The sequence below is a fragment of the Camelus ferus genome, chromosome 10 (assembly GCF_009834535.1).
Source record: "Camelus ferus isolate YT-003-E chromosome 10, BCGSAC_Cfer_1.0, whole genome shotgun sequence".
NCBI classification, from domain to species: domain Eukaryota; kingdom Metazoa; phylum Chordata; class Mammalia; order Artiodactyla; family Camelidae; genus Camelus; species Camelus ferus.
The window spans coordinates 3,690,681-3,834,859 of record NC_045705.1 but is presented as its reverse complement, the minus strand read 5'-3'; the positions used below and the strand labels follow the sequence as shown (position 1 = coordinate 3,834,859).

General features: G+C 37.5%; 2 protein-coding genes and 1 long non-coding RNA gene across 10 annotated transcripts; 2 read left to right on the top strand and 1 right to left on the bottom strand.

Moving 5' to 3' along the window:
* Positions 1 to 35,237: 35,237 nt before the first annotated feature.
* Positions 35,238 to 53,156, bottom strand: ANGPTL5 (angiopoietin like 5). 2 transcript variants are annotated; one of them, XM_014560450.2, is made up of 9 exons: positions 53,002 to 53,156; positions 49,493 to 49,690; positions 47,673 to 47,817; positions 45,881 to 45,984; positions 44,921 to 45,014; positions 42,864 to 42,964; positions 41,036 to 41,156; positions 38,772 to 38,957; positions 35,238 to 35,813 (listed from the first exon to the last, which is right to left on the bottom strand). In XM_014560450.2, exons 2-9 carry the CDS (start codon positions 49,586 to 49,588, stop codon positions 35,494 to 35,496), a joined length of 1,167 nt encoding a protein of 388 aa, XP_014415936.1. In that variant the 5' UTR covers positions 49,589 to 49,690; positions 53,002 to 53,156; the 3' UTR covers positions 35,238 to 35,493. The 2 variants fall into 2 exon arrangements, with proteins under 2 accessions (XP_014415936.1, XP_006186253.1); XM_006186191.3 differs by lacking the exon at positions 53,002 to 53,156 and having other exon boundaries at positions 49,493 to 49,826.
* Positions 53,157 to 54,299: 1,143 nt separating this feature from the next.
* Positions 54,300 to 117,233, top strand: CEP126 (centrosomal protein 126). Of its 7 annotated transcripts, none has more exons than XM_032488253.1 (9): positions 54,300 to 54,685; positions 61,086 to 61,205; positions 71,512 to 71,657; positions 79,054 to 79,165; positions 95,710 to 95,908; positions 99,490 to 101,644; positions 102,244 to 102,445; positions 111,486 to 111,562; positions 116,009 to 117,233. In XM_032488253.1, the coding sequence occupies exons 1-9, from the start codon at positions 54,558 to 54,560 to the stop codon at positions 116,038 to 116,040; spliced, it is 3,171 nt and encodes a 1,056-aa protein (XP_032344144.1). In that variant the 5' UTR covers positions 54,300 to 54,557; the 3' UTR covers positions 116,041 to 117,233. The 7 variants fall into 7 exon arrangements, with proteins under 7 accessions (XP_032344144.1, XP_032344143.1, XP_032344145.1 ...); XM_032488252.1 differs by lacking the exon at positions 111,486 to 111,562 and adding an exon at positions 109,726 to 109,790 and having other exon boundaries at positions 102,244 to 102,453; XM_032488254.1 differs by lacking the exon at positions 111,486 to 111,562 and adding an exon at positions 109,828 to 109,847 and having other exon boundaries at positions 54,301 to 54,685.
* A 545-nt stretch (positions 117,234 to 117,778) lies between these two features.
* Positions 117,779 to 123,306, top strand: LOC116666300. Its single transcript, XR_004323063.1, has 3 exons — positions 117,779 to 117,993; positions 120,827 to 120,932; positions 122,941 to 123,306. It is a non-coding gene; the product is annotated as an uncharacterized LOC116666300 (long non-coding RNA).
* The last annotated feature ends 20,873 nt before the right edge of the window (positions 123,307 to 144,179 follow it).

Here is a 144,179-nt window from a genome sequence, read left to right as displayed (position 1 = left end):
TAACATTTCTTTTAGGAAAGTAAAAGTTTATTTTTAAAAATCATTGATCTCCATGCATGTCAGGACGTTCCACACCGAGATGGTAGGGAAACCTCTGGTTTCTCCCCATGGGTGCTTCTCTCAGTGTGCGCCGCTAGGGCGTTGTCCCATCGATCCCAGGGGCACAGCGGCTGCCAGGAGTGAGTTATCCATCAGCCCCAGCTTCTGGTGGCAGTACCTTCCAATAGTTATTCCCAAGGAGTTTTATCCAGGATGGCAGAAGTTTTCATCCTTCTTGCCTTCACCTGAATCACTATGTCTAAACAGTGGTCGGCCCGGAGTAGGCATTCAATAAATAGTTTTTGAATAAATTAAATAAAGACTTAGATCTTAGCAACTGCTATGACTCCATTTGGCAGCAACCACTAATGAAAACTGCCTTCAGCATCTGCTTGCCTTAACCACTCTAAAGCTTAGGTATTTCTTGCCTCTAAGAGAGCTGGATGGCTCAAAGGTAATTTCTGAGCATATTTCTATTGAACAGTTCAAGAAATAACCCCTGCTGGGTGAGATCCTACACAGCTCTATCAAACATAGCTCTTTGGAATGGATCCAAAGCTCTGTGGAATTGTAATCTGAGCACAAATCCAAAGACCATCACAAAGTCACATGGCTACCTGTTAGTTTCTCATTCCTGTGTGCCAACTCACAGCATGGGTCCCTCGACTCTCTAAGGAAACTCTTTTGGTGGCTGAAGTTATCGATAATTCAGTTCATTAAATATGTACTGAGGGCCTTCTAGAAGGAAACATTCTTCCAGATATTTAATGTATGGCTCATAAATTTCTCCTAAAGACTTCAAACTCAGCTAAATGTGGGAATTAGCCAAAGCTCCAGATTCCCCTTCATGTATGGTTTGATTTCTTAAATTTATGTAGCATTTTGGAGTTCACAAAACACCCTTACCTGTATTTCATAACTGAGAGCTTTTCATCAGCTCTGTGAGGTTGACATAAAATATTTCCATTTTACAGATGGGAAAAACTTAGAATAAGCTCATTGCCTAAGGTCACACCAATGCCTAGACTCCTTAGTACCCAGAAAACAGCAGAACTTGGATTTTACTCAAGTCAAGGGACACTTTCCACTAGCTCTCTCTATCTGCTCTCAGGGACTATAACTTTTTTATTGCTTTATTCAAGGAAGTATTTTTTTTATTTATTTGTGTATTCTACTTTTTAAGCATCTTACCTATTCAAGATACTGGAAACACAATGTGTATAAAGCATCTTTTCTCAAGGCTATTTTCCATTCTGATGGGAAAAATAAAACACATATAAGTAAAACAGGAAGTGAAACATGCCATAAAAGAGATCCAAAAATAAAAGTATATGAGAGAGATCACTTCCAGCTGGGGAAAGAGCAAATAAGATTTTTCTTCAAGTGAGATTTAGAAATATGTGACTAAAACCAAAAAAAATTCCATTTAACGATCTTTGCAAAACATCCCACTATTTTGGTAAGTCACAAACCAAGGAAAAGACGGAAGAAAACTATGACCCATTTAAAGTTCATGACATTCTTCTTGCATCAGAAAAAAAAATGAACATGAAATACATATGCATAAATTCCCACACTGGCAAGTTGTGAGTGCTAAGTTAATAGAGGATCTCCGCCCACCCACCTCCAATGCACTTTCCATTGGAGAAAATTTAGTCTAAACGGATGGAAAATTATAAGCTTCCCAATTTAGCTGACTGAAAAATCTATCAGAGATAAGTCTTAGTCAGTGCTGGCAGAATCATCTTCCTCCTGGGTGAACTGCATATGGTAAGTGTGTTTCATATTCTGTTCATCCAGCTGATTATACATAACACAAAAAAAGTGGCATAGTCATGTACAATACAAATTTGAATCAACTGCAAGCACATCCTTAGTGCCAGTGTAATTGCGGTTGGCTTAGATACCAGGTGGAAACTCATCAACCAATATTGTCCTCTTAGAGATAATGTGTTCACCGAAAGTGTGCTCGCATCCATTAGCCTGGCTTATTTTTCATGTCAATTTCTCTTCCAATTTTAAAGTCTTATACTGGAACCAAGAAGAGACATGATTTTGTTTTCAAGAGGCAATGCTTGTAGCTAATAGCTTTGGCTTCTGTTGTTTTGGGTTTTTGGGGGGTTTTGGGGGTTTTTTTTTTAGTTTCATGTCTCTAAGGACAGTTAGTATTTATTTTCATTCTTCTTTCAATGTGCCATCAAGATAGAAAGGAAAATCATTTATTGGAAAAGTTTTGAAACCTTGAAATTGAAAAACCCGGAACCACTGGAGTGGAGAACTAGGGGAAATCAGAGATTTAAGAGCAGGAGCCCAGATTGAGTGAGGACAGGAAGCTACAGCAGCACAGGTAAATGAGCCACAAAGCATATAAATTTATCTTGTGACAATAACCAAAATGTAGATCATCGTGATACTAAAGGATATTGTAAATAAAGCAGTTATGGCTGCATCTCATAGTTGCAGTGCTTTGTAGTTTGGCACTTTCACAATTCATAATTTTGGACATTTTCTATATGTGCTTTATATTTGAAGCAGATATTTTCATTTTTCAGTTGGAGAAACTAAAGCCCAGAAGGGTTGGTGTTGACCCAAGTCATATGATGAGTTGGTGGAGGAGCAAGGATGTGAATCTTGGGCGTCAGGTTCCCAGCCCCAGTGCCTTTTCACCACCCTACACTCCTGTTGAGTGTTTCCAAAAACTCCAAAAATGAGAGTAGACCCGCCTTCTTTACAAAGCAGTACAACGGAGGTGTGTCTTTCACTCAGCAGAAGGGATCCTGAGCAAGTGAATTAGAACCTGCTGGAACAAATGTGTTCACGTTATTTAAAATCCTTTTTAAAAGGTCAATTAAAGCTACTCAAAAAAGTTAAAAATTTTTTTAAATTGTTTTAAAAATTGGAAAGTCTTGGAGTCACTGAATAACAAATGGAAAGTTAAAGCTGGATTAGGGATATTTTATGACCAAATTGAGTTAATAAAATAAGATTTTTATTAATAGTTACTAATAATTGAGGACTTATTGTTTACCAGGCACCATACTGAGTTCTTTAAGCACACCACATCCCTGAATCCTCACAATGTGAAGCAGGTACTTATGGGATCGCCATCTTACAGATGAGAAAATAAACAGATGAGCTGAGGAATTTTCCCAAAGCCACAAGCTGAAAAGTGGCAGAGACAAGACTTGAACACAGGAAATCTGAGTCCACAGTCTGAAGTCCCAACCACCATACTGCCTCTAGCAGCTCCTAGTTAGTAAATCCAAACTATGTCGACAACATACAATTGTGTTATTACAATCCTCATTATTCCTAAGAATCTTAAAATAGACATAATACCCACATGCTTTATAAGTGAGAAAAACAGATTTCAGAAACTAAGTGGGAAAAGAATTTAAAAATCTGAGAAGGAACTTCCATCAAAGTCAAAAAAAAAAAAAAAAGAGGAACAGGAGAGAGTGAGCTCCCAGGGGCCCGGAAGAGGAGTCTCTCATGAGAGAGGAAGGGAACTCTGGCGTGAAAACGAACCATGTAACAAGTACAGTGAGACATTTAAGTGCCTGTGTCCCGTAGCAGTTGGTCAGTGACTTGGCAGGAGTTGTCTCACCCAAGCCATTTTGGGGAGGGGACAGAAATCAAATTTCAGTGGGCTGGTGAACGAAGTGAGGTGAGGAAGTGTCAAACACAGCGGAAAGGAAAGACAAGAGGGCTGTCACCTGAGAGGCTAAGCGGTCACTCCTGACATAAAGGTCGCTGAGCATGTTTACATGGGGACTGCAAAGGCTCTCCACGAAGGGAGAGATTTAAGATACAAGAAGGGGTTCGAGGTATTCAAAGGAACTAAATTCTGAGGTGGGGGAGGAAAGATGGACTTCACAGCACTTGGGTGGGGGGGATTTGCCTCAGACAGGGAGCAGGCCAGCCATTTCAAGATGTCTACGATGTCAAGAGGGGAATTGAAAAAGTGGGAAAAACATGAAAAATGCTAAACCGTTCCTTTATTTTGAGAGGTGAAGAGGAGGAGAGATGAGCGGTGGAGGGCCATCTGAGCATGCAAGGTCATGGGAAGACTTGGAGTTCAAAGGATGAGAAATCGTCTATCAACAAAAAGCAGATCAAAGCCTAATTTCAAAGCTTTGGGCCTGTGGAACAGGACCGGTGACAGTTCATCATTTGGGGAAGCACGGCATGTGAACATTTCCCTCTCCCACAGAACACTCATGCATTTTGGAAAATAAATTTATGAATCTTCACCATGTTATTTTAGGACAGGCAAAATTATTGTGAATCCTTATATGGAACTGCACCTACCATGAAATTTTAATCGTTTTTTCCAAATTAATTTTCTTTCTCACGTGCCCTCCCAGCTTCTGTGTCTATTCCTCCTTCTCATCAAGCCCTGCCTCCCAGGCAGTCCAGGAAGGCCTCCTGGTACCCTCTGTGGCCGCTCCCAGTGGGCCCGCCCTGGACCATCCATGTCAGGACTGACTGCTCTCCTCAGTTCTCGGGCTGAGAGCCCTCACTGCAGACCAGCAGCCTAACCTCCCCAGAGACACTGAGTCAGGATCTGCATTCTGCCAAGATCCCCAGGCCAGTTGCATGCACATCAGAGTCCAGAAAGCACTGATTTAGACTTCTCTTCACAGTCTGTCTTAACTTTCATGAAGTGTCCTTGTTTCTATCACTTCCAATTTCCAGTGTAAAATTCCAAAAGCAAAGGGACCATTTCTCATTCATAGTCCCTGCAGCATATTTGCCACTGGAATATCGTTCCAAGCTTTCTTAGCTCGGTGTAGGCAATTCTTCAATTCATTTGTAGGTTCATCTTCTGCCATAACAACCCTCTCAACCCGAACTTCTTAACCAAGAAGTCCTTGAGAAGGCCTACAAGTGCAAGTCACAGTCATACACCTCCTCCCAAAGCGAGCCATGTGCTGTCATGCCATGACCTTTGTCATGCTGCTCTTTTGATCCCTCCCAATTCCTTCTATCTCGAACTACTAAGCATCGTAAAGGTCTATTGTCACCTGTCTTAGAAAGCCTTGTCCAACCACCTAAGGTGCAGGTCTGCTCTCCCCTCCACCATTATTTCTCTTTGTTAGAGTTCCATTAGGTCAGATGTTAACACTGTGGTATATATTTCTTTATTTACTTCACCAAATAAGATATTAACTTCATGAGGGCAGAAACTATATTTTCATTCATCTTATATCCTTAGCATGTAGTCAACGCAGAGTTAGAGTGGATATGTAGACATAGGTATGGATATGGATATTGACATAGATATCAATACACTTACTTTATTTTTTTTCCTTAGTTTTATAAGGGGGAGGTAATTGGGTTTATTTATTTATATTCAGAGGAGGTGCTGGGGATGGAACCCAGGACCTCGTGCCTGCTAAGCATGTGCTCTACCACTTGAGTTATACCTTCCCCTGGATATACTTAGATTACTTTTATATTGCATTTTTAGTTTATTTAGGTGTATTAGAGTTTATAGATACAATAGTAGTTTAGGCTCATTTTACATGTTTAGTATTTGTATTTACTTTGCATACATCTATTTTAGATATGTACACATCTAATTTATCCATATGATTCACAAATACATTTGGCTTGTATTTGTGTGTTTGTATATGTGTGTCTTCAGGATATGTGGATTAGCTGAATTTCTCAGCAGGAAATAGGAGAAAAATATTCTGAGAATATACTGAAGATGGGGGTGTTGGGGAAAACGTTTCATTCCCACAGCCCCCAAAATGACCAATATAACTGCAGAAATCCCATGAGCTTATGAGATGTGTTTTTCGCCACAGCCTCAGATGCTAAATAGTTACCCGTAGATGTAACTCATCTAACTAAGTTGTCAAAACTAGACTTGCAATCATTTTCCTTCAGGCTCCATGTGACTTCAGGCTCTTCCAATTCCTATTTGAACCACTTATGATGCAAAATTCTTCCTTTAGTAGTTTCAACAAGCAATCAATCAATCAATTTTCATAGAAAGTCCAAAATGTACAAGAGCAGAGTCATAGAAGGAGGGGTCCTTGTCCCCAGGGATGTTAGAAGGAGAGAATTTATGCCCCTCCTGTATTCCAGGCATTATTCTAGACATTTCACATGCATTTTCACTGTTATCCTCATGACTTTAAAAGGTAACTGTAATGTTATTATCCTCCAAGGATGAGTTTGAGTTATGTATTCATAAAGTATTATTTAATAGAAAGGGTTGCATCTTGAAATCACTGGGAATAAAAATGCTCATTTCATCATTCATCTTTCAAAAGGAAAAACAATGCCCATCTTACTTTAAACAGTCTAACAATTTTAACGCATTCTCTGAGGCAACTTCCCACACCACCACCACCACTGACACAATGTTGCTTTAAGAGTTAAATGTGGTGAAAAACTTACTGGGAAGCTTTTTTTTTTTTTTTTTAAATAAGTATTGGTTTTCTTTCCCTTTCCTCCAAGTCAGCAAAATCCCAATAGATAACTACCCAAATCAATCCTAGAGTTTTATATAACTATTACAGATTGTTATTCAGAAAGAATAATTTAAAAGCATCCAGCTCTATCTGCAAATTTTCACACTAAATGTATAAAAGTGGGCAATTTTGCAGCAAATAGAGACTCTTTAGTAAACTGGAAATTTCCAATTTGACACCACCCAGTCAGTCCCAGGTTCAGTGTATCAAAATCTATTTTGAATGTGGTCATTAATGCGCTCTCGAATTATGAGTTTCTCTTAACATTAATTTCAAATATGGTTTTCTGTTCTCTTAAAGGTAATGCTTAATAGATCCTTTTCATCACATGATAAATTCTGTGAGATTGTCCTGATCATTTTCCACAATGCAGATTATTCTTAAAATACAATTCAGTGGTGGCCACAAGTGAAGTACCACTATATAGACCTGCAGCTCCTCCTGAACAAACCTATCCCAGGCCCTTTACTGTTACTGCTTTACTACAGTGTGACTGGCTTGTATCATTTAGTTTCAGTCCTTTCCTGACTGGTGAAATTGACTCCAAGTTTGGGATTCATAATTTAAGGAAACAGTAAATATTTATTTTTTCAGTAAAAAATATAAATATTATAAAGGATCCTTATTTTTTGTTGTTTTTGGATTTATATTTTTTTTTATTGAGATATAGTCAGTTTACAACGTTGTGTCAATTTCTGGTGTGCAGCACAATGCTTCAGTCATACATGAACATACATATATTCATTTTCATATTCTGTTTCACCATAAGTTACTACACGATTGGATCCTTAGTTTCAAATTCACTACTTTCTCTCCACATGTCCACACTTGCTATATTTTCATTGAATGTGTGACTTTGCACTATAATCTAATTATTAAAATCAGCCCTAATAATGGAATCCCTGCTTGACTGTGATGAATTAAATCGAGACATAGTCCAAACCTTTTTTATATTTTAAGTTCTTTTCCGAAAGGTTATTTTGTATGAGTGCCTTTTTTAATAGAATGGATACAGATTCCTTCTCTAGTTATTTGTTTTCAGCTACAATCGAGCATGCAGTAGGCCTTGCGCACAACACCCCTCATTCTGTGCTTCCTTTTTGTCCACGCTTCTTACAAATGTGTTTGCCTTATTTAAACCTAACATCCTCTCAGTAAGTGAGAGATCTTGGTAATTTTTATACAGATTCATTCATTCTTTATCAGCTTTGGACCAATTCTTAAGCTCAGATGTTTGTGCCTAGATCACAGATAAATTTAGCTTGAGAACATGATGCACATTTCTGAAGAGATAACATACTCATGAAAAAAGTGAAATGATAATGTGGTAAATTGAACAGAATCATTTTTTATTTTATTCTTTTTATTTTATTCTTATTTATTTGTTTGTTTCATTTAATCTCTTTTTTATTTTATTCACCTAGAGTTAGTAATCTTATTTATAAATAACAGGGAAACAAAACCCATCATGGGGTGGGAGGTGTTGAGCAGTAAAACACACTTTCTGCATCTCTCAAGTTTTCCTTCCTTTTCCCCATTCCCCTTTCTTCTAGCAACCGCAGCTCCTCCTGCGCTGAGTTCACAAGGGTAGGCAGAGGAGCTCTGACCACATCCAGGAAAGTAACAGTCTCATGGCCCAGGGAATTTCAAGCAACAGGCCTTCTCTTCTCCCTGCTTCATTTGACTGGCCTTCATGCACCTGCTGCCCAGAGTCTGCCCCTTTCCACCTCCTCCTCTGTGGTCATCCTTAGAGAAGCGCTGGTTAGGGAACCTGACTGGTCAAGGAGGCCCTTGTTCTCCCTGGATAGTTCATTTTCCCTGGGGCCCTTTCACCTGGCTCAAAAGTCAGACGCAGCAACCACACACATTTTATGTCTCACATACCTTTTTTTTTGGAAATCCATACATTCCATAAGCTACATAACACCCTATAAAATGTTAGCAGCAGCTTCATGGTTCTTAACCCAAGCAAAGATTCTCTCACAAATCAAAAAATCATTCCACTGTCTTAATTGGATAATACTTAGGAGGAAATGCTAATGAGGTTAGTTTCTCTCAGGGGATTGCATGTTTTTGCAAGTGAAAACGAATGAATGATGACGTCAAAGCTTTTACTCAGAGCAACGAGAAATCTGATGGGGAGCGTACATTCTAACCCCTGGGGAAAATAAGAACTAATGAGAAACACTATTTTGGCTGCACTGGGCTCCATGAGGGGTGTAATACCAAAATGTTCCTGAGAAACGCAACTTTGCAGCCTCAGTAATTTTAGAGGTAACAATTTTCCTATTATTTTCTAGAGAGAAGGGGTTTATCCTACATGTATTTTAAAGTTACCTTTGAGCCTTTGTTTGCTATAACCAATTCAAATACACCAAGAGACGAGGGAGGAGGCCTTCTTACTGTTAAATTATGTTCTTCCAAAATCAACCTGGCTTAACAGACTCCCGAAAACTTCTAAATATTGTCATAAATCAGTGGGTCTTGGACTTCAGCATGCATTTAAATCACCTGGAGGGCTTTTTAAAACAGAGCTGTGGGCCCTACCCCCAGAGTTTCTGATTCACTAGGACGGGATGAGGCCTGAGAATTTATAGCCCTAACAAGTGCCCAGCTAATACTGATGCTGCTCTTCCAGGGACCACAATTTGAGAATTATAAGAGGCAATAAATAATAGGCTACTGTGTTTAAGATAACACTGTCTAAAAGTGATAATTTTGTGATAAGAGGCTAACAGTTAGTGAAAAGAAATAGCCCCTATGATGCCCTGAAACAGTAATAAAAATTTGTATTAGTTAAAAAAAAAAATCAGTTCTTTAAAAATACAAGCTGATGTCAGGATCCTATAACCGACCAGCTGAGGGGATGGTGGTGAAATGCATGGTACTATCGCTAAGTACCAAGCCAGCTTTCATCGTCCCTGACCTATGACCTAAGCTAGGTCACGAGCTGCACATTGGAAGGACCCTCAGAGGGTAACTAGCCAAAGGTCAGCGGTGCCATTTATGGAGGAAAGAATATCTAAACAGGAAAGGCTGGGAGTGCAAACCGAAGGGGTCAGGGGAGAAGGGCTATGAGAGAATGAGGCTTTGGAAAGGCAAACCAAAGTCTCACTATGGTCTGTTGTCATGAAAATTTATTACCGTAGGCAAGTTCACATGCCTGCCGCACCATGAGGCCAAACTGAGACATGAGTTTGGAGCAGAGAAAGGTTTATTGCAGGGCCAAGCAAAGGTTGGGGTGGCTCATGCCTAACAAGACCCCAAACTCCACTAACGGTTTCAGCAAAGCATGTTTAAAGGCCAGGTGAGGGAGAAGGGGTCAGCGGGGTATGTGATCAGCTGGTGCACGATCCTCTGATTGGTTGCTGTGGAGGTAACCAGGCAGTCAACACTATCAACCCCTAGGGGCCAGAAGGTCTGGGGGCTTCGCGCTCTCCATCATCAAGTAGTTAATTTCTTCCCTTTGGTGGTGGCTTTAAGCATCTGAAAAACTCAGGAACTATAAATGAGATACTATTATCTGGGTCCTTCAGAGAGGAGCTGCAGCAGAGGATATGGGGAGGGGTCTGACTCTGGAAGTCCCCACATGGTCCTGCTTGGTTACAAATTTGCCTTGTCTGCTAAGACAGTCTATTCCAAACTGTAAGAGCAGGTCTTGGCCTGATACAGAAAGTAACCTTTCCAGTCTTTTCTCTGTGACCATTGTCTTTTCCCTTCCCTTCTACTTTCTAACAGTGGATTCTTTCTGTTGGTGTTTTTAATTAAACAAGACCACCATCGGGGCCACATAAAAGTGATACATTTCATATGGTTTCATTTAAGGACAATTCATGTTATAACATTTCTGGAGGGCAATTTGGCTGCATGAATCAAAAACTTTCTAAAAAGTATATTCTTTCAGACCCAGTAAATCCATTTCTTGAAATTTATGCTGAGGGAAATCAACACGAATGTATCTTCAAATGTTTAGCAACGTGGAAATCCATTCATCAGAGCAGTGTTTATTTTTAAAACACTGAAAAAAACCCTAAATGTCTAATAATATAATCTTTTTAAATCTGTGGAACTTTAATATAAGCCATTTGAATATTGTAAAAGAATTTCTAATTGGCATTGAAAGATATTCAAGATATAGTATTACATTTTAAAAAACAAGTCCAAACAGTATGTTCTAAATTATTATTTTGGAAAAATGTGTATGTGAATATGTGAAAGATCATGAGTAAACACCAAAATATGAACCTACAATCTCACTCTCTAGAAACTAATTATTTCTTTTTCACTTGTCCAGATTTTTTTACAATAATTCGTGTTTTGTGATAAAAAAAATAACACTTTAATAATTTTAATATTTCAAAATAGTTATGAAGATAATGAAGACATTTGAGAACTTCATAAAAGTTATTCACATATAAATAAATTGTTTGGGCCAGTTAAAGGATGGTAAAATCTCATTCAGTTCACAAACCACAAGAAGAAAATCATCTGAGTGCATCAGGGGAAAGAGTCAGCAAAAAAATTAATTCCTTTTCACAAACAGAAACTTACTTTTCCATTAAGTGTTCTAGGGGAAATAGAAACTGATCAGTCTTTAGAGAGAGTCGCATCACTTACTGAAAGAAGCTTCTCAGCTGTTAGGGGGCTACTGGATATAACACATTTTTACTAAAAATATATAAGCAAGAGGTGTGTGGGACTTTGTTCGTTTTTATTTGGTGTCAAGTAGGTAATGTTTCCATTCATGAAAAGGTAAATATTCCAATGCATTCATTAAAGGAAACAAATTTAATTTCCTTTAGTTAACTGTGTCTTAAAATGTTCTGCATCCAGGTCTGGCTAGCACAGTTGTTCACAGCATGGAAGCTACAACCTGCTCAGCAATACAGAGGTATTTCTGAACAGCGGCTCCTTTTCCTTCGTGCTAAAGCATCGGGGCTAGCCTGCCGCACCAGCCAGTACACGTGCCAACATCTCAAAGAGCTTCAAATGCCAGTGGTGGATGCTTCTTGATTAAAGACTGCCTCCGGGCTGGATCCTACCACCTGAGTTCTAGTTTCAAATTTTCCACGAACTGCTGTGTGGCTGTGGTTTAATTACTCAAACAATCCTAGATTCTCAAATACCTCAGCTATAATTGTTTATAAAAGATGATTCAAAAATCAATCCAAAAAAGATAATGTCTAAAGTGTAAGTTTGTTCCTGGTCCTAGCATTTTTATTCTAGGCACTCCTTGCTCGTTGAGTCTTCTCTTTGCACAAGTCTCCAAGACTTGAAACAATTATACAAACAATTCACAGTATTCTAGTGGACCCTTTTTAAAAATATAAACTGGAAACAATTATAAAGCTATTTATAAAGACTCACTATTAGAAATGGAATTTTCTCTTTGTTCTGAAGTAAGTAATGAAAGACGACTTCCTATTGAGAAATCAAAACTAAGTGAACTGCTAGAGAACTGCCTGCATACATAATTGACAACTTTTCGTCTATTTTTAAAGTTCATTAATGACTTGTTTTGAATATTTGATTATAGACTGTATTTAATTTTGGTTTGCATGTGATTACATTTAATTTTCACTTTTGAGTGCTCAAATGAATTTATATCCTTGACTTGATTTAAAAAAATAAAAATAAAAAAGATACAATTTCCCAAAGTTTCTGGGTCCTTGCTTAGCTATTACCTTGAGTGGTTGATATCAGTACTAAGCAAGTACTTGTGAAGCTCTTTCGAGTTTTCACAATCCATTCACATAATTTATTATTGTAAGCATCAAATCAGATAACATTACACAGACAAAACACAATTATTCTTGTTTTTCAAGTAGAGAAATGGAAAAAAAAAACTAACATAGTTTAGACCTCAGTCACTGAGATTTAAATTTTTAAATAGAAGTTCTCATTTAAACATCACAATGACTAGAATCTATAATTATTTTCTAGATGAGGAAACAAAAGCTCAAGAATTTTTAAAAGTTGTTCAGGACCAAATAATAAATAATAGTGGGTTTGGGTAAATAATCGGTTAAATATGTAAAAACATCTACACTTTATGACTCTTCATTTATTGAGGGATTTCTAAATTACAAGGTAAAAAGTATTATAACTCCCCTTTCTACATGTTTGGAAGTTTTCCACTTAATATCCTGAAATCAAACATTCTTATCTTCAAAGTAATTCAACTATACTTTTGTACCTTACAAACTAAGGAGTCTTAAATCACTATGGAAATAATCACTTAGCCTACATGAAAAATTACAATATGCAAAGCACCATATATTTGCCTACATATGAATGAAACGAGTCTCCAAAAGTCAGTTTTGCTAAGCAGATTAATTTTTCCCTCTAACCCTTCATAGCCTTTATTCATTTACCCATCTTTCCATCCATCCATCCATTCCTCCCTCCCTCCCTCTCCATTCAGGCAGTGGGACTCCCTGCCTCCTAGAGGCTCACCCTAGTGGCAGAGACTCAGAAAAAAGTAACATAATTTGAAAAACTGATATTATGAAATGGGAACAAAGAGCTTAGGGCCTAAAAGAGAAAGCAGAGACTACAAACATGTATTTCTAACGTACCTTTGCCACTCTTTGCCACTTTTGAATTTGACGTTTGAAGTCTAAAATTCTTCACAAAAGCACCAATATTCCCATGGTGAAGTTTAGTTAGACAAAGCAACAACTTTTTGTGTTTTCCACAAGTGGACTTAACATAATGTAAAAATGTTATATATAGATACAGAAAAATAAATAGAATTGATATTTTAAAATAACACACTCAAACAAAATGTGCTCAAATAGGAAACTTCTAGTGATGCAATTTTCCACAGCCAGTAATAGGACCAGGATCCAAGAATGTAATGTTTGCCACAAAAAGGAAAACAAAATGCACTATCATTATTGTTTTTGGATAAGAAACATCATAAAGAAGAAAAAAGACGTTGTGGCCATTACTATTTCCAATTTTATATTCTTATAGTGCATTAGAGCTGGAAAGAACTTGGATGACACCATCCTCCTGCACTAACTCGTTCTCTAACAAAAGGTAGGGACCTGGGAGCAGCAAAGGAGCACAGAGTTCCACCTGAGATGGATTAAGTCGCAATGCTGGGTGGAGGAGATATCAGTGCATCGTTGGGAGGGAATTTTAGAGAGAGCTCAGATCTAGGTAATGTTTGATGGCTGGAGTTAGTGTGACTCCTATGAGAGAAAAACTGAATGCCAAGAAGACTCTGTATCCATTATTATACTGCCTACACTAATGTAAGCTCCTTGGGGAATCTGCCCAGGCTCTTCCAGTCACCGGGAAGTCTGCATTCCCCGTTACCTCTTCCCCTTAAGGGACAGCTCAAGTATCGGCACCAGCAAAGAGCTTCTCCAGCCATCTCTGCTCACACTGACTTTTGTCTTTAGTAGTCAAGGTGGTGTTATGGTGAAGACACAGCTGCCTGTGTTCACATCTGGATCCGCCACTGAGTTGCATGAGCTCAGGCAAGTATAGACTCCATCTGCTTTTATAGGGGAATCCATGTATGCACAGTTCAACTAATCAGTACTCTCCACATTGCTTCATACGTTAGTTTTGTCCCATTACCTAAATGAGATTTTTTGCGTCTGACAAAATTCTGGAGTAGATGATGAATCTTATTGAATGCTCTTGAAAAATCCACATGTCAATTAAGATTTGAGGTTTGGAAGGTGTTCCTATATAACAAGTCATCTCTAGTTTTAGGCACTTGAGTATGATTTCCAAGATTTCTTTTGGCTCCACAAGCCTTTCAGTTCTCTGACAAGAAATCAAGGCCCAGAGGGGTAAAGTGGTAAAAATCAAGGACAAACAGCTGGTTATGTACAGGATCAGTTGAGTCTGACTTTTATTTTTGTATTCTTTCTCTTCTATCATATTCGTAAGGAAAGGTAAGAGTTGTTTGAATGGTTAAGTACAGGCCTGCTTGTGAATTGCTTCTTAAAAACCTTTGAAGTACTATATTCCAAAATCAGAACTGCATCAGATATTCTTAGAAGTCAAAGGGGGAGATCTATGAATAAAATTCATCTATCAATAAGATGGTTGGGACCACTGTATCCCAGGTATGATGGAGGTGGTGATAAGCAAGACCCACAGTGGCCATATCCATGCAGCTTATTAACGAGCTGCAGTCACCGTCAAGTGCTAAGTCTTTCCTGAACAGAGTATTTAGTCACCACGTTTCTTTACCCCATTCTAGGAGGCATAAACATTCATGGTTTCCAGTACCAAGTAGGAGATACTGTATCGTGATACTGCCAAAGATGAGAACGGGGATCAAATCTTATTGAGGGAGTTCTCAGAGGAAAAGAAGCCAAAATTGAACCTAAATTCAGCCTCTGGTTTTAGTTCTAAGACTAATAAGAGGGAAATGGTGATACAGGAGCCAGTGGAGGTATCACAGCCAGAGGAGAGTTCAAATCCTCTAGAGGTGACTATCGGACAGACCTCCCAGACCAACCGTCAGCAGGGCAAGGCCTTAAAGGTGGATAGAACTTGTACAACTAGAGGAGGTGGAAGGACATTCCAACCAGTGGGAAGAGTATCAAACCAGGCCAGTCACCTTGCCAGCCAAGTTTAAAGTCGCCATCAGAGAAGCGGATGGTTCAAGTGGAAATCTTTAGGATTACTCAGCTGCAGGAATTCTGGTTGTCTTAAAACAGTTGCTCTGACTCTGATGTGAGTCAGCATCGCCTAGGCTCTCTCAAGTACACTAAGGTCTCAGTCTGTTCTTAATGTTTTCCTATGTAATTCTGATACAAGCAAAATATTGAGAACAACCGCCTCTCAACAGCGAAGCCAATTTTTTTTCAAAGCGTAGTTCATGACCTGCAGTGCCACCACATAGAAGCTGGTTATAAGTGCAGGGGAATGAGACTCACCGCCCCCAACCTGGGATCTACTGAAGGAAAACCTGTGCGTTAAAGAGATTCTCATACGATTCATATGAACATCTAAGAAAAACTAATCCAAACCAGTGACTCAACCCAGTTTCACGTTAGACTCACACCAGGAACTTTAAAAATTACTGATACCAGGATCTCACCCTCAGATTCTTAATTTGTGAGGCTGTGGCCTGGATGTGAAGGTGTTAGAGGCTTCCTGGCAGATTCTAACCGGCAGTAAAATTGGCGAATCACTGCTCGAAGCAATGTCCAGGTGTTCCTGATTCTTTGCAAGTGTACTAATGTAATACAGGGTCCTTGATAGGGTTTTTTTTTTAATTAGTCCCATAAAGTAAAAAGAAATCTAACGGAAGAAATTTCAATTAACTTATAAAATATTAGAATAAATTAATCTTTTCCCTAACTTACTTCATTTTACATACATGTACACATGCTTAATTTATTACATAAGGAAGCAATAGAATTTAACCATGTATCATATATGTAAGCTCTTCAAGTCACAGATGTGTCCAGATCCAAAATTTAGCATTTAGTTGCAAAAGTTTCTTTTGCTTAATCAGTTGGGGAAACACCTGATTTTAGAAGGACTCCCCTAATCAATAAGGTCCTGACATTTAAAAGAGAGTATTTTGAACCTTAGGGATCAATGATACATTAGACTACGTAGACCACATCTAAACTATCATAAAACTGGAACTAGCATATATAATTTAATTTGATTTTACAATTAAAGACTCATCTAATGATACTATATATTTAAAAAATCATAAAATTAATAACTTTTCGTAGCTTTTAAATAGACATAAAAAGAAAAGACCAAAAAAGCCTTGGTGCAAGAAAATTGTATGAGTGAAATTAAATTTAATCTATGGGTGTAATATTCTATTTCCATCTTCTGTAAATTAATCACCTATGACCAGTAATATTTAAGATTATATTGCCATCTGCTGGTGGATAATTTAGGATTCTCCTATAATGATGTAATACTTATATTGGTTTAAGTAAACGACTTTTTGCTATTGTTTTCAGCGAATATATGTTCCATATTAAAATTTAAAACTTCATAAGAGAAAATCTTTCAACCATCATATAAACCTGGAACATAGTTAAGGCAGATTACAAAATATTCTTTGGGGAAATGCACAACCTGAGACTCTGTAAGGAGTAATGATGTACGTGCCAGGTTCGGTCTAAGACCGCAGGATGGAACGCGCCCGCGCGGGCGGCGCCCGGGACACTCTGAGCCGGGGTGACGCTGTGACGCTGAGCACGTTTATGCGCCGCAGGTACCCAGCTGGCCAGAGACCGGATTCCCACAGCAGGCACGTGAGGCGCCCTGGGCACCCTGGGGCTGGTGTGGGCCACCGCTGGCGGCTGATTCTGGACTGAGTGTCCTACATCAGCGGCAAGTTAAAGAACGATTAATTAAATCAGCCCCCCTGAAATCTGGTAGTAGGTGGTGCTGCCTTCTTCCATCTGCATCTGGAAGAGCCCAGGCTCTCTGCATGGACCTTGAGGAAACCTACAGCACGACTTGGATTTTCAGTGGTTTTGAAAATAGCTTTGGTGTGTGAATGTGCACAGCATTAAACCTCGCTCTGAAATCGGGAGAGAAAAAATAGACTGCAGGATTTTAACTATGCCACTAAAGCCAAGGTTAGGTTATCAGCAACCAGGAATAGAGATATATTCGTTGGCAAAAGCACTGAAGCAGAGAAAGCAGACAAGTTCAGGATTCTTGGGAATCATGAAAGTGCAATGTTCACATAATTACAACTGGCGGCAAAACAGAAAGAAAGAGAGAAAAGGTACGGGATTACACATGTGATACTCCTATACTAGGAGGAAAGTCAGGACTTGTATTAAAAAATGTAGGTTATTCTACCCTTCTGGATATGGTTGGACTTCTCTTCCTAAGGAGAAAACTACATGGAACCCCTTCCAGTCCACTGTGGCTCTGGTGAAGAGCGATCTAATGCTTAAAACGAGAAAGGTTTGAGAATGTGCTGTGACTTTCTTCTCTGCAGAGACCTCAGGGTTCCTCCAGCTCCCTCCCTTACACGCAGGGGAAGGAGAACCTTAGCCAAGGCTTCAGGCTCAGCGCAGGGATGCTGGGGCTCTGGCTGGGTGCTGGCCCTTCCGCTCCAGAAGGTGGCTCCCTGCATATGGGATGCTGGGCCTTCTCTCTCCCTGCACTGCATCACGAGAACACTGTACCTTCTATGCCTTCTCCTTTCCAACAAAAAAAAAAAAAAAAAAAAGGGATGTGGAACCCAAAGAAGGGGCTGACATGTGCCTCAACTTCCAAAAAGCGCTTTGCTTTTTGCATAAAATAAATACAAAATTTATTAAAACACCCACAATATTTTAAAGATACCAGGAGTAACACAGTTCCCAAACCCAGTTGTTTGTGTAAATTATAATAAAATACAAATCAAAAAAGGATATATACTTGCAATTTCTAGGTACCCTAAATTAAATTTGCTGAAACACTGGGGGAGAAGGAAGGGAAGGAGGGTAGTTCAGTAGGCAAACCAATAAAGTGGGAGAAAAAATATTAACAAACAAGTAAAAAGTATACAAAATAAAATTATCAGCATAAATTTACTGTACTAAGAACATCTGTAGTTCAGTAATACACATCCTATTGCCTTGGGATGTTTTGCCTTAGATCTTCACTTATCTCTTTCACAAGGCACTTCCAGCATTGCTAGTGGCACAGAGACATCTACATGGACGATATCACATGCTGAATGCGTCCACTATAACTTTATGAATAACTTATCATCCTTAGAAATGAAACACGGGCAGCTGCTAGTGTTTATGGCCAGTTTTTACTCCAGTATTTTTCAGTGTAGTCTGATGCAAGTCACTTAATTTCTGTTTTCTCATATATAAAATTGAAGTGTTAACCATACCAAGAAGGGCAACTAGGTTTCAATGTGATGGTTAATTTTATGTGTCAGTTTGACTCGGGCTTAGTACCCAGACACCTGGTCAAATGTCATTCTCGATATTTGTGTGAAGATATTTTTTAGATGACATTAGCATTTAAATTATTAAAACATTTTGGGGAAAGCAGATTACCCTCCAGAATGTAGGAGGGCCTCATCCAATCAGTTGATGGTCTCATAAAAAGAGAGAGAGAGATCTACTAATGGGTCTTTTTCTCTGGGGAACCCTGACTAATACACATGATAATGCATTTATGTCAGCTAAAGTTATAAAGAATGTTCATTTATAGGTTAAAATAAGACATCCCTAACACTTTTTCCCCATCAAGGTAACTGACAAAGCCAAATTGGTCATCAGAAAGGGAGATCGATGGTTTTGAAGAGTAAAATATTCTTGGCACTTGATGTTATGCTGAGATTATTTTGCTATGTAGTACTCATTTGCCTTTTTTTTTTTTCTTCTTTTAGCTGATCAGCATCTGGGAGGTTATGGCCAATACACCCTAAAAGTCACCTTAAAAGTCATGCCCTGGTAGCCCTGCTATAGTCTCCTCCCCCTGAGTGTGGGCGGGACCTATGACTCACTTTTTCACCAATAGAATATGGCAACGGCGATGGGATGTCACTCTCTTGGTTAGCTTACCTTATGTAAGACTCAGTCATAGCAAATTGGAGAGATTCTCCAGCCAGTCTTAAAGAAGCAAACGGCCATTTGAGATCTGCCTATAGTGAAGGAGGGCCTGAGGGCCTCAGTCCTACAGCCACAAGGACATGAATTCTGCCAACAACCATGAAGGGCTTGGAAGTGGATTCTTCCCTCAACAAGCCTCCAGATGAGGACGCAGGCTGGCTGGCAGCTTGACTGAAGCCTATGAGATCCTGAGCAGAAAACCCAGCTGAGCCATGCCCAGACTCCTACCCACAGAAACCTTGAGAAAATAAACGTGTCTTGTTGTAAGTTACTAAGCTTTAGTAATTTGTTGAACAGCAATAAGAAACAAACACAGAGGCAGTTCTCATTGTTTTAATCTTGCTAGGAGGTAGCGCCCTGCCTCTCCCTACTGAGGCTGAAGGGAGCCAGACATTTCTTCTATGTTCCCCCAACATTGAATTGAGGATTATGATGTTAGGTCTGTTCAACTAGGTGCACTCAGTCCTGGATAAAAGACATGGATATTCACAGGAAACAGTAACAATGATATTAAGAATTACTTGGGGGAAAGGGGATGGGAAGGGATAAATTGGGAGTCTGAGATTTGCAAATATTAGCTACTGTATATAAAATAGATAAACAACAGATTTCTTCTGTAGAGTACAGACAACTATATTCAATATCTTGTAGTAACCTGTAATGGAAAATGAATATATATATATATACATGGAAGACTGAAACATTGTGCTGTACACCAGAAATTAACACATTGTAACTGACTATTCTTCAATTTCAAAACAAGTTTTTTAATTTAAATAATTATTTTTAAAAATTAGGCAGAATTATTTTTTTCTGTTACCTATCGCTTTTGCTATATTCCATTTGTTAGAAGTGAGTCATTAAGTCCAACCACACTAGCGGCGAGGGGATGGCACAAGGGCATGAAAACCAGGGAGCAGGATACCGGGATACATCAGGCGCCATCACGGAGGCCCCAGCTGCAAATGGAGCCACAGCAGGCACTCAGCATTGGTCTCTGCTGCCGGCAGGCTGGACGTTCAGAAGCAGCAGCAGGTCGATCAGCCTTAGGAATTGAAAGCCCACATGACCGACTCGTCCACAGCTCCATATAATGACCCCATAGCCACTTCATTTATGTGCCCATCATGTCGACACCGGGGTGGTCAGTGCAGAGGCTGGCTCATGTCGGTTGACTGAGTCATTCTGTAATTTTGGTTGTTTAGTTTCTCTTCCATGGTATATGCTTCCTGCTGAACATTATCATATGATACAAAAATCTTCGCATTTTGTGTCCACTTCAACATATCCATCCGATTAAAAACAGATAAACAACAAGGACCTACTTACTCTATAACATAGGGAACTATAGTCAATATCTTGCAATAACCTATAATACAAAAGAATCTGAAAAAGAATATATATATATAATGCAATACTGAATCACTTTGCTGTACACCTGACACATTGTGAATCAACTATATTTAAATAAAAAAAGAAAAGAAAAAACATATTTATTCAAATGACTACCCTAGAAGTTCATCTCGAACCTTCCCATCTTTTTCCTTCCAGACGCATGACCAACTGACCAGACTTCTTGAAATTGCCCATAACTTTCCATAGAACATAATCATCATTTGCATATTCCTGCTGCATATAGCGTGTCAATTACATTATGCTTACTTCCCTGAAGCTTTCAATCCCTCCCTTTAGTGTCTACATAATAATTATAGCATTTAGACTTAACTCAGCTTGAGCGACTAATGGGTATGCTTTCTACCCATTCTAATAGTAAAGTTTGCCTCATTACCTGGTGTCCTTGCCAGTCTTAAGTCTTTTACTACAGGAGAGTACTAAAAAGTCAATAAATTCTTTCATATTCAGTTGTGGAATTCAGCCCCATAATCAAGGACCCTCACACTCCAGTCTCAGGCTCACTCTTCCAACTCCTACTGGATACTTCTGCAATGCCTTTGGGATATATTCCTGTTCCTCCCTTATCCAGTCCAGCACCTCTCAAGCTGTATTATTCTGTAATTTAATCATAATAAAACTACTGGCCAGGATAAAGGGTGAAAAGTAGGTCTGACAGGGGCAGGTTGCTTTGCAGCAGAAATGCCAATGAGTTGTCTTTCAACTCAATAAACCACTAGCTCTTAATAGGAAGACATGGGCCATTTTTGCAGATTCAGAAAATTCTGGGAAGCCAAAATGTAAGGGGTGTCTCTCCAAATAGCCCCATCTCAGGTATTAGGGGTCCAGATTCTCTCAACCAGGACCCTAAACTTGATACAACAGATCTGCCTTGATGTGTCTTTTAACCATCTTTCACTCAGACAGTTGGATCCTAGGTTTGGTCATCTTCTTCTGCCCCCGCTGATGTGGGAAATAGATATTTCTTTATTGACAGTTAAATAAGTCTTCTGGCTTTTATACCTAATTTCAATTGTCTGTTCATTGTCTTTTCTGAAGCATAAAGATGTTTAGCAATAGCCCTTCAATTCATCCATTCTTATAGCTTCCATTTCCTCCGTGGCTCTCCTGACACACCGCTCCCCCTAGCGCTCTTCGTTCACATGGTGGAGCATCACAGTCACACGGCGGAAGTCTGCACGTGCTCCTCCCGCCAACAGTGATGGAGTCCTCGTTACCAGCGGGGCAGTGAGTGACCCAGCCCCCAAAACCCCACCTTATCACCTTTTTTTTTCAGTCCATACCACTTCTGGTAACAATTGTTGCAGGTTACGTTTTCCAAAAGCTAAGTCTGCGACCGAATTTAGGATGCAAGCCCAACAAATCTTCTAACCAAACAGAAAGGAAGCTCGAGAGTGAGTACTGCTCATCAGACTTGCCCTGCTTCCGGCTGCAAGATCCAGCCTTCTCACCCTGCTCTATTCAGTCACTGGATGTGAGTTTCCCCAACAACGGAGTGACCTTGGGCAAGGAAGGTGACCACAGAGGCAGACCCTGAAGGAGCTGGCAGCTAGAAGCTGTCTGTGTCCTGCACTCTCCCCAGTGGGGCTATAAACCCTTACAAGTGATCTGGGCGGCACATCTCTATGTCTACCACACGGTGGCAGTAGAGGAAGAACTGAGCTGAGAGTATAACAGGAAATTTCATCTGCCCAAACAATTGCAGAATACTGCTACATGAAGTTGGCAGAAATATGGGGAACGTGTCTGAGGCTGGAATGGGAAATGTGAAGCTGCTAGAGCAAGCGAGTTCTAAATTTTACCTTGGACTTTATTTAGCGATATGGATATAATTACCAGATTATGGATTCAACTAGAAAAGCTGAAGTAGCCAGGAGCTGCTTTCTTGCTTCTCAACTAATTGAGAAAATTTGAACTCAGAGGTGGCACTAGCTAGGTTCTGGCTTCTATATTGTAAACATAGAATTTCTTTCAATTAAGGACTTCACAAATAGAAATCCTGAGTGAATTTATAACATATGAATTAGAGGGTCACTACCTATTAATTACATCCTATTAAAGGATGTAGAAGGCATTCTCTCTCCATCGAGACTTAGAAAAGGAACATGTCAATATCTTTGAAGTCCTCAAGTGATGGTTTTCTGTAGATCAGATTGCTGGTGGAAGATGCTGAAAATTAAATAACCTCCCTAATTTCAACGGTAAGAAAGTCATTCTGGCAAAATCAAGTAACACTTCACCAGAGAACCCTAGAGTCCAAACCATTCTGAATCAGAAAACTCAGCTCCCTTGGATAGAAATTATGCTGTTTTTGGCTCTGCTAATTGTTATTTAAACAGGAGATCACCAGGATCAAAATATATAGGCAGCCCAGTAATGTTTAACTTTATTTGTGTAACAAAAATTCTTGAGAACAGGGGTCTAATTTAAGCCTTTCATGCAGGGAACTGTTGGTCTTCACCAAATTCCTGAACTGTCAGCTCACAAACCAAGAACCCTTCGAATACAGAGGAGACCAGCAGGACCACCACAATTTGTACAGGCAGACAAATTGTGCGTTGCACAACTTTAGAGGACACTATTCACTATTCCAATGATTTTGCAGTATAAGGCAATAAGGTATCTTGAAGACCAGGTTCTGGTTTTCAATCTATCCAAATTCAGTACTGAAAGAGAGGTAAGCCTGATGGCCAATCCTATTTCAACATCATAAGCAGATACAGTAATGCATCTTCCTAGCTCTCTCCAGTGGAAACTGCTGAAATTTTCAAGGTTAAATTACACTGGAGAAAGGAAATACCCAAACCTGTCAGGAGTTACTGGACATTGGCCCTAATCATTAATTGCTGGGAAATCAAAATGCTATTGTGGTCTTCTCATTATAATGGAGACTTACAGGGATCAAAATATAAGTGGGTATTTGACCCAAGACTGCTCTTTTATAAGCTCACTGGGACCCCAAAACACCACATGGTTATTTCCCCAGTTCCTCAATGTTTTATTGAATAGATATCCTTAGCACCTCGCAAAACCTGCACAATAATTTAGTAGAAAAAGCCAAATCGAAGCCCATTTAGCTCTCTGACTCTATCAAGAATAAATCAAGAGTAAGACCTCATTCGTGTTATCATCTCTAAAGTCTTGAAGAAATTCAGGGTAAGGATTCATGCCACATTCCTCCTTGGCTTCCCAGTTTGGCCACTGCTGAATGTAGATAATTCTTAGCAAGTGAGAGAGAAATATTTTAAGCTTAATCAGATCAAGACTTCTTTTACCATTCTTGTGCATGAAAACCTGATAGCATCTGACTGCAAACATCTGCTATGCTTTGTCTAAGGGCTTTCTTGACTAAGTCAAATGCCAGGGAGTAGCCACCAACAGTGATTTGTGGGAGCCCTTGGCTGGGATACCTCTGGGAGGATTTCTTCACTGCCTCCCAGAATTTCCCAGAGGGATTAAGACCCAGTTGACCACAGCAGAAGTCTGCTTAAAAACACACCCCATATTGGCTTCCTTTCCGTTCTTGTTTCATTCACATTTCTGCCCTTTTGTTGGTGCTTCCTGAGATTATCTCCCAAATAACCACTTATATTCAAATTCTCATCTCAGGATTTTCTTTTGAGGGAACCCAGTGTAAGAGGAATCTATGTCAGAAACAATGGATTGTAAGTCAGTTCCTTTACAATGAAAGGAAACTGTTTGGAGGGAGAACACTCTGGAAAATCCCAAGATTTAATTTATAAAATCAGTCTATTACAGAAATTCAGTAATACTGACATCAAGGGGAAAAGCATAGTGGGTGAGCCCTCATTACTGATTTGAAGTCTCAGGGCTGTTTTCAGCTTCCAACCCTCCCAGAGCTTGTCACTGCTACCACTGGTCCCTGGGCTCTGCAGCATCTAAATCTTGTTCCCAGCTGATCTCAGGTACTTAGAGGACTGTTCTTTCTGTCACCTTCCCACTTCAGATGGAAATGCACACACCCCAAAGGTTGACTTCTACCAAAATGCTATGTGACCCCTTCTCTTCCCCTTAGTCACATCTGCTTCTCCTCTGCTCAGAGCCACACATCTTATGACACTAGCCCCTCCATAATGGGCTTAAATTTCATTAGCCATCACGACCAGCTTTGGGGAAGCTAGATTTTGAAGGTAATCTGAATGTCTAGGACACCCATCTATCCACTTCCTTATGGGGCAAGAAGATGGACATAAGGTATAGACCTTGAGTAACTGATAGAGGGAGCAAAGTTAAGCTGCAACATGGGATGTTAAGAAAAAGGCTCCTGCCACAAGCACACGAAATCTGTGAGGTGCAGCAAAAGCAGTCCTAGGAGGGAAGTGCATAGTGATACAGGCCTTCCTCAGAAAACAAGAACAATCTCAAATAAACAACCTAACCTACCACCTAAAAGGATCAGAAAAGGAAGAGCGAACAAAACCCAAAGTCAGCAGAAGGAAAGAAATAATAACAATCAGGAGGAAATAAACAAAACCAAAATTTAAAAAAAAATAGAAAAATCAATCAAATCAAGAGTTGTTTTCTTGAAGGAGTAAACAAAATTAACAAACCTCTGGCCAGGCTCACCAAGAAGAAAAGAGAGAGGGCACAAATAAACAAAATAAGAAAGGAAAATGGAGAAATTACAACTGACACTACAGAAATATATAAGAAAAGGCTACTGCACTTCATTAGCATTTATTAGCTGAGAAAATTAAATGCTTGCTCTCTGCTCTGCCAGGACTCAGGAGCTTGCTACACTGATATTGAGGGGATATTAAATAACCTTGTCCAACTACAGTGACAGGTTTAGAGGACACCAACATTCAGGGTAAGACTTGAATTCTTGTTTAAAAGCAATAAAGACTCAAGCTCATCTAAGCTAAATGGGCCTTTTATTTTAACGAATGTCTGTGAGCTCTGAAGGGGAGACCAAGAATCTTGTGATAACTGGAATTTCTGCTGCCTGTCTTCAAGCGAAAAACTGAAATCCTAACGTCATTGCAAACGCACGTTCCTAAAGGTCAGACGCCAGCGGTGCGGTTCTATCAAACAGAATGGACTCATTACAAGGAGATCCCCCTGATCTGTCCCTGCCCCTTAATGACGTATTAGGATGCACTCTCCATCACAAACTGATGCTTTAAAGTTTTTAATTCTGTTAACCCCACCTCAACTGGTAAAACCACCCTCACACAAGAAGTGAAGACATATTAAGCCTAGGCAAGTATTAGAAAGTGGGAGCTTCTCATTAACCTCAACCTTTCTCTCCAAACTCAGGTTGAATTTCTGTTACCTGAACAAGTTCCTAGGGAGAACATGGGGATGAGGAAGGACACGAGGCTAGGCTGCAAGAGAAAAGGAAAACAAGTGTTCTCCAGCCTGTGATGCAAACCCAGGTCAAACCACCTGCGGACAGGAACCGCTGGACAGGCTGTCAGATCCACTGTGGCTCCACTAGAGGGAGCAGGTGCCAAGTGTGGCTGAGCTCCAGAAAAGATGTTTGTGCTAAATACGTTCTGATGTTCTGAGATTATGGTGGAGGAGGAGCGGGAGCTTGGGTAGAACCAGAGTATTAATAGATTTGTTGACAGCACGGTGGGTGGGAGTTACAGTACAAGAACAAAGAGGGCAGTTCACACAAGGGGGCTGTTCCCTGGGAAGCCAGGAGAATTGCAGCAGAATTCCACTGACACTTCCCATTAGCTTTGGCCACCGAGGAGAAAAATTCATGCAGAATTTGGAACCAGATGTTTCAGGCTTCGCGGAGACTTAGGGCAACTCATCCTTCCTTTCTCAGTTAGCAGAGAATCAGTGTTGAATATAATGGACAACAGTTCCCAGAATGGAATGAATGCAAGGCTTCTGTGAATTGGCTGACATTTATATGACATTTATGCCCAAGCAAGAGCCTGCCTTAACTGTGGCTGATGGTCCAATTCTTCCCAAGTTGTCCTTGTCCTTGCTGGTGACTTGATGTGACTTTTGAGTATATGCTGTGGGCCCTGACATATCACATTTCTAAATTCTCCTAACCATAAATTCTGAAGGTGTGCTCACTAGGATGGAAACCCTCACCAGATAGTTCTAAGCAAGATTTGGAGAATTAAGTGCCTCCCTTCCTCAGGTGGGCAGTTCCTACAGCCATAATTCGTTGTCAGGAACCCTGTTGACGATCCTCAGAATAAGGTGATTTTCTGCCTATGCCCTGTTCACTCAGCCTGGTTCAACAGTGGCTTAATGGAAAGCTTCACCCTGACTTCTAGAAAGAAGTCATCTGGAAGTCCAAGGTCTCTCTGCTCCAAACCAAGCCAAATGGTTTACACTCCCAAAGTAGTAAACCTTGGATATTCAAAGAAGAATCTTCCATCAATGCACCAAACAAATGAAGGATGTATTAAAGTCTACAGAAAGCCCCTTCTCCCACATTTGAGGCCCTTCCCTAGCAAGAAATAAGCATAGTTCCTTCCATTTCAAACAGAGACATTTTTGCTATTGACATAAAATAATCATTTCTAAAGTCAGGCAGATAAAATCCTTGTTTGGAAAAAAACACCTACCTCCAAGCTCTCCTTGGACAGGGGCCTACACTGTTAATTAGGCCCTGAGGACCCACTTAGACACCACCCACCCAAACCAAAAACCATAGCCACTGTAAGACCCTGCCCCATTTCCTCCATACCACTCCCTGTCCTGATGACGTAAAGGAAGCTCGGCCTTTCCTGGTCCTGTGACCCAGACAGCGAGAGATTAAGACCACAGAGGCCCAGTTTGGATAAGTGCCACCCAAGGTAGGTCTCTGCTCCCTAACGGCCTGTGCAACACTGCTACAGCTGGGAACTCTCTTGCTTGAGCAGAAATCTCAAGTCTAGCATAGTACCTGGCACAAAGGATGAGTAAGCCCATCCGAAAAAGGATTCTCCAGATCCTGTGTTGGAGTGGAGGATACACAAAGGCCGTACCCCTGTCCATAGCTGGGGAAGCTGCCTCTCTGCAGAGCCTCAAGCCTGGAGAAAGGCAGAGTGGCCGAGCATCCAGCAGCTGAGCTCATTAACTGTTCAGTCCTTTGTTTTTTAAGTAGATTTGATTGACGGCATGAGACAATGCCATTCATCAGAGGGGACTGGGGATTCTGTCTGGCTGGTTACACAATCTTGTGAATATACTAAAATTCACCAAGCTTATACTTTGAAACAATGACTATTACGGTTTGCAAATTACATCCTAATTCCTAAATAAGCAGTCCCCTTTCCCCCCAAAATTTTCAGTGGTGGAAGGAGGTAAAATTATTGTTAAGTTTACAGATGACTGTGCTGGAAATTTGGTAAACTAAAGTGTTAAAAACAATACCGTTTAAAACAATATTCATTGAGAAAGTTGTTCTGGAAAATGCCCTTTTTCATTATCTGTTCTATAAATACCCCAAGTTTCAGGGAAAAGAATAATATGCAATATATAATTTAAAAGGTGTGACCAGGCGTCAGAGTGTAGATTATATAAGATGGTTATGTTGCAGCTGGACCCGGACAGCTCTATGTTATCTCTGGGAATGCCTGGGATTCTGGCACTGACTCCTAGCCAAGATTAAGGGCAGTGAGCTAATGATTTATGACGTGCTGTTTAAAGTCTGAACTCTCCTGGTGTCAGCCAGGACCAATTTTTAAAATTGATAGCTTATACCTGTGTAACCAGTTGGACAGCCTGGCTTGGCTACGTGACCAAGAAAGACATAAAAGACCAAGATGGAAACTTAAATTCCTCTCCCAGAACAAAGATCTATCAGCATACAGTTCTTGGCAATTCAGTCTGGAGACAAGATACATCCTTGTGCAAATAAGGACACTGAGGAGCTACGCTGGGAAGTTTCTTGTGCTTCGGATGCTTGATTGTTCTCTTTTTCTCCTGCTGTGCTGTATACTTTGCCTTTATTGATCATGGTCTGTGAGGTCTTGTAAGTCTTTCAATTATCCAGTCTAATGTATTCTTTGTACTAGCAATGCATTCCACACCGCAGGTCTTTTATAAAAAGTAAGGGACTATCACTTATATGTTGAATCTAAAAAAAAAAAAAAAAAAAAGACAAATGAACTTATTTACAAAACGGAAACAAACTCACAGACATAGAAAACAAACTTATAGTTACTGGGGCGGGGGGTGGGTGGGAAGGGATAAATTGGGAGTTTGAGATTTGCAGATACTAGCTACTATATATAAAATAGATAAACAATAATTTTCTACTGTATAGTACAGAGAAATATATTCAATATCTTGTAGTAACCTGTAATGAAAAAGAATATGAAAACAAATATATGTATGTGTATGTATGACTGAAACATTATGCTGTAGACCAGAAATTGACACAACATTGTAAGCTGACTAGGCTTCAATCAAAAATAAAACAGAAAAGAAAAAGTAAAGGAAGACAAGCCTTAGAAATTCTATTCCAGTGAGGCTGTCAAAACCCTGTGAACAAATATAAGCAGAGGGCATTCCCATCTCTTGGGGCAGTGCCACCATATCCAGCAGCTGGTCATGAAAAGAGATGTCAAAGAGGACGTTGCCCTTCCCCAGCCTGGAAACTCCAACCTGGTTGCTCAATTCAAACCACCAAAACCGGTACATTCCACAGACAAGGGTACAAGAGCTGTATTTGTGAGAGAGAAGCTTATGCTGCTGAAGTACTTTCTCAGTGAGTCCAAGAGGTAAGGGTCAGGCAGCAACCCTGAATCTGAGACTCTACCAGCCCACCTCACGTCATTTAACACCTAGAACACAGGTCTAAGTCAGAGACTCTCATAACCTCCCAAGCCATGTCAGCAAATTTGTCACAAACATCCTCTGATCATGTCCGGGTTGAAAAAGACATATGGTTAAAATTTACCCGAACAATCCTGGAGCCCAAACATCCAGTTCAGGAGGACAAGATCCCCCAAACCCCCCATACAGGTCACAGTCAGGTCCTCTAGACCCACCAGAGCGTTCCTCACATATTAGCCTATCTCTCTGGCACAGGTGTTCACATTTCTCCAAATACCCACTGATAAACCATCAGGGGCACACGGTTCTCTGTCCTCATGGCTTTGGAGTAAGCTTTAGACGCTTCCCTCTGCTGTTCCTGAGTTCACAGTGTCAAGACAGTACGCAGGGAAAGGCCTGCCTCACTGAATCTGATTACCAGACCCATCCTTTCTGACTGCCATTTAACCGCTTTCATTCATTCTGTCACGATGACCCGACTGCCATCCTCTTCACCCACAGTGTAACCAACGGGCAGCCGGCTTGCTGCCGCCTTAGAGGGTTTCACCCACAGCCTGGGTCTCAGGATACTGGCTTGTATTTGTCATTCACTCCCACGGCGGTGTCCTAGACCTCACCATCTGGGACCACACGGCTCTGAGATCCATGCATTCAGCAGCTGGTTCTTTCCACTTGTTTAGGGGACAGAAGAGATTCCTGTGGCCTGCAAGAGCCCTAATGGAGGGACACCTTCCAAGGAATAATCAGGGCCAGTGCAAACCCCTCTGAGCCGTGGATTCACTTTTCCTCTTTGAAATACCTTTGGATATTGCTTTGAAAACTGACAGCACAAGAGAGGAAATAGGTTGTTTTTGTTTGTTTATTTTTGGGTGGGAAGGAATCCAGTTAACCTTTTCTTCAGGACCACCTATTTCCTAGGGGACAGAGTAAACACTGAGAATCAGTTCTCCAAAGACTCTCTCCCAGGAAAAGACTCTGGCCTTAGTCTTTATTCCCAGGAGGATGATTCTCCCTACCCAGGCAAATGGAAAAACAGTGAAGGAATTTAAATTAAAAAACAAAAAACAAAAAACACGCACACATACAATAAATACAGCAGACTTGATTCTGCCTCACACTTTGATTTAGAGCAGACATAAATCACTCTTCTGCCTAAACTGCTTCCATTTTAAGCTCAGTTTTGGCTCTGTCAGGCCAGTGCATCTCCAGCAGAGCACCTAAGAGGAACAATGTGCAGCCTAAGACATGAAGTGTCATCTGGCTGTTCTTGCAGACTGGCTCTTTCCTCAATACCCAGAACACTGGTAAACACCCATGGGACACAGACACCTAGCAGGGCACTGAACCGGGAACATTTGACCTGAGACAAGACCATGGTTCACATACACAACAGTTGCGTTATTGAAAAATGTGTATTTGTTTATATGCATTCTCATTTAATTCAAGCACTATTGTCCAGCTGATAGACTTAATTGTCAGATTATCAGCTGTTTTGACATTTTTAATTTATGATACTAATTCTGTTTACTTTTTGCATATCTGACAGGTTTTAGGTATCTTATTTGAGATATTTTTAAATTTTATTTTACTGCAGTACAGTCAGTTACAATGTGTCAGTTTCTGATGTGCAGCACAATGTCCCAGTCATGCATAGACATATATATACTCGTTTTCATATTCTTTTTCATTAAAGGTTATCACAAGATATTGAACATACTTCCCTGTGCTATACAGAAGAAAAAATTTTAATCTATTTTTACATATAGTGGCTAACATTTGTAAATCTCAAACTCCCAAATTTATCCCCTCCCATCCCCTTTCTCCCGTAACCATAAGATTGTTTACTATGTCTGCAAGTCTGTTTCTGTTTTGTAGATTATTTGAGATATTTATGGAGTTTCATCCCCCCTCAAAATGTATTTTTGTAACAAAACACTCCAAGTGTGGAATTGCAGTATTGTTTAAAATGTAAATTAAATGTGTTTTCAAATGTGTTTCTGAGAAATCTGTATAACTTACAAGAAATCAAAGTCACTCTTATCCCATTTGTTTCGGTTCCAGAAGACTAGCCTTGCTGAAATACAAAATGTTTCGGGCATTAGTGGAAAATGAAATACCTCTTCTTATTCCCAGCTGTTCAGTGCATTAAACTCTCAAATGCCACGTAACAAGTATTTGACTTCTTAAACTCTGCTTTTATGAAAGACAAAAAGCATGAATATATTAAGTTTATAATACTAGAAACCATGAAATGAAAATAGCCTTTAAATAGCGTTTTATATACTTCAATATTACCAATTTTTCTTATTTCCTTTTCTCAACATTTCTAGTTGTGCTTGTTTATTTGAATTGAAAACTCGGGTCCTGTGAAACTCTTACAACACTTCTTGGATTGTAAGCAACCACTACAAGCCTTATGGCAAGCCTGGTTTGGACCAATTTTAATAGTGTGAACAAAAAATACTGCAAATCATCTCAGTAAACAAAGAATGCTGAAGCCATCAAGTCACCAGCAACTGCCACCCCCCACCCCCCACCCCCCAGTGAAGACAAGCCTGTAGCCTGCCCTCTGCAGCCACTCACAGTGGTGCACCCTGAGGGGACACAGAATAAGAAAGGACAGGAGACTGGCCTTAGATAGCTAGGTGCACATCAAAGGAATGAATTCAATGAGGCCAAATGTTTGCTTCCTCCCATACACAGAAAAGCTCTTAATTCTTTAACTTGAGATGCCTGGTTTTCTTTAGCTAACATGTAATCTTTAAAGTTTCAACTACCTGTTCTTTGTTGTAAAACTCGTATATATCCTGGCTCCTCCCCTACCTCCTTGGAGCAGTCCCTCAGAGCGATCTGAGAAGCTGTCATCCCAACTCGAAGGGGTTCAAGTCCTCAGCAATGTCTGCCAAATAAAACATAACTCTCAACTTTTAGGCTGTGCATTTATTTCAGTTGACAATAGAAAGTAGACTTCTGTTTTTTTTTTCTTCCTACCTACCTTCATATCTCCTATTATATCAACACATGGATTTCCAAGTCTTTTTTTATAATGTCACTGAAACCTAATTCACACTAGCGTAAGGACTGACTTGTCCTTACTTATGGGAGCATTCACTGCACAACAGTCCAATGGGGACAGGAAACACATTGGGGGCAGGGCCAGATGTATGTAAGCCCCCATGTGACACCACACCCAGCTGTTTCATCATGGTGGTGTTGTGGAAAAATGTGTTACAGCTCAGTTGTGACAGCAAACTGGATCCGGGCGAGAGACCAAGCAACACTGAGAGTTGGAGAACTCAGGTTTATTATGCCAGTGGGCCCAGAGGAGTTAACACTCCAAGCTCTGGACCCTGATTGTAGGTTTACACAGGACTTTATGGGCTGCCCGTTTACACTTTGCAACATCATATGCAAATAAAGTATAACAAAAGTTGACCAACTAGGAACAAGCTTTGTAGAAATAGACCAATCAGGAGGGAGAGGAATAACCAATCAGGAGTGAGGGAAATGGACCAATTAGGAGTGAGGGAAATAACCAATCAGGAGAAAGCTCAGGGAACCAATAGAATTTTAGGCGTAAGTAAGCCGTTTCAGAGGCAAAAAGTGAGATAGAGCCTCTGGGCCAGGGAACCAGATGATGCTGGCAGGAGAGTGGTGGCCCTGCCTGGGGGTCCTGCTGATCTTTTTATGGGGCTTCCCACCTCAGTGGGAGGGGTTCAGAAGATTTGTGTTCAGGGAGGAGTGACCGAGATGGTGGAGTAGAAAGCTTCTGAGCTTACCTCCTCCCACAGACACATCAAAACTACAACTATTGAAGACCAAATTAGAGACCTGATGACTAGAAGATGACCTGATAGAGAGATCGTGCTGATGATTGATGAGAAAGACTGCAAGACTAGCAGAAAAGATCTTCTATACATTAAAGATATAAAGAAGGAGCCACAATAAGTTGGGTAAGAGGGGTAAAGGGGCAGAATAGTCAAGACATATTCTGCCAGGTGGGTGCAACCCACAAACCGGAAGAAATGACACTTTCAGTGGTTCTTCCTCAAGAAGCGAACGGTCTGAGCCCCACACTGGGCTCCCTGGACTAGGGCTCCTGCACTGGAAGACAAGTCCCCAGAACATCTGGATTTGAAGGCTAGCAGGCCATACCTTAGGGAGAGCCAGTGGGCATGGGGAACAGAACCCCCCCCCCTTAAAGGGCATATACAAAATCTTGCATGGTTTGGGATTCAGAACAGAGACAGTGATTTGGAAGGAGCCTGGGTCAAACCCTTTCACTGATCATGGACAGTCTCTGGGAGAGGAAGGAAAACACTGGCGCTCACTCTGGGGACATAAACCCTGGGGGCAGCCATTCTGGGGACTTGTTCTACCATAAGGACACTGGTGCTGACAAGTGCCATTCTGGAGTCCTCCTCTAGCTTATTAGCTCCAGGATGCAGCCCAACCAACGAGTCTGTCAGCAGGAGTACCAGGACACCTCAGGCCAAGCCCCTAGTCCCATGAGAGCCCCATCCATGAGCAGGTCACCTGCCCTAAGATCCCTTGAGCCCAGAGCAGTCACAGGACTTAACCCTGTTCACCAAATAGGTCCAGGATCTGGCCCTACACACCAGTGCACTGACACTAGTCCCAGTACCCCCAGGGCCCTGCAGCCAGGGATTCCAGGACATACGTTAGGTGTAGCTAGCTGAGTAGCAAAATTATTTCCTTAATTTGTATGTAAATTTATTTCTGGTACTTATATCACTGCAAATGTGAAAGGCAGTGAACCCACAGTTCTGTGCTCCTCGAGGGTAATAGCCATCACTAACCACTGCTGAGGCACGGAACCTCAGCTGTGCCTCTGTGAGATGCACAGGAGGCCATGGGAAACCAGGTTCATCCACCTGCAGTCTTAGCCTGTGTATATTCTGTACATGATTTAGCCGCTGCTTGGCGAGGAGATCGAAGTGAAAGCAGTCTTGAATTGTCACCATGTCATTTTTGCTTACCCCTGAGCTCAGATCAGGTTCTGTGTGCTGATCAAGCTCAGCCCTGCTCTGGGCTCAGATAACTCACTCTGATCTCTGTATCCTCACGTGTATTTTTAATTCAGTCCTCCTCTCACCTCATTTTTCAGCTACTTCTACCCTCCTTTGTACATTGTATTACCCGAACTCTGGACAAAGTAATTTTCTATTCAATCCTAACTCTTAACTAAATGAAACTTGGTCCAGCACGTTCCTTGCTGGTGTTTTCCCTTGGAATCCTTACCACTCCAACTCCTTCCAACCTAGTAGAAAAAGTAGAATGGATGAGCTTGTCCCTAGAGTCACCTCTAGACCACTGGTTGATTGCTTTCTCCTTTACTTAAAGTTTATACCATTCCTATTGGCTTAAAGAGAGTTAAGATAGAAATGTGTTTTAGAATGCAACTGATCAGGATATAAATGCATAGTAAATTTATTACAAAAAAGCATAAATGTATTAACTATAATAAAATATGAAGGCAATAAGGACTTTATTTTTGCAGCAAACTCTTATTACCTATAAAATATTCTGGAATCACCTGGAAATAGTACAGTGAAGTTTACAAATTAATCTGCACAAAGCTATTTCTTTTTTTTACATGAGAACCTGTATTTTAATTATTATTAATTTTTTTGGCTGGGGGAGGTAATTAGGTTTATTTTTATTTTCAGAGGAGGTACTGGGGATTGAATCCAGGACCTCTTGCATGATTAAGCATGTACTCTACGGCTTGAGCTATACCTTCCCCCTGAATAAAACTATTTCTTGTAATTGTCTTCAACTGAAATTATCTGTGGATTCTATAGTTAGCCATTTCAAATAAATATAGAAATAAGTATAATGTTCTCTTTAATTTTCCCAACCATCTACTATGGTTTAAAACTATGCTTTAAAGAAAAGGGAAAATCCTTTAAATGGACAACAGACTCCAGGTCCAGACAAGTTGCAATTAGTCAAAACAAATTTTATTACATATTGTTAACATAGTTAGTAGTAAAAGTATACATTGAACCATGTTTTCCTTTGTAAAACTCTACAAAACTAAAAATTTCTAATTAAACCCATAATACCTAGATGTCACCTATAGTTGAATTTTGGCTAATCTGTCTGCAACACTCAGTAAAAAGAGAAACCATTGTGAAATCTTTCATATATTTTCAAAAATAACTGTGGAACACTCATTACAATTTAAAATGAGGTTACTTAAAATATGGATTGTAAGTTCTTCTAATTTTCATTGAAACAGATTTAATCTTGATAGGTGAGTTGTTTTTGGTCCACGTGTCCCATCGAATTCCAGTTGCAAGCAATTTTCCGGGGAAGTGATGAATGCCGTTCAGATTAGCGAGACCACACTGGTTGAACCACCAGCCCGTGTGGTTACTAAGGTGACTGCAGCTCCTCATAGACTGACCACTGACGAAGCATGCAGGGCGACACCCATCATTATCGACGTCTGATGTGCTGAAAGGCATCGCATTTTGATTATCTTCTTTTCTGAAGCCCCGGAATGCATCACCTGGGTAAAACAGATTATTTTTTTAATGACTAAATTTTTGCAATTTGAACTGACTGTTACCAGCCTATTATGCAAAAGCACTGCATTTAGAACTAACGTTTAAATGATTTTTCACTAGGTATCATATTAAAATCTCTCCTCCAGACAGCAACATTCCAAAATCTGGTAATGAATCCCTCAACATTTTTAAGTGGACATTTGATATAAAATCACAATCCAAAATGGAAGCTGTGTAGACAGACCCAGATAATTTTTTCAAAAAAAAAAAAATGGTGTATAAATGTCATAGTTTGAGGAAGAGTAATATGGTAATTGGTAATTTAGGAAAAGAAAATATTTTACACATAATATATTTTTTATACCAGATAGAGAGATATGGATGAAGGTGAAACTTCTACCTTTAAGAAACAAATTTATAGCTGTAAGCTGTTTGGTTTTATTTAGAGGCCACCAAATTTAAATAAAATGCCCAATGCCTTCAAGAAAAAAATCAGCGACACTGCTGAGGTATGCCTTTTCCTCATTGCTCTCCACATGATAAATGGACCAACTGGACACTAGTTAAAACAATACTATAGTTTAAAGGCTTACATTGGACATTCTATGTATGGTATCCTTGATGGTCACAATAATTTTCAAAGATTAAGTATCTTGGCCAAGGCAATCCCGTTAACTAAGTGGCAGCAGTAGAAGTCATGTTTGTTTGTATGTTTTAAACCATATAAATAAAAGACTCTAATTAGTCCCATTGTACTTAGATTTCACTTATATGTAAAATTTGCTAATGTATATTCGAAACACTAAGTAAAAGTGAAGCTATGTAAAATCTTTGAAGAATTCAAAGCCCATCTTTGTTTCAATCTATCCCAAATGTTTGGCATCCCTTGAGATACGTCTTAGAGGAACCCAGAGAACTTCATTAACAATCTGTAACCTGTTTTGCAGCCCTGCTGAGTATTAAAATCTCAGACTCTGCACTTCATGGGAAACAAAATGCCTACACTGCAGATATTTGCAGGGAGAATATAATTTTCAACACCCACACAATGCAATACCTTTCCGAAGTTCAGATGAGAGAGACAACACTTACGGAGCACTGCCTATAATAATTATCATATAAAGCGTCCCTCCACAGACATGCTCTCTGGTTTAAGTCCATCAGAAGCATCACACATTTTATGGACTCCTAACTGGATTACATTTAATAGATTATTTTGAAAATATCATGCATAAGTCAGTTTTGGAAGAAATAGCCCATTAAAACTCATTGTCATGTTTTCTGGGAGACTATAGTTAAAAACATGACACTTTGTTTTCTCTAAGAACCCAGAGAAATTTCCCTCAAGTTTCAGAATCAGGGACTATCTGTCCTCCTGGCAGAACTGTGTTGCTCAAATGTTCAAACTTCAAATTTCCATTTTTGCTCTGAGCTCAAAGTCAAATTTGTGGCTCACCTCTACCAAACACCTGATCACATTCAACCCCCTGGTTTTCCTATGTTTCTATCTTTACATTCCATTGACGCCTTTTTCCTTAGTTTGGTCATATTATGTGATCACCATTTGGAAGTTACTTGACAACAGTATTGGGAAAAGGCAGAGTAAGGCATGACAAAATCTGAGGGTTCTGAAATGAAAACATTCTTGCCATTATAAACTGAATCCTCTCGTTAGATCCTAGTCATCTTTTACAGAAACCCACATAAACTTTTCCTAACATTGTATGTTCCATATTTAGATAGTTCTTTATACTTTTAGAGATGAAGTCTCAAAAATTATATAACTCTTTAAAATGTCCCTATATGTCAAGATTTAAATTTCAGACTTTTACCTAATATCCTGAGACTAAACCCCCTGAGATGCCAGAGATTCCAACAGTACCAGACAACTCTTCGTGCCCAGTAATTTTCCTCCTGGGTGCCTTGACTAAGGCTGCTTTCTTTGCCAACATTCATTTGCCAAAAGCCTATCCACTCCTCCAAATACAGATCAGTGATTCTCAGCCAAAAGGATGCCAACATATCCATCTAGTGAACACAAATACCTGGGTGCAAACTTACTGAATCAGATTCCGTGTGAATATGTACTTTCAAAGAGCGTCCCAGGTGGATAACATTAACTCTCTGTTGAAAATAACCCTTTCATGAAGAGTTTCTGGATGCAATCAACTGGAAGCGTTTCTCAACCTCTCTTTACCCCCCAAACCTCTACCAGTACTCTGCGTTTTCAGTTTTATTTATCTCTCCCTCTCTATTGCAATCAGTTAAAGAACTGTGAACATAACTCATTCATTTTTGGATTTCCAACACTAAATGTACCCAATGAGCAAGTACCATGAAGTGCAACAACAGGGGAGCTGAATTCAGTATTAACTCAAATTTAAAATTTCAGCATCAAAATGTAAATCTAACATCAAGTGTTTTGAAGTTCTAACAAACTTAATTTCTTTGGAAATGAGTAGATGCACTGAGGCACAGCGGGAAAGAAACCACTAAACTAGTAGTTCTCTTGACCTGGTCCCTTGCCCTGGCTCAGATGTGATGAGCTGGCAATCTTGGGCAAGTCACTTAATCTTTCAGGTTTCTTCACCTGTAAAGTGAGAAGAGTGGAGATCAGCTCTGACATTCGATGACTTCTAAATGCCAGCCTCTCAGAAACGTGAAAATGTTTAAGAAATACCTTCCCAGCCTTTCCCACAGACTCTCTAGCTAAAGAATCAATTGTGATTACATATGGTAAGTTGTTTTAAAGAATATGAAGCACTTCCAAATCATAAGGTGGTGCAACCATCATGGCAGAGTTTCAAAACTCAAGATTTAGACAGTTTTCTCATTCTTAATCTAGTCTGTTATCATTTATGTGTCATACACCAAAAGAAATGCATGAATTTTATCTCCACCTAATATTGAGTCAGTTATGTTTAACTCTTCTGGATAATTTTAGGAATTAAAAAACTTACCAGCATTTCCTGAATACCGTCCTAAATGCATTTTAAAAAATCTTGTTTCATCCTCTAGCCAAAAATTATCATATGATGCATAAGCGAATGTGTCATCTTCAGATTCCAGTGCCACATACAGCATAAAACTGGTATTCTTCTGATTCACTATATAAAAAATCTTCTTCAGCCCTAGCCAAAATTCGCCTGTTAAGAAAAATGCCTTTTTTTTAATATATTTTAATACAAATTAATAACCCTTTATTATTTAGTGTTTGATGTTGTTTAGTGTTTCAATAACTGTGAGATGGCACACATAAATACTTTGAGGGACTGGATGACCCTAGCTCAAATGATCAGTGTTTGCCTAATTTACCAAAAAAATATGTATATCTCCCCACTTCTACTTTACTAGACTGAGGATAACTAGATTCTGTTTCAGTTTTTGTCTCCCCAAGTTAAATTCAAAAATTCATCTGAAGGCTAAGTAAAAAGTCAAGCTTTACCTTAAGGCATGTCAACAAAAGACCAGTTGAAATATCATGGCAGGTAACAAAATGATGTGTACCAGTAAATGTAAGAGGTTTAACCTCCAAATTAGCCTCTCTTAAAGATATATGTCCTGAAAATGCTCAGTTGAAATTATTTTTTTCTGTCTTTGTGAATAATGTTTTGTGAACAAATATTTCTTTGTTATAATACAGCTCGTCGGTTACCTATGACGTAACGTAGCAACACTGGAGACGTAACCTGGAGTATCCTCAGGTTTAGGGTCAATAGTTCCAAGATGATTGTGGATCCAAGGTGAATTATTAAACTCCCTAATTCAGACTGCATGCTTCTTGCATGTTCTAGCCAATGGCTTTCTACCTCCCTCTGCCCATGGCGTAGCCTCAACGTGAACACCCTTGCTCTGAAGTATATCCCTCCACCTGAATCATGAAATTACTGAAGGAAGTAGGGGTCTAGTCAAAACAAACTCCAAAGAGTTGGGGGACAATGGGACTGCATTCACACTCTTAAAACTATAGCTAAGATACTAAGTCAGTCTCCAGGGCTTACAGGGGCATTTTAGCTACAACCCACCTAGAAATGAAAAGTATTCTGAAGAAGTACAGGAAGAAAATGGGTATGGGAAGCAAGAAGGAAGTACTAGAAGTAAGATGGGCCTGCCCTGTGCCTCACCGTCTAGGACACTCCAATTTAAGAGTCCTTGCCATCTTTCCCTTTATCCTGACCCTAAATTTGACTTAACAATATATTTTCCCTAATCCCAAGTTTATTTTTAAAATATACCAAATACAAAGCAGCCTGTTTACATGAAGGATACCTGTCTGAAGACCTGACACTCAAATAATTTCCCCATAGAAATAAGCATTTAAAGATGATCATTTAGAGCCTGCAGACCTATGACTACTCAATTCAGAAGGCAGGGCTCACTGGAAAATTGGAGGTAATGCGGAGAAAACACAAGTATATCAACTGCACTCCATAGCACAGCAGCAATCTGGCCTGCTTCATAACATTTTATTACATTTCATGTCCCTTCTAACATCACTGGCACGTGGTAGCGTTTTTAGCAGCTACACTAGCACCACCACTCACTAAATCCTTGGGTGACATTACTATGGGGTTTAAATTTTTTCTAATTATAACAACAGTAATTTAAAATAATGGCATTGAAATGATCAAAGTCACTTGGGAAAGTTCCAATTAATGTAAAATTCTGCTATGTTCAGAAATACTGGTGGTTCTATTTGCCAGAAAAAGTGATGCTGCCACGTGGTAACAATGTGAACAGATTTTACAATTCACCTGGGGTTTACATTTTCCAAATTTTAAGCATAGTGATTTTTATTGACATTTTTATAAAACACTGCTCCCAGTTCATATATTTAAAGTCATACAGCCATGTACCCCAATTCTCTATTTCATTTGCCTGTGTAGACACAGCACAAATCTCAAGAATTTCAAGGTCCCTGACCATTCAGTTTTCCAGTCTACAAATAGTCATTGAGCATCTACCAGAACTCTGCTGGGTGCCTAGTCAATACTTAATAAATATCCAATTTAGAAATCACATTTCAACAGGTATCTGAAGATTTTCAGATCCCAACTGAAGATCTACTTATTTTAAATAATAATACAGAGAGTAACTTAAGCCACATTTTTATATTCATAAGGATTTGCCATTTTTTACTAGCAATTTGACCAATAGAGACACGGTCTGTAGGCATAATACCAAAAAAAGAAGAAAACAAGAGGGAAAAGAAATAAAATTTGACCTAAAAGGTCGCCAAATCCATCCAGATAATCACACCACAACCTTTGGAAATCAATTATCCCATCAATTCTTTTCTGTATCACAGTCCATCCACCTCCTCTGTAATCCATGTCACACATTACCTAAAATAAACCCAGAAAAGGTAAAAATAACATACTATTATTTTCATTCTTTAATATAAAACTCATACCTCACCCTTAAGCCTAGAGTAAGAGGTGATACTTCCACTGGAAGTTTCAGTGCAACTGTATGCCATTAACATATTCAGATTTTTTTACTCTCTAGAAATAATATTGTTTATTATGATACAAACCTAACAGATAAACAAGAAGTTTCTACTGTACAGCTCAGGGAACTATATTCAATATCTTGTAGTAACCTATAATGGAAAAGAATATGAAAAGGAAAGATAAAAAAAAAAAAACCTAACTGCAGCCCCTGTATCAGTCATTTTTGTCTATATGTAAGTGTTTGTAGCATTTGAAGTCTATCCTCTTATTCCTCAACTCCATAAATATTTCCAGCTGAGTAACAGCAGTAGCAGTCTGATGTGGCAGAGTGATGTATTTTTTTATAAATTAACTTTTCCTTTTAATTAAAACACTGCTTTGTTTTTAACAGTGTTAAATGTGCCTGTATGCCTGTCTTTAATTGCTCTTTTCTCCAGAAGCTGGAATGCCTGTGTTCAGACTGGGATTTTTAGAGAGAAAGGCATGATCATGGCCCATCTCAGCAGGGCCTCAGAGGTACATCTGTGGTGCTCAGAGGACAACTGTAGGGGACCCACAGAAGTGACAAAGAGAGAAAATCAGAGCAAACCTCCATCAGAAACTTCCCACACACGGACAGAAAAAGGCAGTGTGGAGGAAGTCAGGGAACCAACACTTTCCCACAAAAGAGGTGATTATGCATCCTACTCTTCTCAAAATTAGAAGCCTTCCCTTTCCACATCTGTTCAAGCCCATTTTTGAATCTGTATGTGAAGTAATTTAGGTAATTTAAAATTATTTCCCACTTAATTCCCAATTTTTGACATCTTGCTGATAGAAGTCAAAAAATAATGTTAGCAATTCAAAGACAAGAAATTGGTAGTATCTACTTAGAAAAAAATTATTTTATTGTGTAATAAAGACTATCAGTAAGTTATGATATTGGTATTATAAACTTTCGTATGCACAAAAAAGTAACCAGAAAATTATATATATATATATATAACTTATGTGTATACATATAAAACAATATACATAATTTCAATAATATACAGTTTCTAGTAGAAATTTCTTCCAGAAGTCATATTATAGAACTACTAAGGATAGACATGAGTAATTTAATCAATTTAAGAATGGATCAGCTTAATCTGTCTCACATTTTAGTGAAAGTTTTTTTAATTATTAATTTCTTATACAATCACATAAAATCATCGATCATTCAAAGAAAGTTATAACCATGTATAGGAAGAGAAATTAAAGTATTTCTAGCAAGCTCCAAGACAAAGCACACCATCACTTTTTAATATCTATAAGCTAATTAAAGGAAAGAAGTATTTATATTGTATAGTTCTGCCTACTGTAAGGATAAGATCTTGCATTAAATGGATTTACTTTAAAGGGTATAACCATGAAAACTCAAATAGAAAAGTGAAAGACTCTTTAGTTCTTTTACTGGTTTGTGGTTTGGGCCAGAATTCCAGAAAGCAAAAAATTTGAAACTGGAACTTACACTAATTTATTTTAAAATTTTCAAGAGAAAATAAAATATCAAAATAATTAAAATTTTAATATTAATTAAATACATAAGATGCCTATCCATATAATAAGGGAAAACTTTACCTCAAATGGGTAACTAGCTCCTTCTGGGTAGATTATATACAAACCACTCGGTGTTTTAGTCACAGAGCCAATGGTATCTTTAATATCAGTACAATCTAAACCTAGAAAAGTAAAATTCATTATTTAGGATATTTCCAGGTATAAATTTCAGACTTAATCATTTTGCTGTAGAGAATTGACAGTGCTAGCTGAAATCATTATTATAATTCCCATTAATGATATGATGATTTTAACTTCTTGGAAATGAAAAATTGTCTCAACTTTAGAAATAAGAAGAAACTAGACAGATAGATGGAAAAAATTGGATTAAACAATTTATGCTGCAATAAACCTTCACTAGTAACTCGCTGTTATTGATCAGTGTTCCATTTGGTATCAACATTTATTTAATATATTTTATAATTATGCTTCTTTTGTCCAAAACATAAAAATGCCCTTTCAGAAATCTAGGCTTATCTTGGGGGCATAACGTGTAGCATAAATCTGTTTGAATGGCAAGGAGAAAATCCAAAGGAATAAGTCCATTAACTACTACTGACACATCCTTTCTACCCTAAGATACTTCACTTTGTATTATCTTTGTATGATAAATGTAATAAAATAGTTCAACCCTTACAGCATCGATTACCCAGAGAACAAACACGTGAAAGCCTGAGACTGGAGAGCCAGAAGCCTTGGTTAGAGTCTTCGTTCTACTCTTTACTAGCCGGGAACCATTAGCTAAGTTATGGCACCACTTTTCTTCATGTGTAATATTGTTATAATAACACTACTGTCTACTTGCTATTCGGACAATTTACATAGTAAGGCATTATGTGAAGGACTTAGCATGGTGCGTAGCACACAGGAAATGTGCAGAAAATGTCATCTGCAAAAAATTAGGTATAAAAAAAATCACTTGCTTTGCCCTTCCTTTCCAGAAGACATAGATTTGTTGCCTTCCTTCTGAATTGCCAGGAGACATTTTTATAAAAACTTTACGCTTAGAGATATGATAGAAGTTTACAATGAAGGACTAATCTGAGTTGCAATATCTGCTTTGCCATCACCATCCAAATAAATAAACAGGTTATTTAGACTTTTCCGGGCTTCATATTCCTCATCTGATGATCATCATCACAGCAAACCCTTATACTGTCTTATGACACAGCAGGCAATATTTTAAGAGATTTTGGTGTATTTACTTATTCTCCACAACAACCATGTGAGGTAGGGACTATCAGTTTACTGGTGAGGAAACCGACATCAAGGAAACAGTGGATCAGGGACTTGAAGACAGATGGTCTGACATCAAAGTCCTTGCTCATTACCAGTGTATTACACTGCCTACACTACTCATTTACGGGAAATAAATGATATAATAAAATAATTTAAAAATCAAAAAATAACATGTGAAAGTGCCTGTCTATGTACCTGACACATAGGAGATTCTCAGTAACAGATTACTCCTTTCTCTTTGGAAGGAAAAAAGAAAGATCATACACCAGGCCCTCAATAAATATCTACTGGCTTGGAACTTTTTGGTATTGGTTCACATCCGTAGAGGGTATTTTTCTTAGAAACCCATGCCTTTAGGAACTACTATACTGTATTTTAGTATAAAAAGTGCTAAATTCCAGTTTGTTTCTATCTTAAGTTTCTTTTTCTTTTCAAATTTAATGTCTCAATTTGAAATCTTTCAAACATGTCAAAAATACTTTTTACAGGTGGGAGGAATTCTGAGACCTTCTTTTCTTCTAACTGAAGACGGATTGTTAATAAAATGTAAAGGGGAGGCTGAATTCAGTTACATAAACCCGTGCTATTTTCAACAGATTCAGGATATCTATACACAGCCATGGCTTTAAAATGGTCGGAAAAACTTCCCGATTCAAGAAAAGTACACACTGTCTGGGTTGAAATTTGCTTAATGGCAGGTATTACTTCTCCGGTCTGTTAGATAATAATGAGCTGTATTTTTTTTTTTAAACAAAACTTCTTAAATACACCGACCTGTCCAGGAAAATTTTAAGCAATAGAAGACAAGTATGAAAGGGCTGAAATACCAAAGTTCTCACCATGTGACTGAACTGGTCTGTGAGGAAAAGGATCCAGCTGTTTTCTAAAAACTTCTGTAGTCAAAAGGAGAACTCGATTCATGAGCTCATTAACCTAGACACACATGCACGCATTTAAATGAATTTATATTTGAACAAAACTCCTTTAGCTGAGTTCTATGACTGATATTTCTAAGCCTCTTATAAATCCAGCTTTGAAATATATATGATGCCTGTTTTTCTACATTGAATCCCTTGCTGCTCTAAGAAAGCAGAAAAGGCATAGCTAAATAGCACTCATTAAATTCACATTGCTTTCATCTGCATTTGACTGCTCTTGCCTGTCTGTTCTTTGTATCTTGCCTGCTCCTTTGCTGTAGTTTCTTATCTGATCTCCCTGTCTCCTTTCTCTGCTCTTCCTCAAGTCTTCCTCCACACCAGCTGCCAATCTAAACATTTCATTTCCCTGCTCAGACACTTTGGTGGCTCCTTGGTGTGGCATGACTTAGTTCCTATTTCTTTAAGTCAGTTTTCCTCATACACCCTCAAACTCACCAGCCACTCCACCCTTGCACCAACTCCGCGCGGTTTCCTGGCTTGGAGCGCCCTACCCTTCCTCTCCAACCTTTGTGACCTTTGAAGCATTTATCCATCTTTCATGACCCAGCTCACAATCTCTATCATCTGGCAACATTTCTCGCAGTTCAGATCGTGAATTTCTCTTGTGCTTCATTCTAACAGCATTCATAACATTTTCACTATCTTTTTCTGTTCCGCTAGGCTGTATATACCTTAAGTGAAGATTCTCTTTTGTTCTTACTGCTTTGTTTGCCCGAGGCTTACTTACTATGGTGCCTCTAACATAATAGGCATTAAATAGATATCTGGACATGAGTGCATTAAAAAATTAAATGATTATACCTCTGGCTAACTATATCAATGTACACATGCAATATCAACACAATACAAAAAAATCCATACCTGATTAGATAAGTAATCCAAGGAAGCCTGCTGTTCATCCATCATATTTCTTAGTAGTTTTTTCGTATTCCGTGTGTAAGAAACAATAGAATTTTGCAAGTTTCCTTAAATCATAATAAAATAAGTAATTTGCTAAATATTATATTGTTAGTTAAATATTATATTGTTATAGAAAACAATTCCAGTGGAAAATAGTGAACTTCACATGATTTTGGATAAATATGTAAACACAGTAATATCTCAATTTACCTAAGTACTCAGAATTGCATATTCTAGTTAGTATTTTTTGTTGTTGTTTAACTCAGGATTGACCAAGAAAAAATTGTTTCAACACTTCTCTACGACAGTATGCTTCCTAATCATTTAGATTACCCCCAGTAATTTAATCTATTATAACCAAAAGACAACATTCTGAATACAAGTTCTCACTTCATAAGATGGGAGGTATAGGAGGTCCAAGACTCATTAATTTTTCCTACATAAGAAAGTAAAAGGCAATCATTCCATATTATGCAAGTTAACTTTTAAAATAAGTCTTTAAAAAATTTTTTTCTGTTAATGCTATATTTTTACATAAAGAAATTGCAAACACACATACATATACACACATAATAAATCTGAATCAAAAGTTTTGGCTGGTTGGTTTCTGGTTAAACTTTTACTATATATTTTCCTTTTTAGAAATGTTTTTATTTTAAAACAATCTGACTTATAGATTAGTTGCAAGACAGTCTGACGAACTTTTTCCTAATTCTTTTGAGAGCATGCCACCATGGTGCCCCAGGAGATTTCATTGTGTTTTTCTCACACCAAAGACATTCTTTACAACACAACCATCAAAATCAGGAAATAAACATTGACTAGCATATATTTGTCAGACTTTATCCAAGTTTATTCATTTATACTGATGTCCTTTATAACCAAAGGAGCCACACATACATTATTGCAAACATTATTCTTTTAAAAATTATTTCTATTATCCTAATTTTCACTCTAGCAGTATAATCACATTAACAATTCTTGACATTTTAAAGCCTACTTCATTCAGCTTCATCTCTCATTTTTACTTTCAGTCTCTCACTTTCTATTAGATATTCCTTATATTTAGACTTTTGTCTTAATGGATCTAAAGGAGGCTACACTCATGGGTTTGAGAAGCCTGAGATACTTGTGTTACACATAGAATTAAACACAACAAAGTGAGCGTTTCATACATTCTAACCTAGGAGTCACAGTCCTATAAGAACTGGGTCAGATCATCACCGCCCCGCTTTCAGATCCCGCTACTCACCACACCCACTGTATACATAACAGACCATGAAAATTACTACACTGTTACTAAATAGTTTTAAACAAAAATGGAGATTTTTAAAGTTTTTTTTTTTAATGCTTTGCTACATAAGTTGACTGTGGATTTGTACTATACAAGTTGTGGTATTGTCACAGTTATTCAACACTAAGGAAGTCCTCCCTCAAAACCAGGCTGTAATTTCTTATTGGTTCAGATGGAAGCAAGAAAATAGCCTCCAGGGAGTTGGATACGAACAGTGCCTCCTGGCTTGCCCTTTCCCTCTGCAGCTAACTGATGCCCCGGGGCTGTATAGAAGAAGGGTTTGTTCACTTACCAAATAGTTATGAAGCACTTACCATGTGCCAAACACATATAATCTCTGGCCTAGGATGGTCAAGATACATATAAAATGAGCCAAACGCTTGAGTATATTTTTTCCATCTCTCCCTTAGAAATAATAAACCATATACCTTTATAATTGTGGTTATTTTTAATACTTACTACATATGAAATGTTTTTCTTCTCGTGTAACTTTAGTTTTAACGTCACATGATTCCTCGCAGTCTTCTTTATAAACAGTATCATTACTTTTACTTTCACCTTTTGCATTAGATTCATCTTCTACAATATTGACTGCTGGAGAATCCTTTACATTAAAAATAGAAATAAGAAAAAAGATATGAATTACCTCATATATAATAAGTAAGAAGACTCTAGAAAAAAAGATGAGATTTCAGGACATACACAAGGATGATCATTAGAAAAAAAAATGTAATTAACTGTTTAGTTCAAACTCCCCCAAATAAATCTTATGGGTGAATTCTGGGTATGAACAATAAGTGTATGTTAATTCAATATTTTTGCGCTTCTTTTTCTTCTCAAAATCCAAAAGGATTTATTTAGGGTCTACTTTCCATTATGCTGGCTCAATGGCCTTGACCTTTAACTTCTACACATTTCATGTGTGATATTGTGCTGAGTCATCCCTCTTCCAGGACTCCTTGAAGAGGGACTAAGAAGGTTCTCCGAGATACTGACACCATTTCTATGCCAAAAGGACTTTCTGCCACCAATTATTAGGAATTATGGGTGTAGCTGAGAGAGAAATGTGCAGAATTGTCACTTTTGTATAAATTAAAGCATTTACAGATTTAAAAGCTATCAGTGTAACAGCAGAAAAAAGGCATAGGATTTTGCTTTGCGAAATCAACAAAAGATGTCACTTTAAAAAGCCAACAAAAAAGTACAAACTAGTGGTTACCAGTGGGGAGCGGGAAGAAAAGAGGGTCAAGGTAGGGGTAGGAGATTAAGAGGTTTCAAACTACTATGTTAAAATCAAAAAGAAAAAAAAAGCCAATTACAGCTGTCATTTCAATGGTATCTATTCTTGTTGGCACACTTGTGGTTTCTTTAATATTAAAGCATTCTTTGGTAGAAATTATATAATTTAAATAACTCTGCTATTAAAGTCCAAGAATAAAACCACGCTTTGTCCTCTTTGTCCCAAATATTCAGAGACGGGTAAAGAGCTAATCATATTACAAAAGATATTTGCCCCAAAAAGATACTTACATTTTCTTACATAGATCAAAATTAACTTCTTGCTTTTTTCCCCCTATAGTCCTATAATAATTGACATACTAGGTTGTAACCTAGGTTACAATGATATTTTTGAAACCAAAATAAGATTCTTAAATTTTTAGTATACAGCATTAAGTTTTTAATATTTCTGTGGCTTTCCTAGAATTTATTTTTGCTTCAACCTTGGTATTGACATAGTGGTAAATACATTTTCTAACATTTAAAAATCATAAGCCAGCATTTAATTGTATAGAGAGTCAAATCACCATCTGCTTATAGTATCGCATACACTGCCTTAGCTATCACTCTAACATTGTTTTGAATAAAATTTTGTAATTTTTAATTTTAGAATTGTCTAGGTAACCACTCACAAGATTATATCTGAAATACTGAAGTTTATAGAATAGTTTTTTTTTAAACAAAGCGAATTTTGTTCTCAGGTACCAAATATTTCATCATCAAAGTTAACCAGAAAACTTGCTGGCTTCTTAACCTAGGCCTGTGATTTCTTTAAAAATTTTTCACAAGAAACTTCTTAAGAGTCACTCCTCAGTTTATAATTTCCTAAGTTTAAAAATAATACCATTAAAGCATAAGTCTCAGCAATTCTAAATAAACACTTTAATTTTTCCACAACTTATATTGACTAGTGTAATTAATCTTTTCTAACGACTAATGCATATCTTGAAAACTATACAATCATGCTTTCCTAGCTGAAATAATATTGCTGAAATTCTTACCGTAGAATGATGCACACAGTTACCTCGTATAACTTCTCCACAAGTAAAAATACATAGATTTAAGAACAAGAGTGAGGCTTGGAAAAGAAACATCATATTTTTCTTGGTTGGAGAAACGAAAAATATCTTCAAAGATCAGTCAGCTCTCTGTGGAAAGAACTCCAGTACATAGCGTCTTCAGTCGAAAAGTTCTGGAAGCTGTACAACAAAAACAGAGGCCAGTACTTAATCGTTTCCATGCCCTTCTTTGAAACAACACCCTTCAGATGAGAAACAAGGTAGCCTCTAGAGATGCTATCATTTTTTTTTTTAATCACTGTATGCCTGCATTATAGCATTATAAATCCATGCTTTTGCAATAGGCAATAGCTAGTTAACTAGGTAGCTAAATCAAGCAAGCCAACATGAATTTATAAAATCATCTCGCTTCTGAGTTAGATTTTGCCCTTGGGGAAAAATGTCTTTGATAAGTTGTACCTCTATAATTGTGAACCAGTTTGCATAAAAATCATAAGGAGGTAGAAATAAGTGATGGAGTGGGAAGAAGAGTACATTGGAACTATTTCTAAAAACTACTAAGTAGAAATTTTATCAGTGTGGATATCCAAAGAGGACAATTCAGACTTAAAATGTTTCTAACTGAATTTAGCTGTCAATAATGGTCATATTAACCATACATATGTGAGATTTCTAGGACTCTAATTGATTTGTATGGTTTACATAAATAATGTTAAAACTTCAACAATTCTGAACATAAGGGCACTATTGTTATTGAAAATTACCACTCTCTGAAAGTTGATAGATCAATGTCTACGATGAATTTTCAAATTCTCCGTGATAGTGGCTCCTTCTCTTCATCACACAAACATGCCTAAGTCTTCACTATCCTAAAATTAGGAGGCAAAGCAAAACTTTCCTGAGTCTTGCTTCCTATTCAGGATATTTTTTCTGTTTCCTTTTCTAACCCAAAATCACAGGGTAGAGACCATAGTTTTTATGGTACTAGTCTAGCGACTGATACGGTATAGGCACTAAAATACTAATTAATGAAGTAATAGCTTAAGCTAATTACCTAGTCTCTGACTTCACGTCCTCACCACCTACGGTTTAAATGTATTCTTATCGCTTATTCTACTGAAACATTCTCAAAGTTTCTCCAGTGAGGCAACGTGGGGAGGTTGGGAGTCCTGGCTCCGGGACCAGAAATTTGAATATTGATTCCACCACACATTTGCTCTGGAAACTTGAGTGAAGTTACCTAATATCACTATAGCTTCGTTACTTCCTTTGTAGAGTGGGGATTGTTGTGTGGATTTGATGATTTAATATACGTAAGCACTTAGCACAGTGCAAGAGAAACAAGCACTCAAATATTAAGCGGTATCACTATCATTCTTTTATTATTATCATTATTATTATTATTTGACCTGTTCTAACATTGCTGACAATATTGATGACTTTTAACATCGATATTAGGACTGGATGAGTATATATCTTTAATCTTAAATTTCTAGTTGAAGTCTAATGAAATTGAAATGAGGATGGCAGAACTTTAGCAATTTTAAATCAGCCAGATGTTAAAACGCTTTGGTCTTTCACAGCTTGCCCAGAGACAAATTCAGGAAATTCTTACTTGAGGAGAAAAAAAAAGAAAAAAAAGCTTCAGCAGGGAAAGTAATAGCCTCAGTAAGAAAATACTTCGGCAGAGGAAAAAATTGTCTCAGCCAAGATGAAACTGAAAGCTCAAGAAATTGTCCACCACATGCTGCCTCACATAATTCAAAGGTTGTAAGAGTATTCAAATTAGATAAATTGTGTGAACATGTTCTATAAAGTGGCTATTACATTTCCTTTTGTAAGTAGAATACCATTAATGGTTTATGAGACCGTGTTAATGAAGTTGGGTGTCTACTAGGCATCTCACATTTAACATATTTGAAGCCCAAATCTTATTTCTTCTCCCACCCTCAACCTATCCTTCCCCATCTTAATAAATGGTAATACGCTTTATCCAGTTGGTTCCAGTCCCAAATCTGAGAGTCATATTTGATTCTTTTTTTGTTTTCTATTTCACTCATATGTCACGCACATGCATCAACACATCTTATTTATCGGCTCAAGGTTAAAATTTTGAAAACTTCTTGACATCTCATTGCTACCATCCTAGCTCAAGTTCCCATAATCTCTCATCCAACCTACAATAATAGCATTCAATCCGGTCTCATTGTTTCTAGTCTTACCAACTGCAGTCTAGGTTCCCCCATGGCCATTAGAGCGATCCTTTGGAAAAGTTAAGCTAGATATTACTCTCCTACTCAAAATTCTCCAATGACTTTCCCTCCATTGGAGGTTGGATTTTTTATAAATTCCTTGTGTAATACTTAAGTCCCCACCGAATCTGAAGGACATCCCCCACGCACTGCTCCAATCTCGTGTCCCAGCTCACTTCCCCTACCCAACTCTGTTCCAGGTACAGTGGTCTTCTTGCTCTTCCTTGAACATATCAAATATAATTCTATCCTCAAAGCCTTTTGTACTTAAAGCATCCTCTGTTTCTGGATAATATACTTCAACCAGATATTTGAACGGCAACCTCCTTTCTTCATTCAGACCTCTGCCCTTGACTTCCCTTCCTTGGACACTTTCCCTGAGCATCTACCTAAAATAGAATTGATCTCCATCACTATCTCCCTACACTACTCTATTTTTCCTCGTAGCACTTTTCACTGCCTAATATATTCTAGTGAGGAAGAAAAATAAATACCAGTTTAATCAGCATAGGGACTTTGGAATTTTGCTCTCTACTGTATCCCAGCACCTAGAAAGTGCTTAACACGTAGTAGGTGCTCAATATTTATTTCCTTAATAAAAGAATGAATTATTTTATGGTTTTGAAGTGTGAAAGAATTAAGCATTATATTTAATTCCAATGTCTCTTTTGACAAAATATAGAGATTTTAGTGTAATATTCTTTTTTATTGCTTGAGTCATACTTATCTTTCCTGCCAAGAGATGAAGTTTATAATTGCCTCAAATTTATATTTCTATTAACCAAATATCTAATCTTAAGCCCTTTTTTCAGAATCTATACAGCTTACAATTATTCAACTTAATAAAGAGCTGTACAACTTAAAAAAGTGAAAAACTGCTTAATATTTTGAAGAAAGAAAGAATTTAAAGGTCAAAAATAGATCTTGTAATGTTTGTAAAAAGCTTGTAACGTTGTGTTTAAAATTTCTTTTCTTCCTGGTTATCATTTTAAAGCAACATTTGAATAAGAAATGATTATATGAGCAAGCATTTGTAAGCAAATGAGAAACTAAGTTATGCTTCTTAATGCTAATATACCATGCAACAAAGCAATGAGGTGCCTATGAGTGACGAGATACCAAACTAATAATATAGCAAAAACTAGACATTCAGGAAGGTCAACCATGCCCAAGTACGCCAAACAGCAAACACAACCTTTTCACTTTTATTTGCACTTTACAGTGCCCTACTTTGCTTACCTCTCTGAAGTTGGATCTTGAGAAACAGACTTGTGACGATAGCAGGGGGAAGAGGAGCAACACCAATGCGGGTGGCTAGGCCAGTTAAAAATTTGCAAAGGTAGCTAATCGTCCCACTGTACACATTTAGCCTTTCTTTGCCAAGATTATGTATTCTTTCCTCTTGGAGTGGTCCTGAAAGGGGCTTATGTGTTTTGTGTTTTAAGTCAAAATCAAATTTGTTGTTGCACTTTAAAATCTCAGTCACCAGAGCACATTCCAATCTGAGTCATTGCATCCAACTTTGCAAAAACTCTTTTAAATAGTTTCAGCTGGAAAAGTTGATTATTTGAACTCTAAAAGTGAACAAATTGATTCACAAAGGCAGAGGCAGTTGCATGGTGGGTGAGTGATTTTTATTCGGTTTGTACATTCTGCTTCTAGTCTGGGAGTTTTTACACACACACACACACACACACAAAAGCTGACTGAGATATACTCAGAATTATATGCACTTTTATAATGAGCTCCAACAAAAAGTTTCGGCCTTTTTTCAAATTTTCACTTGCAAAGCCTTTTAAACTGATGGCTCAAAAATCCATTCACTTTTCCATACCTCCTGAAACAATTTCAGTATCATGATGTCTTTTGGCATCTCTTCCCAGGAGATTACTAAATTAAATCTGCACTTCTTTTCAGGCCGCCGATGCTGTGATGATCTATTTCCAGAATCTGGCAGCAAGGCTGGCACCAATAAAAGCCTTTGAAATGCAGACCTTATAAGTAGGGAAATGGCAAGGGAGACGGCTGCAGACGGAGTGGCAGAAGCATCACGGAGTGGGTGAGGGAAGGCAGAGAAGGGAAATTTCCATTCCACAGAGCTTTTTAAAAGAGATAGTGTTTGGGGATAGTGATGCCCAGAAACACTTAAAACTCAAACCCCACAACAGGACTCGATACTTAAACAGCAAATCAACCCTGAATTATCCCCGAGGCAATCATTTCAGACTCCCGCCACGGTGGTGTCTGCCTGAACCTGGGGATTTTGCTCTCAGTATCTCCACGAAGACATCCTCATAGGAGGGAAGGAAGAACTGAGTCAGGCTCTGAGGCGCAGTTCAGCGCCACCACTCCAGCAAGGACTCGGGTCCCTGGGGATGCCAGGGCTGCTGCCCGCTCTCCCCTCCCCCACCCCGCGCGCAGCTCGCGGCCGGCGGGGGCAGCGGCGCCTCCTATTGGCTGCCTCGGATGCCCCGCCCCGCCCCCCACCCTGGTTTCGGTCGCGAAGGACGCGGCGTCGGTTGGTTGTCAACATGGCGGCGGCGGCGGTGGCGGGGTCGCTGCCGCCACCTCTGCCACTGCCAGACAAGGTCGCCGCCGCCGCGGCTGCCGTCGCCACCCCAACCACGAGCGCCGCTGTGCGGGAAGCAGAGCTGCCGCGGCCATCCCTCCCTCGCCAGTGACGCGGGGCCTGGGAGACGGAGTGCGGGAGGGGCGGCGGCGGAGGAGGAGGAGAAGCCCTAGCTGCCATGAGGGAGGCGCCGGGCGCGAGCCGGGAGGCGGCGCGGAGGTGAAGGATGCTGGCCGGGAGGCCCGGAGCCCGGAGCGCGGTGGCGGAGCTGGGCGCCGAATCCTCGGACTCCCGCGTCCGAGCCCCGCTCAGCCCTCGGCTGAGCGGCGCGCGTCACCGACCTGGCGCTTACCTGTATCCTTCCCAGCCGTGGCTGCCGGGGTAGCGGTGTTGGAAGCGGGGCCCATCTCTTTTCCCGTTCGATTCCCATTCCCACTGATGCGAGGGTGGGAGAAACGAGCCCGTCATCTTAGTGCGGGTATTTTCTTTAGCAATCGTTCTTGGGCCCCTTAAACCCGAACTATTATTTTATCCGATTCTAGGACCGCATTCCCCACTACCTGGTTATCTCACCCCCATTCAACTTTGCTGTAATTTTTTTGTGAATTTTAAAACACATCCACCTTGTGTTCTGTTGTTTTATGGCTTTCTAGAGTTATGCCCTTATGTTCTTCCTATTATCCACCTCCTGATTAATCATGCTACTTGGAGAACGGAATTCCGCAAATACGTAAAATGTTTTGCCCTCCTGAAACAGTCCACGTTTTAACAGTTAACCTACCACATCCCTAATTGATTTACCAGAGCTGCTAAAGCCTCACACAGTTGGGATTTGTTTTGTTTTCCATCCTCTGCCCAGTCGGTTGTCAGAGAGACAACAGACAGAAATTGAGAAGCGGAGGACCTGGAGGCTTCAGGCTAGACTATCTCTGACCTTTTCCTAAGAATTGGCCGAGCCCACCTTTGAAATTGCTGGGGGTGCACTGTAGAAGATTGAAAGGGTGAAAGTTTTGTTTTCAAAATATGTAAACCATGTTTGTTCCGTCAGAGAATGTCATGATAATTAGGATTTAACCTTTGTACTCTCAAAGGACTTGGTTGGTAGTGATGGTGCCATATAATCATTCTTGTCAGGGAATGGAGTGTCTTCTCTTTCCAAGTGAACCCCCATTTTCCTATCCTTACTGTCTCCCACTTCTGAGATGTTGCAGTTTTAAAAGCAAGTCAACAACCAGTTTTAACTCTGCTTGCTCTTTGGCTAGGTGCTGGGGATGCAACTCTAGTGAGGAAGACAGATACGTACCAAGCTTAACAAATGGTAAAATATCCTCCTCTAATCATGGTTTCCTCAAGCTTCTGTCCCTTTTGTCTTTCATTAGTCAACTTCTCAAAATGGTAACCTGCAAAAACAGCTTCTTTTCAGGTAGTCAGTATTAACTCTGTTCACTTTGGCTTTTGCCCTTGCTACTCCTCAAAACTGTCTTCTCTCAATGTGTATTCTGAAATTATCTGTATTGTTTTCTGCATGGATTTGATTCTGTCTCCTTGACATGGTATTTTCGTGGACACTGAACTCCTATTACACTGACCCTGATTTATCTCTAAATCAGAAAATAGGGAAGCATTGTAAGTGGCTCATTGACAGTTATCTTTACTGTCCATTTTCATTAATAAAATGGTCATAGACAGTTTTTTTAACTTATATGGTATGAAAGTTGATACAAGAAAGAAAATACTTGTAAATAGAATTCAGCAGTACCTCAAATGAACAAAACCAAATAGACATAATTCTAGAATTCCAGATGGTTTCCTGTAAAGAAATGCATTCTAATAATATACCTGAATACTAAATATAAAGCTAAAATTAAGAAAGTTGTAAATGATCATTTCAATAGATGCCCAGAGGCTTTGATAAAATCCAACAACTTTTGCTAGTATGTGTATATATATGCATCTATATGTGTATATGATATATAAAATAATATACATTTTTGCTAGCTTATATATATTTCCTATTATATATTAAAATATGTGGTCTGTACATGTATACATATTCACATTGGGAAAGACGAGTTCCTTTTGAACGTAATAAAGACACTAAATCAAGAATATCATATTACTAGTTAGAGAAACAAACACCTTTTGTATTATTTTGAATGTTCTTAGTGTCTGTAATATTTCTCATTGGATACCTGGTACAAAGTAGGTGTGCAAATGTATTGAATGAATGAGGAAATGAAAAAATGAACTGTAGTCTTAAAATAAGTGAAGTGGCTTGGTAAAAGTTCTACATAACTTCGAAATATGAACTCAGTACTCAGAAGCCATCCAGCTTTCTGTTGAAGATGTTTTCTCACTGGAGTCAGAATTTCCTGATTCTAAAGGCTATAGAAGAACAAAACCTTATAAAGTTCCCCTAATGAAAACTAACTAAAGTTCTAGCATTTCAGTTTTTTATAAGAATTCAAATAGAAATAGAATAAAGTTTGTTTTTTAAAAAAGTGAAGATTTTCATGTCCCCTTCACACTATGCCTCTTTTTTTTCCCCATAAATACCCCAGTCTTTTCCCCTTCCATTTTACCCTAGCACCCACCTTGCCTGTCTATTCCCTACCCAGTTTATACCCTGTTCTTCATTATCTACACATCTTGTCTCACCACCATCCTCAGTTCTTTGCACTCTTACTCTTCTCCCTCAACCACCCAGTCACTACTCTAATCCTATTTCTCCACTCCTTCACTCGGATAATAAAAATGCTATCAGAGAAAAATCACAAAGCAGTAGACTAGCACTTGCTACAGCTTGATGGGGTCCTGCTTCACTATAACAAGATCAGGGTTCTCTCCTGTTCCTCTTAATTGATGCCTATGCCACATCTTGATCAGCCCCCCTCACTCTCTCAGTAGACTGTCTTACCACGTCATCAGAGAAGGGATATCCCATCTCTCTCTTACAATTTACTTCCAACTTTTCTCTAATGACCTTTCCCTTCAATCTATAAACACTCAGGTCTTGGCTATCCTTAAGGTTAGTAATCAAACCTTTTTAACTCTGCTCTGTTATCACCTGTCTATTCAAACTTCTAAAACGAGTGGTCCAAATTCACTGTCTCTACCTTGAGTCACACTTTGTACTGCATTCCAAAATAAACTTGAGCTGATAAAAAGGATAAATATAAAAATAACTACAAAATTGTAAAGGAAAACTTACAGAAAATAGATTTCACATTTTTCATGGTTTGAAGGTATACAATTTTACCTTTTAAAAAGAAAGAAGAAATTTCAGATGAAAACTATTTCAAAGATAACTCATTAATTTGAAATTTTAGTATAAGGGGAAATTGTATAATTAAAATGAACTATCTGAGGAAAATACTTGTAACTATAATAGAGAGTTAATATTTACACTATTCTATTTCTATTGAATTTATTGAAATTGTTTTTTAATGAAGTTCTCAATAAATAAATGGCCACTAACTCTGAACTAACAGTTCACCAAAGAGGAAGATAAAAATCAGCAGTCAAATATGGAAAGTATTCTATTCTGTTAATATATACACATAATAAAACATGACTTCCCATCTGGTCTTCCTAAAAAAGAAGAAATACTGCCCTATGCTCATGAGGTTTGAAACTGAATTCATATATTGCTAATGACATGTAAATTTTTAGAACTCTTTTAATTTTTTAAAATTGAGGTATAGTCGATTTGCAGTGTTATATTAATTTCTGGTTACAGCATAGTGATTCATATATATATATATATATATATATATATTCCCTTTCATATTCTTTTTCATTATAGGCCATTACAAAGCATTGAATATAGTTTACTGTGCTATAGGTGGGACCTTGTTGTTTATCTGTTTCATATATAGTAGTTAATATCTGCAAATCCTGAACTCCCAATTTATCCCTCCCCACCCTTTTAGAAACCAGTTTGTCTCTAAGGCACTAAAAGCTGTAAAAATGTGTATGCCTTTTGTCCTAGTATATCTGAGAATTTTCTCCAAGGAAATCATTCAGCAAGCTTTTATTAAGCCATTACCATATTCTAAGCACCAAGCCAGGCACTGGAGTTATAGAATATAGAGGAGACACATATGGTGTACCCATGAGGGTGTCAGTTCATCCAGTGGGTGTTAGGAAAAGCTCTGTAGGAGAGGAACTGCTTGAAATGTCCCTACAAGAATGAGCAGAGTTAGCCAAGCATGCACCAAGAGATAATGGCATGCTACATCATGGTTTGGTCTGTTAATAAGTATCTTAATATGGCTGGACATAGGATTCATGCAGGGAAATGTTGAAAAATGAGATTGAAAAAATAGACTGGTTTATAGAATGCCTTATATTCCAGGAAATTTGGAATGTGTCATGAAGGTGATAGGCAGCTTCTGGAGAACAGCAAAAAATGAGAAGTCCACTGAGGTTTATATTTAGCTGGCTTTGCTGGGGTTCAGATGGAGGATGGAAAGTTTAGGAGTAAGGAGAAGAGGTAAAAGACTACTGAGGTAGTCCAGGCAAGGGATTTAGAGCATCTGAGCCATAGCTGTGAAAAGAGGTACAGAGAAGAGAAAGAACTAGGATAGCTCTAATAAATCTCACAAAAATGTGGGTTATATGATTCATAGTCATTAGTGATGGTAACATACTTAAAACAACCTAAATGGGCTCCAATTAGAGGGAGACTAGATTGGGAGAGGAAGAGATGAGGATGAGGCAGGATAGAGTAGGCTATGCTTTTAAATTATAGTCATTATGTGTTACCCCATCTAACAACCCATAGTATTCTTGGGTTTGTTTGTTGATTGGTTTTGTATTGTTAAGTATATAAAAATTACTTTCTTTTAAAAAAAATTTACTTTCCTTTGAACAAATATTTTAACAGTGATTCTTATGGAAATATATTACCTTTACAATACAGCTTATATGAAAAGTAAAAAATTAACCAGCCATCTAATATTTTAAAAATTTGAATATCATACTTTGAAAAGGTGCAAAGGCAGCAGCATTTTTTATAACTCAGCAGGCAAAATTATATATATATAGAGAGAGAGATACACATATATATATAAATAGAGAAATTTAATAAAATCTAACAATATATAGTTGTCAGAACATTATTACAAACATTGTATTTGTGATTTTCTTTGTGTTCTTGTGGTGAGATCTTAAGCATGTTAAGCAGAATTATCTCCACACGCATCATAGTCCTGCTCACCTGAGCCAAAGTAACTTTTCCCCCCACGCTCACGTGTTACCTGAAAAGAAGCTGTACTTTCCCCCAGTGCCAAGTTGTGACATAGTAGTTAGCCATCTTATTGAAGTCTGACTCCTTCTAATAAAGTACTCAATTAAAAAACAAGATAAATCTTTAGCTGTTTCTGTACTAACAAAGAACCAGATTTCCTTCCCTTTTTGTTTCAACTTCAAAAGAAACTTTAAGTAAAAATATCATGTGTGTGAGTGTATGTGGTTATTTGTTTATGCTGAGGTGGTGCAAAATTTTATAATAAAGGTAAATGAATTATGGCCAATAGTATAAAAATGGTTTAAGTAACATAATTGAAAGCTTCTGTCAGCAAAGTTTCAAATGACCAAGAAGTTCAAATTGTTTAGAAATATAAAATAGTTTTTAATATATTGATGCTGAAGCATTGTAGGATCCTAAAATTAACACATTTTAAACTAACAAATTATGTACAATATAATTTATTAATGAATGTATTTCTTATATTGTTTTACCATTAATATTTACGGCATATAAAAAGTCTTAATTAATAGAACTCTTAAAGAGGATTTGGAGCCTTTATTTTGGGGTAGAAAAAATTTAAATACACTGTTTATCCTGAAAAGACAAATAGGCATGCCCTGCAATATATAACTTCAGTACAATCCCACATGCATCTACATCTAATGGTAAGGTACTGAAAAAATGGTAATTGAATGGCCACTTTTTAAAACTGCAAAATCACTAAAACAGAAAAATACTGTGATAAATTTGATAAAGGTATGCAATAATGACAGTGGAAATGCAACTAAGTAAACTGGAACATCAATTAACCACATCAGTATAACTTATTTAAAGAAAGTTTAATTTTATATATAATAAATTGCAAATGAATAGTGGATCAGGATAACTAAAATACTCCTTTTCTTATCTGGCAAACTTCTGAATAAACATTACTATGAATGGTTTTCCTAGTGGGTATTTTTTCAACTTAATGAGTTTTAAACTTATGAGTTTATTACTAAGTAAATGAACAATATGCCCAAACTTTCTAGTTATATTGCTGATGGATTTTTTAATATTTGAACATGACTTTCATACAGTAGATTAAAGGATCTACTGAAATGTTTAATTCATCTAATATCTATTAGTGAAATATAACCTTTCATTTTTCTGTATATATATGTCTAAGATAGTAACTGTTAATAAGTACTCAAATATCTGTATAATGAATGGAAAAATGAATGGAAAAATCCTTGTCTGGGCTCATGATGTCTAAAAGGAATTAATTTTTTTCCCTGGAGAAAGTGAGATGTATCTTCAGCTTTAATACCAAATCAGAGTATTTTTTACAAAAAAAAATCTGCCGGTTATAAACTAACACTAATGTGTACACATAATAATTGTTCCATGAAAAGTCATAACATCATTAGTATGAGGCCGTAATTATATTTACCACGTATATCATTTATCCTCATCCACTAAACATGCAAACCATTATCCTTAACTTTATGCTATCATTAGAGATATGAAAATCCATTTAGAGAAAAATTTAGAAGAAGAGCGCCAAATATTATTGCAGCAACAAAAAATATGTCGAAATCGAGCACGTAAATATTTTGTGGAGTCAAACCGGAGAAAAAAGTAAGTAATTGTATTTTATTCAGAAGCATAGAAAAATCAAAGTTATTATAAATTAATCATTTCTCTACTTTGTAGCATTTTGGGAACCCAAGTCATGACAGTGCTTTATCTATAACACTGATCAAGATTTGTGTGGCTTTCTAAATTTTATTGTTTTTCTGCCTACAGCACAAAGATAGTGATACATCGTCTAGTTTACTGATGTGACCATAGCAGTCTTTTGTCATAGAACTTCTTATTACAGTGTCATATTCACTTCTTAGAATGACTGTAAAATATATTCTTTTTTTGTATCATTTTCTGATAAAAGATTACCAGTTAGCATTTAGTCTCTAATAGAATATATTTGATTTTAATTTCATTATTATATATAATTTTTCTATATGTTCTACCCCCATTCATCCAATCAGAAAAATAAGAGAAATATGAATAATGGTGAAAATGTGATTAAAAAAATTTTATAAATGATTGCCATTTAAAAAAGAGTTTTCTCGTACAAATTGGAAACTAAATAAAATAAAAATGCAAACCATTCTATCACTGCTGAACAATTTTTCAGGATTTGTTTGAATTATCAGGTATTTTTAGACAGTGGTTATGCCATTTTTTTATTGTTGTTTTTGCTACCTTGTTCATATTTCTACAATACATGAATAGCAGAAAATCTCTAGAGTTTATTAACTACATCATTGGGCATATGTTGCAAATCCCATCTGGGGAATATAAAATTGTTTATCTGTAATTTTTTTCTGGCATTATTGTTCTCTTTAGATTAACTCTACATTGCCTGGTGTAGTTGAAATTATTTAATGAAGCTTGTTTTCATTTTTGTTTTTATTTGTGTATTTCTGGTTTTCTCCTACTTTTCAGTTCCTGAAGCCTACAAAAGGCACATGCTAGGTGTTCAGTAAAGATGAATAATCATATGTCAAAAGGGTCATCATGGACTTTGGAGTCAGAGATCCTAGGTTTAAACCCTAGCTCCATGAGTTTGAACAAATGATTTCATCTCTTTTCTTCAGTTTCTCATTTATGATTAGAATTAATACTGTCTGTTTCAAGGGATTGTTATGTAGAGCAAAACACTTAATGTTAGAGAGCAATAGTTGAGAACGCAGTTACAAATATTTATCTGTCACATAGTACTTCTTCCTTAAGCTTGCTTTATTGATTAATAAATTAATATTTGTCAATTGTATGTTTTCTAATAATTGTCTTGCTGAATGAACAGCAGGCCTTATATAAGGAATTTGATTCATAAAGTTCCTACCTGTCTTCTCTCATCAAACACCCATAAGAATTCTGATGTAGAAAATATAGAAGATAATTTAATGTGATTTCATGAGGAAAAGAAATTGAAATAAATTTTAAGAAGTAAATAACGGAAAAGGAGCCTTCAGATAGTTTAAAAACAATATAATGTAAGGATGTGGACTTAAAAGTTCAGATGACAGACAGAATTCCTATGTAACAAATAACTAACTGGCAGAATAAGAAAGAGTGTGGAAAACTGCTCAAATAAAGGGAAGAGGAAACTCTACCAAGTGATGAGAGACAAGCAGTTTGGAAGAGTCACTAGAATCTAAATGAAAAAGATTCCTTAAATAACTTATTGGCAGAAGAAAATTACCTAGAGAATCGTGGAATGAATTACTCGGTGAACATGAAATATGGGGTAGATGCATTGTCTATTTGTGAAAATGATGGAGTTTGGAGTTGTGTTTGGACGGAGTAGTAGGATTACTATCTAAAAGTTTTCTGTCTTGTTGGATTGGCCTTTTCCTCCTGTTGACATTTCCAGGTTGCCTGTTTCTCCCACTCCAAGTGTGGAATATGTGAAGCCAAAAGTAAACCCAGGGAACTCACCACCGTATTGTTCCTCAGGTCCTGAAGTCCCTAGCCAGTCTGCTTCCCCTCCACCTTTCAAAAAGAAAATTCATTTCTTTGTGATGTTGGTATTTTTTCCTTCTAGAAGCTCCCTCACCTTTCTTCTTTTATATTTCTAATACATTATTACCTAAGTAAACAGAGGATTTTGTTGGAACTGAATCTAAGGCAAGTTTCTATGTGAATAAGGACCTAAAAGACTCATGATTAAAATGTATAAGCTTTAGTTAATTGATATTGGCATGTTTATTTTGGCTGACACCTCAGCCTTCAGAGAAATGAAGTGCTATTATACTTTCCCTTTGTAGTATGTGCATCACTAAATCTACGTGTTAAATCAGAATATTGACCTTTGTTGTTTAGGTATTTTCTCTTCCAGTAGTGTGTTAGGGTGATTTTTTATTTTTCATTTTTTTTTCCACTCAAATAACAGACAATAAGTTGGAAATACGATATTCAATATAGACTTTTGGGATTTCAAATAATTTTAAGTCTCAGCAAGTCTAAGATTAATAACCTCTGGGACATATATGCTTCTTTGCCAAGTAGTGAAAATTGAGAGTATATTCTTGGGTTTAGTTTCATTTCTTATAGGATATTGCCATTGTTTGTTAAAAATGTTATACTTTAAGAAATATTTTTCTCCAATTGTATTTTTAATTTAAAAGAGTAATATTTTATCCTATTTTAAAATGTTCTTAATTTCTGTCTCAAGATATAATTGAGTTTTAAAGTTAAATATGATCATATCTCTAGAAAGTTGTAGCTGTCTAAATCTACATTATGGTTCCAAACAGAAAAAAGAAATGCATCACAAAAGGACAGATCTCCAGTCCTGCCTGTGTCCCTGTGAGCTCAGTTAGTGTTAATTGCTACTGCTTGGGTTCTACTGTTAAAGAAAGTTATTGCCATGGTGGCTATTTGTTCCCTTCTTAAAGAGTATTTCCAACAGAAGAAAATTATACTCTGGGAAACCAGAACAAACAGTTTGACATATGGGCATCTCGCTTTGAACTAAGGTGATCTACATGTTTCATGAGGCAGAACTGTAAATTGACCCCTCAAAAGTTGCTAAGACACATTATTCACAGTACCCAATCTGAATGTCTGTCAACAGATGAGTGGGTAAAGAAAATGTGCTAAGTGTATCTATATCTATATGTGTCTGTCTGTCTGTCTATCTATCATAAAACGTTAACCTTAAAAAGAGGGAAATCCTGTCATTTGCAACAACATGAATGAACCCGGAGGACATTGTACAAAGTAAGACCAGACACAGAAAGACAAATATTGCATTATCTTTCCCTTATATATAGAATCCAAAAAAAGTTTTGAATTCATAGGAACAGTGGAATAGTGACTATAGTTAATAATAATGTATTGCTAAGAGAGTAGAGCCCGTGTTCTCACCACACACACACACACAAAAGAGTGACTATGGGAGATGATGGATATATTAATTAGTTTGATTGTTGTAATCATCTCATAGTGTATATGTATGTATTGCAAAATATCATGTTGTGAACCTTTAATACATACAATTTTTATTTATCAACAAAAAACTGTTTTATGTTGCCAAGGTAGACCGTGCTGCTTCTGTGAAAAAGGCTAATCCCGGGGTTAATGGGATGCGGCAACATACTCTACCAACTCTAAAACCTACAATGGTGGAGATGCTGTATTTCTTGTTTTTATCACCAGCTCCTTCCATTTCACAGCACTTACCATGGTGCCTGGTGCATAATAGCATAAAAGAAAATCAGTAACTACTCATTAAGTGAATAAGGAAGGAACTATACTAATCATCAGTGCAATTACTTATTAAACCTTTTTTATTATTGGGCCCATTATTGAGTTTAGGAGTGGAAACTTCTGCCTTTTGCTCACATTCCATCCCTGGTTTAACTTGTTTCAGTCTATCACAGGCTTCATTTCCTACAGTCCAAGAAAGTGTTGTGTGAAATTATTATTGCTGTCTGTATACATTTTATCCTAGAGAACGGGGCCACTGTGGAACAATATTAAATAATAGTGATGGTAATTTGCTATCAAAAGGATTTTCTAATTATAGCAAGGAAAATTCATCATTCATCGTTCGTCATTGACAAACTTTGTTGAACTGGTGGTATTTTCTCAATTTCTCAAAAATGGTAATTTTTTCCCCCAACACAGACTTTTGCATGCTGTCTTCTGCCTATAGATCATTTCCACCCCCCTATTCTTTTCATAACTGGCCTCTTTATTCTAAAAATTTTAGCTTAAATGTCATGTCTCCAGAGAAATGTTCCCTGTTTACTTTATTTGAAGTGAGTTTCCTTGGTTCCCTGTCATGGACTAGAGTTTTACTTCATAGCACTCACAACAATTATTAACTCTTTGTTTACTTGGTTTTGTTAGCTTGCCTCAGTAGATTATAAATAACTACATAGACCATATGTTTTTTACTTACTGTTATATCCTCAGCAGATAAATTATTAAGTTAAAATAATAGATAACTGCTTTTAAAAGTGTTCTGATCTATTTTTAGTCCTTTGGGGAATCTCCATACTGTTTTCCATAATGGCTGCACCAAACTACATTCCCACCAGCAGTGTAGGAGAGTTCCCTTTCTCCACACCCTCTCCAGCATTTATTGTTCATGGACTTTTGAATGATGGCCAGTCTGACTGTTGTGAAGTGATACCTCATTGTAGTTTTGATTTGCATTTCTCTGATAATTAGTGATATTGAGCATTTTTTCATGTGCCTATTAGCCATATGTATGTCTTCATTGGAGAATTGTTTAGGTCTTCTGCCCATTTTTGGATTGGGTTGTTTGTTTTTTTCCTATTAAGTTGTATGAGCAGTTTATATATTCTGGAAATTAAGCCCTTGTCAGTTTCATCTTTTGCAAATATTTTCTCCTATTCTGTCGGTTGTCTTTTTGTTTTGCTTATGGTTTCCTTTGCTGTGCAAAAGCTTGTAAGTTTGATTAGGTCCTATTTGTTTATTTTTACTTTTATTTCTATTGCCTGGGTAGACTGCCCTGGAAGAACTTTGCTGAGATTTATGTCAGAGAATGTTTTGCCTGTGTTTTATTCTAAGAGGTTTGTAGTGTCTTGTCTTACGTTTCAGTCTTTAAGCCATTTTGAGTTTATTTTTGTGTGTGGTGTGAGGAAGTGTTCTAACTTAGTGATTTACATGCAGCTGTCCAGTTAACACCATTTGCTGAAGAGACTGTCTTTACTCCATTGTATATTCTTGCCTCCTTTGTCAAAGTTTAATTGACCAAAAGTCTGTGGGTTTATTTCTAGGCTCTCTATTCTGTTCCATTGGTCCATATGTCTGTTTTTGTACCAATACCATGCTGTTTTGATTATCGTAGCTCTGTAGTATTGTCTGAAGTCTGGGAAGGTTATGCCTCCAGCTTCATTCTTCTTATTCAATATTGCTTTGGCAATTCTGGGTCTTTTGTGATTCTATATAAATTTTAGGATTATTTGTTCTAGTTCTGTGAAAAATATCCTGAGTGATTTGATAGAGATTGCATTAAATCTGTAGATTGCTGTGGATAGTGTGGCCATTTAAACAATATTAATTCTTCCAATCCAAGAACATGGGATATCTTTCCTTTTCTTTAAGTCATCTTTAATATCCTTGGTCCGTGTTTTGTAGTTCTCCTCATATAAGTCTTCCACTTCCTTGGTCATATTTATTCCCGAGTATTTTTTTTTTTTTTGGATGCAATTTTAAAAGAGATTGTTTCTTTGCATTCCTTTTCTGATATTTCATTGTTAGTGTAAAGAAATGCCACTGACTTCTGTATATTAATCTTGGATCCTGCTACCTTACCAGATTCTTTTATCAGTTCTAGTAGTTTTTGAGTGGAACCTTTAGAATTTTCTATATATAGTATCATGTTATCCACATATAATGACAGTTTTACATCTTCTCTTCCAATTTGGATCCCTGTTATTTCTTTTTCATGTCTAATTGTTGTGGCTAGGACTTCCAATATCATATTGAATAGAAGTGGTGAGAGTGGGCATCCTTGTCTTGTTCCAGATTTTAGCAGAAAAGCTTTCAGCTTATCACCATTGAGCATTATGCTGGCTGTAGGTTTGTCATAAATAGCTTTTATTATGTTAAGAGATGTTCCCTCTATACCCACATTGGCTAGAATTTTTATCATAAATGGATGTTGAATTTTATCAAATGCTCTTCCTGCATCTATTGAGATGATCATATGATTTTTGTCCTTTCTCCTGTTGATGTCGTATATCACATTGATTGATTTGCATGTATTGAACCATCCTTGTGTCCCTGGGATGAATCCAACTTGATCATGGTGTATGATGTTTTTTATGTGTTACTGGATTCTGTTTGCTAATATTTTGTTGAGGATTTTTGCATCTGTGTTCATCAACGATATTGGCCTATGGCTTTCTTTTTTTGGTAGTGTCTTTGTCTGGCTTTGATATCAGGATGATGGTGACTTCATAGAATGAGTTTGGGAGTGTTCCCTCCTCTTCAGTCTTTTGGAGGAGTTTGAAAAGGATTGGTATGAGCTCTTCTTTGTATGTTTGATAGAATTCCCCAGTGAAGCCATCTGGTCCTGGACTTTTGTTTGCAGGGAGTTTTTTTATTGTTGATTCTATTTCACTTTTAGTGATGGGTCTGTTCAAATTATCTATTTCTTCTTGATTCAGTTTTGGTGGACTATATGTTTCTAGAAACTTGTGCATTTCTTCTAAGTTGTCCAATTTATTGCCATATAGTTCTTCATAGTATTCTCTTATGATTTTTTGTATTTCTGTGGTGTTGGTTGTAATTTCTCCATTTTCATTTCTTATTTTGTTTATTCATGTCCTCTCTCTTTTCTTCCTGGTGAACCTGGCCAGAGGTTTGTCAATTTTGTTTACTCTTTCTAAAACCCAGCTCTTGGTTTTATTGATTTTTTTCTATTTTTTTCATCTCTATTTTTATTTATTTCCTCCCTCATCTTTATTATTTCTTTCCTTTTGCTGACTTTAGGCTTTGTTTGTTCTTCTTTTTCTAATTCTTTTAGGTGATAGTTAGGTTGTTTACTTGAGATTTTTTTCTTCTTTTTTGAGGAAGGCCTGTATCACTATGAACTTCCCTCTTCAGACTACTTTTGCTGCATCCCATAGATTTTGTGTGGTTGGGTTTTCATTGTCATTTGTCTTAAAGTATTTTTTAATTTCTTCTTTGATTTCATCAGTGGCCCATTGGTTTTTTTAGTAGCATGTTGTTTATTCTCCGTGCTGTCATTTTTTTCTCATTTGTTTTTCTGTGGTTGATGTCTAGTTTCATGCCATTGTGATCAGAGAAGATGCTTGAAATAATTTCTATCCACTTAAATTTATTGAAGCTTCTTTTTGCCCAAGTACGTGGTCTATCTTAGAGAATGTTCCATGAGCAGTTGAAAGGAAGGTATATTCTGTTTTTTGGGGATGTAATGTCCTAAAAAATATCAACCAAATCCAACTGCTCTTTTGTGTCATTTAGTATTTCCATTGCCTTATTGATTTTCTGTCTGGAAGATCTATCTAATGATGTTAGTGGGGTGTTAAGCTCTCCTACTATTATTGTATCTATAAGGATCACTGAAGCATCACAAAATTAGTAATACATGATTTCCTCCTTATCTGACTAGATAAATTATAAATCGTTCTCATTACCAGTGAGAGACAGTGTTTTAGAAGAAAAATACAAAAATATAAAAAAATCTAGAAAATCCCTAGAACAGACATCTGTTTTTAAAAAAAGTTGTAAGTCGTTTTGTGCAATTACATGCTATACTGTCAGCCATGAGACATAAAAATGACATTTCCCTAAGTTGACTGTTACAATCTACTGATACTCTAAAACTGCATAATTCATGGCATAGTGCTGTTTACTGACAATATTTTATTATCAAAATACCAATTTCTAATATACTCCATAACTTTTCCTAGTTGGAAAAGCAAATACAATAGATAGATTAATAAATTCTTTATAATTAGCATAAATACAGAAGTAAACAATTTTTTATTGATAAAGATTTATCCTCATCCCCACTAAATAAATGTTAACTGGTTTTTAAATATAGTGGATTAAAATTATTCTGATCATTTCCTGATATTATAACAAACCACCTATAACTTAGTGGCTTAAAATGATTTATTACAGTTCTGTTTGTTGACTGGTTCAGGTGGTTGATTCTCACTTGGGAATCTCATGCTGTTGCACTCAGATTTTGGCTGTGGGTGGAGTTCTACTGAGCTGGACATCCAAGATGGCTTCTTGTCACATATTTTGTGTTTGAGCTGGAATAGCTAGAACAGCTGGAGGCTAGCCAGGAGTGTCTGTCCATACTCTCTCTCCCCCTTTAGCTGGTTTGGACTTCTCCACATGGTGATCTCAAGATCACTCAACTTCTTACATGGAGTCTGGCTTTTCCTAGAGCAAGCATTCCAAACGAACAAGTTGGAAGCTGCAAAGTTTCTGATATCACCTGGGATGTCATACAGCATGACTTCTATAACATTCTGTTGGTTATAAGAGAGACACTGCATAGTCATGGTTCATTGGAAACTATCTTTCTGAACTGACTATCAGCTTTTGTCAAACAAGTCTCCTAAGAGAAAGTAGAATACTCTATTAATACATCCATTTAGTTACCTATGTTTTCTTTACCTGTCTTCAAAGGCTGCATTAAAAAAAGTTAGCTGGTCTGCCATATGGTTTATTTTTCTTTTCTCAATTTCCAGTTCTTTCTTTATAGTTATGTCCAGTTTAGGTGTCTTAAGTTTCATGTGCAACTTGAACCTCTGCCTTCCTCTTTCCTCAAAGGTTACCTGCCTCTAACCTAGTGGAAATCAAGGATGAAAGTATCAAAGTAGGCTACACACAGACACAGACACAGACACACACACACACACAGAAAATTACAACTGTTGACAGGATCATCAATGTTTCATAGTTTCCATGTGCAAGTCTTTCACCTCCTGGGTTAAGTTTATTCCTAAGTATTTTGTTCTTTTTGGTAATATTGTAAATGGAATTATTTTAATTTCCTTTCCAAATTGTTCATTGTTGGTGTATAGAAACACAAATGATTTTTGTGTGTTGATTTTGTATCCTAAAACTTGGCTGAATTTGTTAACAGTGTTTTGTGGAATCTCATGGGTTTTCTACACATAATATCATGTCATCTGTGAATAGAGAAAATTTTACTTTTTCCTTTCTAATTTAAGTGCCTTTTTTCCCCTTAACTTAATTGCTCTGGCTAGTGCTGTGTTGAATCAAGTTGTGAATGCAGCCTTCTTTGTCTTGACTTGGAGAGATTCTTGAAGGAGATTGTTTGGGGAGGTAGAAATCTCTCCCACCTATGGTACCACACCACTACCTCCTATCTACTGTGAGGGCTGGACCACTTGAGGATCCTTATCCCTACAGCCCAGAATAAGAGTTCCCTAAATCTGCTTTATTTAAGCTGAAATAATGCTCCAGCCAGCGGGGGTCTTTAGAAGGGTGGTTAATAGTAACCTATGGCACTAAAATTTTAAAGAATTCTTACCAATCACCCCTCCAACCCCATGTATTCCCAAGAAGTCACTTGGAGCTTTCTCTCCAGTGCATTTTAGGCTTGCTTCTTCATTTTCTCATTATCCAGAAGACAGCTGTTGAATCACTCAAGCATACACATTTCTATGAACAAAATTAATTCCTTGAAATTAATTATTTGAATATAAACTCAAATGCCTGAGGGCAATCATAAATAAATGAAACAGGAAAGCTAGGGAAAATAAAGAATGGTAAAAATTATGGGCAGGTATTTATAACCATGTGTGAATGAGTTCAGGGTTGCCAAATCTTTCATATTTTCAAGAGAAGTTGAGAATCAAGAGTTTTATGTAAATTGTCTGGATTTTTAGCACAGTTCAGACTTAACATGACTGCCAATTTGAAACTTTTGGCCTAAAAGAAAAAGAGAAATATACAGTATTACCTTGGCTACTCCATAATTTGCAAGGCTGCTTCTTTTACTGATGAATTAGAACTAATAACCAGTGTGAGTTAGTTCTTCACATTACAGAAAATACTGGAGCATTTTAGAAAAGATTTTTTCCACATCAGGGCTTAGAAAGTGGAAGTAAGAAGTGTGTGCAGGGCTGCCCAAAATTAGAAGACACCTCATTGCAGAGCCTTCTCTTAGTTGCAAGAGACCTGGAGAAGGTTCTGAAATTACCACTTGCAAAGATAATTAAATTCTTAGCAAAGGGACTTTTTTGAATTTCAAATTTGTTATTTCTAAGTGATTAAACTTTTGAAATGTGAAAATACTATTATATAATAAGTGTGTTATTTTGAAACTAATTTCTGTATTGAAATTTTTAAAACTAATTCTGTTATCTACATCACATTTTAAATATAGAGCTTTTGAAGAGAAACGAAAAGAACAAGAAGAAAAAGAACACCAAATCAGAGAACAAATACTTCAACAAAGGAAGCAGAAGTTTGAAGAAGTCACTGAAAAATTCCAGCGTGCCCATATTCCTCTTTCACAGAGGAGGAGAGCAGGTGCCTTAGTTTATAGAATAATTGAAAACAAAAATGAAAGTTATAATCACATTGAACTTGAGTAGACAATAAAATGATAAATTAAGAAACAAAGTAGAAATTCAGACTCAAAAGACCACTGTGCCATTTGAGTAACAGGACTTTAACCAAATGAAAAATTGCTGTCTGATTTAGGTTTAATTCAGAGAATGAATTTTCGTTGGCTCTATTGGTAAATTTGGAAAGCTCACAAGTTTGATTCTATTTCATACTGGTTTACAATGTTTTGTCTTTTTAGAACTGACTTTAAAAATAGTTTAATATTAAAAGAAAATTTAGCATTTAGGTTTAGGAAATTAGTGTCACATTCATTTTGGCATTTTGTGCAGATTTTTTTTAAAATTCATATTCAAACAACTGGTAAAATAAAAGGAAAGTCTGCATAGTGACATAATCCAACAATCTAAGCCCGGAACAAATTAAAAATTTTGAAATGATTACATTTGATTCTTTGGTATCACATCTACATTTTTTATGCCTTAAATAGTAACATAGAACTAGCAACAAAATGTCAAAGCTTCAAAAGGAAAAGGACAAGCGAATATTTATGTATTCAGCAAACATGCTGTGCTATGTTGTACTTAGCCCTGGGCTAAGCTGAAATGCTGAGAAACAAAAAAATCTAATGGTACTCTATCATTAAAGATCTCACAGCTTATTTTGGAGATGATAGTAATATAAATAATTAATATCAATAAATATAATTGCTATTGTAGCAGAATGTGTAGAGTAATATGAGAACATAGATAAAAGAACACTAAACATATACAGAGACAGCAAGAATATCATCCTTGGGAATGTGGATTTATTTGTATCTTGAAGAATGTGCATTTTGCCAAGCAAAGAGAAAATTCAAAAACATCCCAGACGTAAGGAACAGATTTTGCAAATGAATTATGTATTGCAATGTACCTAAAGCATAGAATGGGAAAAAAAGAGAAGAAAAATGAGTTGGAACAATTCTCAAGGAGCTTTGTATGCCATGCTAGGAATTTCAACTTTATCCAAAATGCAATCCACTTAAAGTTTTTTAACTGGAAGGCAAGCCATTACTGAGTCAGTAAGAGATCTTACAGAAAGTAAAGGCAGCTAGTAACACTGCTGAAAATACTAATAGCTTGAACATCATAGGGGTTTGTTTTTTTCTCATATAAAGTGAAATTCTCAGGTAAGCAGTCAAGAGCTGATTTGATGATTATACAGTGTCACTGGGAACCCAGACTGCTTCTGTCTCGCAGCTCAGCCACCCTCAGTATGTGATTTATAGCTTCACCCTCATGGTCACATGGTAGCAGCTGGAGCCCCAAGCATCATGTCAGTGTTGTAGGCAGGAAGAAGAAAGAAATGTAAAGGACAGATGGGTGTACCTCTAAGCTCCCTTTAAATTGTTTTCCTAGAATCCCCTATCTGTCTGCTTATATCTAATTAGCAACTCCATCTGCAAAGGAGACTGGAAAATATAGTTTTTTTTTAATGTGGCTATATTGCCACCCCTAGCAATATAGAGTATGTTACTAAGGAATAAAGGGAAAATGAATATTAGGTAGGAAACTAAGGGTCTGTGCTAAAATTAGATTTGTTTGTTAGAAAGATAATTATAGTTACAACATGGAAGATGAACTGAAGTAGAAACATACTAAATTAAATAGACTAGTAGGAGGCTGTTTTAGTATTTGTGGCAAGAGGTATTAGGCTACTAAAATAAAGCACTGCACTGGATGTAGAGGTAGGAGGTAATGTCTTCAGGAGATACAATAAATAGATTCAGTTACTAATTTATTAAGAGTGCTGGAAGAAAGACTAGGAGAACAGTGCCCCTAGGACTTAGCATAGAGCCTCACAGATTTTTAGCACTCAGTAAGTACTTTTTTAGTAAATTAATTATTTTGGTGGAAGATGATAATATTAATCAAGGTTACAAATAAAGGAGGAGAATCAGGTTAGAGTTATAAAAGATTTATTAAGTTTTAAAAGCATTGATTTTGAACCTCCCTGGCTCATACAAATGGGGAAATCAAATCAGCAACCGGAAATATGGATCTCAAACTTAAGAAAAAGATACATAGAAATTCTATTTGAAGTCACCAATGAATAGATATATATCTGATAAAGGAAGCCATGGGGAAAGATAAGGTAAATATTGGGTATAGACTGCTGACAAATGACATACACATTCACTCGATGGAATATTATGCAACTATTAAAAATAATGGGAACACTCTTTATGAACTGATATGGAAAGATCTCCAGCAGAGGTAAATTTATCATAAAGCCAATAAGGTTTTAGTTTAAGGGGGCCTTACTGTCATAGCCCCTATATCTAATTTTATATTTGTAATTTTGCATTATTTTTTCTTAATGAGGACCCCCAAGTTTTATGAGCCTTATACTTTCATAAAACCTGGATCTACCCCTGATTTCCTGGATATATTATTAAATTAGAAAAACAAGGTCCAGATCAGTATACATAATATTCTACTGTCTATGTAAGAAAGGGGGAAAACTAGAATATATATTTAGGGAGAAGATCAAGATGGTAGAATAGGAGGATGTGGAACTTACCTCCCCAACAGACACGTCAAAAATGCATCTACATGTGGAACAATTGTAACTGAAAAATAACGAAACCAGCAGAAAGACTCCTGTACAACCAAGGCTGAAAGAGTGATCCACATGGACTAGGGTAGGAAGGGAAGAGAAGCAATCAGTTTGGGACCTGTGCCCCAGAGAGGGAACTCAGAGGAAAAGGGAGATTACGCAGGGAGAGATCCTTCCTGGGTAATGAGTGTTCAGAGCCACATATTAGACGCCCCAGTTCTGGGGTTTGACGCAGGGTAGATGAGCCCCTTGGCGGTCGAAGGGCTGGTGGAACTAACAGGAGTGTTGTGGAAAGCCAGGATTACACTTGGGAGGAGGGTGCACACACTTGCTTACTCCAAACACAGGGCAAAGAGGGCAGATTGAAACTGCACAGGTGGCTGACTGGTTGTACTTAATAGATACCTACAGGACATTCCATCCAAAAACATCAGAATACATATTCTTGTCAAGTGCACATGGAACATTCTCCAGGATAGATCACATCCTAGGTCACAAAACAGTTCTAAGCAAATTTAATAGGATAGAAATTATAGCAAGCATTTTTTCTGACCACGGTGGTATAAAATAGAAGTAAATTACAGGAAGAAAAATGAAAAAGCACAAATGTGAAGATTGAACAACATGCCACTAAAAACCAATGGGTTAATGAAATAATCAAAGAGGTAATTAGAAAATAACTTGAGATGAATGAAAATGGAAACAAAACTTTCCAAAATCTTTGGTATGCAGCAAGAACAGTTCTAAGGAGGAAGTTGATAGCAATATAGGGCTACTTCAAGAAACAAGAAAAATCTCAAATAAACAACCTAGTCTATCATCTAAGGGAATTAGAAAAAGAAGAACAAATAAAGTCCAAGATTAGCAGAAGGGAAAAATAATAAATATCAGAGAATGTGTGACTGAAACATGCTGTACACCAGAAATTGGCACAGCATTGCAAACTGACTATATTTTGATAATAAAAAAAGAAAGAAAATAATAACAAAGATCAGAGAGAAAGTAAATAGAATAGAGATTAAAAACAGCACACAAGATCAATGAAGCTAAGAGCTAGATTTTGAAAAGATAAACAGAATTGGTAAACCTCACTAAGGAGAAAAGAGAGGACCCAAATAAACAAAATAAGAAATGAAAGAGAAATAGCAACTGATACCACAGAGATACAAAAAATCATAAGAGAATGCTATGAACAGGTATATACCAACAAATTGGACAGCCTAGTCTTCTAGACAAAAAATGGACAAATTTCTAGAAACATACAATCTGGCAAGACTGAATCAGGAAGAAATAGACAATCTGAACAGACTTATCACTGGTGGTGAAATTGAATTTGTAACTGAAAAAAGAAAAAACTTACAGCAAACAAAAGTCCAGAACAGGACAGCTTCAAAAGTGGATTCTACCAAACATATAAAGAACTATTCCAAAAACTGAAAAGGAGGTAACATTTCCAAATTAATTCTATGAGGCCACCATTACCTTGTTACCAAACCAAAGATACTATAAAAAAAGAAAGTTATAGGCCAGTATCTCTGATTAACATATATGCAAAAATCCTCAACAAAAAATATTAGCAAATTGAATCTAATAATATATAAAAAGGATCATACATCATGATCAAATGGGATTTATTCCAGGATGCAAGGATGGCTCAATATTCACAAATCACTCAATATGACACACCATATTAACAAAAGGAAAGATAAAAATCACAAGATCAGCTCAATAGATGCAAAAAAGGCATTTAAGAAAATATAACATCTATTCATGATAAAAACTTGAATCAAAGTTGGTAGAGAGGGAACATATCTCAACATAAAAAGGCCATTTATGGCAGCCCCATAGCTAACATTATACTCAACAGTGAAAAGCTGAAAGTTTTTGTATAAAATCAGGAACAACACAAGAATGCCCACTCTCACCACTTCTGCTTCACATAGTGTTGCAAGTCCTAGCCACAACAATCAGACACAAAGAAGAAACATAAAGCATCCAAATTAGAAGGGAAGAAGTAGAGCTGTCACTATTTGCAGGTGACATGATCCAATATAGAAAACCCTAAAATCTCCACCCCAAAATTATTAGAACTAATAAATTAATTCAGTAAAGTTGCAATATGGGAGAAAGTATACAGAAATCTGTTGCATTTCTATATGCTAATAATAAAGTATCAGGAAGAGACAGCAAGTAAACAATCCCATTTAAAATCTATATACACAATGGAATATTACTTAGACCAAAAAAGAATGGAATTCTGCCATTTGCAACATGGATGGACCTAGAGAGTATTATGCTTAGTGTGAAATAAGTCAGATGGAGAAAGACAACCAATCTCTGTTATCACTTATATGTGAAAATCTAAAAAATAAAACAAATGAATATATTTATATATATATATATAACAAAACAGAAACAGACTTACAGATACAGAGAACAAACTAGTAGTTACGAGTGTCAGGAGTGAAGGGGGTGGGGCAAATAGGGGTATAGGAGTAAAAGATACCAACTATAATGTATAAAACAGTAAGCAATAAGGATGTATTTTACAGCACAGGGAAATATAGTCATTATTTTTAATAAATTTAAATGGAGTATAATCTATAAAAATATTGACTATCTGTATTGCACATCTGAAACTAATATAGTGTGGACTATACTTCAATATTTATAAATAGAATATGTCTGTATATGTTTGTATTTACATTAGCAGTGAACGAATACACAAATGACCAATAAGAGCAAGACTTCCAAATATGTTTGTAATTTTTTGATTTTTAAATATGAATATATTACCTATACAAAATATAAAATTAATATTTTAAGAAAATTTAATGCCATGAATGAAGAGCAACAACAAAGCTATGAAAAACAACTATTTATTTAATCATCTGTTAGTTTATTCCCAAATTATGAAAGATAAACCAAAGGTTCACCTGATTTGCATGATAGCTGAGGCCTCCCCTTGCTACAAAGAAGGGATAGGCAGTTTCAGTGAGGTCAGAAAATGTGTAGAGTCAGAGAGTCATTGGAGTGAGAATATTAGAGCAAAAGAACTGAAAGGAGGCTCCTAAATGAAATAACAAAGCCCTAATACACAGTAAGTACTCAAAAAATGTAGGCTTAAATTTTCACCGAGTGAGAGGTAGTGACTAGGAGAGCATTAGTTAACAGCAACAAGAAGCAGTAATGGGTGTTTGTAAATTGACCTAAGTTAGTTGTAAGGTAGTTTTTAAGTTCTCTTTGATAGACAACAAGTGATGAGTGTTAATAAAAGCAAGTTTCAGACTATAATCTAGCACAACTAAACATTTATTAGCAAAGCACGCACAAAACAATTGGTGCAGCTAGTTCACTAAGCTGAATAAGTTCCAACTCTGTCTTTTTAGGTGCTCTGACTATACCTTATATGAAAGGTCCATTCAGACTTACACAGTCACATTCCAAAGGCAAAATTATGTGCCTTCTGGCATTGGGCAATCAGAAACGTTACTGTATTAACAGCTGGATCCAAAACTAATTAGAGGTCAAACCCCAATGCCATCCATAAGGGTAAGGGGTATAGACTTTCCTAGATTCTTATTCTCTGTTCATGCAAGGTAGGGAGCGATTAAAATATGTTTAGGAAAGTCCACATGTCTTGAATACCTTTAATTTCAACAAAGAAAGCCCATCTTTAACATTTATCAGGTTATGCAACTGGCCATTAGTTTAACCAATAAAAAACTGTTTTGGACATTGAGTATGCTAATTAGAAAAACAATTAAAATCTAAAGCTTGGTAATATCTGCCTTGAGAGTATTGGTCCCTTATGATTAGAATATCCAGCAAACCATCCCATAACTATGCATTTTTCACTAGTATATTATGCAGTCACCCTTTCACTCTAGAGCTCAAGTTTGAACTAATGGTACATATTAATATTACTGGTTTTACTTTAAGGTAAATAACAAATTAATAGTGGAAAAATCTGATGACACATGGGTTTCTTAAGGAGAAAGGAGGAAAGACAGTTTGGCAGTGTCACTGGAGAGCTAGAAAGTCACCTGCTCTACCTCCTTGAGTTGTTTGTAGTATGCTGCAGGAGAAGCAGTAGACTTTAAAAAGCAACTATGTTTCAAATTGAACAAGAAGCTGTGTACCAAAGTATACATTGGAAGTTTTGGGAAACTGGGTACGTACAGAAGGGAGGGTTAGATTAGAGGTAGCGCAGAGTGATATGTTCATGAGTGTCCATGTAATTTATGACCTTCAGCAAGTTACTTAGCTTCTCTATGCCTCAGTTGCAAAAGGAGATTCAAATAAGTTCTGCCTCATAGGCCTTAGTGAGAATTAAATTAGTTAATACTATAAGTATTATAATACTATACGTGTTTTAAAATAATATCTTTTGAGTAAGTGTTTAATAAATGTTAACAGGTATTTTCATGTCTTCCCCTTTTCTTCATGAGAATGTTTATAAACTGTCAGAAATTTATGAGACTGTGCGATCAGATATAATGGAGTTTGCATGCCAGACCGAAAAGCCTGGACATTTTTCAGTTTTGTTTTGCCAGATAAATATTCTTAAATTGGTGATGAGAATTTTGAGGTAACTGTTTCTCACTGGGGAATTGGATGTTTAAATTTAAAATCTTTACACTATTCTAAAAAATATTTTTTGGAAATGTTATTTTATCACTGACCAATTAAATTATATATAAAGAGATTGTTGAAGACAAAGTGATTCTGAACTACTTGATCTTTATTGTTCTCTTAGTTTTTCAAAAACCAGTTCCTCCATTAGAAGAGGCCCTCAAACAAATTCAGGAATCCGACTTAAAACCAGAAGTAAACCTTCCCTCTTCCCACAGACCAATAATAAACTGGAGGTAAGTAACTTATGTTTATCATTATATAGTTATTAATATTTGGTAATTAAATAGCTCTCTAGTTACTGAGCTTTTAGGCCTTTTCATGATTTACTCTTCACCTCTGTTTAAAAATTTACCATTTTATTTTCACACTGTATTGAAGTAGAGTGGAATATAAATTGCTTCAAGAGTAAGTAAAAATGTTAATTTATTGTCTTTTTATTACAACGCTGCCCTTGCTGACTAATTTTCTATGGAAACTATCATCAAAACCACTTAAAAATGTTGATACTGGTTATTCGTCTTTACTGAGAGGAAACAACTGTATTGACTTGTAGTGAGACAAAGTTAGATAAAAGGAGCAACTTCATGGTAGAAATGGGTTTTTTCTCACTGAAAATCTTTCCTGGATATCTTTAAAAAGCTACAGTAACTCCTGGTTCCTCTCTAGGTTAGTTTAAATGAATCATCTTGAAGCAATAGGATGAAGCAGCCAACCACAGAGTATCTTCTAACATCCTATATTTTTAATTTATTTATTATAAATGTTTCTTGAACCTACTGTGTGTATATTAGATCAGGCATTGTAAAGGAATATGGAGAAGTGTAATATTCTAAAATATGATCCCTAGAGTATAATCTAGGAGAGAGGTGAAATAATGCTTCAAAAAGTATGGAATAGTATCAAATGAGTAATGATAATAGTACTTAATTTTTTATATAAAGATATCTACAATTCATACATAAATTATGCTAATATTTTACCTGTGTGGAATGTTATTTACTAAAGTACCTCCATTTTTAGAATACCTACGGCAGATAGTTCCCTTGGTCAGAGTTAAGAACAATTAAATTCATTCTCTCAGTCTTTATTATAGTTCAAGAAAGACTTCATGGTATGGAAGACTCTTCAGAAAAGCTTTGAAAAAAATAGGAGTTAATCATGAAACAAGTGGGTAGATGATATTCCAGATAGAGAGATGAGCATGTTGAAAGGCCAAGAGTAACAGGAGTGACTCATTCTAGGAGTAAGAGTATAACTGAATAATAAAAATAGCTTCACTAGATGTGAGATTGGAGAGGAAAATGCACCTGCATGCTAAAGAATATAAAGTTTATCCTGAGAGCTGGAGAGGGGTCAATGAAAGATTTTAAGCAGATGGGTGATAAGATAAACTTTTCTTTTTTAACATATCATTCCAATCTATTGTGAACAAGTGTGGATAATAGATTGAAAGCAGACAGAACAGGAGGTTATTTCAATGTATGTAATTGAAATTACATGAATTTAGAGCTCAAGAGAAACATCTAGGCTTACGATATTTGAAGCCAAAACAATGGATGAGCTCAGTCATGGAGATTGTGACAACAGGACTAGGATAGAACACTAAAGAATAGCAACATTTAAGGAAGTGAGAAATGGAGAAACCTACAGAATGGTTGATATAGGACTATATACAGAGAGAAGGTGGAACTAAGGAATACAGAGTTTCGTGGGGACAAAAAAGCAGTGTAATAGAGATCGAATGTCTTCTGAGGAATCAGCAACATAAAAAGTTGTATCATTCAGGACACTGGCAGAAAACATGTGACATTTAAAAGGAGTGACTAAAAAGTGGTTAGTAAAGTAGCCAAAAAGGGATGGCAAAGCACCCTAGAACTGACAAGAAAGTCAATATTACCACCACAGATCTGAACTGAAAAGAGCTGTGGCTAGGGCTGCTATACAGGAGGGCTACTAGACAGGACCTGCGGTCATAGGTGGAGGAACACTGCCACTGCTAAACCAAGCCCAGCAGAGAGGAAGCCAGAGGAATAATTAGCAAAAACCTCTCTCTTCTGTTACTCTCTCATCTCTTGCTAGTGCCTTTCATTGCTCAAACTCGGCCATAAATCAAAAGGCAAGGGATCATTCAGTCTCTGCCAAGCAGAGACAAGTGGAAAAGTGTGAAAAGTGAATCTGGATGGGCAAAGAGAGAATATCCAGCTTAGAGGCAATGTGTCCACTGTATTTCACAACAGAAAAGGTCACAATGACAACTTTTGTCAGAGCAGTTTCAGTGGAGGGATAGGGACAGAGAAGAGATTACAATGAGTTGGAGAGAAATGGAGAGCAAGAAGATAAAGATATCAAGAATAGCTTGGCTGTGAAAGGAAAAGAGTGATAGAACAGTAACCATAGGAGATATCTGGCCAAGATATGACTTTTTCCCATGAGACAGAAGAAATATTAATCATGTTCAAATATGGATGTCAAAATGTCTAGAATTTCAGTCTAGAAAGGTAGAGGAGAATCAAAATGTGAAATGTCTTAAGTACCTATCGTGTGCTAGATGCTGATTAGCAAGGGTTATACATATGAATGAGATATAATCCTCAGCCCAAAAAGTGTGTGCAGGTACATTATAATACTGTGTACTGGTAGTTACATCTTAAGACCCAAGTAATACCACGTAACTAGGGGTGGTTACAGAAATACTAGCAAAGTGATAAAGAAGTATAAAATTTAAAGTTGAAGAGAAAACATAAAGGATGAGTATGAATTATCTACTAAAGAAGCATAGGTTGATTTTAGGCATGTGTAAAGTATAGACACCTAAGGAAATGAACTTGTTCAAAGTAGCAGGACTATAGCTGTGTTGCTGGTAGGACAGGATATTATCTAGAAATGTAACTTGAGATCAGATGTGAAATGCTTATATGTCTAACTAGGAAGTTTTAGCTTTATCCTGTAATTAGTAGAGAACCAATGGAGGTTTTTGAGCAGGGAGTGATATAATCCTCTTTATTATTATTGAAAGATAATTGGTATGAATGTTGGAAAATAAAAAGGGTGGAGAGAAATTGTAAGCAAGGAGACCAGAGAAAATTAATGGGATAATCCAAGGGATGGATCACTACTATCTAAACTAGAATAGTACTATTTTGTATAGTGAGAAAAGGATAGATCTGATAAAGAATAAAAAATATTTTGAGTAGTTAGGAGGAAAGAATGAGAGAGAAGAAAGAATGAAAATGCCTTTCCACAGCAGAGAAGTGACAAATAAGAGTTTAAGAATGTTAATCAAATAGCAGTATAAAAATAGGAATATGGAAGGAGGGAAATCAAGATGGCAGAGTAAGAGGACATGACCTCACCTCTCCCACCAATCAATTCAAAAATACATCCACGTGTGGAAAACTTGTCATGGAAAACTAACTAGAAACTGGCAGAAGGATTCCCATACAACCAAGGCTGTAAGAAAGATATACACATGATTGGGAAGGATGGGAAGAAAGGGGTAGGGAACTGTGCCCTTCGGAGGAGACTAAGGGGAAAAGGGAGATCACGTGGGCAGACACCCTGTGGAGTGAGCTAGTCAAGTCACAGACTAGGCATCCCAATCCTGGGGTCCTACCCATGGGAGACAAGCATCTGTGGCTGCTTGGGGAACTGCTGGGACAGGCAGAAAGGCTGGAGAAGCCAAGACTCCACCCATGAGGAGTGTGAGGGTGCTAGCTAGCCACCAGACAGGGCAGAGAGAGGGCTGCCCTAGCAGCTGCTGCCTTACCGTGCTCCACAATCTGAACCAAGTGAATGTCTGGCCCCACTCACTGCAAGCCACAACTTGGCACTGGATCTAGGGTAGTCAGGACCAGGAAGAATACCCAATCTGGGGACACAAAGTCAATCCAGATGCCCGGGGTTTGGTCCAGGTAGAGTGTTGTCCATTGTTGGTACTTACTCAAACAGAACCCCAGAAGTAGCCCAGACTTCTGATGGCAGTGCAGCTGCTTGAACTCCCGTAACCAACATGCCACACTCCCTAGTCCCAGGTGAGTGAATGTTCCAGCCCCACCACTCCACACCACAGCCTAGCACTAGATCTGGGGCAACCAACACAGGGGAAAAGACATGACCTTGGGCTGCATCTGAGCAGAGCCACAGATGCCTATGTAGGCAGCACATTAGACCTCTGTAAGCACATAAGCCTCACTTGCTTCAGCACTCCCCTCCATTGGGGCAAAAGCCTCAGTGTGGGGAGAAGGAAAAATACATACTTAAAGGGAGCAGAACCAGCGCAAGCCCAACCCTCAGGGCTTCTGCTCCAGCAACTTAGGAGCAGACCTTATCCCTGACAGGGCAGTGAGCAGAAAGGAAGTATTGCCTCACACCCTGTGCAGTTCCTCCATCACCAGCTGTACCTCCTACCAAGGTGATAGCAGTCAGCATACTCTGAGAAAAGACATAATTGGCATCCACATCAAATCCAGCCCTCCAACAAAAGACACTGGGTACATGCAGTCTACAGAGGGACAGTCCTACATAAGAACACCCCTTCAAGACCGCAGTAAGTAACTGCTTCACCTTAATTCATAGATTCAGAGAAAATTAAGTAAAATGAAAATGCAGGGGAACTACTCTCAACTGAAAGAGCAAGAGAAAACTACTGAGAAAGTAAATAATTAAACGGACATAATCGGTCTACCAGACAATGGATTCAAAACGTTGGTCAAAAAATGCTAACTGGATTAGGAAAGAAAATTTATCTAAGCACAGATCATTTTAACAAGGAACTAGAAAATATAATCAAAATAGATAATTCGATATCTGAGACACAAAGCACTCTAGAAGCAATGAATAACAGACTAAATGACACAGAACACATAAGTGATCTGGAAAATAGAATAATGGAAATCACCCAATCAGAACAGCAGACAGAAAGAAAAATGTGAAAAATGAAATTACAACAAAAATACAAGATCTACAGGATAACATAAAATGTGCCATCATTCACATTATAGGGGTTCCCAAAGCAGGAGAGAGAAGGGAATTGAAAAGAACAGAGAAGGAGATTGAAAATGTATTTGAAGAAGTTATGGCTGAAAACTTCCCAAACCTAAAGAAGGAAACAGATATCCAGGTACAGGAATCAGAGAAGGTCCCAAATACAATGAACCCAAACAGACCCACAACAGGATATATCATAATTTAAGTGGCAAAATTAAAGGTAATAAATTCTAAAGGCAGCAAGAGGAAAACAAAGCGTCACATACAAGGGAATCCCCATAAGGCCAGTCAGCTGATTTCTCTGCAGAAACTTTGCAGGCCAGAAGGGTGTGGCATGATGTGTTCAAAGTGCTGGAAATGAAGAACCTGCAACCTAAGATACCCTACCCAGCAAGGTTATCATTTAAAATAGAAGGTGAGATAAAGAACTTCTCAGACAAGCAAAAACTAAAAGAATTCAGCAATGCACAGGAACTACTCTCAACTTAAAGAGCAAGAGAAAACTACTGAAAAAGTAAATAATTAAACAGAGATAATCAGTCTACCAGACAATGGATTCAAAACGTTGGTCAAAAAATGCTAACTGAATTAGGAAAGAAAATTTATCTACCCTAAAAGAAATGTTGAAGGGTCTTCTCAAAATGGAAAACAAGTAAGAATCTATAGGAAAAGGGAAATCCCAATAGGAAAGACAAATACACAGTAGTGATTGAAGATCACTTATGTAAACCAATACATAAGAAGTCGTAAAAGCAACTATATCTACAGTAAACAGTTAAGGGAGATACATAAAGATGTAAAAATTACATAAAAAAAACAAAATGTAGGGGAAGAGAGCAAAAAATGTAGATCTTTTAGAGTGTGTCTGAACTTAAATGACTGTGAGTTTAAAGCTAGTAGATATAATTGTGAGGTTAACATATATGAACCCCATGGTAACCACAAATCAAAAACCTACAACAGATACACAACAACAAAAAAAGAAAGGAACACAAGCATACTACAAAAAGAAAGTCATCAAACTACAACAGGAGAAACAAAAAGAATAAATGAACAGAGAAAAACTATAAAAACAACTGGAAAACAAGTAATAAAATGTCAGTAAGTACATACCTATCAGTAATTATTTTAAGTATCAATGGACTAAATTCTTTGATCAAAAGACATAGGGTAGCGGATTTGATTTAAAAAAAAAAAGACACTTCAATATGCTGCTGCAAGAGACTCACTTCAAGGCAAAAGACACACAGACTGAAAATGAAGGAATAGAAAGAGATATTTCATGCAAGAGGAAATGACAAGAAAGCAGGGGTAGCAATACTCATAAAGACAGAATAGACTTTAAAACAAACTCATAAAGACAGAATAGACTTTAAAACAATAAAGACAGAATAGACTTTAAAACAAAGGGCATAGTGAAAGACAAAGAAAAGCATTATATAATGGTAAAGGGATCAATACAAGAAGAGGATATACACTCTTTAACATATACACACCCAGTACAGGAGCATCTAAACATATAAAGCAAATGCTACCAGACATAAATGGAGAAATTGACAATAATATAGTAATTGTAGGAGATTTTAACACTCCACTGACATCAGTAGACAGATCATCCAGTAAGCAAATCAATAGGGCAACAGTGGTCCTAAAAGACACAATAAGACTAGTTGTACTTAATTGATGTCTGCAGAACATTCCATCCAAAAATAGCAGAATATGCATTCTTTTCAAGAGCACATGGAATGCTCTCCAAGATAGATCACATACTAGGCCACAAAACAAGCCTCAACAAATGTAAGAGAATAGAAATTATAGCAAGCATTTTTTTCCAACTTCAGTGGTAAGAAATAAGAAATCAACTACAGAAAGAAAAACAGAAGAGAACAGACACATGGAAACTAAACAACATGCCACTAAAAAATACCAATGGGCCAAATGATGAAGTCAAGGAGGAAATCAAAATACTTTGAAACAAATGAAAATGGAAACACAACTTTCCAAAATCTATGGGATACAGCAAAAGCAGTTCTAAGAAGGAAGTTCATAGCAATACAAGCCTTCCTCAAGAAATTAGAAAAATCTCAAACAACCTAACCTATCACTAAAAGAATTAGAAAAAGAACAAAGCAAGCCCAAAGTAAGCAGAAGAAGAAAATAGTGATATCACATGTGGAATCTGAAAAATAATGCAAATAAATCTATATACAAAACAGAAACTGACCCACAAACATAGAAAACAAACATGATTATCAAAGGGGAAAGGGAGTTGGGGGATAAATTAGGAGTATGGGATTAACAATACAAACTACTATACATAAAATAGATAATCAATAAGGATTTACTGTATAGCACAGGGAACTATATTCAGTATCTTGTAATAATCTACAAGAGAAATAATCTGATATCTCTCTTTATATATATATATATATTTATATATATATACTATATATCTGAATCACTTTATACCTGAAACTAACAGAATATTATAAATCAAACTATACTTTAATTTTTTAAAAAAGAAAGCATTTCCTAGGAGAGAAAAAAAAGGAAAACCAATAAATGAAGCCAAGAGCTGTGTTTTTGAAAAGATAAAATTGATAAACTTTCAGCCAGGCTTGCCAGGAAGAAAAGAAAGAGGACCCAAATAAAAAAAAGAAGAATGAGGAGAAATAACAATTAATATCAGAGATCAAAAAATCATAAAAGAATACTGTAAATAGTTATATGCCAACAAATTGGACAACCTAGAAGAAATGGATGAATTTCTAGAAACATACAGCCTGCCAAGACTGAGTCAAGAAGAAACAGACAATTTCAACAGACCAATCACTAGAACTAAAATTGAATTTACAATAAAAGAAACTCCCAGCAAACAAAAGTCCAGGACCCAACAGCTTCACAGGGGAATTATACCAAACATATAAAGAAAAACTAATACCTGTCCTAATCAAACTGTTCCAAAAGTTTGAAGAGGACAGAACACTCCCCGATTCGTTCTATGAGGCCACACTAACCTGATACCAAAACCAGACAAAGATGCTACAAAAAGATAAAATTACTGGCCAATATTTTTGATGAATATAGATGCAAAAATCTTCAACAAAATAGTAACAAACTAAATGCAACAATATGTGAAAAGGACATAAACCATGATGAAGTTAGATTTATTCCAAGGCCACAAGGTCTTTGAACATACACAGATAAATCAATGGATACACCATGTGAACAAAAGGAAGGAGAAAAGTCACATGACCATCTCAATAGAAACAGAAAAAACATTTAACAAAATTCAGCATCTATTCATGATAAAAACTCTCATCAAAGTGTGGATAGAAAGAATATATCTCAATATAATAAAGGCCATTTACAACAGACCCACACCAACATTATACTCAATTGTGAAAAGCTGAAAGTTATCCTTTAAAATCAGGAACTGGATATGAATCCTCACTTTCACTGCTTCTGTTTAACAAAGTATTGGAAATCCTAGCCACAGCAATCAGACAAAAAGTAATAAAAGGTATCTAAATTTGATGGGAAGAGGTAAAACTGTCACTATTTGCAGATGACATGATACTATATAGAGAGAACTTAAAGCCTCCACCCCAAAACTGTTAGAACTAATAAATGAATTCAGCAATGTTTTAAGATACAAGATTAATACACAAAAATCTGTTGTCTTTCTGTACACTAATAATGAAATACCAGAAAGAGAAAGTAAATGATCTAATTTAAAATCACATCAAAAAAAAAAAAAATACCTAAGAATAAATTTAACCAAGGAGGTGAAAGACATACACTCTGAAAACTATAAAACACTGATGAAGGAAATTGAAGATGATTCAAAGAAATGGCAAGATACGCCATGCTCTTAGATTGGAGGGATTAATATTATTAAAATGGCCATACTACCTAAAGCAATCTACAGACTTAATGCAACCCCTATCAAAATATCCAAGACATTTTTCACAGAATTAGAACAAATAATCTTAAAATTTATATGAAACCACAAAAGATCCAAATTGCCAAAGCAGTCCTGAGGAAAAAGAACAAAGCTGGAGGTATAACCCTCCCAGACTTCAGACTATACTACAAAACTACAGTAATCAAAACAGCATGATATTGGCACAAGAACAGACACATAGATCAGTGGAACAGAACAGAGAGCCCAGAAATAAACCCACACACTTATGGTCAGTTAACCTATGACAGAAGAGACAAGAATATACTATGGAGAAAGTCTCTTCAATAAGTGGTGCCGGGAAAACTGGACAGCTACATGTAAGGGAATGAAACTAGAACATTCTCTAATATTATATACAAAAATAAACTCAAAATGGATTAAAGACCTAAATGTAAGACTGGAAACTGTAAAACTTCCGGAAAAGAACACAGGTAGAACACTCTTTGACATAAATCACAGCAATTTTTTTTGGATCTGTCTCCTAAAGCAAAGGAAATAAAAGCAAAATAAAACAAATGGGATCTAATTAAACTTAAAACCTTTTGCACAGAAAAAGAAACCATAAACAAAACCAGAAGACAATCTATTGAACGGGAGAAAATATTTGCAAATGATATGACCAATAAGGGGTTAATATCCAAAGTATATAAACAGCTTATACAACTCAACAGAAAAAAGAAAAATCAAAAAACAGGCATAAGACCTGAATAGACATTTTTCCAAAGAAGGCGTACAAATAAATGGCCAACAGGCATACAAAAAGATACTCAACATGACTAATTATCAGAGAACTGCAAATCAGAGCTACAATGAGGTATCACCTCTCACTGATCAGAATGGCCATCATTAAAAAGTCCACAAATGATAAATGCTAGAGAGTGTATGGAGAAAAGGGAACCCTCATACGCTGTTGGTGGAAATGTAGTTTGGTGCAGCCATTATGGAAAACAGTATGGAGATTCCTCATAAAATTAAAAATAGAACTACCATATGATCTAGCAATTCCACTTCTGGGTATATATCTGAAAGAAATGAAAACACTATTTCAAAAAGACATATGCACCCCAATGTTCATAGCATCGTTATTTACAGTTGCCAAGATAGAGAAGCAATACCAGTTCCCATCAACAGATGATTGGATTAAGATGGTGTGTGATACGTACATACATGATGGAATATTACTCAGCCATAAAAAAGAATGAAATTTGGTCATTTGCAGCAATGTGAGTGAATCTGGAGTATATAATTCTTAGTGAAAAAAGTCAGACAGAGAAAGACAAATACTGTATGATATCACTTACAGTAGAATCTAAAAAATAATACATAGGAATGCACAAGCAAAACAGAAAGACACACAGATATAAGAAATAAACTTGTGGTTACCAAAGATGAGAGGGAAGAGGAGAGGGACAAATTAGGGGTGTGGGATTAACAGATAGGAACTACGATGTATAAAGTGCATAAGCAACAAAGACATACTGTATAGCACAGGAAACTACCCATTATCTTGTAATAACCTATAGTGGAGTATAATCTGCAAAATTCAGGTGCTGTACAACTGAATTTAACACAATATTGTAAATCAACTATACTTCCATTTTAAATTAATTTTAAAAATTAAAGTATTGTGATAGGTTTCATAGCAAATAAAATGTCCCTTGAGTTTAAAAAAAAAAAAAAAAAAGAATTGAAGTATGGAGGTAATAGGGTAGGAAAATCAAAAGGTATCCAGCCATGAGTTTAAGAGGACTTACGTTAAGAGGGTGGTAGTGAAGTAGAAAAGAAAGATAGAAGGAAAAGATATTTCATGGAAAGAATAGGTTATGAGTTTGGTGTATGGTGGAATAAAGAAAATGAGAACAAAAAAAATCACAAGGAGCTGAAATTTTGTGTCATGATAATTGAGGGAATTTGGTGACTTTGAAAATAAAAAAGAGCATAATGAAAGGGTACGAGTTTGGCAAGATATTATTAAATTTCATTCGAGCCTTCTGAGTTTAGGGAGGAAATATTCAAGTAGAAGTGTATAAAAGCAATTTGACCTAAGATGAAATGAAAGGTCAAAGACATATAGACATAAATTTTAAAGTCATGATTCTATATGTTGTTGCTCAGTGTTTATATGTACTTATGTTTCCCAACCAGATTGTAATATTGTAGAGAGCAAGGGCTGAATCTTACACAGGCAGTGTTCCCCATAGTGCTTAGCTCAGTGGTATGTATGTTGGAGGTATTCAGTAAGTACTTTGAATGGAGAAACATTTCCGGCATAAATGAAAACTTCTCAGAGGGTATAAACTTGACCCAAAACTTAATCGATGAGAAATATATTTATTAGAAAGAAGCATTGAAAGGGAACTCTAGAAAGAGGGAATAAGTAGTATATGAAAAGGAATGAAGGTAAAGGACATGTTGTATTAAGGGAACTGAAAATAGGCAGTTCATTTTGACTAGTGTGTACAGTGAGAGGGTGTGAGCATATAGGTTGCTTGGAAAGGAAGCCATGGGTTAAAGCATGAAGAGCCTTGTTAAGGAGTTTGTCCTAAAAACAGTTGCTGAAAGATTTGCAGCGAGCATAAAACATTTATATTTTGGGAATATTGCCAAAATGAGAAAGAGTAGGGTGAGACTGGACGTGGGAAAATCAGATAAAATGGTACTTTAGTTATGGAAACAACGACTTTTTAAGACCTATTTAGGAAGTAGAATCAACATGATTTGGTAACTGTTTAAGAACTGGAGGGTGATTGGGAGAAATCAAAGGTGACTGGAGATTGAGTTTGGTCAGTTAACGGATAGTTGAAACCATCTATCAAAATAAAGACTATGAGGACAAAGAGGTTTAAGAGAGGGAGTAACTGGAAGGATGATGATAAGTTGTGAATTTGAGACACTTAAGGGGTATTCTGGAGCCTGTTTCTCATTAGCAAGATATATGAGCCATGAATATAGATATGATAGTTGCCAGTGAATTGATGAAGTTAAAGCCATGGTTCAGTACCCCCCAGTGGCGGTCTTGGGTCCAGCTAAACAATCAGACTCCCATGACTACAAGAGACCATGTTTGGCTTCAAAGACATAAAACATTGCCTGTCAACAGGCAACATTCTTCAACAGGAGGAATCCTCATGGCATGCCACAAAACAGTCAAAGGATTCGTCCTCTTCCCACAAAGTGATGACATTATAATGGGTGCGCATTCAGCCACCCTGGGTTGGAAATCCCCTTTTCCAAGCAGGAACCAATATTTCCTGTAATGGCTCCACGTGAATAGCTTCCATGCAAGAGGCATGTCCATTACAAGACCACACACAAAGCTATAACTTCCTATCAGAGTTCTATGATTTATTCACAGACCTCTCAGTACAGGTATGGTTTCTCAATGAAGGGTCATTTTTTACATAATAAATGTGCCTGAAACACAGTTCAAGTCCAACTAATAATCCAGGTGAACAGAATTAGAAAGTTGACCCAAAGTTGAATTGATCCACAGAGAAGAATGATTTTATTAACCCTTCACTCACATACAAGTTCAAATAAGATCACACAGACAGTATAAGATCACAAGAGAGTATGGATAAGCAGGCAAAACAGAGGATCACATAACTCTCAAAAATTCCAGCATTTCCAAGCAAAGAAGGAGGAGCTCAAGAAAGACCCTAAGAAGGAACAACCAGAGAAGCTGGAAAATAACCAGGAACATTTGATGATAAGGAAACCAAGGGAATTAAAGTTGAGAAAGATAGTGGTCAAGAAAGTGTCAATTTTTGCAATTAAGTCAATTAGTTAATCGCTAGCAAAAGCAGTACATTGGAGTGATAGAGATAGAAGCCAGATAGCAGTAGGTTAAGGAACAAATAGATGTTGAGGCAGTGAATGCAGGATAATTTTAGAGTACTCTATGGAACAGTTTATCCCAAAAGTGAAGATGACAATTAGAGGCGGGGTAAGGGTTCTGGGAGAATTTAAAGTGATAAAAAAATTCCAAATCATTTAGTATAGAACTAATGTGCATTTTTACGTACAGGTTTTCTTTACTGTCAGTTTTCTTTTTCTGTGTGTTAGTTATTATCCTTTGTGTTACCAGGTTTTTCAATTAACAAAGCTCTTTTGCACTGTGAATGTACAGTTCCTTAAAGTCTTGGAAGAGATTAAGTGTCAGACACCTTTGATCTCCCTGTAGCAAACAAATGGTTCGTGTTATACCAAAACTGTGCTAGGACCATTATATAAAGTTTGTTCTATGAGAAATGGCCTCCATGCTAAATTAGAATACATAGTTTTTGTTTATTATTATAATATACTATTATGACTATGACTTCAGGATATCTCTATATGTACACACACATTAACTTTGTGATTTGGAAAACAACAAATGTGTATAGTTTATTGAGAGAACACTATTGTTTACTTATTAAAAAGTTGAACTCCTCTCCACAGATAACTAACAGTATTAAATAATGTATGTGAAAATGCTTTGTAAACTACAAAATGCTATACTAGAAATATGCAAGCTTGAAATATTAAAGATCAGATATTAGGTTAATCGAAATATTTATATGTACTGTTTATTGAAAATATAATTAAGCTACAAATACTGTTAAGCTATTGTCACATTAAAAATGCATCTGCTTTACAATATAAACCTAAAATGTGTTAAGGAATAAAGTAATGTCTAGAAACAGGGAACTTCCAAAGACGGGAAGATATATCGGTACTTACAGACAATTGTTCTAATGTGGAAAATATTAGTGGTAGATAAAAATAATTTAAAATGTTGGTAATGTGATAGTCTAAATTAGAAAAAAATTGTATGAACAAATGGAGGGCATTCAATACTTAAGCCTCAAGAAAGATCAGAGACTATGTACATATGAAAATAGAAGATACTTCAGGAAATAGTGAGATATAAGAATATTAATAAAAGACTAATAAAAATATAAGTAGTCAGCCTTCCATCTCAACTAAATCCTTATCACAAAGATAGTATACTTGACCATTCTGGTAGATGTAGGGTAAAAGAAACTATTTTTTTCTCATATCAAGTTTTTATACTTTAAAATGATATTGTTAGATATCTATCTCCAATATCCATGTATCTGTGGTAAGACAGCTGATCCTGAACCACAGGCTACCCTGAGAAATCTGACCAGAGCTGAACAGCAATCTGTTTAATCCCTATTTGCCCTTTGTAACAGTACTTTAAACCAGATTTTTCTAGCCGATACTCATTATCTGTATGACTGTCAGACTTCTGAGAGGCGAAAATACTCTTAAGAGCAAGGAGTGAGAAAAGGGGAACCTGAATAAGCTATGTACATTTCTCAGCTCATGTGAAAGGACACTGGTTGATCAAAAGAACATCATGCATGGATCCTCAGAACAAAAAATAATACGAATTGAAAGCCTAGAGGCAGCCCAATAAACCAGAAAGAACATCTTAATAAGGCTGTCTCTCTACTTCCTGTCCAAATGCTTTCCCACCTATGCAGATCCATTCCTGCTTGTCCAGCTGTCTCCACACCTGATCCCCACTTACCTGATCAGCAGTCTCCTTTACGAGCCCCCCTGCTATCCCAGCGTTCCCAAATTCTTCCTAGCTATCCCACTGTTCCTCCCACCCGCCAGCCTCAGACCCTGCCTATCTATCCATCTGTCCCCTCTACTCTCCCCAGAACCTTCCTACCAGCCCCATTACTGTCCTCCCCAGTCAAATATCTTCCTCGTCCTCCAGCCCCAGTCACTCCCAGCTTTTCTAGCAGTTTCCCATGTCTGCTAGCCCCAATTCCTTCTGGCCCTCCTGACCGTTTACCCCACCCACCTCAAGATCTGCCAGTCATTCCTGATTCTGACTCACACAGCAAGTTATTTTACAAAACTTTCAGACCCAAACGTTTCCTTCCAGCACAGCATTCTACCGCAACCACTCTAATGCCTGCGCTTGTTCGTCGTTCCCTTCCAGCTCGACTGGTTGTTTCCCCAGCCCCTTTGGAAGGTCTCCCTGTTTTGAAGCCTTCTTGTTTATCCAATCATCCCCCTCATCAACCAACCCCCACTCTTTCTTATGTCACTCCGTTGCCTGAACATCCTGCTAGCTTAGATCCTTCTCAGTCAGTCCAGCAATCTGTTCCACAAACCAAAACATTGTCAAATCTGCCCCAAGCCTTTGTAGACCATCCGCCTACATCATTTCTCTCCCATCCACCTCCCTGTCGTTCTCCATCCTCTTCTTTGTCTTCATCTCCTACTTCCATATCCCCTCGTCCATCTTCTGTACGGTTTTCTTCCTCTTCATCCATTCTTTCCTCTTCTTCACCCTCCCCTTCTGCCTCTCCATTCTTACCTCCTTCGACTGTTCCTCTTTTTTCCTCTCCTTTGGATTCATCACCCTCTCCATATTTGCCTCCCACAAATTTAGATTTTGCTTCTCCAGTTCCACCTGTTTCTTCTTCCTTTATGGTTTCTTCTTCCTTTCCCCCCATGCTTCTCTCTCCCTCTCTTTCTACCTCCCCATCTCCTTTTATTCCTATCCATTCCTTCAGTCCTCCTCACTGGGGGAAGAAAGTAGAGAAGAGAAGAGAAGCAAGTGGAGTAGAGAAGAAAGAAATAGAGAAGAAAAAGTTGAGAGACGACAACTTTAAAGGTAAATAAATTTAGTTTATTAGATATTTTGTAGATTTAGCAATATTTCACTTGGGAAGGGTGACTGAAGGGGGAGGAATATGTAAAAGTAGGAAGCCTAAAAGAAGAGGGAGAAACACACTCCCAGCGTTCAGGACCCTTGTTAAACACCTTTCTACTCTCCTTGACCTCCCTGTGGTCACAGAAGGATAGTCAGGGAACTAGTCATCATTGACTTTGACTGTTACAGTCTGTCCAAATAAAGATATATATGGGTATTGGAGATAGATATATGTCACCTGTGGCCATGTGTCACCTTCCAAAACATCTTAATCCTCATTAAATTGGGAATAATTTGAATGAATTGGGGATAAATACCCTTGGGATTCACAATACTGGCCTTAATGCAACAATAGTCAGTTATTTGATATATTTCATCCCAATCCTACCCCTCAAAAAAAATCTTCTTTTGTTCTTTGCTTTTCACTTTGTACATATACTGAAATGTACAACATGCTGTAAGTTTCCAGAAGAGGCAAAGTTCTAAAAGAAGATGATGTCATCCCCTGATAACTTGGGGGCAGCACTTTGACATACTAAAAATAGACTCTTCATTAAAGGTACCCCTTCTGTGGCATGAAAACCATGGTTATATTTGTGATACAAGTGAAAACAAATGAGTACACTTTCCTCCACGGAAAAAGATCCAGGCTCCCAAATCTAGTAAAGTAAGATGGAAATGCCGGCCTACTCTGACAAGCATTTTTTATATTTTCTATCTGCTTTACTCTTCAATCAACTCTATTAGAGTTACAGGAATACCCACTAGTCATGAGGTCAACTCAGAACTAAGGGTAATGCAGCATACTGTTGTCCAGATGGGAATGCTCTTGAAGGACTGAGGACTGACTCTGCACATCTACAGAAATTCCTTCTACGTCCATCCCGAACAACAGAGGAGCAGGATTTCATAGTCAAGGCCATGAATAATTGGGCATCCCTGCATGAAGGTGGAGTGCTTTATTGGACTGTGATCCCACATCCAATGACTCCCTTAAATTCCCATTCTGTTATGTCTATGTATTTCTCCAATATCCTTATATGTGATTATCTGGACACACACTATCACATATTACATAAATATGTCATATGTATGTTTACTTTATTTAAATGTACTAAACATTTTTTATGTATGGTTCACAGAACTATAGATAATACCTTACCTTCATCATTGTCAAAAAATGATCACAAGCATCAGAAACATCTCGTATGCAAAATCAATTGTGATAAAGAAATGAAGGAAAACAGCAAGGCAAACTTGACTGCTAACAAAGATGCATTTCAGCTTAAACTGGAGGAAACTCAGAAACTCCTAGAAGATCATCATCTAAGCAGTTTGCAAGTATGAAACTCTAAATATGTTATTAATACTTTAATATCTAGAAATAATCCTGTCCCATTTTGCAGTGTTCTCCACTAAGGAAATGCACACCACTAGCCAAGGGAGCAGTGCTGCACGAATCAGCACAAGCTCGTCACAGACACCAGCGACGTACGCTTTTGGTATTTTTTAGCCTTTTGCTCCATTTTTCTCTCCGCTTCCTTTACTCTTCTTTCCCATCTCTTATGTTTGGAAAAACATGCTTTATGAATGTTATTTTCTGAAAAAAGTGAAAGCTATCTGAAAGTATGATGTAATGTAAGTATCACTGTTAGAGATTGGGTTATAAAAAGCAACCTTAATATTATAATAAATATGGACATTAGGTTCTTAATGAAAATATGGCACAATTAGCTAGAAAAGGTGTTTCTATTCTATCTCCACTAGGGCATTTACTTTATTTCCCACAAATGAGTATGGATTTCCTACTAAATTTCCTGAAATGTTCATGCACATTCTTTTTTTATGAGTAACTACACACATTTATGAGATTCTTAGTAGCTGGTATCAAGATTAAATTCATAACCATGGCCTAATTTATCCGGTATCTAACCAATTGTGGCAAGGCTGGAGAAGTGAAGCAGGATACTTCTGGCTATGATGAAGTCCTTTCCTGTCAGAAACAAGAATAATTCTGAATAAAATACATGAAACAATTGTTTTTAGACATTAGAGAACAGGCAGTATAAGATATGATCTTGAAAAAAAGGAAAACAAATGAAGTAAGCCCTGTGATCACATAGGCCTTTACCTGGACATAGTCTCTGGACAAGCCTAAAAGAATCCACAGGTAACCCAACTAGCTGTCCAAAAAGCCCATGACGCTCTCTTAAAGAAGACTGCAGTCTAAACATATGACGTGGTGCCCACAATGTCCAACACTCAATTAATCAGACTTACTAGACATGTGGGAAAAAAGCCGTATGGCCCATAACCAGGAGAAAAATTAGTCAGTATAATCAGGCACATAAATGACAGATATCAGAAAATATCAGAAAAGAATGCAAAATAACTTACAAATCTTTTCAAAGAATTAAAGAAAAATGAACATAATGAAAAATGACATTTTTATGAGAACAAAATAGAACTTCTCAATGAAAAATGCATTATCTGAGATTAAAATTACACTGGATGGACTTTACAGACAAAAAGATCGGTGGACAGAAATCGTCTAAACTGAAGCATTGGGAGAAAAAAAGATGGAAAAAATACAGATAGCAGAGTGTTAGTGACCTGTGAGACAGTATCTAAATCTAGCAATTAATTAAAATCTCACAAAGGGAGGGAGAATATTTAAAGAAGCAGTAGCTGAAGGTATTTCAAATGTGATGGAACTATAAGTCCACAAACCCAGGAAGCTCAACTCCAAGAAGGATAAGTGTGCACCCATGTGCCTGTGCACACACACCTCACAAAAGCACATCAAAATTAAATTAAGCTAGAGGAAAAAAATATATATACATACACACACATATATATAATGCAGGTGGAACAAAGATAAGGTGCACCACACTAACTTCAAGCCAGAAGACAGAGAAATAATACTTTTAAAGCTCTGAGAAAGGAAAAATCTACCAACCTAGAATTCTATACTCAGTGAAAATGTCCTTCTAAAGTGAAGGCAAAATAGGCATTTTCAAACAACAACTGAACACCACGGTACTACGCCAGTATTTGCACTGTAAGAAATGCTCCCGGAAGTTTTTCAGGCAGAATAAAAATGATAACAGATGAAAATTCAGATCTACGGTGACAGAAAACAGATTAGTGGTTGTTAGTCGTAGGTAGGTATTGACTACAAAGAGGCATGAGGGCACTTTCAACAGATGGAGAGTTTAGTATGATGGTTATGGGTGAATAAATTTGTCAAAACCTATTGAACTACACTTTTAAAGTGAGTGCATTTTATTGTAGATAAGTATATCAATAAAGGTGATTTAAAAAGCTAAAACACAAAGCATAAGTCTAGGACAGTTTCTATCAGTAACTTACAAGCAAATCTTAAAGCTGATCATAATGTTTTATTTTTTAATGGTAAGAAAAATTCTGAGGGAAAAAAGTATAGTTTAGTGAAATCGAAAGTTGCCTGAACTTCCTTTGATGTGCTTTGGGAAATGAGGCCACCACAGGCTTCTGCAAAGGGAAATCTTAGAGCCATGGATACCGCAGTTATATCCAGAAGGACCTTCTAACCCAGATTTCTATATCTCATTAGGTGCAATCTCAAACAAAGCCCGCCAGGCCTAGTTTCCTTATCATTACCAATTAAAATAACTCAGTTCCAACAACAGGCATTGAAGGAGCCTAATCAGGTTGAGCGACCTTCTCTTTAAAAAGACACCACAGTGCTGAAGGATATGACAAGCAGGGCTAAATGCTAGCAACATCAAACTCTGAATCATTTTCTAAACTTATTTCACAATAATAGTATATCAATAAGTAATATACAAACTAAAATAATTTTATCATGTAACTGATTTCCTTGGTTTCTGTTTATTTTCTGGGCTAGAAAAATAAAATTTTGTTTAATACTAGAATATTTAAATTTTCTAAAATTTCTCTAAAATTTTAAGGGACACTAAATTTCCTTCTTTGAGTCTGTAACTTTTTGACTAGATTTGCAATTCAAAGTCTTTGAATTTATTTCTACATATGTGATACTGATTAATGCATTCTCATTTGTTATATGTGTGAGAAATTAGAAATACTTTTAAACATTGACTATACTTTGAAGTAATCATGAAATCTTATTTAAGATTGATAATTTCCATGAAATTTCATTGAAATAGTGATGAGAATGTGTATGGAATTCATGGAAATCATCACTGTGCTAACTCTCCAGAAATGAGTCATTAAAATCAGTAGTTCTCAATCCTAAATCCACATTAGAATTACCTGGGGAATTTAAAAATAATAATAATACCACTAGTGCATGGATTCCATCTAAATACTCAGTCAGCAGGAACCAGATATAGATATTTTTACAAAGCTCCTTATTTGATTCTAACATGCAGCCAGAGTTGAGAACTCTATTATGTAGACCACAAGATTAACTTTTATAAAAAGATGTAGCCTTACCAATAGAAAATGCATATTAGAGTCATCGAGCTTTTAGGAGCTTCATTCAAAGTCCAGTGAAAATTTCAGGAAAAAATACATATATAAATAACTATTTTTCAGAAGTTTACATGCTGTTATGAAAGTTTCAGAAAAACTCCATCCTTTGAATGGAATAGCAATAGCAAAATTGTTTTCTAAGCTATAACTGTGGCTAGAATAATTGGATAGTTAATTTAAGGTGAAGAAATTAAGGCAAACAAACTTTATTGCTGAGTCTCTGTTGGCTCCCTATTTTTCACTCTGAGGGTTGCTCCAAGGATAGAGATTATTTACGTACCTAGACTGTTTATAGTCATATTATTCTATTTTATATGCCAAGTAGAGTTGGGCTCAGCAACACTTATGTGTAGAATCATTGATTTTGGCACTTAAAAATTTCTCAGCTATTGAACAATGTTCTTTTTTTTTTTTTTTTCTTTCAGAAATTTTGTGATGAAGTTAATCAGATAACAAATTCTGAAACCCTCTCAAGTATAGACAGTCTTGAGGCTGGGGAACATGAAGAAATATATTTAACTCTTAATGAGGAGACTTCCACATCAATCCAGCAGCAGAATTCTGTTTCTCTCAAATTAGCAAATCTGCAATCAGCTAATCTAAGCTGCTTTGATGAAGATAAACTGTCATTCTGTAAAACTCAACATATAAATAATTGGCTTATAAATGTAGATGATCCACATACTCAGACTGTCACGCCTTTCTCAGATATTTTAAGTGAACCTAATGCTCTACCTTCATGTGAATGTTTAAATAGCAAAGGACAAAATCCATCTCTTCTGAGTAGAACTGTGGAAAGAACCACAAATACTGCTAATAATTCAGTAGCCTTTGTACATAGTCCACCCGCATTTGCACAAGATAAAAAAAGCAAAAAGACCCCTGAAACTAGTACTGTGAGGATAACTGACTCCTCTTCTGGAGCATTCAAAAGGGAGAGACCACTGGTTACTGAGAGCCCAGCATTTAAATTCAGCAAATCCTGGACCACTCCAGATTCTCTAACCCAGGAAATGGCTGCAATTTCAGATGAAGAGAAATATTCTGAATTAACTCAAGAAACTAGAACTACTTCAGCTCCCACTTCATTTGTACCTGTGGCAACACCTTTAGTTTTGCCATCTAGCACACAATCAGCCAGGCCTTTACCAAAGAACAGTACACATATAAAAGAAGTCGACCCGGTGCAGTGTTCTGATAAGTTAGGAGAATTGAAAGACATTAAAGATGAAAAGGTAAAATATGTTCATTGTAATAAGGAAGAGTTGCCTTTATTTTCAGATGATTTTCAAGCCACCTGCATACCTCACAACTCTGATTCGAAAGATGCAAAACAGAAAATAGCTGAAACATCAACATCACCGTCTCATGTAATTTCTGATTGTGACTCAGTCGGTCAGCACAAGAAAATGAAATATAATATTCATGAGAGAAATGGCGTGAGGTTTCTCAAAAGTATTTTAAAGAAAGAATCTAAATACGAACATGATTATTTTAAGGCACTAATTACAAACCAAGGCTTCAAGTTAGGAAATCAAAAAGCAGCAGGTATCAGAGATAGTATTGAATTAACAAAAGAAAGAGGGAAAAGTGTAGAAATACCAAAGACTATGAAAAAACTGAGGTGGTTCGATGAAACTGGAGATATGGGGAAAAATGCTGAAGATAAACATTCTTTGCAGAATAGAGTAGGAATATTGCAACAGTGGTCTCAACCATTCCACATTCAAACTAAAAGCGGTACTGCTAGCAACATGGCGAGTGTTCCTGCTTGCGCTGTAAATTCTGCTGATAGAGAAATGCCCAAGGATGATGTTCTCTCTGAAAATGTCACTGCTTTAGGAAGATCTCGAATAGACCATGTGCCTTTGAACTGTTTTATACCTTCAGATTATAAAATTGCTAAGCAAGCCTGGCCAGCCTCAAAGAAAGAGGAGAGTAAATCCCCTGTACATAGTGGTGACGTTAAAAGTCAGAAAGCGAATCCACAAAGAGGCGGAGCCAAAGTAATTAGAAGAACAAGATCTGCTAAAGTCCAATCAGGCTTTACATATACGAACAGAAAAGGCACTGTTGTTCGACCACAGTCTGCGAGGAAAGCCAACACATTTTTACAAGCTCAGGATAAATTAATTGTGCCTCATCCTCCTCCTAAATCTCCATTAAATGTTAAGAGTTGTAAAAATACACACGTATCTCAGTATCAATCAGTAAGGCCTGAAAATTCTCAAACCATTAGTACATACAACTGTTTTAATTCAAAACATGTGCTTTCAACAGAACACAAGTTGAATCAGTGGAATCAAGAAAGTAGTCTTCCACTGTCACACGTCTGTTCTGACTTAGTCACTGTGACGCCATCTCTACCACATTGTTCTTCTGAGTGCCAAACTTCAGCAAAAACAAATCATTCAAATGGCACTCAAACGGTTGCCCAGCAAGATGCGACGTTATATTGCTCCCAAAGATGTCCGACATATGAAGAAAGCCATCCCTCTGTGACTCTTAGAACTACTAAAGAAGACTCTGTTCCCTTGTGGAAAAGACATCATAATATTCTGGGTCAAAATAAGGTTGCTGGTAAGAATAAATTGACATTTTTTATGGGTAAAACGTACAACTTTTTAAATTTATGTGAAGTTTTTCTTATTGCGGTATAGCAGTGTGTGCCTTGTAGGTATTAGTATTAAATAATAACAGCTTTATAGAAATAATTTCTCTCCCTTAATATTGTACCTTTGTCTGTCTAGTAGCTGATGCTTTTAAGGGAATGCCCCAACCTTTGCTCAACTACAATTTCCATAGTTTCCTTTTCTCTTACTCTTTTATTTATAGCTCATCTTCGTGGCTATTGTAAGGACAATCTTCTCTTTGTACTGTCAATGAATAACAAAAACAACACATAAAGTAATCTGAACAATGTATTTTTTTCTTCAGTTCAGGTAACACTCTAGCAATTTTTATTATATGACTGTCATCATTTTGAATATTTTTTTTAAATTAGAGATGGAAAAATGCTAAGTATAGAAGATATTGATAAATAAAATTTACAGTGACAGAAGATTACTGGGTTTCTGTTTGTGAAATGAATACATAAACATATGTCAATTAAGTTTGTGTAAGGGCTGATCCCGAAGACAAAAAGGGATCAGAGAATAGTTAATGTAAGGTTTCTGTAGTTTCAGGCAGTACTTCTGAATTTTTGATGGCTGAAAACCTAGTGGAAGCTTCAGTGCCTGAGGATGAAATTCTAACTGTCCTGAACAGCAGGCAACTACAGAAACCAAACCTGGCTTTCAGTCAGATCCAGCGATTTGACATCTGTGCACTATCTGCTGAAGAACAGAAGATCCTGCAGTCCCTTAATCGTCTCAATGAAAGGTTGTACTGTGAGTATGGAAGAACACCTTCTAGAGAAACGTTACATTTTGTACTTAGACAATTTGAATTTAAAATTTAATTTTAAAATTGAAAATAAAAATCCAAAGTGTATCCAAATTCTCACCTACTTGAATCAAGTTTGTAACAATTAAACATTTATTTTAATATACATGCTATTGCAAGTATACTGTACTCATGTCGTTTATGATGATGCCATTTTCGTTGGCAGGCTTAACTGTCTTTGGGGAACGTATGAATACACTTCCATTTCAGCATTGTAGCAGCCTAGGTATCTGTACTAATCATCCATCAAAGATAACCATAAATCCTGGATTAAGTACTTTTAAAATCTTAAATACAGCAATGAGCTGGTAAGAATATAAAGAACTTAAGACCAGGAACTAAATATACGTAAGAGCCTAGAATGATAAGCAGAGTGTTTCTGCTAGCTTTTGTCTTGAGGACATTTAACCACAGAGTGAAACTGAGCTTTGCTTTTTGTGGCTTCACAGAAAAGTGGGAACAGAAGACAAAATTCAGGGCCTACTTAAGATGAGTGATCTTGGAGAAGGTCCTCCCACCCTAAAGTTGGGCCTCCCAAAAAGCCACGTCCTACACAGACAGAGAGAAACGCAGAGAGACAGACAGAGAGGTGGAAAAAAGCTTGCATATCTTAAACTTCAGTATTAAGCAGATGAGATAAGACATGCAAACTTTTTTCACCTCTCTGTCTCTGTGTATATGTCTGTGTAGGATGTAACTCTTTAATAAGAGATTTTGTCAACAGCAGTCTCTTACTAAAGGGAATTCTAAAGAATGTACTTCAATAAACCAAAAGTAATTTCAGATGGACAGTCTGATAGGGTAATTTTGAGCATACATTGTATAAAACAATAAAGGTAATTTTTAAAAAGTAGTATATGTTTCAAAGTGAAAAATTATAATTTAAATACCTTCCAAAATAATACATAAATTGGGAGAACATAAATGAAGATAAAGTGTACTAGGATTCCTGTATTGTTAACAAATTGGATAAAGTTATACATTAACTTTAGATATTGATAAATGAAGGATGTCTGTAGTAATTATAATTACTAGGGTCACAACTAAAGGGTTAAAAATAGAGTATTCAGATTCCAAATTCCCAGAGAAAGAAAGTGACATGCAAAAGGAAAAATCAAATTAATGCAAAATAACACAACAAAGAACATAAATAGAAACATAGAAGTGATAGGACAAAAGGACAAATAGAAACACTATGAGACGGTACATACAAATGTATTTACAATAAAAGTAAATAGATTAAATTCTACATTTAAAAAACAGAAGTTGTTAGATGAAACTTTATAATAAACCTATATTCTGTTTATAAACAATATATTTCAAACATAAGGATATAGAAAAGTAAAAAAAGATGGAAGATATGTACCAAGCAAATCCTAACCAGAGGAAAACTGGTTTGATTATTATCAGACAAAATTTACTATCAAGCAGAAAACATTACTAGAGATTAAAAAGATCACTTCATGATGATCAAAGTTTTAATTCAGGAGAAATATGTAAAACATTTTCATTTTATATGCATTTTAAAACATAGCCTCAAAGTATATAAGTATTTTCTAGGCATAGTAAGAGATTTTTTTACATTGTCAGTAATTGATAGAACAAATGGACCAAAAAAAAAAACCCAAATAGATGTATAAGAATCAAACACAATTAACAAACTTGATCAAGGGAACATATTCTTTGTAGGCACACATAGAACAGTTATTAAACCATATAAACCAATGTATGGACCATATATTATACCACAAAACAATCCTTAACACATTTCAAAGGGTTGTAGTCATGCTTGTCCTCTAACCACAATGCAATATAACTAACATGAGTAACAAAAAGATAACTATTAAGAAACACATTTCTACATAAACCAATTTTTTGGAAAATTAACCATAATGGAAATTACAAAATATTCAGACATGAACAATAATAAAAGTATTTTATGTATATATGTGTTTATCAAGGTCTCTCAATCTTGACACCACAGGCATTTTGGGCCACATAATTCTTTGTTGTTGGGGGGCTGTCCTGTGCCTTGTAAGATGTTTAGTAGCATCTCTGAGCTCTACTCACTAGATGCCATAGTACCTCCCAGTAATTACAAGTGTCTCCAGACATTGCCAAATGTCCCCCAGGTGGCAAAAAAATCACCTGTGGTTGAGAACCATTGAATATATATATATATATATATATATATATATATATATATATATAATATGGCATATAATATATGTCATATAGTGTATTCATATATAATGCATATATATAAATAGATGTATATTTACTGTGTGTATATTCTATGTCTGCCTAAAATGAAGAAAGCTAAAATGTATCAATCCCACCCTAAGAATAAGAAAAAGCAGATAAACAACAAAAGTATAGATTTTCCTGAATCCATTTGAGAGCTGAAGTCACAGCACAGCCAAGTAGCCTGACATCCAAAGGAAAGACAGGAACTTCCAAAGAGAGACATGACTTGACCATTGGCTCACCTGTGGCAAGATATGGGAGAAAGAAATGCCAGGTTCCATTCAGGCTGATATTAGGAATTATGCTTGGATTTTTAGCAAATTGCTAAAGGATAAAGAGTTCATGCCACTCACAGATGCTTCTTTATGAACCTACCCTGTGTGTTCGTGAATAAAAAGAGGGGGCAGAACTAGAGGCCAAAGAGTCCTTCCTCTGGGTGCAGGCCTGGGAGAGGGCAGCAGCCATGGCTGTAGGAAAGGTATGAAGCCCCATGCAAAACCTTCTCTACTACAGAATAAAGGCCTTTAGGTGCTGGGACAGAGGCAGCAAACTTTGCTGATTGTGTTGCACAAAACCTGCCAAAGATACAAGACAAAGTTGACTGTCATGGGAAGAAGGAGCAGGATGACTAAGAAGGCATAGAGGACATGCCTAAGACAGAGCCTGGACCAGGACGACAGAAAAGCACCCCTACTTCCCCACCATGAGGCAGCAAGTACCAAGTAACAAGCAATAGAAATCAGTTGGAGAAAGGCAAGGACATAGAGAGAATCTTGTTGTATTGTGCAGGCACACAGGAAGGCCAAAAGCTGAAAGAAGAGCAGGAAAATTGAGGAAAAAAATCTCCATGACCCCCGCAGAAGCACAAAATAACACTAGAGGATTTTGAAATCATTGATGTACTGAAGGTAACCGTGGCAACAGTAAAGCCCAGCTCAATTCCTGGCTAAACTAACTGCACACACACACACACACACACACACACACACACACACACACACAAAATAATAAAATTTTTAAAAATGAAAAATAAGGAAAAACTCACTGTCAAGGGACAAAGCAATCAGCAGATTGAGACACAGAGATGACCCACATGTTGGAAATACTAGACAGATTATTTTTTTGAAGTTTTTTAAATTTTACTTTTTTATTAAAGCATAGTTGGTTTCCAATACTGTGTTAGTTTCAGGTATATAGCAAAGTGATTCAGTTTTATATGTATGTGTGTATATATATATATTCTTTTTCAGATTCTTTTCCTCACAGGTTATTGCAAGATATTGAATATAGTTCCCTGAGCTATATATAGTAGGTCCTTCTTGTTTATCTATTTTACATATGATAATGTGTATCTGTTAATCCCAAACTTCTAATTTATCCCTCCCCTGCCCTTTCCCCTTTGGTAACCATAAGTTTGTTTCCTATGTCTGTGAATTTTTTTTCTGTTTTTTAAATAAGTTTATTTATATCATTTTTTTCAGATTCCGCATATAAGTGATATCCCATGATGTTTGTCTTTCTCTGTCTAACTTACTTCACTTACTATGATAATCTCTAGGTCTATCCATGTTGCTGCAGATAACATTATTTTATCCTTTTTTATGGCTGAGTAATATTCTATTATATATACACACACACCACAACTTCTTTACCCAGTTTTCTGTCGATGGACACTTAGGTTGCTTTTATGTCTTGGCTATTGTAAATAGTGCTGATATGAACATTGGGGTGCATGTATCTTTTTGAATTCGAGTTTTTTTTTTCTTTTCTGGATATATATATGCCCAGGAATGGGATTGCTGGATCACATGGTAAGTCTATTTTTAGTTTTTTAAGGAACCTCTATACTGTTCTCCGTAGTGGCTGCACCAGTTTACACTCCCACCAGCAGTGTAGGAGGGTTCCCTTTTCTCCACACCTCCTCAGCATTTATTGTTTGTAGGTTTTTTGATGATGGCCATTCTGATCAGTGTGAGGTGATAACTCACTGTAGTTTTGATTTGCATTTCTCTAATAATTTGCCATGTTGAGCATCTTTTCACGTGCCTGTTGGCTACCTGTATGTCTTCGTTGGAGAAATAGCTATTAAAATAAGCCCATTTTTTGATTGGGTTATGTGTTTTTTTGATGTTGAGCTGTATGAGCTATATGTATATTTTCGAAATTAAGCCCTTTGTCGGTTGCGTTGCTTGCAAACATTTTCTCGCATTCTGTAGATTGTCTTTGTTTTGTTTATGGTTTCCTTTGCTGTGCAAAAGCTTTTAAGTTTAATTAGATCCCATTTGTTTACTTTTGCTTTTATTTCCATTACTCTAGGAGACAGAGCCAAAAAGATATTGCTGCAATTTATGTCAGAGTGCTCTGCCTGTGTTTTCCTCAGGGGTTTTACAGTATCTGATCTTACATTAGGTCTTTAATCCATTTTGAGTTTGTTTTTGCATGTGGTGTTAGAGAATGTTCTAATTTCATTCTTTTTACATGTAGCTGTCCAGTTTTCCTGGCACCACTTATTGAAGAGACTTAGGTAGTTTTAAATAACTGCGACTATGTTAAATATGTTAAAGGTTATAGTGGAAAAGGTGGACAACATGGGAAAGAGAGTATTTGCATGAACAGATAAAGCATTTCAGCAAAGAGATGGAAACCATAAGAAAGAGTCAAATAGAAACGTGAGAAGTAAAAACACTGTAACAGAAATGAAAAATGTTTTCAATGAGCTTGTCAGTAGACTCAGCAGAGCTGAGGAAATCGAGGAATTTGAAGATAAGTAGGAGAAAACTTCCAAGCTGAAGCAGCAAGAGAGAAAACAACAAGACTGGGGGAAATACCAGCACAGAGGATCTAAGAGCTGTGGGACAATATAAACCAGTCTAACAAGCATGTGACTGGAATCCCAGTGTGAGAAGCTGCAGCCTTTTTCGCTGGGAGAAGGAGCTACTAACTAGATTTAGGTTCAGCCCCTCTCACATGGGGGAGAACCTGTTCTTGGGCCCCAGCTGGCACTGAAGAACTTCTGGGGTCGTTTTGAGATGGCTGCCTCTCACTTCATCGTGGAATAATTGCATACCAAATAGAAAGAAATTAAACTGAACTCCTACCAAACACATACATAAAAAATCACTTCCAAGGTGATTAAAAAGTAAATGTGAAAAAAATGTGAAGCTGTGAAGCTTTTAGGAGATAATATAAGAAAATATTTTCTAACCTCAGGGTAAAGAAGGATTTCTTAAGCAGAGCACATGGAACATAATCCTTGGAAGAGAAAATTAATAAATTTGACTATATTAAAATTACAAACTCTTCTTCACATAAAAACATCGCTGAGGATGAAAAGACCACAAAATGAGAGAAAATATTTATAATACATAGAATAGATGATTCTTGTTCAAAATATATAAATCAATAAGAAAAAAGGCAACTTAGAAAAACAGGGCAGGGGAGACGTGTACAGGAACTTCACAACAAAGGAAATGCAAATAACAATAAACATTGATAGATACTCAGCATGATTAGTAACACGAAATGAAACAATGAAATACAGTCACACACTCACGACAAACACGTAAGTTTAAGAGCCTGGCAATGCTAAGTGTTGGCAAAGACGCGCAGCAATTAAAGCTGCCAAATAATGCGAGTGGGAGTGTAAACTGTGGCAACCTTGTAGGAAATGTTTTGCCACCACCTAATAAATAAAGTAAGCATGGACATACATGATAACCCAGCAGTTTTTCCTCTAGCTGCATACCCTGGAGAAAACCCTGCACATGTGTATCAGGGGACACGTATAAATCTATAGAGACCATCTTTGTTATAAAAGCCAAAACTTGAAAACATCTAAATGTGGTATATCCATGTGCTGGAATACAATTCAGCCAGGAAAATGAGCAAACTACAGCTACACATATCATCATGGGTGAATCCAAATAGTATATAATTTTGAGCAAAATAAGGCAAATCACCAGAGAATAAAAACAGTACAGTGCCATTTATGTAAACTACACAGCTAATGTGTGTGTGTAACCACTTAGAATGCACAGGGCAGCGTCGAGGTAGGAGCTCCAGGGTACCTCGAAAGTGGTGGTCATGTTCACATTTCTTAATCTCGGTGGTTACATGGCGTTAGCTGTGTAGCTGTGTGGTTACACAGACATTAGCTTCATTTTTACTAATTAAAATGTGCACAAATGTTTTGTATACTCTATGTTAATTCAAAAATTAAGATTTTAAAATAATATATTAATAAAAGGCAGGGTGCTATAACCACAAAAGCAATACAGAACCAAAGTTATAAGTCTTAAGATGTAAAATCATGCAGATAAAGAGTAAAAACTTCAAGTCAGTTTTTTTGAAGGGTTCGTTTTTCCATTAGATGCTACCACATATCTTAAATGCTTCATGTAAAAAAAGAAAGTTATTTTTCATCAGTTTTTTGGAGGGTTCTTTTTTTCCATTTGATAATTCCACATATCTTAAATCCTTCATGTAAAAATTATGTCTAAATTTTTTTCTTTTGCCCAGATCCTTGCTAGGATATGAACAGAAGCCAAAATATTGAAAAGGCAAGAGTTGACCAGATCACTAAATTTTTTTGTGTCTCACTGGTTACATAAAATTTCCTCCTCTTTCCTGAGATGCTTGAGAATGAAATTCATTTTTTGGTTTAAAAAAAAAGAAAGAAAAATTCAAAAGAAAAGATAACCCAGCATTTAAATAAAGAGATTGTTACAGAATAGTCAAAGTACCAGGAATGCCTTTTAGCAGTATAAGTTTTATGTAATTTTTTAACCAAATTAACTTTGTTTCCTCACCTAATGTAAGTATAAAGACTTTCCGGGGACAATAAGAAAAAAGTCCCTTACTCAGTTTTGAACATTTGACACAACAGAATTTAATACTTGATTCTTCAGTCACTCTTCTCCTTCAGTATACATGACTAAGTTATTTTTTGTATCATGGTATAATTATTTCAGATGTACAAGAAACCATTTGCAAAAATCCATCCATCAAAAGTACTTTACAAATAATACCACTCTTGGTAAGTATATTCAGAACCTTTTTTTTCTTTGTTTTAGGAAACTTCATGATTTTATAGGTAAGAATCCTGAATTGATACTAATTTTTCTTGAGATTGGCTTTTAGGAAGTTTTCCTCCCCAATAAACTTTCAATTGTAAGATGTTTTATTAGACTCAAGCAAATATCCTCTCATTTTAAAAAGATCATAAAGATTTTTGCATCCAGAGTATTTCATCAGTCATGGGGCTAGAAACAGGCATCACTGCACTGCTTTTCAAGTAAGTTTAGATACGTGGCCTAATTAGAGGATGGTTGAGAAGTTTACACTGACAACGATCCCATCCTTGCTCATATCCCTTCCATATCTTCAGAATTCAAAACTAGACGTTACTGGTTTGAATTTTTTTTTTTTTATGTTTTGCCTTGACACTGGATTCTGGTAAAGATATTCATATAAATGAAGAACAGTCATTGTATTCAGGAATGTTCAGTCCATCAAGGAGAAAGACATAAATGGACAGTGTAAACAAATAACTGCAATATAAGATGAGACAAGACTGCATGGGACACAGTCTTAGGAAATCACATCTGGCCTGAGGTGATTAGGAGACGTTCAGGTCTATGAAAAGGGCATCCTCAAGTTAAGAAGCTGCCTGGGGAGGGAGGGCATGGCTCAGGGTAGAGTGTGTTCTTAGCATGCACGAGATTCTGGGTTCAAACCCTTGTACCTCCATTTAAATAAGTAAGTAGATAGATAGATAGATAGATAGATAGATAGATAGATAGATAGATAGATAGATGAACTCAATTACCCAGTACCTCCATTTAAATAAATAAATAAACCCAATTACTTCCCCCAAAACAAAAAACAAAAATTTTAAGATGTCACCTGTATTCTCACAATCCTCAACTTGAGTGTTCAACAAAGAAATGTTATCTAGAACGAACTGGATACTTGCTCAGTTGTTTTTGGTCATGCGCCCTCAGTTCTGAACTCACGACGAAAGTAAGATTATGCAAGTACACTTCATTTTTTATTATTTGCTTTACATAAATAAAGTTATGCACGTCTTACCCATGTTTCAGAGTTTTGCTAGGCTCTGGGTGCAGTACTGAATACTAATGAGTAAGAAAGAGGCTGACCTTGCCCTTATGAAGTTTATCGTTTATCTCTGGGCACATGGTTCTTAGAAGTGACCTTTTTGGTGTGGCATCTTTAATGCTATGATTTTTAGACAGAACTCTTGGCAGTAGTCACTTTGATACCTGAGATACTTTTTCATGGTTACTTTTTACATGCTAGTTCGGTTTTTTGCTCAATTTTCCATCTCCACCAATTCAGCAATTTAAGTAATTTTTACGGACTTAATTTTTCTGGGTCTGAACTTTGTGACAAATTTTTGTCATTTATGACATTTATGATTCTTACTTCAGGCAAGTGAGATGAGACCTAGATAACAGATCACTCCTCTATACACCAAGTCAGCTTGAAAACCATTCACTAACCACAGACGACAAACGGAGCATGAATGGTAAATGCTGCTCAGCAGGGAGGGGAAGTTACCTACCCAGCACATCACTCTGCTGTGCACCCTGGTGCACTGTGTTACGTTGCTACAGTGTCTAACCAGTAGCCTGAAGTGTTAATGGTGTGGACTAGGGACTGTAGGCTTGCAACCATTTTTATCATATATCTTTTTCATTCTTTTTGACAGTTGGCAACAATTAGCTTTCTTCAGTCTCTTTATCTTCAGACATGTTACTCTTCCTTATTTTAACATCACTAACACAGGTCAGAAATCTTCCATTTATTTTCTGGGGAAGTGGTTTAAATTCACAAAATTATTAACTGCCTGTTTGAACAGCTGGCATCAGAATTACTCTGTCCCCCTCCTCCATCAAAATTGCTGAATTTGCCATATTCCACATGGGGATTTGAACATTTTCTTCTTGTTTGCCCTTTTTTTCTGCTGTTTTTATTTTCTGTTATTTTACTTTCGCTTGAATTCACCAGTTGTTGACATCTTGCCATGCTTGGTTTATCTGATGGATGGATGGGTGGATGGATGATGAGTTTATAGAAGAACGGAATAGAATACATTGACTAGGACAGGACAGGACCTGAGATTCACTCTCACACAAACATACACTTTAACCAACTGTTTAAAGTGAGTTACAGACATGATGAAACTTCCCCTCTAAACACCTCAGCATACATCTTGTCCTAAGAACGTTCTCCTCCATAACCACAATGCCATTGTTGTACCCAAGAAATTTAATATTGATATGATGTTATCTGATACGCACTCCATACTCAGGGTTCTCTAGGTGTCTGAAAAAAAAGTGTCTTCCGTGGCTATTCTATTTCTCTGATCCAGGATCCAGCCCAGGATTATATATTGCAGTTTGGTTGTTATGTCTTTAACCTAGAAAAGTCTGCTCTTTTTCAATCTTTCATACACATTGACACTTTTGGAGAGTCCAGACCAGTCATCTTGCTGAATATCCCATAATCTGCAATTATCTGATTATTTTCCCCTGATTAGATTCAGGGTAACATTTATGGTGGTTGCGGAATTTCAAAGTTTTTATTTTTGTAGCCTGTTTGTTTCCCTGGGCTTACTTCTACTTGTGTCTTGTCTTCAAGTCTTCTATTTAATTGCTTGTCATTTATTTTGAGTCCAGAAAACAAATGTCCAGGCTTTTAGAGTTATGTTAAAGCAAAAGTAAATAGGTGCTTAGTACCATGCCTGGGGATGAAGTGCATGGGGCTTTAGATATATTTCGGTCTTCTAAAAGCTTTCAAAGTCTGTTCCTGGATCTTTGTTGCATTTCAAATAAGGAAACATATTTAAAGACAGATTCTAGAAAAGTAATATATAACCATATTCATACACTTTCTGTATGTATGACACAAGAGACCATTAAAACTGTATTGTATTTACCAGGACTAGTTGTGGTATAGCCTAGTTCTAGTCAATAGAGATTTTTCTAAAAATGATTTCATCTCTCCAGACAATGGAAGAAATATCTATTCAGGAGTATTGGTTGTTTGGGAAATGTCGTAGGTAAACTTTTTATCAATGTTTTTATTTTACGTTTCAGTCCCAATGTTTTCATACCCATATAAATTTATAAGAATTTCATTTTAAATTATGTTATACAATTTACAATTATAATGTAGTTAATTCAGAAACTGAATTTCTTAGCTTAGCAATATTAATTATACAATATCTACCAGGCACCCGAATTCTGAAACCTCAAATGCTATTAGTTTAAGATTTGAGAATTCATATTTAATTCCCAGAAATTACATACCTCTCTGGAAAATTCACAGCCTGAGTGAAGTTTATTTATATATTGATCCACCACCTCCCAGCCCCGCACATATGTGGTTTTGTTGTTGTTTGAGTATTAACCCAGTTCTATTGCTTTGGGTTTTTTTTTTTACCCCCCACAGTGCTTGATGGTGTTAATTTGAGTTTCTCATCTCAGTCAGACAAGTAAACTGACATATTCGTTCTTGCTAAGGTGTTTAGCATGAATTTTAAGACATTTTATCATTTTTAAAAATCAGTTTAAAAGATCTAAAACCATTCAAATCACTTGAAACCAATATCTGGAAAGAATAATAATGAATTTCTAATAATGGGATTTCAGACACTTTGACACTTGAGTGAGAGGAATAATTTTGAGCAGGAGCGCCTTCTCAGTACCTTTCACAGCACAGGCAGTCAGCCGCTGTCACTTAGAGCAAGTGCTGATCTGAGATGTCAGAGGAGAAGTATTCAACCCACTCCCTTCATTAAACACTCAAAATCATTTTAATAATAATACTACGTACCCCCGTAGAGCACCTGTGAGGATTCTGTGAGATAATTACCCAACTAAAGTACTTAGAACAAAGCCTGTAACATAGTATATGCTAAATACATGTTAAGTTACATTATTATTATTATTGCCACCATTATGATCCTCTTACTAATTAAACTGTCTCAGAAAATGTAACATTCCAGAAATTACTTAAATGAAACTTACATGCAAAGTATGACTTCCCTTCTAAAACACAGGAATTATTCTACACAACAATTGGTAGTCTCACCTGCCTTTCCACTTGCACTATCCATCTTCCATTCCAGCCAAACATGTTTAATGTATTAGGCTGGAATCAAGTTTGCAACACTCTGTTCTGCCTCCGTGCGTTCACATGCTTTGCTTATGTCCATGCCCGGTTCCAAACGGCACTATATTTTTGGTCTACTCTTAAAATCCAACCCATCTAACTTGGTATTAGTTCACCCATGAAGCCACCCACGACCAGTCCAACATGAGATGCTCTGACCCTCCTCTGAATTGATCGCTGTAGTGCCTCTGGTTTTACACATGTACTCCATGTGCACTTCTGTTAGTTCTACAGGAATAGTCTTCTTGGAACTATATTCTGAGAGGCTGTTTTTCACTTGTCTGACTACTTCATGGAAGCTAGCACATACTAAATTCTTGAAAGTATTTGTTGAGTTTTTGTGATTTTTTTATACATGATCTTTGAATATATAAATTATCTGCCATTTTCAGACTGCAATAAAATGCAATGTTTTATTTGAATCCGAAACTTTTAAAAAAATATCCTGAAGATTTTATATGCCATAAAAATATCACTATTTCTAGAGTTCTTCCAAAGCCCTTTACTAAGTGTTACTATTTAATCAGTTAGTACTCTGTGGCAACCAAACGTTGTTGGTGTATAATTTGAAGGAAGCCCACACTTACTGGGTTCCTACCATTGAAAAGTACCGTGCCAAATGGTCTCACAACATACTCTCTTGTTTAATCTTCTAAGTCGGGGACATAAGGTAATTTTCTCAAGTCTCAGAACTGTCCAGTGGTGAGCCAGGGTTTACACTCTCCTGTCTTCACCCCAAAATCTGTTCTACCTTTTATAGTTCTTATTTCAATTAATGACACAGAGAGAAATATGTATCTCATCCTAGGCTTCTCTTTCTCCCATACCCCGTGTCAATAAATCCTGCCATTAATAAAGTGCATCTCAAGTCCACTCACTCCTCTCCATGCCTACTGACAGAATCAGGTTGAAGACGACACCATGTCTCATCTGGACCTTTTCCACAGCCTCCCTGTTTGCTCTCTCCACAGCATCTTTCCCACCATCACCACCAGAGTCATCTTTCTAAAACACAAATATGAACAAATCACTCTCTTAAAACCCAACCTTAGTAGCTACCCATCAACTAAAAGATAAAATTAAAACTCCAGAGAATTCAAGACCTTTTCACCCTTATCTCCAGTTGCTTCCCAGCTCATAATTCACACACTGCTGAGTAACACGCGGGCCTCTCTGGAACAGCTTGCGTGCTTCCTGGGCCCACGCTGCTCCCACTGCCTCACAGCCGTGCTCTCTCAACGCCTCTCCTACTGTTCTTAAGACTTGACTTCAGTGTCATCCCCTCTAGAAAGACTTCTCCAGCCCAAGCTTTGTTCTATCCAAAATTTAGAATTCCTTCCTTTGGGCAACCATAGCAGCATGATTTTCCTTTTTGTAAAAGTTACCATATTTGTCTCTTTTTATACATTGACTAGATACTGCCTGAGTTCTTACCATGTGCCAGGCACTCTGCTAGGGCTGGAACTAGAAAGAGGAAAACACTTTCCTCAGGTTGCTTGCATTTTAATAGAGACAAAATGCAAACAAGACAGGATGCTGGGGTTACTGCAGGGCATTCTCAACACACCTGCCGTGATTTTTCAGTGTAAAAACTAGGAAATATTACAAGCAGAATTCTCAGTTTGGAATATTTTGTTCCCTCTTTAAAGCAAAACAAATTTAATGCTTTTTTAACATTTACCTTTCCAAGCAACATCTTTAGCCCGACATGTTAAAGCACTCCTCGGGTAGCACTGTGGGCTCCAAATGCCTCCTATGAAAAATAACATGTTTAAATCTTGACCTTTTACATAGCAGATTTTGATTTTAAAAAGGCAACTCTATACACATCTTACCAATAGCAAAGAGCAACAATTATGAATTATAATTAGTATCATGCCTTACATAAAGCTGGTATTCATTATGTTGAGATTGATGTATATGTAGAATCTGAGAAAATGAATTATGAGTTTAGTCTTATTAAAATCTGCAATTGCTAAGGAGATCCACCTTACAGATTTCATGTTAAAGTCTATGAATACTACAGTAAAAGAATATTCTGAAATTCTGTTACAGAACAGCCAGCCAAGGACCAGTCTATCTCCTGATGTCGGATCCAGATCACAGCGAAAATACTAAAGACGTGTAACAGTTGCTGTTACATGGAAGAATTATTTTTGAGAATGTCCTGTAAATATATTATATATTTCTGCATTTGTTAATTATTAAAACACTATAACCATAAAATAGAAATAAATCATAACATGGGCAATGGAGATAAATTGACCAGTTTACATTTATGCTACCAATTACACTTTATTATATATTTTATTGATAAGTACATTTTTAACAAATGGAAATACTTCACTGTTTTTCATGAGAATGCTACTGGAAATAAATTCATTATATTTAAAAATAAAACAAGATATTTTGTTATTCATATTATGTATTAGCTAGTTGTGAAGCTTGTTTTTCTGAAGTTCCTAATAAATTCTACTAAATTTTTGTACAGTGGTGTAGAAACTTTATGACTGATAATATCCCTCATAAATAGTAATGCTTCTTGTTTAAGACTCTGAAGGATCCCTGCACTTTGGGGATGTTACCAAGGGGTCTTGTTCTCAATTCTGCATGTTCAGAAATCAGCGTTACCACTTTATCCGGGGGTGGCTGGCCTCAAAGAACTGACTTCATTACCAGCGCTCACAAGGTAAATGGTAAATACAAAAAATAAACCGCAATCCCAGCTGGTTTTCTTGAATTGCCTGATTAGTTATGTTCCTTTCCCAATAAGAATGTCTACTGGGAAAAAAAAGATCGATATTTGAAGGTTGTTTTTTCAAATAGAGAAACAAAACCAAAAGTTGAATGATCATTAAAAAACAACTTGTCACAGAATTCTGGTAGTTTTATATATCCTTTCATTTTCCATCAACTATTTCTCTTTATGCTCGAGATCACCACCCCTCACTTGGACTATTTCAGGATGGATTTCTTACCTCTGGTACCAATAAGACTGCTAGAATAGTAGCATTTCTAAAGTGTGGGTCAAATGGCCAGAGTGAAAGTCGTATCAACCCCATCTTAAAAGTTTTGAGAGCTTCCCTTCCAGCTACTAAAGAAAATTTACACCCCTTAGCATGAAGCACGAGCCTCTTCATATTCTGAGGCCCCCTGCTTACCCACATCATCTCTGCCACCTCTCTCACCACACTGTGTAGCCCCCCGTACCCACCCTGCTATTTCACGCCCCTCTGCCTGCTCGTACACTATCCCCTTAGCCTGGAACGCCTCCTCTTTCACCCCACTAACATCTGCTTGATGAACTTTAACTCACTCTTTTAAACTCTGCTTAGATTGAATTTTCTCCCATTTCTCCTAATAATCCTCTCTAATACTTCCTCTGTATAAATTATGACCTGCATACTCTAAACCGTAATTATTTGTGTGTATATATGTCTCTTCTTCTAGATCAGGAGCTCCTAGAAGGTAGAGATTGTCATTCGTTTCTGTGCCCTTAGGAATTAAAACAGGAGACATGATTGCAGATCAAAATAGCAAAGCAAGAAAACAATATTCAGCTGTTCAGTGTATCAAGCCCCGACTTTGTGCTAGGTACTGCTCTGTGTGTTAGGCACACAATCGAAGACATTATGGAACTTAAATTTCAGTGAGGATTACAGATTTTTAAAACATAAGAATATAACATCAGATAGCTATAAGGTGTGCTGAGTGAAAACCAGAGCGTGGTGAAGGGACAGAGAGTGACAGGGGGACTATTACAGTTAGAGAGGTGGAGTGGGTCTCTAAGAAGGTGACAACTGAGCAAACGTCTAAGTGAAGTGAGAGAACAAACCTCGGTGGCAGTGGGAGAAGGGAATTCTACACAGAGGGAACTAGTGCAGAGGACCTTGGACGGGAGCCTTCTTACCATGGTTACGGAGCAGAAATGCTAGCACGACTGGTGAGCAGTGAGCAAGGCAAGGCTTCAGGGAAGGGGGGTAACAGGCGCCACGAGCAGGATCATGTACAAGGGACTCTGGATGCCAGTCTAGAGTTATGTGAGTGACTCCTTTGTGGGGATTAGAGTAAGAAGGGACGTGATCCTTTTAAAAGATCACCCTGGTGTCTGGAGAATATATTTAGGGGAGAGAAGGAGGCGGTAGGTGTTTAAGGAGGGGGACCGATTAAAGAAAAAAATAAGTATTTCAAAATATGTTCTTTATCTGACCACTTATTACTGCCGCCATTGTTAACCTCATCCAAGCCATAAACTTCTCTCACTTAGCTTATTGCAAAAGTTCTTTATTTTTTAAAAACTTACGATGGATTGGGTGTGAAGTATGGGAAAAAAAGGAGGAATCAAGAATGATCATAATGGTTTTTGGCCTGAGTAGCTCTGAATGACGGAACCATTTACTGAGGTGGAGAACACAGGGGGAGAAGCAGGTTTGGTTTGAAAATCAGTCTTTAGGCTTAAAATGCCTGTTATCTCTCCAAATGGTTTATACTGAATGAGCAGTTAAATACACAAGTTAAAAACCTAGAATTTAGGGATTGTCAGTATCTAGGTGATATTTACAGCCGTGAAATTGGATGAAATCACCTGGAGAGAGAATGTAGGTAGAGAAGAGGTCTGAGGAGCCGAGCCAAGGAATTGTCTCAAGATAAAGGATGGATCAACCATGTCAAAGCTGATAAAAAGTTTAGGTTAGATTAAGACTGCAAAACTCCCACTGGATTTGGCTACCTGGAGGTCACTGGTGGCTTCGACAAAAGTGGTTCAGCAGAGTATTGGGACAAAAACCTAACTGGAATGAGTTAAATCAAGAGGAAATTTAAAAAGATAATAATTGAATACTATTAGCAGTTTTATGATAAAGTTAAAAGTTAGATACAATAGAAGTGGTAAGCAGAATCATGGACCCCAAGATGTCCACATCTTCCTCCTCAGGACTTGGAAGACATTATCTTACGGGGCAAAAGGAACTTTGCAGATACAACTAAGTTAAGGATCTTGAGATGGAATGTTATCTGGAATTATCTTGATGGATTCAGTGCAATCAAAGGGTCCATATAAGTAAAAGAAGAAGGCGGGGGAGTCACAGTCAAAGTCAGAGGGAGATTTGAATATTATGCTAAACTGCTAGTTTTGAAGGTGGAGGAGAGGACCATCAGCCAAGGATCACAGGTGGGAAAAAGTGGGAAAAGGCAAGGAAAGAAATTCTCCCCTAGAGCTTATTGAAGTAACAAGGTCCTATCAACACCTTGATCTTCGCCCACAGAAACCCATTTCAGATTTCTGATCTTTATAAGGTAATAAATTTGTATTATTTTAAGCCACTAAGTTTGTGGTAATTTGTTATAGCAGCAAGAGGAAACTAATACACCATTTTTGTATAACATAGACATGAATTATGAGGATACAAAAGTGAACATCTTTGGTGAACCATTATTCTGTTACCATAATCCAGAGAAGTCAAACCCACCCAAGGTCATATTAAATACTTACTAATAACTAATTAGAAAATTAGTGGGAAAAAATTGAATGATTGAAAGAGGAAGCATTTTGTACTTATTTGGTGTGTAGAAGAGTAGGATTTAGGAAGGCAACAGGAAATTTAGAGCTCATATTTAAAAAAAATAGAAAGTTGCATGCCACTACCAGTAAATATTTTGGACAGTTTTTTAAGCCATCAAGACACAAGTTTGTGCATTAGGATATCATTTATAAAATGACATTGTGCCCAGTCTAGTCTCAAGCACTGGGACACAGGGCTCCAAGGAGCAGGACAGACCCAAGGTTCCTCAGGGTCCTCCCAGGGTGCTCACACCATCTCCTTTGACCTCAGGTCTGTGGAGCGGCCGTAGGAGCCAGGGCTGTCCCAGCCCCTGCCCTCCCACTTCACGTTGCAAACCATAAAGTTCGTTTGTACTGCAAAATAAAATGAAGTGAAAATTCAGCATTAGAAAATTGTTACAAGCAAGATCCACCAGTGAATGCTAAAATCAGCTGCAAAGTTTCAGGAGAAACAGGATATTTACATAGTCTCCAAGCACCTCACTCAAAGTACTTAATTACAAAGGGGAAAATGTGATCTTTACTGTAGTAAAGAGACCTGGGGCCGGTATCACCTGAACCAACCGTTCAAGGTTAAAATTACCAGTGAGGGAACATACCGATGCCGTGTTGTACCCATTAATATAATGCACTGGGAAGGGCACGTCTCTTCTGTGGTATCCTTCCCAAAAATCCATGCACACAATCAGGAGAGAAATATCACACAAACCTGGACAACTGAGAACAGTCCGCAAAATGCTTTACAACGGTACTTTCTAGAAGAAGTGTCAAGATCATGAAAGGAAAAGAAAAGAAAAACAGATGAACTGACACAGATAGGGAGAGACCAACACGCAGAGCAAAATGGAACATGATATCTTGGGTTGGACCCTGAAACAGAGTAAGAACATTAGTGGAAAGAAAACTGGTGAAATCCTAATAAAATCTGCCGTCAATAGTGTTGTACAAATGTTTGTTTCTAAGTGTTGATAACTCTGCCATGGTTACTCAGGATGTTAACGTTAGGGAAAGCTGAGTCATGGGTATGTATATGGGAACTCTGTTCTGTAAGTCTAAAATTATTTCAAAATAAAAAGTTAACATTTTTTAAACTCTTAAATAAATGTTTAAAATATTTTGTTGTATCATACATCCCAATTTTTGGTTCAGAACCAATGTCAATATGATTGTATAAAACATTAAACATATATTCAATAGTTTGTTTTAAAATGTCTTAAGCATATACGTACATATGCCATTTTTATATAGATTATATAGAGTAACGTTCCTACATTACTAAAAGGAATTACTAATGCAGACTATCTGTTCGAAAGCCATATTCCAAGGCCAACATCAGTGATGCTGACGAAGAGAAATCTCACTCTTGCCTCAAGGAGCTTCATAACAAGGCCAGATTCCTCACTGCACCTGCAAGCAAAGGTGAGAACGCTGGTCGGGAAACACTGTGAGAGACTTTTTGAGGCTCACGGATGCCCGTCCCCCCACCCCCAGCCACCCCGGGCTGCAGCATCCCACCGTGGGGGCTTCCCCTTCCCCAAGGTTCTCATGGTCACGAGCCTTCATTTGCTTATGGCATATGTCTTACCAAATTGACAAAAATAATCGTTCTTACTGCCGTAGTGGGGGAGAAAATCCATTAAGTACTGGTTATTTGAAAGAAAAAGTCTGCATGTCAAGAAAAAAATGATGTGCTCTTGCAGTAAAGATCTTTATCTTATAATAATAGCTAACATTTTTTGAGGTGGGGAGGGTAGAGCTCAGTGGTGGAGCGCATGCTTAGCATGCACAAGGTCCTGGGTTCGATCCCCCGTACCTCCTGTAAAAATAAATAAATAAATAAATCCTCCCTCCAAAAAAATACAAACGACATTTTTAAAAACACATTTTTTGAAAGCTTGCACTATGTTAAATCTTATGCAAAGCTCTTTATATGCAGCACCTCCTCAAATCCTCCCAACAACCCAGCAAGGTAAGTATTGTTGTGTCCATACTTCAGATGAGAGAACTGAGGTGAAGTGAGGTTGAGTAACGTGCCCCAGGTCACCAAGCTAGAAAAAGACATATCCAGGAATCAAACCAAAGTCGATTTGATTTTAGAGATCACTTAACCCTTCATATGAACAGCCAGGTCTCTTTTCAGAGCAGCGTTTTCTAAATGTTTGAGAGTCTGGGCAGATCTATAAGATTTAAAGCATGCTACAAGTATTGTTTTTTAATCTTTTTGCAAATATAACTAAGGTGAACATATAACAAAAACTTTTATAAACAAATCCATACACTTGGATGGAGAATTGTTTAATTTTCCATGTGAAGTACCTGGGGCAAGTTGAAACATGACTTTGATTCCTTTAGCTTTTGTAGACCTCGATGGGATGACCCAGGAACCCTGTCTTCTTAATGCCAAAGCTGTCAGGGTTGTCAACTGCTATCCAAACGGCAAACAAAACCACTTTGCCTACATGGCTAACGTAAGAAAAGGACAGAAGAACAAAGATTGTTTAGTCTCAGAATACCATCCCCTGAGGCATCACGGGGAAAATATTAGGGAAGCCTAAATTATCCTCCAAAATTCTTTTCCCTTTCCTTTTCTTGTTTGGCAGAGCCTAACTCCCCCTCAGCACCAGCAAGTCAATACCACCTGTCTTTGGTTTGCTATGGATATTGGTTAGTTGCTTTTTAGCGGCATGTACAGGAGAGGGTAGGAAGGATTAATGGAGATTGTGTAGGAAGTTATCTCATTACAGCATCTGTTCATAGCACTTTTATCTGCCCACTTATTAAATATGCATTTTAAGCACTGTCTACGTGAAAGGCACTACCACAGCTCTTAAGCAAAAATGAACAAGACATCCTTTGCCATTCCGGTAGCTCCGTTTCCTAGGGAAAAGAGACACAGGTAATCAACTGTAAGGGGACTAAACTTGCTTCCAAAGGAGTGGACTGGAGAAAGCACACGCATTTAACTTTGTCTGACAAAGTCACAATATTGGTGCTTGAGATGTAGGTGAGAGTTCACCAGGCAGAGAAGCACAACCAATATTCCAGGAAGAGCAAGGCAATTACAAGCAGCTCAGCACGACTGCAGCTCAGGTTGCAAGGCGGGGAGTGGCGGGGTATGGGGCTGGAAAGGCAGGCGCAAGCCAAGCCGACGTGGGTAACTAGGTGCCTTGTGTTATCACCACTGTCTTCTTACTAAATTATGGGACAAGTTTATTCATCGGTATATCCCTAACTCAGTGTATACTACGTGGTAGTCCTTCACATGGAGTTAAATTAACAGTCCAACAGTGTTTTTACGTGTAACTTTGTGTCTATGTACAACCAGGTCAATTTGTTTTAAGCAGAATTGTCTGAGATTTTTTTTTTTTTAAACTAATGTCTTATACTGCCCTCTAGTGGTTATAAAACAATGGACGTTCCATTACAGGGAATGCCAGGAGCTTTCATTCTTTACAAAACGGATGGATGCTGGTTGTTTGCACGTCTTGGCTATTGTAAATGATGCTCCAGTGAACATGGAGGTGTGGGATCTGTTTGAGACAGTGATTTCACTTCCTTCCTATGAAGACTCAGAAGGAGAATTGCTGGATTATGTGGTAGTTTTATTTTTTATTCTTTGAGGAATTTGAAAGTTGCTTGCAAGTTAACTAAACTTAGTGTGGTAATCATTTTGCAATATATACATTACTTTGTACACCTAAAACTAATACAATGTTATATTTCAATTATATCTCAATTAAAAAAACAAAACAATGCTGGTTACAACCAATAAGGTATCTTCACCCACTAATATCTTGCCGACCAGTTTGAAAATTAGCGGTCTCTAACAATATTTGTTTTATTTTAATATATTGTTTTATATATTTACATATATATACATATATATCACATAGACTATGGTTCATGATATAATTCATTCTGAAAGTAGATATGATTTAACTTCTCAAAGAGTAAGTCGGTTAAGTTTAATAATACAAATAATGTAAATAAAATTTCCCATATACTAATAGTTAAACCCAGTAAATGTATTTCATTTTTTAATTTGTATACATTTTACATGCATTATCTCAAACAAGTCCCTACTACAAACCTCTTTACTTTTAATCTTCAGAGTTAAAGACTGAATTTCAAGAATGAGAAGACATAAAGTTTATTGTTACAGAAAATGTAATAAAGCGCTCTACATGACAATAGGAAAATTATTATGTACACCCATATGATGGCAATTACACAACTATTAAAATCACATTTGCAAAGAATATTTAATGAAATAGAGAAATAGCAATGATTCATTGCTAAGTAGGAAAAGAGGGCTCTGGAGATACACTTATAGCATCTTAACTATGGGAGGAAAACAAACACTGGGAAAGAAAAACCAGGAATCCATGCAGCAGAGCATTAGCAGCGGTGGTTCCTCGGGAGTAATTTTTCACACTATCTACTTTGTGTATTTATTACTTTTTGGATCAGATAAGTCAAAAAAGTCAGAGCAAACATGAATGTCCCTTTGATGGAAGTGTATATGTGAGACGTTAAGGAATGCCCCTTAACGGCTGCCTTTCCAGATGTGCTATGAAGCTGAATTACAGATCTGATAACAGTTTTCCCGAACTGGACATTGAGTTTGCTTGTCACAAAAGCATCTTCCAGGGCTTTCTTTGAACAAATACTCCTGTAAGGGGCTCCTGTACCTTCAGAATCAGATAAGTAACTGACCATAAACTTGCTTTATTTCCTCTTGAATCTGAATATCAATGAAAATAGACTCTCCAAGAACTTCCTTGGGAAGGTTACATCAGAATGCCTTTTGTTCTGTGTTTGGCACTTCTGAAAACAAAGTCTAGTAAAGCACTATTAGTGTTGCACTGCAGGATGGTAAACGAGATCAGCAAAAGGGCACGATTAAAGGGTTCTTTTAATAATTGTTGTTGGTTATATTTCCTAAAATTTGGGTTATGAACACTTAAAATATTTTTAAACCTATTTTCCATTCTTAATATTTTATCCTCATATTTTATTGCTTACATGGTTGTTGTCAGAATTCTTCTCCTATAGATTTCTATAATGCCTAGATTCTAAAAATAGAAGTTAAAGGAGTAAACTTTCAAAGAATTTTAAAGTGAGAGAGAACGTTACACATCGTCTACTCCTAACTCATATTAGTGATAAAATCCAAGTACCTTTAAAATGTCCTTGATAAAGGTAATAAATACTTGAAACTCAAAAAAAAAAAAAAAAGATAAACAACAGGGTCCTACTGTACAGCACAGGGAACTATATTCAATATCCTGCAATAAATCATAATGGAAAAGAATATATATGTATAACTGAATCACTTTGCTGTACACCAGAGAGTAATACAACATTGTAAATCAACTATATTTCAATAAAATTTTTTTTAAATGTCACTTGGTTTAGGCATTAACATCTATGATTCTAATGACCATGCAAATAAAACTAGTCTTGCCTTTTTGGTTTCTACAGTCCAGCAAAGAAAGAAAGGAAAGGATCTTTAGCTACAGAAAAGTGAGAGCTTTATAAGTTACTGCATTTATAGGAAATCAACTCAAAGCTATGTGATTTATTTACATATGTATTCATTCACTCAGGACAACTCTGCTGAGTACTTCTTAAATCATCTCTATGCTTGGGACTGGGGACTCCAACAGAGATCAAATACCGTCCCGCTGTCAGTAAATGTGCAGCCTATGAAATCCTAAAGGCCGATAAGCAAGCATTTAGGGCAAAGTGTGACACATGTTACAATGAGTGTAACAAGCTTATAGTGCCATCACATAAGAGGAGAATCTAACCCAGACTTGGGCTGTGAAAGCAGGTGTCCTGGAGAATGTGACCCGCAGGGTGGGTTAGACAAGCAAAGACAGAGAAGGAAGAAGGGATAATTTCAGGTATCCGAAACAGCCTGTGTCACACTCCACCCGCTTTACCCTTGTTTCGTAAATCTCCAGATCAGGCCAGTGAGAGAGCTTCCAGGCAAGAAGAGCAACTGAACACACACTTTTACCCATGCTCTTCCTGAACTCAACTTAAATGACAGGTAAAGGATGAAAAGGAGAGAGACATGGGGAGGAGACAGCATCAGACCTTTGAAGGTCAGAAAGCGGGTGGGTAAGGGGTGCCTGCCTTGGATGAGCACAGACAGCTAAAACCCACGCTGCAGTGGGTGAAGCGGGAGAGCAAGCCAGCCAGTCCTGCACAGAGAAGCTCGGGTTAACTGGGCGGAAAGTGAGGCTGACACGGGATCAGTTGAAAGCCTGCTGAAGAAGCAGTTAGACCTCAAATCCAGTTCCCCACCTCACACAGCGAGGCAACGCCTCTCCTTCTACCAAAGCAGGAACAGTTTTAAAAACTAAGAATAAAAGAGAACTTCTTCAAGCTGTTAAGGGGCTTTTAGGAGTTCTGTGAGGCTCCCCCTCCAGGCCTAAGTCGTCTTTGCCCAGCTGGTGGGAATGTCTGTGGCCGGCAGCTCTCAGCTGAGTCACTCCCCAGGCCTTGGCCTCGGGCCAAGAGAGCCCTCACACAGGGTCACACCGAGTCCCTGAGGGCAGTCCTGGCAGACACGGGATATAAAAGCCAGAGCCCTTTGCCTCAGGGTAGGACAATTCTGAAAGGCATGACTGTACACCTAGCAAAAAACAGGAAATATAACTTTTTTAAATAAAGATACCACTTACATTAATGACAAAAATTTATAGTATCAGTGATGAATTCTTTAAAAAAATACGCGAGCCTTTTCTAGAAAAAAATATGTGTAATATTGAAAGACGTTTTAAAAGATTTAAATAAATGGATGCACATAGTATGTTGTTGGATTTGAAGACTCACTGTCATACAGGTGTCAGTTCTTTCGATTGATCTGAAATGCTCAATGCAGTTCTAGTCAAAACACAAAGGGCTGCTTGCGGAACTTGACAAGCCAGTCTGAAAACTGATGTGAATGAGGAAAGGAACAAGACTAGCCCAGATACACCTGCATTAGGACAACATGAAGATACTTGCTTTGTCAAGTGACAGGACTTAATGGAAAGCGTTGATCATTAAGACAACGTGGTATTGGCATAGGGATCCTTATAAAAATCAATGGAACAGAAGAGAGAACCCCAAAATAAACCCATGCCAACAAAGAAACCTGATTTATGACAAAGCAGGCATTACAGCTCAGGGGGAAAGGACAGAAGGGACAGTCCTGGGTGTGCACGGCTCAGAGTCCCCTTTGTAGATGAAAATAGCAAAGAGTGCAGCTCGGCATCCCTTCATACAAAGGGTCCAGTTGAAACCCAGGGACCTTGCTCCCTGAGGGGGATTCAGGATGGGAACAACAAGATGAAGCAGTCTGTGCTTTGGGTATGTGGGCCCTTAGACACTTAAGATGCAGATCTAAGAGAGAATTTCAATGACCCCAGATTCTTGCGTCTTCCTAAAGTAGAAAAGCACTAAAAATCAACTAAAATTAACTTGCAATTTCTATTATTTGTGATTAGCAGTCATGTTTCACCAAGATATATGCTCGCCTACATGTATTTCCCAGCCAAAAATAAATTCATATGTACACTAGCTCCTCCCCTACCTCTTCAGCGCATCCCCTCAGAGCTACTGAGAGGCTGTTTCTCAGGCGAGAGTCCTCAGGGAGGTCCCTGAATAAAACTTACACACAACTTTTATGTTGTTTTTCTTTACGATGACACCTGCAGCTAAGAGATAACCTCCACCAAGGAGGATAGCGGCTGACGGCTTCTACCCATTGTCCCTTCAGCATCCACCACAGTGTGCGCTCCCCCAGACTAAGCAGGGAGTGGACCAGAAGAGGACCATTCTGGCCCAGTGGAGACTACACCGGCGGGCAGTCTTTGTTCGCTGATGCCTCGTTAGCCTGGGCAAGACTTTCTCTTTCTCAAGACTGCTTCTTCCTTTCCTCTCCCCTTCTTCAGGTGCCAGACCCACATCATAATATCTAACTTTTCTAGCTATAACCCCTGCTCCGGCTCCACTTTATCCTTCACGGGCGTTTCCTCCCAATAAATCTCATACGTCTCTCTTTCCATCATGGTATCTGCTTCTTGAGGAACTGAACTGAATAGTGGGTGCCAGGAATGGTCCACGAAGGCAGCCCGAAGGGTGGAGATTGGACCACCCACTGGCTGGCAAGGAAAGCCCCAGCCTGAGTGGAATGTTGGCCGCAGATTGTCCCTGGCACAAGATAGTGGGCCGACTGCTGACTATTTCAAGATAACGGCCTGGAAAACAGCCAGTGGAGGGGAAAAAGTCTACTAACGCAGTGATTAGGGCCTTTAGAAGACACAGGAGGGACACTGCCTGCGATGACAGTGGCTAGTTATTATTAAGTGAACGGAAGCCCTTCAGAGGGATAATGAGAAACCGAGGGTAGTTAACCAACAGTTAAAGGCTAAGTGTGAGAGCCAGCGTATGCTCGTGGTGGTGGCACTGCTCACAAAGAGAGAGTAGGAGAGGAAATACAGCTGAGGAGCAACCACAGGACCTCGTATCTAGAACGGGGACCTGCGGAGGCGATTAAGTGCTGTGTTACACTGAGGTCAGGGCCCGGAAGCATGGGATGGGGACTTCTGGGTGGATGTCCCCGGTACTGGGCTCTGTGCCCACTTTCGTAGCATCAGCCCCAGGCTACAGAGGGGCACCCCATCCCTGAAGTTCTCAGTGATGTGCCTCTCTCACCACACACTCTTCTTGCTGATCCATCGGGCCCGCACTTCCCCAGCCATACTGTGCTGGGGTTTAATGGTCGTTACCTGCCTGTCAGCCAGGAGAGGAAGTGGGGCAACTCTTAGGGGTACAAATTGCTTCGTGGTCGAGAAGCCTCAGCAGGGTCCTACAAGGGGTGCGTGCTAGCTCATACAGAGAGAGGTGCTGCCATAGGAAGTTCATATCCAGTTCTCTGCAGTCCAGGCCTGAAGGTAGGAGAGGAGGTCACAGGGCTGGGCTCATTAATGGTGATGGACATCATGAGCCCCAAAGTAAGAGAGACCGGCTAGTGGCCCAGAACTGCCAGAAGTCAGGGAGCCACGGTTTCCAGAACAGCCAGCAAGCTTAAAGAGGCAGCTGAGAGAACTTAACTGGCTGTGAGAGAATTAATAGAAATCTGGGGTTCCTAGGGACTAAATAGCCAGGCACCCTTCAAGGGTACTACTTAGCACCTGCAATCAGAAGATAAGAATGAAGGCACAGGGGGCTGAAGATAGTGGTCCCAATAAAAAGTCACAATGCCTTGCTCAGTTCCCAGACTTAAGCCAATTTCCAGATCTGGAACCATCGAAGGAAGAGATGGCTAGGTCCCCAGGAAGAAGGGCCCTGCGGTACACCCAGCAAATACATACTGTGAAGATGCTCTCAGTCCTTGCCTAAAGGGACCACCTCAGCGAATGTACACTAAGAAAAGGGGAATAAACCAAACATTAAGGAAAATTGCACAGCATGTTAGTGCAGCATGGTCTTAAGCTACTAGAGGATGTGATCTGCCAAAACAAAGGCGTAAAAACTAAGAAGAAGGAAAAAAAAGACATGAAATCTAAGAAACAAGGTGGCTATCGTGGCCATGAGAATTCACCTGGCAGCCTGCCAGCTACAGGAGGATATTGACCAAGGGCCAGCGGCTGTGCTCGGAAATCCAGCTCAGCCCACACTTTCCGTGCACTGGTTCCAGCGAATGACTCCATTACTCAGGCAGGTTTATTTCTGGGAGACACAGAAGTCTTCTGATGAACCACCTGAAGGCTTGTTTAACCTTCCTTCCATCTAACCATCCTTCCCTGAGGGTCAGAGTTGTCTCATGATCTGATGGATTCCTTCAGCCCCTCCCAGTTTCCTCTCCATTTTTGCTCACAGGCATTTCCTTAATAAATTCTTTGCTCATTTAACCCGATGTTGGCATCCAGTTCTTTGAAGACCCAGTGCCAATGCAGGAAAAGGCTAAAAAATATCCCTAGGATGATGGTAAAGGAAGATTCCAGCTGTGCACCAAGCCTAAAGTGTAACCAGTTAAGACAAATGCAGAAGGGATGGCTACAAGAAAATAAAAAGGACAGAAAATCTACCATGTTTGATGTTATTTACTACTCTGAACTCTGGCAGAGTAAGAATTAGCAATAAGTTAAGTAGAAAATCGTGATTTTTCATAATACACAAAACAAAAGGTTGACAAGAAATAAGTATGTTCATAGTATACCACATGACAATGGCAAAAAATTATATTTACATAGTCATAATAATGTAATTATTAAATATCAATATAACAAATTATAAGTATTTTATAGACTAAAAGAAAGAGAGGTATGGTGTAGAGAATACTGTAATTCAGAGTTAATATATCACATATAAAACTGAAATATCAAGGATGACAGAATAAGCATGTTGTTTAGAAATATGGAGGTAAACAGTAGAAGAAAAGCTAAAAGAACTTAAAACTGATTATCACTAGGGAGAAGGAATGAAGATAGATGCTGGTAATTATTTCATAATAACACAAGTATAAATTTTTAAGCTATGTGCAACTTTGATAAAGCAAAGTTAAATTAAATTAAAAAATATTAAAATTAACAACTTGACAATCATATATGGAATATATAAAGAGTTATTAGAAATCAACAAAAGGCAAATACCACAGTGTGAATAAACAGGTGATTTATGAAAGGACTGAAAATATGAATGAGAATATAAAAACATATTATTTCAAAATTAATTAAATGAAAGTTTAAAAAAAAGGCAATGAGATGACTTCTAGATTTATACCCAAGAGAACTGAAAATAGATGTCCATATAAAAACTTGCACACAAATATTTATATCAGCATTATTCATAATAGCTTAAAAAGTTGATGGAGACAAATATTCATCAACTGATGAATGGATAAATAAAATATGGCATATCCATAAATGGAATATTATTCAGCAATAAAAAAGGAATGAAGTACTGACACATGCTACAACATGGATGAATCTTGAAAACAATATACTGTGAAAGAAGCCAGTCAAAAAAGGTCACATATTGTATGATTCCATTTATATGAAATGTCCAGAATAGGCAAATCCACAGAAGCAGAAAATAGTTCAATGGTTGCCAGAGACTGGTGGAGGGAGAAATAGGGAGTGTCTGGTAATGGGTATGGAGTTCCTTTAAAGGGTTGTGAAAATATTCTAAAATTAGATCGTGGGGATGATTGCACAACTCTATGAATGTCTTAAAAACCACTGAATTGTATACTTTATAAGGGCAAACATTATGAGAATTACATCTCAATAAAGCTATTTTAAAATTAAAACCACAAAAAACACCAAAAATACTTTTTAAAAGAAAGCAATGAGAAAAGAAAAAAAAAAAAAAAGCAATGAGAAGTATCCAACAGAAAAGAGTAAAACTAAAAGATAAAGAAACAGAAGAAAAGCCGGAAACCACAATTCAAGCAAATGCGTTTCGTGGTTAAATAAGTGAGTGATAAATCAGGGAGATCCTGACTCATGGGTCATACATTGAAATTAATGTCTCAAATTTGGACACAATAAGTAATACTCCTTCTGATGTGTCATTTCTGTATACAAAATATTTTATTTTATGTACTGATTACCACAAACAAATGTTCAAATGGCTCAAGACATTTAAAAAGAAAACATTTTTAAGGGCTAGGGATTAGAATAAAAAAAAACCAATGACAGAATCTATTTCATCAAGATAGAGAAGTTAGACTGTTTTCTCCTTGGCTTGAGAAGAAAAACAAAGAACAAATGGGATTAAAAGTTAAAAACTATTGAAGTCACAGGCTTTGCAAGCAGACACCACATTTCTAGGGGAATCTAGCTGAACTACCCCAATGCAACATATTCCCTTGTATTTATTTAGGTTGCTTTCCAAGTGTGCATATTGTCTGAAGTGAGTAAGGTTTTCAAATGGCTTTTTGCCAAATGAATTGGGAAGGCAAAAATATCATCAAAGACCCAGAGATGCTATCAGAACATTACAAGAAAAGACCTGGAAGGCGCGCACTGCCAGGAAGCCAAGAGGACCTTTAATCCAAATGACTCAGGAGCCAAAAAGCATCATTTTAAACAGGAGACAAAGAAATCAGCTTCTTCCATAAAACCGTCACCTCACTTCCCAGTTTATCAACACGACAAACAAGGTTTTTAATTATTTGAGTCATATTTATAAGTTAGTTATAAACAAAAGGGTATCTCCTCCCAGAAACATCTGTTAGTGTATTTCTCACCCACGGAGATTTCATTGACACATATGCTCTCCCAGTCAAATCAATTCTTAAATAATTCATCTGAGTTCATCTTTCAGTGTGGGTACCTAGACAAACATCAAACAAAACACTTTGAAAGGTTTTTTTTAAAGAAAATTAAAAGCAAGCCAAAAAAAAAAAAAAAGAAAGAAAGAAAGAATCATTTTAAGGAGGAGGGTATTTAAGCACGACATTTCAGGTCTTTAGGAAGGCAGGAGTATATGTAAACCTTCTAACTAAACCTTGCTAATGTATCTGTCGAGATTCTGACTCTACTTTTTGTTATGAGTTAGAAGTGCAATAGCAATATTAAAATTTACATGTTATGTCCACTCTCCTGTTAAAACGATCTTAAAATAATTGTAAATATTTATATTCAGGCATGCTATTTTGAGACTTTCCTCATTTTCAAAAAGAGTGATCATTCATATGTTCCACTATTTCCAGAATGCATTAATTTTAAGGTAAAATTCAACCTGCCTATTATTGAAATGTTTTGCTGTGCCTTCTTTTAAGATTAAAGGAGTCAAATGAAAATAATAAGTGACAGTTGATTTAACATATTTGACCCTGACAATAGATTCATATACCAGCATAAACGGAAAGGCAAGAAAATTCAAACTAAATTTTCAGTCTGCTTTTATTGAGGACTCACTTCATGTCAAGCCTTCATAAAAAGGTATTCTAGAGAAGTTTTCAGAAGTAAACCATGGTGTGCAGTCATGGGCAGCTTGTGGATGAGTTACAGTCATGAGAATTTATTGACATTTATAATTGATGTCAATCGATATTGACAATGATACTTTAATGACAATTTATTGAGCACTTACAATGTACGAGGCACAGAACATGATAATTTCATTTCATACTCTCAAAATCTTATAATGTAGCTAGAACAGTCTTATCCCTTTCAATGGCTGGGAACGGTGAAGCACAGAGAAGTTAAGAAACTTGCCCAAAGCCACACGCAAAGTGTGACAAGCTGGAATTCTAAACCAGGTGATCTGAATCCAGAACCTACACTCTTAGCTACTATGCTATCTCTTGAAATTCAGAATGAGTTTTCCTTTGGAACCACACTGTAACTGTAATTAGTGCCACAAACTAGTCTATGAAAGCCTAAAAACATATCTAGGCAACAGATTACACACACAGAACTGTTCTGACCGATGAGCCAATTCAGACACAAAAGGAACTGGTAACAAAAGAGGTGTCTTAGCTTTATTTTCAACAATAGTCATTACCTTGGGGGGAAAAAAGAATTTCAAACATTTTAAAGCCAAAGAATTCTCTTTGCAAATGAAATCTTACCCAGGAGTTCAATTGCTAAAACACATAAGAGTAGGACGGTTCTAACTGAAGTGGGGAAGGAAAAGTCACTCTCCTCACCCCCATTCTCTACGATAAACCCCGAGCACTTCCCCCAAGCTTCAGGGCTCCAAGCAACACAGCCTGAAAACCCCTGAAGTAGACATACAACACCACAGACCCAGCAGACTTCATTTTCCAGAAACCACTGGACAAAGTACCTAGTGATGTTCTCCCAGACTAAACAGATAAATATGAGTTTTAAGATAGTTATAGTCATGTTACCTTTAGATCTGCCCAGGTAATGGAAGATCTTTAGTGTTATGCCAGAGGACTTTGGTCCTGTTCCCATTCATTTTTTAAATTAATTTATTTTTTAATCTTTTGCTGTTGTTGCTGTTAATGGGGGTACTGGGGATTGAACCCAGGACCTCATGCATGCTAAGCCCACACTCTACCACTGAGCTATAACCCCCAGCCCCTTGTTCATTATTTTTCATCGACGACTTGGATGAAGTCATAAAAGGTATGCCTATGAAACAAAATAGAAAACAGCTGAAAATTATCCCCAAACATAATCAAAGAGCTGCAGGCAATTCAGGAATACACATTTTTAAAAATTTTTATTTTTCTTGAGCAATTTCACCTTTTTTTTTTTTTTTTTACAATTTCACATTTTTATTTTTATTTATTTTGGGGAGGGGATAATTAGGTATGTATGTATGTATGAATTTATAATGGAGATACTGGGGATTGAACCCAGGACCCTGTGCATGCCAGGCATGTGCTCTACCACTGAACTATACTTTCCCTCAGGAAGACACATTTTAAAACACTAAATATTTTCCACAGAAATCTTTTTGGGTAAGATCTAGTGTACAGGAGCAGATTCTTGAAGGAGTCCAAGCATACAAGACTTCATCTTAAACTTCAACCCCAAAGTAAACTCAGCTCCCTTCTTGCACAAAGTAACTTTTCAATTGTATGCATTCCTGCCCTCCTCCCCAGCTGCAGGAATGGATTGCTCATAAGACCAGAGAGAACGCCAAAATCAGAGAACAGAAAACTAAACTTCAAGAAGACAGAGTGATGTACAAATTAAATGATCTAGAAACAGATACTAAAACCAGCAGAAGGAGCCAAGAAGAATGCAAAAACCAGGGAGAGGATGGTAACCGATCCACGGATCACAAGGAAAGGTCTCGGTCAAATTCTCATATAAACTGGCCAGGGTGTGGTGCAGGGGCTGACAGCCAAGTTTAAAGGTCCAGAGTCAAAATGGACACAATTCTTTCCAAGGTAGGGTGGAAGCAGTATTGTCCTGGTTAACCCAACAGGAAGTTATAACAAGTTCCAGGCTGTTCTTGAGATGAATGCATATTCACATGACTTCTTTCAAACTCCAAGAGCTCTTACAAATACACTAAGTACTTGAACTGAGTTGGTGTCAAAAATAATGTAGTGCTTTTCCACCCTGTGTTCAGCTCCCTGTCTCAGATAACAGAGCATCGGGAAGAGGGCAGGGTTTCCGCTGGCCAGGTGAAGCAAGGAAGCGGCGGAAGGTGGGGTGGAGAACCATGGAACAGCACAATGATTGTGGACATGCCATAGCATGATTCCTACAAAGGTGGAAACCCAGTCTCCGGCCATCGCCGTCTTTGTTGCTGCTTTACGGGAAGGCAGTGCGTGTCTGTCGGAAGGACAAACGAACAGTGTCTTTCTTATTGCCCAGTAAAAAGAGATCTATGCTTTGTATTATTAGAAATACCCATGTAACAGTGTTTTTGAGAGAATTAGGGGAAAACCCATGGAAAATATTTAGAACAATGCCTGATAAAACAGTACACACTTTAAAATGTTAGCTATTATTTTGCTATTATCCTATCATCACTATGATCATCATCCTGGCATTATCGTCCTGGCACCTATCAGTCGTCTTCAGGCACCCATAAACCCCCCAGATACTGCCCAGCTGCAGGGGTGGTGGTATAGAGAGACCATGGCACCATGAAATGGGAGTGTTAAAGCCAAGATCTGGGATAAGGACAAAGCTAGTTCTAGAAACTATATGAACACCATCTTAAAACTTGCTTCCCACTGTGTATCGTCTGTTAATTGCCTTCTCTGGGCCACATGAGTGGTGATGCTTCTTGTAGGCCACGCTGCAGGGAGTTTGCCTAGGTTGGAAGTCAGAATAAGGAAAAGCAGTAATGAACCAGAAGGCTCATTAAACTAGTGCTCAATGATGGTGGCACGAACGAGCACGAGGGAGACAGAGTGATGAAACCTCTGCAAGCTGTCAACGTCATCAGTGTGGGAAAAGTTTGTTCTGGACTTGGATAAGGAAGATTCAGCTCAGACCCTGGCCATCAACTCTGTTTTGAAATGACACCTATGTAGGGGCTCTCTTTCACTCCCAGGCAGAGTCTGAAACTACCCTCTGGCAGGTAACCTTTGTTCAGAATTCAAGAACTGCTGTGGGACAGAAAGCTCGGGATGGAGGCGGCGTAGTGTGGAAGTCATAGATAACGGCAGAGCAGAATTCAGCCGTAAAGAAAGTGTAGAGGGTGGGTTTCCCGGCAAAAAAGACTGCGAGCTAGAGAGAGACTCACATAGCACGTGAGGAAAACTATCCATCCTCAGAATCCACCCTCAGGTCTAACTCATGGGGCAGTTTTACAGATCACCACGGCCCCTAGCAGAAAGTGGCCACCAGACAGCGGACCTGTTCCAGGGCAGATGCGGGTCCGATGAGCCGTTGGACCAAGACTTGCGGTATATTCTGATCTTTTTTTGTTAATGTGTGTGTATGTTTTGTAAATAATGGGATCATCACTACGTAACTTTTCTTAGCTGCTCTTTTTTGTCTAAAAAGATATCAAGAAGCTCTTTTCATATCATTCAATAATGTTTTATCAACTCCTTCATTCATTCAGCCAACGTTTACTGAGCACATACTGCCTGTCCGGTGCTGTTCTAGGCACCCAGGATACGGTGGTGGACGATGACCGAGTAGGTTCCCAGTCTCAGGAGAGTTCAGATCGGTGGAGGAGAAAATAACTAAATAATAAACAGAGACTGAAGATGTCAGGGCTTGAGAGTTGCTGTGCAAAGAATCAGGGTGATGTGGTGGAGTGTCTGAGGCTGCCTTCAGCTGGATGCTTACAGAAGGCCTCCCTGAAGGGGTCTTAAATTGAGATCGAATGACAAGAGCCGGCCGTGCAGAGATGAGGGTGGGGAATCACAGACAAATGGAAAGCTAGTGCAAAGGCCTGAGGCAGAAAGAAACTCAGCCCGTGAAAGAAGCAACAAGGCCAGGTGACTGGGAATGAGGTCCCAGAGGTGAGGAAGGCCTCCTCCATCTCCCGGCAGAAGTGAGAGGAGTTAGGAGTTCTGTTCCAAATGTGAAAGGAAGCCACTGGCGGTTCTTTTACATAAAATTTGTGTGTCTGTGTGGGTATATCAGCTCTACGGAGGTTTAACTCGTATACAATACAATTTCCCAATTTTAACTCTACGATTTGATCAACTTTAATAAATGTATACAGTTGCGTAATCCACACTACCATCTAGGATATAAAACATTGTCATCACCCCAAAAAGTGTATTTCTGCCTCTTTGCAGTCAATCCCCTTTCTCCTAACAACCAACACTGATCTGCTGTCACTAGAATTTTAACTTCTCTGGAATATCATATCATCATCTCAGGTCGTAACAAAGGAATCATGCAGCGAAGACAATTACATAATTTGCAGGGCCCAGAATGAAAGTAAAATGTGGGGCCCTTTGTTTAAGAAAAATTATTAAGAATTTCACGGCAGCAAAAACAGAGCATTAAACCAAGCATGGGGCTCAGTGGTAGAGCCTAGCGTTAGCAGGCATGATGTCTTGGGTTAAATCCCCAGTACCTCCATTAAAAAAATAAATAAAATTTAAAATAAATAAATAAAGCTAATTCTCTCCCCCTTAAAAAAACAAAGCAAAACAAAAACCAAACACAGGGCCCTTCTGAGGAAGGGTCACACGCCCCTGAAGCCAACCAATTTCATCTTTCAGTCCATGTATATCTTTCCATTTATTTGTGTCTTCTTACATTTCTTCCATTAATATCTTATAGTTTTAAATATACAGGTCTTTCACTTCCTTAGTTAAATTTATTCCTAGGTATTTTATTCTTTTTGATGCTACCGTAAATGAGATTGTTTTCTTAATTTCTCTTTCTGATATTTCATCATTAGCATATAGAAATGCAACAGATTTTTCTGCATTGATTTTTTATTCTGCAGCTTTAATGAATTTGTTTATTAGTTCTAACCATTTTTCTGTGGAGTCGTTAGGATTGTCTATATGCAATATCATGTCATCTGCCAATAGTGACAGCTTTACTTCTTCCTTTCCAATTTGGATGCTTTTTATTTCTTTTTCTTGCCTAATTGCTTTGGCTAGGACTTCCAATACTATGTTGAGTAAAAGTGGCAAGCGTAGAGATCCTTGCTTATTTTTGATCTTAGAGAAAAAGCTTTAAGCTTTTCACCACTGAGTTTTCTTGTATGTGGATATTCAACTGTCCCCACTCTATTTAAAAGGCCATTCTTCCTCCATTAAATTGCTTATGCACTTACATTTAGACCTGTGATGCATTAAAGGGCTTTAACTAGAAGAACGACAAACTCTTTTGACAGGATCATGCAGCTGCTATGAGGAGAATGAATTACAGGCATACCTCAGGGATATTGTGGGTTCAGTTCCAGACCACTGCAATCAAGTGAATTTCACAATAAAGTGATTCATATGATTTTTTTTTTGGTTTCCCAATGCATATAAAAGTTATGTTTACACTAAAACATAGTCTATTAAGTGTGCAGTAGCATTATGTCTTTAAAAAATGTATATATCTTTATTTTAAAATACTTTATTGCTAAAAAATGCTAACCATCATTTAAGCCTTTAGTGACTTGTAATCTTGCTCATGGAGCATCTTGCCTCAATGTTGATGGCTGCTGACTGATCAGGGTGGTGCTTGCTGAAGGCTAGGGTGGCTGTGGCAATTTATTAAAATAGACAAAAATGAAGTTTGCCACAATGATTGACTCTTCCTTCCGTGAACAATTTCTCTATAGCATGCAATGCTGTTTGATAGTGTTTTTCACACAGTAGAACTGTTTTCAAAATTAAAGTCAATCCTCTCAAACCCTGCTGCTGTTTTATTGACTAAGTTTATGTACTTCTAAATCCTTTGTTATCTTTTCAACCATCTTCACAGCATCTTCATGAAGAATAGATTCTATCTCAAGAAACCACTTTCTTTTCTCATCCCTAAGAATTAACTCCTCATCCATTAAAGTTTTATCATGAGATTGTAGCAAGTCAAATCTTCAGTCTCCACCTCTAATTCTCGTTCTCTTGCTAGTTCCACCACATCTGCAGTGACTTGTTCTACGAAAGTCCTGAACCTCTCAAAGTCATCCATGAGGGTTAGAATCAACTTCTTCCAAACTCCTTTTAGTGTTGATAGCCTGACCTCATCCCATGACTCATAAATGTTCTTAATGGCATTTAGAGTGGTGAACCCTTTCCAGAAGGTTGTCGATTCATTTTGCCCAGATCCATCAGGGAAATCACTGTCTGTGGCAGCTATAGCTTTATGAAATGTATTTCTTAAATAATAAGACTTGAAATTCAAAATTACTTCTTGAGCCGTGGGCTGCAGCATGGATGATGTGTTATCAAGCATGAAAATAATATTAATCTCATTGTACATCTGCTTCAGAGCTCTGGGTGACCAGGTTCAATTGCCAATGAGCAGTAGTATTTTGACAGAATGTTTTTTTTTTCTGAGCAGTGGGCTTAAAATATTCATTAAATCATGTAAACAGATGAGCTGTCATCCAGGCTTTGTTGTTTCATTTCTAGAAAATAGGCAGAGTAGATTTAGTGTAGTTCTTAAGAGGCCTAGGATTTGGGGAATGGTAAATGAGCATTAGCTTTAACTGAAAGTCAGCAGCTGCATTAGCCCCTAACAAGAGAGTCAGCCTGCTCTTTGAAGCCTGGCATTGACTTCTCCTCTCCAGCTCTGAACGTCCTAGAGGGCATCGCCTTCCAATATAAGGCTGTTGCATCTACATTGAAAATCTGTTTAGTGGAGCCACCTTCATTAATGATCTGAGCTAAAGCCTCTGGGTAACATGCTGCAGCTTCTCCATCAGCATTTGCTGCTTCACCTTGTACCTTTACATTATGGAGGTGACTTATTTCCCTAAACCTCATGAACCAACCTCTGCTAAGCTTCAAACTTTTCTTTCGCAGCTTCCTCCCCTCTCCCAGCCTTCGCAGGAGTGAAGAGAGTTAGGGTCTGGCTCCTGATTAGGTCTTGGCTTAAGGGAATGTTGTGGCTGGTTTGATCTTCTATCCAGACCACTCAAACTTTTTCCGTATCAGCAATAAAGCTGTTTGGCTTTCTTATCGTTCATGTGTTCACTGGAGGAGCACTTTTAATTTCCTGCAAGAACTTTTCCTTTGTATTCACAGCTTGGCTCAGTGTTCGGTGCAAGAGGCTGGGCTTCGGGCCTGTCTTGGCTTTCGACATGCCTTTGTCACTAAGCTTAATCATTTCTAGCTTTTGATGTAAAGTGAGAGAGGTGAAGCTCTTCCTATCACTTGAACATTTGGAGGCCATTGTAGGGTTATTCACTGGCCTGATTTCAATATTGTTGTGCCTCAGTATTTATCAGCTAAGTTTGAAGTCTTACTTGGGCGTGCTCTGTGTGCTCCAAAACAATTACAGCAGTAACATCAAAGACCCCTGATCACCAATCACCATGACAAATAGAATAATCATTAAAAAGTCTGAAACACTGTGAGAATTACCAAGATGTGATACAGAGACATAAAGTAAGCAAACCCTGTTGGAAACATTGCTCTACAGAGGGTTGCCACAAACCTTCAATCCCTAAAAAGCACAATGTCTGTGAAGCACAACAAAGCCAAGCACGGTGGAATGAGGTATGTCTGTATAAATGGACACAAAAGTGGAAGCAGAGTTGGAAGAATATTTATAGGACGAGTGAGAAGCGATGGAAGCTTGGACTGGTTTTGAGCAGCAGAATGACAAGATCTCAGTGTGGTTTTGTCATCTTCCTAATGACTAATGATGCTGAGCACTTTCATGTGCTTATTTGCCATTTATTTTTCATCCTCTTTGAAGAGTCCGTTTAAACCATTTTCCCTTCGAACCCTCCTACACTGCTGGTCGGAATGCAGTTTGGTGTAGCCACTGTGGAAAACAGTATGGAGATTCCTCAAAAAACTAGAAAATAGACTTACCATATGACCCAGAAATCCTGCTTCTTGGCTTATATCCAGAAGAAACCCTACTTCAAAATGACACCTGCACCCCAATGTTCACAGCAGCACTATTTACAGTAGCCAAGACATGGAAACAGCCTAAATGTCCATCAGCAGATGACTGGATAAAGAAGAGGTGGTATATTTATACAATGGAATAATATTCAGCCATAAAAATGACAATGTAACACCATTTGCAGCAACATGGATGTTCCTGGAGAATGTCATTCTAAGTGAAGTAAGCCAGAAAGAGAAAGAAAAATACCATATGAGATCGCTCATATGTGAAATCTAAAAAATAAATACATACATACATACAAAACAGAAACAGACTCATGGACATAGAATACAAACTTGTGGTTGCCAAGGGGGCAGAGGGTGGGAAGGAACAGACTGGGATTTCAAAATTTGTAGATACTGACAGGCATATGCAGAATAGATGAACAAGATCATAGTGTATAGCACCGGAAATATATACCAGATCTTGTGGTAGCTCACAGAGAAAAAAAAAATGTGACAATGAATATATGTATGTTCATGTATAACTGAAAAATTGTGCTCTACACTGGAATTTGACACAACATTGTAAAATGACTATAACTCAGTAAAAAAAATGTTAAAAAAAAAAAAAAACATCCGCCCTTTGGTGCTTGTGGTCGTAGTTGTTGTCACATTGTTGCTGTTGCTATTTTACATTTGGGTCCAATACTCACTGCAGGGTTTTAAGCAGAGGGGTGACAAGATCTCACTGAAATTTTAATTGGCATTTCCCTAATACTGCATGATGTTAAGCATTTTTCATGTGCTTCTTTGCCATCCATTTAACATCTTTGGTGAAGTGTCTATTCAAATCATTTGTTGGTTTTGCTTTTTGTTGGGTTTTATTTTTTGATGCCTTATTATTATTTTTTTAATGGAGGTGCTGGGGATTGAACCCAGGACCTTGTGCATGCTAAGCATGTGCTCTGTCACTGAGATATACCTTCTACCTGTCTTTGCATTTAGTTCTATGATCCATTGGAAAATATTAAGCAGAGAAGTGACAAGATCTTTTAACAAGCTCATGTAGCTGCTATGAGAATGGATGATAATGAAGCAAAACTAGAATCAGAGAGATCAATTAGGATCAATTTTTCCAAGAGGGAAAAAATAGAGGCTTGTGCTGGTGTAGGAATAGGAGACGGGAAGAGAAATGGACAGGTTTATAATGCTTTAGAAGTAGAATTGAGAGGAACTGCTGGCAGATTGGCTGTGGAAAATAGGGGCAAGGTGAGAATTCTTATATTTGTGGCTGAAACTACAAAGAAGATGGAGGGGCTGTTGACTAGACTGGAAAAAACTAGAAAGTGTTGGAAGAAGCAGGAGAGAGAGGTGACCTGCTTTGACCGTGTTAAATGTATATGCTTGTTAGACATCCATGCGTCTACGTTGAGGAGGCATTCAGAGATACAAGCCTGGAATTCAGAGAGAGGGCAAAGTCACGGATTTTTTTTTAATCAGCATCTAGATGGCATTTAAAACTAAAACAACTGTTATGTACAAAATTGTGTGTTCCACCCTCCAAAATTCATTGGTTGAAGCCCTAACCTCCAATGTGATTGTCATCAGAGATAAAGCCTTTAAGGAGGCAGTTAAGATTAAACGGGGTCATAAGGATGGAACGCTAATCCACGGGACCGGTGTCCTTATAAGGAAAGGAGGAGACACCAGGAGTACACAGCTGCTAATAGGGCAAATAAAAGAATAAAGAGGAAACAGTAAGATTGAGAAACACTGGGGGTCACTAATGACCTTGGCGAGACAGTCTTAGCGGATCAGTGTAGACAGTAGTTCAACTGGAGCAGATGGAGGAGAAAATGCGAAGTGTAACAGTGACTAAGACAAGTTTTCAAGATGTTTTGCTGTGAAAAGGGAGCTAAGAAATGGGGTGGTGAGAGGACACGGAGTCCAAAGAAGTTTTTATGGGTTTGTGTTTGTTTTGTTTTTAGGATGGGCGGTAATAGTGCACGTGTGTGTGAATGATCAAGTAGGAAAAAAAAAAAAAAGAATCAAGTGAAGAAGAGCTAATGCAGGGGAGAGGGAAACAAATGCGGCAGGTGAGTCCTCACGGAGGGAGAAGGGATTTGATGTTTGACGGGGGGGCAAGGCAACGGTGCTTCACATAGGCTGACAGAGTTGATGGTGTGAAAATCAAGAGATTCTCTCTGAGTGCTTCTATTTTTCTCATTCAAATATGAGACAAGGTCACCAGCTAAGAGAGGAACATGAATGTAGAATTTAGAGGCTATCAGAGAAGGTGTGCTGGAATTGTTTTAGAACTTGGGAAAGTGAGTTTACTAGAGAAATCACATAGGATTGCTCAGCAATATTGGAAGTCCAGGTTGGAAAGTCTTTCCTGGAAGTCTTCTGGCTGACTTACACTTTCTATTTCAACAGCCTAAAGGGACCTCAGATTTACTCCTGAACCAGGGACTGGAACCGCCTTCACTGAGAACATTAAACCTCTCCCCAGTTTGAAAGCAGAGCTATGAGTCTGTTAGCAAGGAAGAAGGCTGGGTGGCGGCTTTTGTGTAAGCAACCAACAGTGTCTTTGCCAGGTTGATAAGCGGGAAAAAAAAAAGAACATCATTGTTTTAATTTATACTTATTTCTTTGATCATTAGAAATGTTGGGGTTTTTTCATTTTGGTTGGTCATTTGGGTTTTTTTTTTTTTTTTTTTTGCAAATTAGTTGTTCGTATACTTACCTAGTTTTTCTATTTTTATGTTGATTTTTATGAGCCTTTTAAGTATTCAGGATAGTTATCCTTAATCAATTTTCTTTATGTCAAAATCTATTCTCCAGTTATCATTTGGCTTTCTTTTTTAGTTATAGTGTTTTACGTGTGCAGATGTTTCTAATTTTTCATCTAAATCTGTCAGTCTTTTTGTTTCTCTCTTGAATATCAGGCTTAACATGAATGCCCCCAGGTAACTTCTGTGGTATCATGTTTTCAAGGAAAACCCCAAGATTTTAGAAATATTTATGTATTTTTAAAGGAATTTTATGGTTTCATTACATGCGTGTCTTTAAGCCATCTGGACGTTGTTATATAACGTGAGGTAAAGATTTCAGTTCCTCCTCCTTATGTTTAGCCATTTGCCTCAATGCAGTTCTGATCATGTTAATCCCTTAATTAAGTACCGTCAATAATCTCCCCACCCTCCGACCCTCACCTCCAGAATAGTGTTCACGTTTCCGTCCCAACCTTCAAAGCACTCAATGGCCTGGTCCTGTTTTCTTTCCCACACTGTGTTATGGACTCTGTGGATTTTTCTACTGGCTTTCAAACTGTACTCAGATGAGACCTAGTGGGTGTGTGAAGCCTTCTGAGATCCGTCTTGGCATAGAATACAAGGGAGCCGAAATAGCCAAAGACCTACGTGGGGTTCACTCCCACTTCAAGGACAGAAACTCCCCTTTCACCTGACTGACATGATGTTGCTTCCAGACAAGGATTTTACTGAAGAGATTCAACAGCTTGGAAAGGAAAACAAACAAACTCGCTTCTTAATCCTCCTGTGCAAGTCTCAGAATAGCTGCTTATCATTGATCGAGTTGCACAGGAAACAGACATGGAGGCAGAGATCTCTGCACAAGAGGTTTATTGGGGTGTGCCCTCCTGTGAAGGATGTTAGAACTATGAAGCAGTTACAAGAAAGATTCCAGTCAAAACTAGAAGGAACTCTGAAGCTTAAATGAGA

Bases quoted from the DNA above. Each gene is read 5' to 3' on its own strand.
- ANGPTL5 (XM_014560450.2), bottom strand. From the start codon at position 49,588: ATGATGTTTCTTTTCCAAGCCTCACTCTTGTTCTTAAATCTATGTATT. The intron at 47,818-49,492 runs GTAAGAATTTCA...TTTAATGTAAAG, and splicing joins ACTGTGTGCATCATTCTACG to GATTCTCCAGCAGTCAATAT. The intron at 45,015-45,880 runs GTATGGATTTTT...ATGTGTGTCTAG, and splicing joins TGGATTACTTATCTAATCAG to GTTAATGAGCTCATGAATCG.
- CEP126 (XM_032488252.1), top strand. From the start codon at position 54,558: ATGCTGGCCGGGAGGCCCGGAGCCCGGAGCGCGGTGGCGGAGCTGGGC. The intron at 101,645-102,243 runs GTAAGAATAAAT...AGGTTTCTGTAG, and splicing joins GGGTCAAAATAAGGTTGCTG to TTTCAGGCAGTACTTCTGAA. The intron at 109,791-116,008 runs GTAAGTATATTC...ATTCTGTTACAG, and splicing joins TACAAATAATACCACTCTTG to AACAGCCAGCCAAGGACCAG.